The sequence below is a fragment of the Agelaius phoeniceus genome, chromosome 3, assembly GCF_051311805.1.
Source record: "Agelaius phoeniceus isolate bAgePho1 chromosome 3, bAgePho1.hap1, whole genome shotgun sequence".
In the NCBI taxonomy this organism is placed as follows: Eukaryota; Metazoa; Chordata; class Aves; order Passeriformes; family Icteridae; genus Agelaius; species Agelaius phoeniceus.
The window spans coordinates 24441286-24585464 of NC_135267.1; the positions used below are offsets into that span (position 1 = coordinate 24441286).

Genomic DNA, 144179 nt, shown 5'->3' on the forward strand with positions numbered 1-144179 from the left:
AGGGACAGTACTGTGCAAGACCCAGGTCCTGCCTATAAAGAACAGATGAAGACAGTGCTAACAGGTTTCAGAGCACTGGCAAAGATCCACCATACCATTAAAGGGTGGGTATTGCAGGGGGCTGGCTGCTTTGTTGGATTGGTGATATTGCAGACTTGTTTCCTAGCACTGGACTGAAAAATGAAGCCATGTGATTCCTTACAACACTTGGTTTCCATGAAGATGATTAAAAGCCATGAAGATGATGAAGAGCCTGGGTGTGTGAGCATGGACTAGGGGATCTGTGATCCCTTAGCTTAGAGAAGGCTCAGGGAGCTCTTACTGATGTGGATGAAGACCCATGGTGGGAGCAAAGCAGATGGAATGGGATTGTTCTCAGTGGTGTCCAGTGACAGGACAAGAAAAAATGGACATGAATTGGAATTATAAACACTTCCATTAAACATGAGATTTTTTTTTTCCACTGAGGGTGATCAGGGTTTCTCAGACAGATTGTGGAGTCTCCATCTTTGGAGCTACTGAGGACCCAACTCATGTCCTGAGCAAAACACTCTATGACATATAAGATGACTTAGCAGCCTAGATGATCTCCAGATGTCCTACCAACCCCCAGCGAGTCTGTCAGAGCAAGATACAGACATTATATTCCAAAAGGTCTCTTTGTTTGAAGAAGCAACAATTCATAGGTTTGGAAATTCAGATGATTGGTTTACCTCATCAGTGTGTATAAGCATCTACAGGGGGATGTCAAGAGGATGGAGCCAGGCTCTTCAACAGGCAGAAACTGATGCAGAGGAAGTTCCGCTTGAACATGAGGAGGAACTTTACTGTGCTGGTGACCATGCACCGGAACAGATTGCCCAGAGAAGTGGTGGAGTCTCCCTCACTGGAGATATTCAAGAACCATCTGGATGCAATCCTGTGCAACGTGCTCTGGGATGACCGAGCTTTAACAGAGAGACTGGACCGCGTGACTCAATTCCAACCGGATCCATCCTGTGCTATGGTTCCAGAGACCTGAATCAGATCCCTGAAGATTTAGGGCACTGCCCTTCACCTCCTGGCGGCTGAGACAGCACCTTAAACAACCCTCACTGCTCCCCCCCAGCTCCCGCTCACAGACTCCCCATGTGCAAGCGCGCTGGCCGCTCAGCCCCCAGGTGGGAACGGGGGAAGGGGACGCCATCCCGACTCCTCCAAAATCGATGTTTCCCCTCGGATTTGCGAGCTCCGGCCCGGCCAGCGACACGCAGGTGTCGCTCCCAGCCGCTGCTCCGCCTGGAGCTCGCCGCTCCCGCCCCTCGACGGCCGCGGCCGCCTCGGCTCCGCCGCCGGCCCCGCTCCGTGCCCGCACCTGCGGCCGCCCGGGGCCGCTCCCTCGCTCCCTCCCTCCCTCGTTCCCTCCCGCGCTGCCCATTGGAGCGGGAGCGTCACGCGGCCGATCCATGCCGCCCGCGCGGGCCGGGGCAGCGCGCCCGCTGCTGATTCATTGGCTCGGCCAGGAGCGAGCCCACGGCGGCATCCCGCCCGCTCCATCCCGCCCGCCCGCTCCAGCCTGCCTGCTCCATCCCGCCCACTCCAAACCGCCCGCTCCATCCCGCCCGCCTGCTCCAGCCTGCCTGCTCCATCCCGCCCTCTCCAAACCGCCCGCTCCATCCTGCCCGCTCCGTCCTGCCCGCCCGCTCCATCCTGCCTGCTCCATCCCGCCCGCTCCGTCCTCCCTGCTCCATCCCGCCCGCTCCGTCCTGCCTGCTCCATCCCGCCCGCTCCATCCTGCCGGCCCGCTCCAGCCTGACTGCTCCATCCCGCCCGGTCCGTCCTGCCCGCTCCATCCTGCCCACCCGCTCCATCCCTCCCGTTCCGTCCTGTCCGCTCCATCCATCCTCCCCTGCTCCATCCTGCGCGCTCCATCCCGCCCGCAGCTCTGGCTCGGCTGGGCTCGCCGGGGCCAGGGCGTTCCGGGAGGGCTGCGCCTTTCGGCCGGGACGAAGCGGCGCTCCGGGATCTGGCCGGGCGGACGTGCCCGACGGGGTAAGCGCGGTGAGGGGCCGGCGCTGCGGACGGGGGGTGAGCGAGCGGCCAGAGACAGGCGCGGCCCTGCCCCGCCGTGTGTCCCTGCCCCGCCGTGTGTCCCTGCCCCGCCGTGTGTGTCCCTGCCCCGCCGTGTGTCCCTGCCCCGCCGTGTCCCTGCCCCGCCGTGTGTCCCTGCCCGTCCCTTCCCGGGGGTGGGTGCTCCCGGCCGGGCTGGGCGGCGCAGGAAGCCCCGAGCGCCTGGAGTTCAGCCCGCGGGTAACAGGTGCCCGAGGCTGTTCCGAGCCGGCACCAGGCGGCTCCTGCAAGCCTTAAGGTCTGAAGCGCTCTGCCAATTTTTTCTTTCATTTTAAATAGTAATAATAATAAGATGCAGGAGGTGGTATTGTTCATTTGGGTGATGTGGAGAACATCAGCTGTAGAAAAGCTTGTGTCTCCTTTCTGAATTTCTAACGGAGTGATTCCTTCTGTATTGAAAAGCAGAACAGCTGAAAAGCCCACAGACTGCTGAGCATTTGAATGAATTAAACAGTTGAACCGAAAACGTTTGAAAAAATATGGCTGGGGAAAGAAACCTCCAAGATAAGTTTGTTGTGTGTTTATTGTGGGGTTTTTTGCCTTTTTTTTCCCCCTCCAGGTAACATCTCTCTTCCTTTGTGCTTTCAGACTGAAGGGATGAACATCTCTCCTCAATACAGCCTTAGATTATTTCTCCTGCTCTGTCTTGCCTTCTTCCCTTTCTCTGTGTGTTCTTCCCTAGTCTGTTGGTCCTCATACTTTCCCCCTGCCCCCTCCCTCCCATCCTTTTCCTTTAACAATCTAACAGTTGTCATCTCAGTGCTTTCTTCCTCTGGCCTCAGCCTCTGTTGACAGTGACTGGTGTGTAAGTTCAGGGCTCTCTCTTGACCTGTCTGCCATTCTTTCTTTGCTGGGAACAATCACCTCAGTGACAAGCTCTCAAAACTTCTCTCTGAGCAGTCCCTGTTCCCTGACATTTGCCTTTTCATCCTGCCATACAACCTTGTTTGGCTCATAAAGCTGGACAGTGACTGGAAGTGTAGACACACCACAAGTTTGGCACTTCTGTGACAGGCGTAGCTCATAGAGAGATGGGACAGCAGTGGCAATGCTGCCTCACACTGCCCCAGCAGGGCTGGTTGGGCTCTTGGAGGGAGCACTGAGGCACTTCTATTTCCAGGTGTGTTTCCCAGCCCACTGCTCTGTCTTGGAGTGTCTCCCTGTTTTGGTCTGTTCCTCTCATCAGAACTTTGCCAGAGGCTGTGCACACAGGGGCGCAGATTTACGTAACCGCTGTGGAAACAAACAGATATTTTGGTTTCTACTCAGAGATAATAAGGTAATAGTCCCCAGTTCTGGTTGTTGTTCTTGTCCATTTGTGGCTTTCTATTCAGGTTCTTAAGCAGAGAGTCAAGATAATTTTGTCCACAGGAGTAAATGCCTGGAAGAATGCCAGGGGAATGGCAGGTCTCCATTGACTAAGGACAGCCTGGCTCCATTCTTGTCAAAATAATGAGACATTCTGGGAGTCACAATCACAACCAAGTATATATAAAATCAATCAAGCATTGCAAGATTTTTTTTTAAGGAAAAAAACCCCAGAATATTAATAACTGGACAAAATAATTTACTACCTACTCTTTCCTTGGTCTCCCATGTACATTTTGTCATGGAAAAGGTTTTGAGTGAAACACAGATGATACACTTGCAGCTTGTTCAAGAGTTTAAATCAAATTTAAAGTCTTTGTAACAGCAGCACTTACTGGCAAAATTATACCACAAATCTTATTACAAAAAAAATGAAGGCTTTATTCTGTGTACTCACTGCAGTGGGTTGTGGTTGTATTGGTTCAGTGATATTTTCTTGGCATCTAGTTAATTATTTATAACACAGAGACATGGCAGGGATAAGAATGGGAAAATTCAGACGTGTGCCTGTGAGTTGTGTACTGCTGTCTAATTTACCTGAGGAGAAATTTGTATTTGAGGCACCACAATAAATTGTTTGCTTCTTCAGCAGTGCTGGAGAGAAGACTTAAAGACAGGGGGGAAAAATCCCCCAATTCTTGTTTGAAACAATCCCAGACCTGTTTGACTTTGGATGAACAGCTCCATTTCAGCGAGTGCTTAAAATTGTCACTGAACCAATTAAGAAAATATTTCTGCATTATGTTGTAGGATAACTACAAAAGTTAAGAAAATATTTGTCATGTAGGTGTGGACATTTTAAAGAAAATCTCTATAATTTTGTTTTATTACTTCTTGATGAAATATAATATATGATTCAAATTACAAAGTTCATGTGTTGTTTTGCATCTGAGAGATTATGGCTTCCAGGCCCTGTGTGGATGAAAGAACAAGCTGAAGATTTTTCCACCACAGCAGTGTCAAACCCCAGCTGTGACGTACCCGAGTGTGGGAGTAGCTCTGATAAATGGTCTATCATACCTGTGTTGTTTGGGCTTTTTTCATCCCTGCCACCTGGTTTATCTTGCTCTGGCTTCAGCAGAGGCTGGGAACAGAACTATATTTGCAGGAAAAACTTTGAGAAGTGAAGAAGTGCCATGGGAAGAGTATTGTGTCCTGTGCTTCAGACCAGATGAATGCTGTGTGAAGATTAGGGAATTATTTTGTAATGGGAGAGAGGAAACTGTCATTGGCTTCCACTCTGCTTGTCAGCCTCTGTGGTGACTTCTTCACAGATGCAAAGCCAAAACAGAGCTATGAAATGAGGCCTGATGGCCCTCACCCATTGTCTGGGCTGTGCAGCAGCATTGATCCCAAGCCTGGCACACTGCAGGCTGGTTGGGCTGCCTGTGCTGCAGCAGCAGCAGCCCTGGGGGCATCCCCAGGCATCCCTGGGTCTCTGACACCGAGGGAGCCCAGGTAGTTTTAGCTGTTAATGGCTGCTGAGTTTCCCAGGAATCACACAAGGGTAGTTCCTGCCTTCAGTCTGCCCCTGTCACTAATGGTTGGTGTAGGTGGGGTTGTTGAAGCACACCTGGGTGCCCCTGTTCTTGGGCTCGTTGGGTTTTCTGGCTACACAGAACACTGTGCTTCCAGTGTTTCTTCATGGCTTGCAGACTAGGCAATTTGAGTCAGCCTAGTTTGGTAACCCTCTGCATTGAAATAATTTTCTCAGTGAGTTTTTTTTTTTTTTTTGCTTTCAAATGGAATACCATCTTTTAGTTATTAAAAAATAGCAGTGTTTGTTCTGTCCCTTCTGTAGAGACTGTGAGACTTTTTGTTTTTGTTTTTGTTTTTTTAATAGATTCTTACATGGTACCAGAAATAGGAGGTATTTTAAAAGCAACTCTTACAGGTAGGTCATATTCTGATGGAGCCATTCCAATTGACCTGCAGTGTACTGATCAGTAAGAGCAGATGGAGAGAGCTTTCCTTTCTCTCTGCTCAGAATAAGGTATTGGATTGACAGACTTCAGACTAGAAAGGAATTCAGAACTAGAAGGAATTCAGGAATTCAACCCCATCTCAGCACAGAGCTTTCTGTGAGAATAAAGCTAATAAAAATAAACATTTATTAAAACTTGCTTTACAGTTTAATCTTACCTCATTAGTAGATATGCCAGGGCTCTTTCACTTCAGGGTTTTCAACAAATCAGCCTGAGAGGTTAAAAAATGGCAGTGAGAAAGGTTAAAATAGGCATTATTATAAATAGCTAAGGGAAAGGCAGCCTTTCTCTTGGGAAGTGTTGAATATATGTATATATACTATTGATGTCAGCATTTATAACATTATAGGACTGAAAAGGGGTCTGTACTTTAATGCTTACTGATGGGGCTTCTTCTGGTCTGGTTGGTCTTGAGGGAACTTGGGTTTGAGGCTGCCATACCTGCACATCTAAGAGGAGGTTGGCTTTTCGTGGGGAGAGGAAAATAGGCTCAGTACTGTTGGTGTAATCCTGCCCTAGATGCAGGAAATGAATGGAATTATGGCTATTCTTTAATATTTTTAGAAAATGCTGTCTCTTAAGACTGGCTGCAGTATCTAAAGCTTTTGGTACTGGAGTTAAGCTAAGCTTCAGTGTGTGTTTTGGGAACAAGTCCCAGCAGCTCCCTACTAGCAGTTCCATGTCCCTTTACTGTCAGTGCAGGCCTGAAAATTTTAAGAGAAAGAGAAATGCAGTTGTTCTGTGATACCATGTTAGGTATAATTCATCTGCCTTCTCAGACAAGGCTAATGAGTGGGCTTGTGTAGTATTTGCTTTATTCATTTTTAGAACCACACAGTTGTCAGTGAACTCATAGTATGGTATCATTTCATATTAGTTTCTGCCTTAACTTCCAGGTGGCACCTACTGAGTTGGACTTATTATTATAATTTGCTTATATTGTTACTGTCTATAGGAAAATAGTTGGCAAACCTCTTTAACCTTTATTAAATTTCACTTTGAAGTCATAATGTCATCACTTTTTAAGTAGGTACAAACAGCAACTATACAGTTAGCAAGCAAATTGTATATAATGGTGTGGAGTGCATAAGAGAAGTTTGTTGTTGGAGTTTACATTGCACAGTTATAGGATAATAAAATGCATTTTATATGATGTGATATATGGTGGTGTGAGGCAAAGATGTCTCTAACTGTAACCCCTCATCCTTAGTTCACAGTTTAAGCAGTGACTAAACCAGCTTTTTTCCTTTCCACTGTTATAAACTCCTTTTGTGCTGAATCCAATATTATTCTTGTTACTTTAGTGCAACAGTTCAGATATTGCTGTTTGTGAACATCAGTAACAAACATAACCATGGTTAACATTGTACTTTCTTTTTTCTCCAAGAAAAGACCTAGGTATCAGAGTTGGCATTCATGATTGATTTTTAATTGTAAAGTCAGTTTTCAGATATCTTTCTTCTTTTTTTTTCCCCCTAAATTTAACTCATTTTTATCGCTTGCTTTCTTCTCTTTTATTGCAGGTGGAATTGCGTATTCCCCTGAAAAGATCACAGATTTGAACTCAAACCCTGCCCACCTAGGCTATTGAGAATTAGCAAGAAGCAAGGACCCTTAGGTGAGTATTTCCTGCAGACTTTCCTGTCTGTGCTTGGGAGCAGCACAGCTTGTTCAAAGCCACGTGCTGGGGTTGTAGAAAGATGGGGTCTGGATTGCTTTTCAGCTGAGGCAGTGCAGCAGTGTAAATAAGTTTGTGGTTGGTTTTCTCCTTTGTTTTTTTTTTTTCTGTGACTTCACCTCCTAGTCTTTGGGATGGAGTAAAAAGGAATGTGGGGGTGGCTGACTCCCTTTTCCCTCATGCACAATACTGGTGCTGGTATGAGAACAAAGATATGGGAACAGCCTGAGTTGTTAATTTCTCATAGCCTACAACTTTTGGGTTAACTGTACTGCCTAGCTGATGCACCAGAGTGTAGTGCTAAGCTTTCTCAGCCTGGAACTTCCCACAGTTTGAAATGTTCCTTCATTTTCCCCCTGTCTGGGCCTTGGGATCTTCAGAGTTTGCAAGCGGGCAATGGTTTGTTCATTTGTTCTTTTGAAATCCACTGAGTTCTTAGAATCTGTGGCACTAAGCAGAGCAGAAGTATGTGGAAAATAGATGTAGTTTGTGACTGAAAATTCACCAAGCTCTGGGTGTCAACCATACTGGTAGTTTCTCTTGCTCCAGAAGCAAAGAGTACATTAACAATCCACATGGTTTTCTTTCTGTGCATGCAGGTCAGCTTCGGAGGGCGTTGCTGCTGGTTACAGGGACAGTTTCAGACATACACAAAACCAGATATGCCTTTGTGGTCTCAGTGGTGGAAGCCATGAAGTTGTGTTGCAAATGTGGTGTGTGTTCAGTTTTGCTTTCATTTTGAAAGGTGAATGGCTGAGAGCCTCATGCAATGTATCAGTGACGTTCAGACTGGAGAAAACAGTCCAGCTGCATGGAGTTTGATATCCTGCTGCTGCTGTTCAAGGGCATGGGATTTACGCAAACACAGACAGACAGACTTGCTTGCCCAGGTGCCACTGGCAGCTGTCAGGCCAGCTGAGACCTTACAGACTTTCATACACATGATAAACAAGTTCTCATGAAGGCATAATTCAACTCCAAGAGTTGCAGTTGGGTCTCCATGGGGAACATCCGGTTACTTTTATCTGCAGAGAGCAGCCCAATGCTTCAGAAGAAAGCCCTGAGCACCTGCCCTTTTTAGGGTGCAGACCTGCCTAAATTTCTGCTTGGCAGCACTGAACACAAGCCCTGCCTTGGGGTTTCTCAAATAATCAAAGTGAAGCTTTTTGTTCCTGACTTGCTCCTGAAAGAAAGAGCTGGAATGAGGAAAGCCTGGCTGCATCCATACACATCAAAATCAATAGAGGGGCTTTCATGTTTGCCTCAGAAGACTCCTGTACCTTCCAGAAAAACCCTCAGCCAAGTCAGTTAGAGGAGGTGACTGTGAAGCTCCAGAGCTGTGGGATGAATCATGGCTCTCTGTATCTGACAGAAGAGTGTTTGAGAGCATCTCCTGGAGGAATTCCTTCTTAGAAGCTCCTACCTCTTACCTGAATCCCTGCATGACCTGCTGCAGCCAGGCAGATGCACCTGACAGGCTGCTACTCTGCCAGCTCAGCCTGCCTTGCTCTTCCCAGGAGATACAAGGTCTAAATAGCAACCTCTTCCACTGTGCTGGTCCTTGTACCACCATGCCAGACTGGCTTTTTAAGTAGAATAAAAGCTTTTCACATGGTTGAGGCTGAGTTTTTGGAGGTATTCAGACAGACAAAGCTTACAAGTGGGCTGAAAGTTGGTTTGGAGCAGTGCTTATGCTTAGCTCTGCTGGTTGATTCAGAAGCATATTTATATGTCCTTCAAAGCACAGATTAGCCAGAGAGCTGGTGACTCAGGTTTTTGTTAGCACCTCTGCCTCTGACAGTGGCTTTTTTACAGTGAAAACAAGTCTCCACATGCATGCAGTCAGTGGTGAAAGGCTGGAGCTTCTAATCCTAACCTATTAGGACACAGATTCTTTGTGTCCTGGAAGTGGCTATCCTCCCCATAAATCATAAATGGACACTAGAGACTAGAGTGGGAGAGAGCTCTGCATGTGGCCCAGTGAATCCCATCTGCTTTGAGGTGGGAAGAAACACTTAAAGTGGAAGAAACAACATTATTCAGATTGTTCCCATACTCTATTCTGAAGTTTTCTACAAGTGGATTTCAGCTCTTTCTGCAATACTAAAAGGAGGGAGGAGACAATGGCCATTATTGATGCCATGTGAGGAATATTGAAATTAAATGCTTCATTGGAAAGTTATAAAAAAGAAAACCAGCCTTTAAACAGGACTAATCAATGTTTTCAAGAGACATGTCATCAACAAAACATTGAGGAGAAGGGGCTAAAAGATGGTGGGAACCCTGACAACAAAACACAGAGTCTTGTAATAAACAATTGACAGAGCTGAGATGGGAACAAACCAGGACAGGGATCCTAGGGTCTTCTCTGTGCCACTTCCTTCTCCTAGAGGCAGCAGTTGCTTTAGTTGATTAAAATAAGAAAGCTTCTGTCTAAAGCTTAATCAGGCATTCTCTCTTTAGTTTGAAGAAATGGGAAAGCCAAGGAGGAACTTTACTGGCAACACAGGCACTTTTAGTTAGACTTACCTCTTCCTCTCTGTCCATTTTGAAAGGGTTGGAAGTACAAGATGGAAAACATCCTCAGCCATGTACTGCACTGTCAATGATATCCATGGTTTTTCTCCTTCTCCTCTGTCCTTCAGGCTATTTATTAATGCTGGAGGCTTTCTAAATAGCTAAGGGGAGGGTGAGGATAATGTGGTGAAGCTTCTTATCCTGATCCAAGAATGGGGTTGGTCACTTGTCTCCCCAGCTCACCCATTCACCTTTCCTGCTGTCAGGTTGCTCATTCTGAAAACTCAATTGGTTTGGGTTGAAAAATAGATCCATTTATTGTTTTAAAAGATTTATAACTTGCCAGTCAAGTTTTTTGGCATGTGTTTAAAGTTCTGAACATTGTATTTAAGTGTGAAGTTTACTTTTTCAGGCATGCTACTTATTTAAAATTGCTTTGAGGCATTACTGCCAGCGTTTGGTCATGGTAAAACAGCTGCAGAAAGAACTATTTTACAAATTTGAAATGCTGTTCATAGTACCTGAGTGAAAGTGTTTCTTATTTTGTGCCTGATTTTTTGTTCTTTACAATGGCTCTCCTAGCTCATGAAGCATTAGTCAATCCTGCTGGGTTTTAATTGAATCCAGAATTACCCAAAGCTCAGCTTGCTCTCACAAAAAGTATTTTGAAATATGTTTTAATTTGGGTTTCTTGACTCCAGCTACTGCAGCACATGTTTTGTGCAGAGATGTGCTTTCTTTTGGTGCGCATAAAACTGTCTCATATTCTGAAAAAAATTACTCTGCAAAATGCAAGGCTCCAGTACAGAATGGTGGTAATGACAGAAATATCTATCAAGATAATTTCATGATGCTCAGTATTGCTTTGCAGCTTTTTGCTAATCTGGGAGGGAAATCACTCCTGTTTTCTTTTCCTTCTGTAGAGGCATATTGAGCCCCTTTATCAGCATAGAGAAATTTAGGTTGGAAGGGACCCCTGGTGGTCATCTGGTCCAACCTCCTACTCCAAGCATGTTTGACTAGATCAGGTAAGCTTTTCCTTTTATCTAATATGAATTTCTCGTCGCCCAATTTTTGTCCATTCCTTCTTGTCCTCTTACTGTGCACCTCTGAGAAGAGCCTGGCAGCAGCATCTCTGCACCCTCTAAGTGAAAACAGCACTGAGGTCTCCCTGCAGCTGTCTCTTCTCCAGGCTGAACAAACCCTTTGTGCTTCAGCTCCCTAAACATCTTGGTTGCCTTTCCCTGGGCCCCAGAGTCTGTGTGTGCAATTAGGGGAAGGAATGGGAGGGGATGGGATAGCCTTGTCTGAAGAGGCAGTGGCTGCTCTTGGGAGCAGGGGTGGGGAAGTGACCCAATAGATAAGAAAGAACAGAACCCCAAAAGCTGTGCTAGGTGTTGTAGTCTCCATTAACACATTTCATATCCACAGGTCTGTATTTGCTGAGGTGCAAGATGTCTGCCCTGAGGCTGATCTCTAACAGGACCTCCCAGCAAGCCTTGTCTAACTCTGATTACACCTGGGACTACGAGTACTATGAGTATGGACCAGTGTCATTTGAAGGCCTGAAGGCTCATAAGTGTAAGTTCAGTGGAGACACACTTCATGCAGCTCAGCTTCCTGTGTTCCTGTTCTTCACTTGTGACTGAATATTGTACAAAACCATTTCTCTCCTAATTCCTAGGATTCTCTGCAATTAGCAGTATCCCTCTATTTATTAGATCATCATTATTGTTTATTATTCTGTATCCTTTTGTTGACTTGTGCATGAGAGAACCATGGATTTATTGGCTGTGGTAGGAATTTGTCAATACTGAGGAATATCTCACTGCCAGGAAAAGTTAACAACAATAAATACAGATACACTGCTGCTTCTGGTGACTACTTGTTAAGATCAGTGTTGCTTTGTTTTGGTTCTATTTGTTTGTATTTGTTTCTGTAAATGGTAAAAAGGCAGTGGTGGGGAGCCTTACTGTATTACCTGTGTTTGGTTTCCTAAAAGAAAATAAATTTTTGGTTTTTAGAAGCTTGAAAATAAGAGAAGAATTTTTTCCTTATGAACAAACTTGCCATTGGTACTTTCTTCATAGGAGGAGTGTGCTAAATTCACTTCTGTTAATCCTGGAGTTGTTTTACAGTAGAAGCAAAAAATTGAGGATAGGTACCAGAAAGATGAGAACTGTGGATTGGAACTTGGAGAAGGTTGAACTAGGACAAGCTAGTACAGCTGGACCAACATTTTTCTAAAAAGTAGACAATGGATTTGATAATCTTCCATTTTAGAGGAGATGATTGTGAGGGACAAACAATAAAATAGGGGAGAAAAAAGTAACAGAAACTGACTCAATTACCTGATGGGTCTTGTAAGCACTTTGCAGAAGAGAAAAAATCCCCATCCTGTTTCTTTCTTTCTTAGGTAGATACACCCTGAAAGGATTTGATTCCCAGACTTCAAAGTTCTGGGGGGGAAGGGTTCCCATCCAGTGCTGGAGCACTGGTCCAGGATGGATTTCATACTTTGTCTCATTTGTCCCAATGAGCATTCAGATTGGGAAAAAGTAGAGCCTGCACTGGCAAACAGCAGCCCAGAAAGGCTGAGCTCCCTTCCCTCTACACAGTCACAGGGTCTTGGAGAGGCTCTGCAAGGGACACAAGAAACTTGTTGAAATTACTAACACTTCTGAAAGAACAAGAGAGTAGAATCTATTTTTTTTCCCTCAAAAAAGTCTGCTGATTACTGTCTGTATTTTTACAAGTGATAGGTAATTGAAAAATGTGGGCTAGCTTTCATTATGTTTTTAATTTATTTTCCATTCTTCCACTTAATCAGAGGTTAAACCTGATTGCAAAGATCAGCTGAAATGTTATGTACACATCTTCTTTTCAGCTCAGTGTCTCAAACAGCATGATGGGACAAAAAGGTATAAATGACATCTGCCTCTGGATTGCAGAAGGCACAGCTGCAAGTCAGGTCTTGAATTGCCACCAAAGTTATTGCCATGCTGAGCATGGCAGCTGAGCTTCCCTGTCTACTGTTCATAGAGCAGAAGGTCCTGAACAAGTCTTAGGGAATGGCACAGAAGTAACAACTGCTTTTCAGGTGGAGCTTGATGAAAGATATCATTAGTAGTACTTGAATCGGTGATCTAGGCAGTCCCTTCTAGTTAGGGTGGATTTTCTTTAGTTTTGTTTGTTTCTTTGTTTGGTTTAACCGATAGATTGGAGCTGGCTCATGTTGTTGCATGCATTCTCCAGAGGGCAGAGCTTAATCTACTAAAGGAATAGTCTGTGCTGTGTATGGGATGATACTTCTTGACATGGTGTGTTCTTGTTCCAGCTGCTGCCAGCTGAGCTGAGATTGTTGTGAAATGTGGAGGCAATGTGATCAGACATGAACTTCTCTGAAATCCTAAACTGGGGAGAAGGACAGGAGATTAAACAAGGCTTGTATGAGAGGGAGACCTTGAATACTTACAAAGAAAAGGTGTCAATGAATGCTTGTAACTTATGTTGGAAAGCTCAACAGGGAATGGACTCCAGTATATGTGATTTGATTTAAATATAAAGAAATTCAGAAGCCTGTTTTCTGAAAGCAGAGAAAAATGTATTCAAAGTGACCCATGAGAAAAAGGATTGGTAAAATAATCTTCTACACACACACACACACAAAAAAAAAATATGCCACAGTGATGTTTCAAATATATGACTGCAAAAGGAAAAAAAGGCAAAAAGTATGTTCTGTTGTTCTGTTGGAAAAGAAGTGAAGGCATGCAGTGGGATAGAATATAAGAAAATAAAGATAGTGTAGAAAGTAATCTTACCCCTAAGGAGTTGCAGCTGGACCAATTAGCAAAGATTAGGAACAGGCCTGACTTTAACAGGCCACAGCTGTAACCAATGAGAAGAAGAGCGCTGTAAAAGAGTGGGGTGGCTGGGTGAGAAGGGAATTGGAGTTAGCTGGCTGCTTTGTGAAGAATAGAGTCAGTGCCCTGAGGAGCTGCCCATGAGAAACACCAAGAAGATATGAAACTTTTGTGATAAGGAGACAACAGTATGGAACCCCTGTGATAAGATGAGAACAAAGGCAGGAACTAGAAATGAAAAAATCTGGAAAAGTAGGGACCAGATATCTTATACATTGAAGCTTTAGAAAGTAAATAGACAAAGATAGCTAGGAGATACTTGTGACTGGCAGAGATAAGAACAGAATCACATTTTGTGCCTTTGAAAATGAGGAGCCTCGGTATGTTAGTTATGCTAGTGAGAGGAAAAATAGGTAGCAATGATCAGAGGATTGGAACTGCTGCCAAGATGTTATGAATCTGTATTATGAAGAAAAGGAAAGTCAAAACTGCAACTTGATAATGTAAAAGTATCCTATGAATATCTGCTTGTAACTTTGGGCAGCATAAATGTCCTTTGTACCATATTTGTTGAACAAAAGTTGGGTTATGTCCTGTTAATCTTGAGTAAGTGTTTAGAATTTAGTAGGTTTGAATAATTTCCACTGAAGTGAGTGAGGCCTAAATCAAATATTGAAGAGAACTCAGGATACCTGCTTGAATTTTAAATGAATTCAAACAATGTAATTTATACAGCAGAGGGTTGGAGGTGTGTCAGGAGGCACAATAAAGCAAGGAAGGTGTAGCATTAGGCTCAGTAAACTTAAGAATTCTGTTGGGAGCAGGGGCACCAAACCAACCAAAAAAACAGTCTTGTAATTCAGCACACAATAGCAGGTGTGATTTTTGTGGGGAGCAGTAGTTCACTGGAGCCTTGATTTTCTTTTTCTTTTTTTCCTTTTAGTTAAGTTTTTCAGCTTGATTGATATAATCTATGTGCATACTTTTTTAATCATCGTGATTGCATTTTCCATTCTGGTTATTAATGCAGCTGCATACCATCCAAGCATGTCTGACTAACTGGAAGGTACTTGTAGCTATAAATGCTTAAATGGTATTTTTTTTTAAGGCAGTACTTATTTTTAGATTAAATCTTCAGGTACTACCAAGTCCAATATGATCAGCTATTTTGTATTAGGAAGGTAAGGTATATCTTTAACCAGTGAATACAGGCTGTGCTTACAGAATGATTCTGAAAGTAATTTAGTGCACATAATATATGGAATTACAGAAAAAAAGCTCATGGCAGAAAGGGGTATTAAAATCTCCTCCCCCTCCATCACAGAGATGTATACTCAAACCACATTCCAGTTATTTTACACAGGTATTGAGGGGGGAAGATATGGCATAGGAGAGGTGGAATAAATATTGCAGTGGGAGACTTGAAACTTAGCCTCCTTAGCTACCTAAGAAAGGGATTAAGGAGAGACTTCATTGTGATAAAGTATTTTCTCAGGGAGAAAATCTCAAGTTGCAGCAGGCATTTTGACTTTGCAGAAAAAAGAGAGAATGGTTTGGGTTGATTTCCAGTTTCCACATCTGCCTCTTAGCATGGAAGATATTTCACAGTGGGAGCATGATTAACAGCTGGGGCCAAGCACCAGGTAGGATAAGCTGACTCCTTGTTTTTTCAGTGTCTTTAATTAGTCCTGTAGGAAATTCAACAGTTTTGTGCTGTGCCTGCTGCACTGGGTGAGACATTACAGCCAGTGAGGATCTCTGAGGCTTGGTAGTGGTGGTGTCATGAGAGGTAAGGGTAGAAAGGATTCCTGACCAAGCCTTCCCTCCTGAATGCTTGTGTGTTACTGTTTTTGAATGTCTACAGTGGAAGTTTTGAATACTTGCATAAGTAAAGAATAACTAACTGAAATGACAGGTGAAAAAAAACCAGTGCTGATGGGTCCTGGGCCAGGTAATATTGAGTGTTGGTGCTCTGTAACTTTGGTCCGTGCTAATCAGTTGATTGTGTCAGGAAATATCTTTGTTCCACTTGAACCTCTCTAAATCAAATTCCTGGAAACTCTGAACAGCTTGGAGCAGCGGTGGACCTACCTTGAAGTTGTAAGAGGACATAGGTTTATTTTTGGTAGTGCTGGCAAATTGCCTATGGTCCATCTGCTATAAATGAGAAGAGTAGATGGAGTTTAAGCACCCAGGCAAAAGGCCATGCTCTTCCCAATGGCTGCTATATTTGGCTATTGCACTGGTTTTGCTATTGATTAACTGCTGGTTTGACTTTTTTGTCTAAATCTGTTGTGCTCCTTTGACATTGTGTTTCAGTTTTCTGTACTTAAGTTGGACACCCAAATTGAAATTTTTTCAAAAACATTTGGTATCTGTTGGTTATTGATATTTATTGAAGTAGCAAATAGTTTTATCTGTGGTTCTGTTTCTTGCAGAACCTCTGTTTTGCCACTAAAAGGTCTTCCTAAACATATTTTGTCAAAGAAATCTATCTAAATCCAGAAACTTAATGGTCTGGGGCAGAAATAACTTAAAATAGCAGGAGTTCAGCTCTACAGAGACAGAGGATTTTGAGGAAAATCAAATAATCCTCTCTTCCTAGTTCTAGCACTGAAGTTCCAAAGCAATGCTTGGAAATGGGCCTGGCATCACACAGGGAGCTCCTATTATTTTACTTACCAAGAGAATTGTCTTCCCTCTGTTATCTACTGTCTGAGTTGTCTAGATATCAGTAAAATTTAGTACTGAAATGAGATTTTCAATGGCAGCTTTCTGTTTAAAAATAAAGATAAATTTGATTATCCCTTTGTCACCCAGAAATAAGCTGCAAATTGTTTTGGGTTTGCACTCGTGCTGCCTGTAGAAGGCAGCTTTTTGCAAGTGCCGGTAAAATATTGATCATCTTGTTTCCTTTTTTTCTTTTTCTTTCACCAGATTCCATTGTGATTGGATTTTGGGTTGGTCTTGCAGTTTTTGTCATCTTCATGTTTTTTGTCCTGACCCTGCTGACGAAGACAGGAGCACCACATCAAGAGTGAGTCTGAAAATGGGGGTAACAAATCCTGCCTGCTTAGTGGCACACCTGGGCTCTTGCAGCCCCCAGACAAGCAGTGGCAGTGCTGACACTGTACCATCTTGTTATAGTCTGTTCTTATGAAACAGTGCAGCCTGTCTTCATTTCAGGAAATTTTAGTGTTTTCATTCTAAAAGGATGTTTTGGGTAGGCTGCCAAACAGGTGCCCTTAGTGGGATGGGTCTAAGTAGGCTCAAGTTTTCATGGAGTGATACTGTGAATATCAACAGAGTAGGTACAGATAAAATGCAGTGCTGATGTTGAATTTGGTTGGTTTCCAAATGTTTGTTTGTTCAAGTCCAAAGATAGATTTGGGCAGTGTTTGCAAAATCTTCCCTTAACCCCTGAGACCAAGTGTTTCTGCTGAGAAATTGCAATAGATGCTGAAGTAGAGACCAGCTCAACATTTCTTTAAACCCAGGGTCCCTTGAAAGTCCTCAGTTTTTTATTCTTTTTGGCTGATAAGTCTGTGCAGACCATGCCTTTCCTCAGTGGTTTATCTGCATTTGCAGAGGATGCAGGCTGTCAGTGTCCCTTCCTCTGAGAAAGTTTGAACCCACATCTCCTCGCAGGCTTGTGTGCCATGAAGTGGAAATAAAAAGCCTCTCTGGAGTGTGAGATTGCTTGCAGGCAGGTAGCAATGATGAGAAGATGATTGTAAAAGGCAATTGCTGGTGCTTATCATTTCCTAAAGCAGCCTGTCCCTGCCTCCTGGAGCCCCTTTGCTATTTAATCACATGTAAACTGGCTCTGGAACTCTGTGTAACAGCACATCCCCAGAGACTGGGCCATGTTAGAGATGGCTGATGTACATCCTGTGCCTCTGCTGTGCTCCTGAAGTTTTGCTCCTGTGAGAAGAAAATAGGAGCAAAACTTCAGGAGCTCCTATTTATATTTATATATATATATAAAAATAGGATATATAAATAATATATATAAAAATATATAATAATATATATTATTTATATTTATATATAAATATATATATTTATATATATAAATAATATATAAAATATATAATAATATATATTATATATAGATATAAACAATATATATTAATCCTATTTATAAATATATATATATATATTTATATCTTCTGGATTCAGAAGAATCCAGCTTACCAGAACTGATGTGCTGGTATTTTTCCTTCCTCTACAGATTGTTATGAAGTAGCCAGACATTGCTCCCAAACAGATTCAAAATCCCTGTAATTGTTGGTGTGCTGCCTCCTTTTCACAAAGATCTCATTTATTAGCTCAGCATGAGTCTGGATCCCATGTGGACAATTTGAGTGGGGAAAAAGTGATGAATTTAAAAATACATATATAGAGAGAATTTAATATGGATATTTGCCAAAAGTTTTTACACTTGTAAAAATTTACTTTCATGTAGCAGAGGCCTGCTTGATCTCTCCCACTTTTTTCTGCTTTTTTCATCAATTTTCTCAGAGCAGTGTCCTTGAGAGTTTGTGAAATGTCCACCTTTGGTCATCTTCTACATCCAGATAATGTAATCCAAATTCAGACTTGCCTTTCTTGAGACTTCCAGAAATCCCTTCTGTTCTACACCTAATTATAATTTTTCTTCAGTTGCTGGAGTGAGACCAATTATTCCTTTTTATATTTGTTATAGATCTCTTTGCAGCTTTGGGAGCTGTGTGCCTGAGTTGCCCACTTGTCATGCATGCTGAGCTGGCACCTTTAACAAATTTGAGCAGTTTTTTTGACATTTGGTAATGAAATTCTCATGGTACTGAACATGCATCCTCTGGGAATATGCTAAGGGCAGTGAATACAGTTGGGTTCTCTTATTTTTCATACATGTATATAAAAACTGGAGAACAGCTACCTGTAAAACCACTTGTTTTAGTTTGCCTGCATCTTCTATTTCCATGCCTGACTGGATTGTTCATGGCTTGGTGTTTCATTAGTGGTCTGCCTTGAGCCCTCCTAGAAAATAGAAAATAGATGTTAACAGGATTCCCAGGTCCCTGACTTCAGGAAGGCTATTTGGCTGCTCTTTAAAGTACCATTAATGTGAGAGATTAAGTGTATCTGGGCTCAGATGGATGGATCCAAAGTAGAATACTCTGAATTTTTTTTTTTTTCCTAGTAGTATGCTTTTCTTGGCTACATATAAAAGGCCATGACAGGATGTACTTTTCAAAATTACACAAGATGTTCAGAATTAGGTACATTCTCAAACCAGAATGGACAGGGTATGGATGGGGACTGGAAGAAATGTAATCAGTTAGGGAAATTATGTCTGTTGCATTTATCTTTTGTTTCCTTGCATGTATGAGTATGTGTGGAACATTACCTTATGCAACTGAAAAAAAAATTTTGGCAATATCTGAATTTCCAAAAAATGCTCTTATTCATCACTAGGAGAGGAAAGCATGCCATATTTTTTTCTGCATTTGAACACATCCTTAAGAGCACATTTGTGCAACAAATGCAAGAGATCATGCAACCTATTTGTACGAAATAATGGCTGGTGTAATCTCAAAGCAGTAAATGTTAGATAACATTTTTTTTAAGAAATCAGTTGATCTTGTTTAAGTAAACCTGGGGTATTTGAGGCTGCTTTTCTTGAGTGGGCTGAAAAGATACCTGCTGAGAAATTACTGCAGATTGTAATGAGCAAGACTATGCTAGTTTCTAGTCTAGTTTTAAAAAAATGTAATAAAATTCCACTCTGAAATTCAAAGATGGTGTTTGTGAATTTTGAAATCCAAAAATATCACTGTATATTACATCATGTGTTCCCTGCTCATGAGCCCAGGTTTAGGCTTCATCATAGATCCTTAATATTCTGGGGCATTGTAAAATTCATTTGCATCCTCCATTAAGATTAGGTTGTCATTGCCTGTCTTGTGTGCCCCTTTGCATGGTCAGCCTTTGCTCCTTCACACTTCACTGGATTACAAAGCACTTTCCACACCTATGAAATAATTCTACTCCTGCAGTGGATTAATTTTAAGCTTTCTTCTGCAGTCACTTCTTCCTGGGCTTACAGTGCTTGTCCTTCTTTCTGTGCTTGTTTTCCACTTCTACCACCTGTGCCACAACACAGGCAATTTGCCAAATTATATATGAAACTTAAACTCAGAGTGGTGCTTTTTACTGCATTCTAAATACATAAATGTCAGTTGTCAGTTCAGAATTATTCCAGCCTGTTTGCCCCTGCTGTGTATACAGTAGATTATTATTTGGTTACTGGTCAGTCTTATATCAATTGAACATTATTCTTCTACCTGGTTCACTTTGAAATGCTGAGTGAGCTGATACAGTTTTGACAAACTAGAGAACTGCTCTGATTTCTAGGCTAGTGGAAGTGATATTGTGAGGACAGAATCCCCCCATCATGTAATGGAAGTAAATTAGCTTTTGAGAAGCAGGGATCTTTAACTGTCCCTGAAAGACTAATGGTAGGTATCCTGTGAAAATTTCAGTGGGTGGATTTCTGAAGGTGTCATCTGAGGCACTTATCTCCTGCTGCAGGCTTGAGGAAGTGAAATTTCACTGAAAAACTCTTCAGTGCTGGGTGGACCTTTAGGTGTCCAATTATCTGACTCCAGCATCATTTGCTACATCTCCAGATGTAAACAGTATGACATATTAGTTCTTAAAAAAATTCATAATTCTGAGAACATGTTTCATTGCTCATTCTCTGAATACCTCTACTGACTTCAAAATGCAAATAACCTGCATTTTGTGATGATAGCATATAAATTCAGCCTGACAAAGAATGAATCTGTAGAACTGCTGTCTAGCTTGAGCTCTTCTCACCCCCAGCTGCAAATGGCACCTGCATAAGTCCATGCAGATTGGTGCTGGTCTGAGCTAAGATTTATAAAGAAAACTGCCTAAAAAACATGTTAAACTATCCTTCCTGGCTGCTGGGATTGTTAAGACTGCCAGTGTCTAAAGCAGTCTTTAGTTCCAGCTCTCCTAATTTGGAAATCTGAATGTCATTGATTGAAGTCAGTGGGAAAGATGGTTTGATGTCTGGACAAGCAAGCAATGCCCTCAGTGAGAGCAGAGTTGCCTGTGCCTCAGAAACATTTTGTCTATCAAGGACTTTTCTCAAACTGTTCTTATGAGCCATTTAAAACAATTGTTACTTCTTGAAATCAAGAGTGTCTATAAACTCATTCAGTGAGGTGATTCTTACAGTCTACTGATTACTAGAAGTGCCATTTAAGAGTGCTGGCATTAACTTATTCCCATGGAAAATTGTCATGACAAATGAAGACTTAAAATTGCTTCAGCTGAAAATAATAAATAGTGCTGGCTTTAAAAGTCTGTGGTAGATAAACTGTTTGGTTTCCTTTTCTCCTGATCATAATGGTTCCTGAAACCAAAATAATAAGAACCCAAATAATTGATAAGAACTCAAATAGTTCTACTTTTGTGTTTACTGCATTTTTCTTTTTCCTCTATAGCAATGCAGAACTTTCTGAAAAAAGATTTCACATGAACAGCTTTGTGGCAGAATTTGGAAGACCTTTGGAGTCTGAGAGGGTCTTTTCTCAGCAAATGGCTGAAGAATCCCAGTCTCTTTTCCATTTCTGCATTAATGAAGTGGACCATATGAACAAAGAAAAAGAGAGCCAGAAAGGTCCAAGTCTGGAGAGTAATACCCACTTCCAGGAGGTTCCCAAGAGCAGTGGAATGTTTGAGGAAGACCTACATTGTCTTACAAAATTTAACATTCCTAACTTTGTGAACACTGAGCAGAACTCTTCATTAGGTGAGGATGATCTCCTCATCTCAGAGCCACCAATCATTTTATAAAGCAAACTGGTTATGCAATCTTAACATTGGATCCTTGACTGAAAAGTCCTTTAAGGTAAACATCCCCATTATTGTCCAGTTTGAAGCCTTTCTTGGCCTCCTGCTCTTTTGACAGAAAGCATTTCAGACCTGTGCTTTTTATTGTATGTAAGACTGGCTGTACTGATAGAACTCAGTTTAGACAAGAAGTAAGACACTGAATGGTTTATTCTGATGCCTTCTGTGGTCTAAAACTTCTGCCCAGTATTATTTTTGCTTTTTGATTTTTTTTGTTTGTTTCTTGCACTGTTCTTCATTTTTAAACACCTACTTATGACCAGCTTCTGAAGGATAATAATTTACAAGGACTGTGAAGGCTGAGCCTGGCATTGGGAGGTCTGTGAAAATTCATTGGCCAAGCAAAGTGTAAATCTCAAAGAAGACAGGAATAAACAGCCCCTGGGGATGTTCTGTGGATTCTGCTGCTCCCAATAAGGATGCCTGAAGCTGAGCACCACAATAAATACCTGCTTGGGACTAATTTCAGTTTCTGATCCCTAACTGCTTTTTGGTGCAGGTTAAACCCAATTTACAAAGCTTCCAGAGGGAATACCTTGCAAGTGAAATTGTTTGGTTACAGTGTTTACAAAATGCTATCACCACCTGCTGCTGAGTAAAAACAAATTGGTGCCTGTAATTATACTTCAGAGTGACACCTCAGCAGCTGCCCACAAATTCTAAACACAAACTGTGATTTGACTCTTTTCTTTCTTTTTTTCTTCCTGCTAGTTGCTGATGTGAATTCCCAGTTCAGTAATTACAGGATTCAGTAGCTAAATCACAGGAAATAAGAAAAAACCTATTTTTCTTCTGCCAATAAAGTTACTACATGCAAATGGTGGTGGTATGTTAAGCTGGTGTCATGTGTTGCTAACAGGCTGAACCTTCCTATGCTTTTTGCCTTTATAAAAGGTCATTTCTTTATTTGTTGGCCACTGAAGTGCTAGCAGGCTTTGAGCTGAGAGGACCAACTCCAAAAGTACAGCTAAGCTGGGCTTGCTCCATCTTCTTTTTGTCGTCAGCTGGGCTAGTGTTGCAATCCCAGCTGTTCTCTAGTGAAAGATTTGGTAAGGATTTGAATATGTATAGTTTTCAATCTTTATTTTTTTAGAGATGGAATTAAGTTTTTTTTTTTGAGAGTACTTAAAATTGTATTTCAGCTTTCTTCAAATGACTGAATGGTTTTAGGGCAAGCATATAAGAGGCAGAGGTACCAGGTTCAAACCCTTTGCTGGATGTCAAGTATGCTCTGCAGGAAGTTCTTAACTGAAATGAAAGGAGTGGATTCTGGACATGCCTGTGACGGTGTTCATGGGGTTCTTGGATGAGGGAAGAGATGAGAATGGTGACTCCATGTTTCAGAAGGCTTGATTTATTATTTTATGATATATATTATATATTATAACTATACTAAAAGGAATAGAAGGAAAGGTTTCATCTCAGAAGGCTAGCTAAGCTAAGAATAGAACAGAATGGAATGAATGATAACAAAGGCAGCTGGCTCAGACAGAGACAGAGAGCCAGCTCTGCTGTGCCTGGTCACTAAATCCAAACATCCACACGAGACCAATCCCAGATGCACCTGTTGCATTCCACAGCAGCAGATAACCACTGGTTACATTTTGTTCCTGGAGCCTCTCAGCTTCTCAGGAAGAAAAAATCCTAAGAAAAGATTTTCATAAAAAGATGTCTGCGACACATGCCTAACTGAATTTTCTTGGAATTAACATGCTTTGTATCCAACACATCTGTGTTCCAGATTAGAGACCTGCTGATACATTCTTCAGCCACTAAAATGCTGATTAATTCATCCCTTCTTCACCTTACAAATAGGAAAGAGTGAATGGGTTGAGCATTTAAGGAATACAAATTGTGTAGGAAGAGAACAAGGAAAAGTTTTTTGTTTTAATGTCCTGTGCCCTTATTACACACCACTCACAGCACAATTTCCTGTTTTCAAATTTGATTTTTGCAGGACTTGCTAGTGTTTAAAGCAACAGGATTACACTTAAAACAAAGCAGAGACTCTTTAAGACTAGCAGGTTATTGCTGAAAATAGTTCCCTAAGACTGAAATGAACCCAGTTCTGAATGAGCACAGCTCCAGTAAAATGTCTCCAGTGCAGAAAAGGCCTTGTTTCACAGGAAGTACATAACTGCAACTATGAAGGCTGTAGGTGTGGACTTTCCTTTTCCTAAATTTGGGAAATCTGTCTCTGATGTAGAATATGGCACTACTTCCTGCTGAGGCACCTCAGTAACTATCAGCTATCTGATGGTTAAACTTTGAAGCTCAATATTGCTCTTGCTAACATGTTGTGGGACTTGTACTAAATGGGGTTTTTATAGCTGATTTCTGGATGGTTGAGCTATTCTTTTTATTTTATTTTTTCCTTTGCTGTGCTTGAAAACAGCAATGCTGCTTGAAGGAAGGGCAAATCTATGTGGAATCCATGTCCTTTGCAACAGAGAAATGAAAGGTATTTTTAAGCCATTTAAAACTACATTTCATAGATCATTTAGGTTGGAAACAAACCTTTAAGATCATAAAGTCCAACCCTTAACTCAGCACTGCCAAGTCCCCATCTCAATCATCTCACCCTGAGCCACAAGGCTTTTAAAAGCCTCTAGGGATGGTGACTCCACTGCAGCCCCGGGCTGTCTGTTCCACTGCTCCACACCCCCTTGGGGGGAAAAAATTCTCTGAAGTTTCCAAATAATGCAGATGGGGTTTTAGAAAAAGAAAATGCTGTTATTCCCTGTAGGCTAGCCTATGCTTTTCTTCTGCTACCTTAAATCTCAGTGGCTTTTCTTTGGGTACAAAACTACTATTTGGGGAGTAAAAGGAAGCATTCTGTGTATGGATATTGGCAAAAATGCCTAGATGAAAGGTACTAGATAAAATGACCCAGAGATGATGCCAACTTAACTTACAACACATTTGAACTGCATAATTAATATACTTTTGCAGCATGTATTAATCCTGTAGAGCTATTTAAGTGTTTGGTTCCTGCTTCTGTTCTTTCCTGATGACAGATCTACTTTTTTTTCATCTTATCTGCCTTCTATATTTAAAGTCCTTCATGCTGCTTTTCTCAGAAAAATAACCTGTCAGTTCCCACTGTAGAGCTCCCACACCACTCCCGAGACACTGTGGCAGCAATAGTCTGATTCAGATTTTTGCTCTGCCTGAAAGCAGAGCCAAAGGCAAATGCAAAAATGTTCTGCAGTCTTCAAAAGCAGCTATTTTAAGGCTGTCCTTCCTTTTTTTTCCCTTTTAAATAAAAACAGATATATTTTGCCTCAGGGGAAAGGGCAATATATAACCTGTTAAAAAAATTCATCTCTTCTCAGAAAATCAACTCATTGATGCACTAGAAACAGAATAGAAAGTGTTCTAATCAGAGTAATCTTCAAAATGAGTACTTGGAATATAATGGTGTTTGAAAATGGAATTTTTGTGAGTTTTCTTAGTGCTTGGCCTCAAGCCCCTTCTCAAAACTCAGTACAAATGCATCACCTGCAGCAGATTTAACTGCAGAGACATAGCTCCTCTAAGCCAGCTATATATGTTTGTTTGCCTAAACATGTCTTGTATTCTGGAAGGACTTACCATGTCAAGTTATTTATCCCAGTTTTCAAAGGTAAGTACTTGCAAAATGATCTTCTATATAAACAAGCTTTAGTTGTGTATTAAAAAAAAGAAAAAAGGCAAAACCCCAAAACCTGTAATGTAAAATCAGTAAATGCCTGCTCATAGAGAAGAGAAAGAGAATGGTACAACTGGGATTGTCTCCACTACAAGCCAGAGCCATTCAGTCTCTGAGACTACCAGGTGAAGTAAACAGGGTACATTTGTAATAAAAATAAGTATTTATGCACCTGAGCCCTAACCTTGAGTACTGTAACATTGACATTTTAGGCCAATTTTTAGCCTTGGATATTGACAGGTAGCAAGGACAGCAGAGAAGAACCTTCTACCACACATTCTCCAATGAGAGCAAGAGAGGCCTGTGCTTTCTTATTTTTGGATGAGAGATATGTGCTTAGCTATATGAAGAGCTACTTTCAATTCAGACTTATCACTGGATTTCTGTTCAAGAGTCAGGACAGCACTTGATACATGAGCCCCTCATTCCCTGCAGCAGTGGCTTTGCACAGCTAGTGCTGGTACATTTGTCCTTTTTCCTTGTACTTTCCAGAACAGGTTAAATATGGGATAGAGGGGCAGACTTGAAAATGTATTATGTGCTATCACATAAAGTCTTCATTCACAATAACCTATTTAATTTGTTACATGGACAATTCTGACATGTATTTCAGAGAACTTGAAATGGAACACACTGCTGCTGTCTCTGCCCCAAGTGCCATGGTGAAATCTGATCCTTTTCTGCACATCACATTTTCCTCTCTTGAAGCAGTCTAGGTCACTGAGTCACCTAGCCAGCTGTTCACATGATTTCTTAAAAACTTCAGACAGGACAATTCAAATTATTATACTCTAGCTGCTTTGCTGTAGACAGATGAAGTGCAGCTAAGCATTAGGCAATGTTTTAAAGATACTACATTTAATTCTTTAAATCCATCCATTATGCCTGCTGGAAATGCATGATGAAACAGGATGGCACAAGAAGAGGCAAAATATACATGAGGAGTCTATAATTATGTAACTCCTTGAAAGATCACACTGAAATCCTCAGAGAGTCAGTAACAACTTTAGAAAAGAAGTTAAAACTTGCACCTTAGTTCTCTAAAAGGACACCCTAACTGCAGCCACTGAAGCCCAGAGAGTCTGTTTCTGTGCAGAGGGACCACTTCATGGTGAATGCTTAAAAAAATGAAGACCATGCTTCAGTGAGTGTACAGCTGCATAATTACTTGTAGGAAAATGGTATTAACCATCTGATAGCTTACAGTAATGGTAAATAACACTATCCCTGCTCAAGTAAAACACAGTCAGAGAGAGAATTTAATTCCAGCCACGTAAGAAAACAGCAATTGCTGAGAACTGACTGTAAGAATTGTAAAAAGTGTTTGAATGAACTGCATGAACATTAGGGCAACCTGCTGTAGCAGACTTAAGCACCATACACATGAGAGAGCTTCCCTAACTAGAAATGCTTCCTCTAGGATTCCTGTCCTAGGAACCCCCATCCAGGACCTGGCCTCTCTGAGAACACAAGGCTTGCAGCAGTTGAAAAAAACATCTCTCACTTCAGGTCACACACTTTAATACAGTGCTACACATACAGCAAATTATACAGGAAATAAATTAGTTGAAATGATTCAATTTTTATCCTTTTCATTTGCAAAACAGACCCAAATCAAGAAAATGCATTATATTTACACATAGCTGATATTTTATATACAAAACATTTTTATATTTACACATTTTATGAATGTAGACTAATACTTTGTTAGATGGGGACAAAATAAAAATACTGACAATATCTGAACATGAAACAATCAAGATTACCACATTAACTGGTAACTGACCATCCTTTTAAAATATCTATATATATATGTGTATACAGACTCATTTTATGTTTGTGTATGTCCCAAAAAGAAAAAACCTTGCACTTAAGCACTGTCTATGTCTATATGGTACAATTTGTTATACTCTTTTGTTTTTTATACATGCTATGCCACATGCTTGTATGAGAGAAAATGCAGGTTTACCTCTGGTCGCTGAAGAATGCAATATATAAACAGACAAGCACAGACCTGAACTATTTCACAACTGACTTAAATGCTAGGTTGAACCAATACTGCAGGTCCTCAGGGACCTAAGGAGTACAGTCTAGCTTTCATCTTCTCTTTGCCCTAAATAAGTAGAGTTGATTGAGATACAACCTCAATATACGTGCTTGGGAATTCTTAAGGACTTGCAGCCACTGAAACTTCAAACTAATAATGTACTGATTTATTGGGAAAGCATGCCTTCCAACCACCAAATAGTTATCACCATCTATTTTAAATTTCCTTTATTTGTATTTGCTGCTTGGTTTTAGCAGCAGGTTTTTCACATATGTTAAGTGCAATAGCCATGCTCATCATCCCCCCCAGGCTCCTCTCTGGAGCAGTGCAGTTCCTATGGCTTCACAGGTTCCTTGGGCTACATTTCCTGGAGTGATGATTCTTCTTTCCCTCCACTGGGTCCATCTCTTTCTTAAAAGAAGAGAGCAAAAGTGTAGCACCCTAAGCTACACATTTGTGCTGCAGCAGGATTTGCTCTATGTACCAGCTCTACAGCACAGGTGTGTAACTGGCAGGGCCTGAGGAGAGGGAGAAAGCAACAGCCTCCAACATTCAGGCTATTACCTGCCATGATGCCTGTCAGTTCAGCAGAAAGTTACCTCCACGTTTGGTGTTTTGGTCTGGTTTTCGGTTGGGTGTTTTTGGTTTTTTTTTTTTTTCCTTTTCTGTTTTTTTTTCTTTCTTTTTCCCCCGGCCCCTTTCCTAGCTTGCTAAATATTTTAACTTGAAATTTCCCCACCTACACATCCCTGAAATCTGAGCTTTAGCCCACTGTCTTCACATCTGACTGGTCTCTCAGCCTGTCAAGATCACCTACAGAGGTACTTACTATGTCAGAAATGAACAGCCCACTGTAAAAACCTTATCAGTACAGCCTTCCCTTTTAAAAGGGACACCAATAACTACACTCACACTGTATTTTATAGGTTTTTTCTGTATCTGCCCTGTAAGAATTCAGCCAGACCCACTCTGCCATCAATCTTACCAGCACAGCTGGAATAATCTGAAAAGGAAAAAAAGAACAGCTTGAATGTGAGCACCATCAGGAATGCCTGCTCTGTTCCAGTCCTCCAATCATTCACTAAAGTGGAAAGAGGTCTCAAGGGGAGGAATATTATATGAATTAGAGGGAGAGAAGCAAATGTTGGAAAAATACACTTTTCTTGACCTATGAAAATGAATATATCAATGAAATGTAAAAAATGAAATACATCAATGCTATACAACAATGCTATATAACTGAACAGCCTACTACTAAAATTTTCACAAAGGAATCACTATAAGACAAGTTAGAAATCAAAAATATTCAGGCATGTTCTACAGTCTGTGAAAAAGGAAATTTTTCAATGGTAGTTGAGTTAATGGAATAACCTCAATATTCCTATTATTAAAAAATTATGTAAATTTATTACTAATAAAATAGAAGACATACAGTATGACTAGAGTATTGCTCAATGCAAATCTGCCTCTGGACATGAGAGATTCCAGAGAAAATCAGAATACAATGCAATTTACATGTCGCAATAATGATTTTCAATAGCATTTCTATACATAACTTTGAATATTAAAATTCTGCTGCTCTATTTAGCTACTACCTAATCATGTCTTCTAACAGCTGCCTGTCACTCTGAATCCACTGGAATCAGGTGCAGGAATAACAACCCCTTGTTTCTGCAGTTCACGTAAAACATCGAGTATTGAATCCAACTCCATTCGAAATTTCTCCAGCTCCCGATTCTTCTCCTGGGCCAGCCTTCGCCACCTCTCAACCTCCTGGGTTTGCCTTACTTCAGAAATGTGCTGTCTTAGTTGGCTTGCCTGCAAATTAGAAGAAAGCACTGTGATTTCCTATGCCAATACTCAGCCAGTGCTGCCACTTTGTAAAAATCTGCCACATCATTTTATCTGATGCTCAAAGCTGAATGCTCGCATAAAGTGGAAGCAATTTGTTCTGAATATTACAAAAATCATTCTGATAGCAATGAATTCCTTTAAATATTTGCATTAATGACAGAAGGGTAGAATTGATTATTGATTAATGAGCCCCAGGAGAATTTAATTTACCCTCTCCAAAACAGCAATTAAATTTGAATATTTAAGGCAAAGCTGAGCATATAACGTGAAACCCTCTATAAATTAAAATTAACTTTTTAAATTTCCACTTAAATGTGGTATTTAAAATAATGCTCTGCAAAACAAAGTAAATCTGAATGACATGTTGTAGCCTACTACTCTACTTTTAAAAACCACAAGTTCTATGAATTATCAGAAAATGTCCTGTAGTCACAAAGATCTGATTCTGCTGCAGGCAAAGGTCTGAATAACTTTAACATGAATCCCTGGCATAATCCTATTAAGTTACACAACATAAGAAGTGTCATAAGATATCAAAAGCTCCACACCACAATTAATTGTAATAGATCCTTTAAAGAGAGCCTACCACTTAAAGGCCATAATTATCATATTTGCAGTTTGATACTAAGCATAACCTGTTAAGTTCATGCTCAGCAATTTCCTTTTCAACACTATTCATTTTGATATAATTCATTTGGGCAACTGTTCAATGCCCCAGTACTGATGGTTAAAGGAGAAAAACTGGGACAAATCAAAACCCAAAGCTTAATATATAACAAGGCAGAAACACTACAAAAAGATTAAATTTAGTACTAATTATGTATACTACTACTTCTTTGAAAAAAGCCCAAAACATGACAAAACATCTTAGTAAATACTATTGGTATTCAGTGGAGCTAGATCACAGAATAGGCAGCAGCAAACACTTCACAGAAATGGTAAAGACATCCTCACATCATATAAAAGCAAATTAATAGCAAAAAATGAACTGTATTACAGTCACCTTTAGCAGGACAGAATGTGAACAAACATAACAAAAAAAAAAACAGTGGCAACAGGACTTATTTTTAATCCAATGACTTGTTTTATGCATGGGTCTTTTTTGAAAGAAAATAAGTATCTGATATAGCAATGTACAAGAAGAAATCCTTCTACAGCAAAAAAAAATCTGTATATTAAAAGCATATTCCTTGAGATATGGTTTTAAAATTTAGAATAAAGTAAGATATTACTATACTTTCAGTGTAGCTTTCCTGAATAGGGCTGCAAGGACTAGATAATCACAGTTCCTTTGAGGAATATATCATAGGTTAGACTCTGCACTCCAAACTCTTGTCAGTTTTCAGTAGCTTGCTTTCATTGTGAAACTGAAGCATGAAATAATGATATTGACTCCAAAGGTCTGTCTGGAGTCCAACCCTCTGGGACACCAAGACCTTCTCAGACCAGGCTGCAAGGCAGTTACCCAAGTAATCTTAATTAGTACAGCAGGGTTGAGCTGACCAGGCCAGCACCTACACTCACTTGCATTAGCAGGCAAAGACAAAACCATGGCTGCATAAAAACTACTTTCCTCCTGCAGTGTGAGCTACATAAGCCTGAATAAATACCATAAAATTACAGTTAAACCAATAAATTGCTCTTGAGAAGTAAATGCAGCTATGAACTGGTGTACCTTTTGAATTTCATGCTCTCTTTCTGCATGTCTGCTTTCTATATGCTTGATTTTCTTTTCCAGGCACAAGAAATGTTTCATTTCAGGACTCTGGCTTTCCCTAGCCTCTCTCAGCTCTTCCAACAATTTTGTCACCTACAGTCAAAAAGAGAATTGATGAAAATTGTTATAATTGTGTTAGGCAGTGTATATACCAGATTCCTTAAAAACATATTTGCATTGTTTAATTGTTACATTCAAAAGCTGTAGAAAGGAAGACATAAAAGAGAAATCTCCTTTGTTCAAAAGCTTTAACAGGGACTCAGGGACTAAGGATTTTTCATTTCTAAGAAGCAGCTTTAGGACATGAAAGTCTAGTCCTCTTTGATAAATCTGGTGCTGTTAATAATGTTATGAAGGGATTGTGTTCTGTCACATTTTTTACTTCATACAACAAAAGTTAACAGAGAATATTATGATTAGATGTTCTTACACTTTCCCTTCTCACACCCAAGATAAAGACCAAATATAAAAGATGCCAATGTATTTCTAAGGACTAAATTAATTAGACATGCTGCTAAGAGAGATGATTACAAGCCTGCTTAATGCTTAATGTAAGCTTAATAATTGCCAAGTAAAATAACTTGACAATGACTTAAAACTGATTTCCTAATCCTCCAGAAATTCAGGGAAGTTTTCTTATAAAGCCCTACTAGTTTATTCTCATTCTTTGCCTGTTCTAAGTAACTTGATATTCCTTCATCCAAAGTATTTTTGGTCACTCTTAATGTGTATAAGTAAACTAAAGTGACAAATTTGACATCTTTATGATAGTCCTTAGCTTCCCTTAGCCAATATATTTGAGAGCTGCTACCCCTCTTCAAGCACTCAGTCATCCTTGCCTCTCTGCTGTGAATTCAGGTAGCTGGAAGCTTTGTGTCCTCATAAGATGTTATCACTCTTACTGAGAAGTGACTCTGAGGCAGCTTACTATTACTTACACATTTCAAGGTGGCTTTCTAAAATAACAAGGCCTGTGTCAGGATGTTTTTTCTTGTCCATTACTCCAGCAGTTTTGAACTGTTCAGCCACATTTTTCAGAGGAGCAGAAGTCTTAGTTTCAAATGATCTGAGCAAATGAATGTCTGCTGCTTGGCTGCTAAAGGGAAGGGCTGATGTGTGGTCTCAAGTATATAATTAAACACAATTAAAAATCATAGTGGAAAGATCTCATGAAGGGAAAAAAGCCCCAGGAGAAAAGAGGCTCTGTGTATTTTGTCAGCGACAGAACCACGTCAAATACAATGCAGTGCTATGTGCAAGCTGTTAAGGAAAGGAAGCACTCAGTTAATGGAAAACATCCATGAACAGCATTTCTGAGATTAGTATTCAAATAAAAATCTTCCAAGAAGCCTCAGGAAAAACTGCCTTTTTGGATGTACCACCATTTTAGACACAGGACTCCATCCTATTACCACTGAGGTGCTTTCCCCTGTCACTACTATTTCCATTTGCAGGTCTGGTTGTCTTCTTTTCTCAGCAAAACTTACTGAACCTTTTAATGCTAAAGATGTATTTTAAAAGCAGCACAGAAGTTGTGCTAGAGGGTAAAAGCAAGGCGTAGATATTTTTCTCTGTACAGTCTTGCAATGATTTCTGTAACAAAGACACTCCTTTACATTTTCTTAAATACCAGCACCTTGAAGTTGGACTCTACCATGTGGGTGAGACTGGATGATCTCTTAAACCATCACTGTCAATAACCTGTAAAGCAGTCATAGAGGAAACAACAACATTTGTCTCATTGTACTCTTGCTCTGTTTTTCCAGGAAGAAATATTACATATACTGACACCACTGGAATGAAACAAGATTTGTAAGGAAAGCCAACACCTATATGAACCCAAAGTCTCAGCCTCTATTCTGCAAACAGAATAATTAAACACAACTTGTTTAATAGGACATCTTTTTTCTCCCCCTACAAACCCACAGTTTTATAGAAATACTTCACAACAGAGGTGGAATTTTGCATGTGTAAGATAAATACCCAGATAAGTCTGAGTTTAGTAAAATTAAGATTAATCACTTTTATTAATCCTTGCAAGTTAGAGTATTATCAAAATTAAATTAAAATTAATGATCTTCATACATCAGGGAGATGGTGAATGAAGCACAGGCACAATGCTGAGACAGACTACATCCTCCTGAACAGGAAATGGCAACAAAGACTGGCAACAAGAACAACAAATGCATAGCTAGTGATTCTAAAAGCTTGAGCTAAAAGGTGGACACCAATTTGATCTAACATTAACCCAAATGCAAGGATAAGAACAAGTGTAAATTTTAGATTATTTGCTATTGATTGAAGTAGAAGATTAGGAAAAAAACAGCCTATATACTTCTCTCAAAACCCATTGAATTTCATAACTTTTATAGCTAGCTCTCCTTTCTTAAGACACATTAAATTTCAGAGATAGCAGAGGAGAAAGCCAAGAATGTAACTGCCTAAGTCAGTTTTATGGCAATGGAGGATGAAAAAAGAAAAGCTTTTGAAAACAGTAATAAAAAATCCTCTTAATTAAGAGGAATAAAGAAAAAGTCCTGTGGTCTATTTACCACTACCCACCATAAATCTCAGAGGATATGAAAATCTGGGTTAACCTACTGATCAAACTTCATACAGATGTCAGACATTTCAAACAAAATAATAATAAAAATATTAACATCAAAAAAGGTCAAAGTTCTGCATTCTGTTCTGTGTTGTTCTCCTGGTCACACTAGAAAAACCTTGCATTCTCAGGGATAATTGATGTAGAAGCAACTGACAAAGATTTTGTTTCTAAGACTTATTTTACTACATATTATTTCAGGCTTGACATGAATTATGATGAAAACCCTTATTAGACTAAGGTATCCCCATTGAAATTTAAATATACCTCTTTTTGTAGAAGTTGTTCTCTTATCTGTGAAACTAGAAGAGCTTCTTGACGTCTCTCTTGTTCACCAAGTTGTTCTTGAAGATGTTTTATTAATATCTAAAAAAGGTTTAAAAATCTTTTGTCATTAGCATACACACCCATGACAACATGTGAAAACCAATGCAGGAGAAGTACAGAAAAAAATAAGCAGCACTGAGAAAGTTGGGGCTGTTCAGTCTGGAGAAGAGAAGGTTGTGTGGAAACCTCATAGCAACCTTCCAGTATCTGAAGGGGCCTACAGGGAATCCAGAGAGACTCATGATCAGGAACTGTGGTGATAGCACAAGGAATAATGGGTACACATTAAAATGGAGGAAGTTTAGGTTAAATATTAGGAAGAAATTCTTAACTGTGAGGGTAATGAAACACTGGAACAGGCTGCCCAGGAAGGCTGTGGATGCCACAAACCTGGCACTGTTCAAAGCCAGGCTGAATAAGGCCTTGAGCAACCTGTTCTAGTAGGAGTGTCCCTGCCCAGGGCAAGGGGGCTTGTGAGTATGATCACAAGTATGATCAATGATCTCTGAGGTCCATTCCAACCCCTTCACATCCTATGTTTCTGTGATTGTAGCACTGCAGGTGTAAGTGCTGTGTGCATTAACAACACTGCCTCCAACATGTGTGTGTGCATGGGCTGTTAAATAGCACATAGGTACATATGTAGTATATGAAAACAAGCCTCAATCTTCAAGTTACTTTCATAATTTTTAAATGTTAAATAATCTGAATGAAACAGCTCTTTCTACCCTTTATACCATGTGTAAAATAGCCCAGAGAAGTGGTGGAATCACCCTCCTTAGACATACTCAAAAGCCACCTGGATATGGTCCTGGATGATCTTCCTGAGCAGAGCAGTTGGACAGGATGACCTTCAGAGGTCCCTTCCAACCGCAGCCATTCTGGGATTTTATGAATACTGTGGCACAGGATGATTTTTGAAACAATAGGTCCTACTTTAAAGAAAGTACGTTTATAGTAATACAGAAAGAAATAACTTTAAGATATATCTATATGTAGTATAGATAAGTAATGTATCTACTAAGTAATGTATCTACTGTATCTTACCTCCTGTGCTGAAATTCTGTTCTTTAGTTCAGCTACTTTAGAAGTAGAATGTTCCTTTGCATGCTGGCAAACAATCTTCTCAACTTCCCTCTGGTGGGAGGCTTTCAGAGATGCAATGTATTCCTCTGTGTCTTCCTGCATCCTGAACAGAGCAAGAGAAAAGTGAGATGTAGTAAAGCAGATACAGACAGTTCTTCAAAAATGCAGCAGCTTCTCACTTGAACACACAAAATAACCAAAATGTTAAAGGCAGCATATCTTGTATATTTCATAACAAAACCTTGCAAGACAGGATCACCATTACTTCTATTGCTCTGAAAGGAGAAAAGGGTGGGAAACCTACTGTGGTGGATATGTGCATCATCTAATTAGAGGCAGTTAGGATACAAAAAATTCAGTCAATCGTCTTTGTTGGTTCATCCTATTAAAACAGTGACAAGAGAACACATGCTTTTTAATCATAATGCAGCTATCTTCTTTTAGATATCTATTTTAGAAAATAATGTGTTGTAATCTAAATTGCATGTCAATTTCTTCTTTGATTGTGAGGGGATGTAAGGGAGACTAGGTAAGTATAAGGTTTCTACAGTTAGCTAATTCCACTGGAAGCACACTCCAGGTTTGAAGGAAAGAACATGGACCAAGTATTAAAGCACAAAGCATCTAAAATACGATGATTTACACTGAGACATTTTACTTAAAAGCATAAGAAATTTAACATTAATAAAAGCATTAACATAGGTTTGCCTGTAGAAAGAACTGTGACAGCGCACTGCTTTAAAAAAAACCCCAAAGTAACAAAAAAACCCCCAAAGCTAGAAACAGCACAAATGAAGGTATAAGCAACCTTCACACATGGCTGACATGTTAATATGCTACTTCAATCCTATGTTTGCCAACAATTTGAGAAGGTTTTTAAAGGAATATGTTGAGCATTTACCTTCGCATGTTGCTTTCAGAATAAGCCAGTGCTGCCTGAGACTTCACCCGCTGCTGGCTCATTTCCAGGGACAGTTTCTCCAGCTCCTCTTTCAGCTGGGCATTTTCTTGCACAACTTCCGAGAGATGAGAATCAGAGAAGGTATGTGGTTGGTGTGTTTTGTCATCATTGAAAATGCTTAGACAGGCTTCAGTGTTGTTGGAATTCCTTCTATCTGTTGCTAAGATATTCTTTTTCAAGACCTCTGTAGAGTTCCCATTAGTGTTTGCTTTATTTCTCAAATTATTATCAGACAACATCACCATCCTTTCTTTTTGAAGTTTCTCTACAGTTTTTGTGAGGTCTTGTATTTCTCTATTTTTGGTGACCAGTTCTTCATTTAATTTTAACAACCTGTCTTTTGTGCTACCTTGTTTCATTTTAGAGTCCACGGACTCTAAGTCTTTATTATCATTTTTACTTCTGAGTTTTAATTGGGAATTTTGACTTTTAAGATTTTCGATTTCTGTTTGGAGGTTTCCAACAGTGATCTGATGGGTCTTCTTTAGATTCTGAAGCTCCCGCTCAAGTTCTGCAGAAGTGGCTTTATCACCATTCAGTTTTGGTGTTTCATTCATAAATTCATAGGCAAGTAGTTGCTCAAGCTCTGCAAGTCTTTGTTCATACTGTATCTAGGAGGGGAGTAGAAAGTAGGGACAAAAAAGCAGTTTCTTAAGTGTACTGTTATTATTAGCCCTTCCTATTATTCTTTAAAGTTACTGCCCTTCTGAAGAAAGACTTCAGAAGACAAAATACAAATCAGGATTACTAACAAACTACTCAATCAATTCAGAAATTAGCAAGTGAAATAATTAAGTTTGCTGTAAAACAGAATTACTTGGAAAATTTACTATAAAAAATCTAATGGATGCACTAATTATGGGATAGACAATTATATTGACAAGAAAATATTTCATTTTTATGTAATTGAGTTCTCTTCAGATGCTACCAATGTTAATTTTGTCATTATGTACTTATGACATACTGGCAAACATTCATGTCACATGTTCAAAGTTGTATTTCACATTTTTCAAAACATCCTAATTTTTAACAGAACAGATCTTTCTTTTTATGCATTTCTAAGTATGAAGAAAGAAGTATGAATTCAGAGAGAGATACAATCTTTCCTCCTAATGAGTTGAGGAAAACCTAACCTTCTTAATAGCTTGGATGGCCTTTGAGGAAAGTATGATGAGTGACTTGTGGAGAAAAGGTGGAACAACTGACCAATTCTTTCTTTTCTTGCTCATTAAGCACCTGTGCAGTTCACCTTCTCCTTTAAGTAAAATTCCAGACTTCCATGTTTCCTAACATGGAAGTCTTTAGGCTCACTATCATGTAATTTTTTGACAGTATGTTTAGTAGTTCCCAATGTTCCCTGCAGAAATTCTCAGTCAGCAGACCTCTGAAATCACAGACTTTGGTACAACAAGGAATTAGAGAAGCAGCTCTACTCTGACCCACAGGGTGAAAACTACTTACCTTAATTGTAAGAATTAAATTATTATGCCTTGAGAACATGTCCTCTTCATTTTAATACTACCCTAACAATTTCAATGCTATTTTTATTTATCTTAGGTGCTGAAGGTACTGAAATTCTGGTTCTGAATTCTTTGAATAATTTTTTCCCCTTGAATGCGGTCTTTGCCTTCAGTTTTAACCACTACCCTGTGTTACACTTAGTTGCCTTGTGACTGTTACTTGCAAGGTGGACTACTCAACTTTTACCTTTATTTTTTGAAACTGTTGTTCCATGGCACGAAGGCTTTTCTTAGCTTCATCATCTTTACCTTCAAGTTCAGTTTCTAATTTCTTTATTCTTCTCTCCAAAAATTCAACTGTGTTTGTTTTAGCTGAAAGATCATTCGTTTTCTCAGCAGCAGCAGCAGCAAAAATCAATGCAGGCAAAGAATTTGGATACCTTCTTTTTAGAATTCCTTCCATTTCTCTGATCTACTCATAAGAAAATTAAGTAAAATGTTAAAAATAATAAAGTTCTAATGAAAAGGGAACAAAAGTAAGTGACAGAGTGTTAACAAATTTAATTCCGTTAAGGCGGAAGAATGAAAACCATAGATGCATATATTGAGAATTATTTTATATTCCTCCCATTTATGGTTTTGTTTACAGAAAAGCAAGACTCATTGTCTCTTACTGACTAACTTACACATGATCTTAAATAAAATATTGCTCTGGTCTTCAGATTACCTTATATCAATAGTCTAAAGAAAGTCAAAAAAAGGGATTTGAGAATGGCTTTTAATGCTGTGAATATGCTTTTTTTTCCTGGATTTGCATTCACATTCTACTTTTCCAACTGTTAAGAATATTTCATAGCAATATTGGAATTATTCTCCCAATAATAGATTATATGTCTTTTATTTTGTCGTATGCAATCATGTAAAACTAACACTTTGCATGCAGCATTAATAACAAGTCCCTCCCTTATCTGTAGATAAGATATTCATATCAGAATTCTGCAAAGGCTCTTGCCCATGAGTCCCACATCCCTAACCAATGCAACTGCTACCTCCTAAAATTCAGGAACGCTCACTTCCACTTGAGTTTTTTTTAGTAGAAACATGGATTTTAAGGTCTTCACTCCCCCAGTTTTCATGAATCTTGTATGAATCCAACAGAATTTAAACCCCTACTCTTGAGTCAACTTGGCTGAAATTCATCATACTGTTAAGGAATTACTGAATGTGGACAGGAGTCTTAGCAAGCTTTGGCTTTGCCCTCTTGCCCCTTTTAAAGAAACTCTGAACAGTTATTTTAAAAGACTTTAAAAGGGATACCAGCTTGTTGAATATAGTAGCTAGAAGACTTACTTATTCTAAGTAAATAATTGCTCTTGTGCTTATGAGTGTCTAATAACACAAGTTACTTTATCACAGAACTTTATGCTGTGCTTTATCCTTATCAAGGCACTGGGGTTTTAAGAGACTTTATCTGAAACAAAGTTTAAATGAGAGAGAGTTCTTTTATTGCATACTTGTCGCTCAAGATCCTGAATTCTTTTAGCATCTGCTGCTCTGTCTCGCAAACGTTTCTTCTGTTGCACACACTGATCTCCTGCGTCAGCTCTGAGCTTCTCAACCTGTCCAATTTATGAGAAAACAAATTGAAATATGTATTCAGAGACATTGTCCTGTAGTACAAAAGCATTTCAAACACACATAGTACAATGGAAGTATGCTGCCATTGAAAAACTCATAATGGTAATTTCTGTACTAACTGATTCTTCAGACTCTAAACCTCCATGACAGCTTCCTTCTCCAAAGCAACTGAAACTAGATATGGAAATCTAAAAGAGAATTTCAGCTCTGGGACACTCTTGTCTTTATACCAGGAATACTGCTCCTTTCTTTCATACTACCAGTATACAGGCTTGATTAGTAAGCTGTCATATAAAGTGCATTCCATGATTTCAGGATGAGTTTAGGAAATGGTTCGTGATTTGCAATGCTACACTATGTCATGAGATATAGAAGCAGCCAAAAGGAAATGTTAAGTTGTGCCTAAATAAAAGCTGAGTCCCAGCTGAGAATCAGGGCCTGGCTAACTCATGTTCCTGCATTCCTGTGATGCCTGGTCATGAGGACTTAAAGCTAAAATCTAAAATTGAATTTCCTAGCTTTATTAGCCACTATGATCTCTGTACAAGGATATTATACCCTGGATATTTAAAAATATTCCTATCTTGAATTCTCTCCCAGATTGGTAATATTACCAAGTCATGCTAAGTCATGCTTTTATGCCAGCATTTTATAGTTTGACTGATTTGATTATTTCTATGAAGTCACAGCGTTAGGTACCAGGATTTTTAGACACCAGTCCAGCCCAGAGAAAATGCCAATAAAAATATTTTCTTTCACAGGAATGGCATCTTGAACAAAGGTTGATAGATATGGTGGTGTGTGTCCCTGGCTGCTCCTTCAGAAGCATTTCCTTTCATCTGTGATCTCTCTAATAAAAGATCATAAAAGATTCCAAGATCAGTTATATTTTAGCACTAGTAAATTTTTTTTTTTAATGAATCCTAAGTCTAACGTACTGACAAGTGGACAATGCAAATCTCACCAGTATTCAAGATTCTTGTATTAGTTTTGTTTAGATTTCAAGTGTTTTGGGTTCCCCCCCCCCCCGCCACAGTAACCAGGGAGCTTTTCCTAAGAAATAATTTAGAACTGGTACTTAAGAGAAACAAAATGTGTTGCCTAAGTTACTATGGAGCATAAAGGAGGAAAAGAGAATGAGAAGAAGGGTGTTCCTGGTTGTTAACATAACAATATACTTCTTTCCCTTAGGTCAAGAAATTTAAAGGTTTTAGGGAAGCATGTTACTATTGTTCCCAGAAGCATCGGCAAGATGTCCAATAGAACCAATCTAATATACCAAAAAAAAGGAATTATTATGAAGGAAATAAGTACATTACAGTCATCACTGGAAAAAAACAAACCAATTTTCAGTTCCAACCTCTTACATAAAGCTAGATATTATCACCTCTAGTCTTAGTTTCTCAATTTCTTCTCTTGCATCTCTAAGACGGGCTGCATCTTTATCCAGAAGATCTTGATTTTCTGCATACCACTGAAGTCTTTTTTTTAAATGAGTAATTTCCTGTTTGTACGATTCTTCCATGATTTTAAATTCATAAGACTTCTCACCTACAAGAATAAAACATTCTTAGAATTGTTTTATTAGTAATTATGTATTGAAGAAGTAATTAGTCAACACTGTCTTCCTCAGCAGATTTCATACATTTACCATTTTGACAACACTGTTACTGAAGTAGTTTTAAAACCAGATCCTAATTGGGATTTTAAAAGCAACAGTATTTGTAAAAAGCCTTTTATTTTTCTCATACACAGCAGTACTCAATGGATTACAGTTCACTATAGAAAGTATTTAAGACTGAATTTCAGAGAGATCTGTTATTGATCATGCTCTAATAAACAGACCTTCATCATCAAGATGAATGACAACATAGAATATATGCCTTGATGTTTACTGATCATACTCCTGCCATTTAGGGATCAAGCATTTTCAGAAGAGACATGGAGGTAAGTATTATTGCACTTAGCATTTGTGATGCCTGACACTGGAAATGGGAGAGTCCAATTTTGAGCCTTCTCTCATTAATTCAAACTGGAAAAATCTCTGATAAGAATGCTGAAAGAAGTCCCAAGGTGTAAGTTATAGGTAAAAAATGGGGAAGAACTAAATAGGGGACTAAGATGTAACATAGTAAATCTTTTCTTATGAACAGAGTTGTCACATAATTGAAATATTTTTTTTCCACATCCAGTGAAAGATTGGCAAGAAATCAAACTTAACAGGTCACAACAAAGAGTTTGGTTGGATACAGGAAGATACTTTCTAACAGAGTACCAAAAGTATTGCAGCATGTCCTTCACTGTATGCTTTTGTTAGAAGTTTAGACAGTATTTGTAAATGGTCTAGATGCATTTCACTAAGTAATACTTTAATAAGAAACAGGTTTTTGTTACATATTTATTTACTGAAATGCACAGCAAGCAAAATTATTCAACAAAATGAAGGTGCTTTACTTGATGCAGATGCAATCTGGACTTTGGCTAAATCTCTCTCTTTCTTGGCTTGTACCAAGTCTACCTCAAGAGCTTGCTTATCTTGTTTTAGACGTCTTATCTCTTCTTGCAATTTAGCTTCTTCTTTCTAGATTTTAGAAAAAACAGTAAACCATGAAAAGCTAAAAACATAATATCAAACAAAACCCCTGAGCATGCTTTTTCATCACACAAAGATTAAATCACAACAGTTACATCCAACCACAGCAACAATAAGGTATCTTAATTTTGGTATTATTGTCAGGCCCTGCAATAGAAGGCCATGGGAAAACATAAACTTAAAAAAAAAACAAACCCAAATTTAAATTTAAAAAAACCCAAACTCCAGATTTTTTTAAGCCTTACTTAACTGTCATAGAAGTAGAAAATCTCTGCCTTTTGAAAGGGTCAGTAAAGAAAATGGCTTGACTTACTTCTGAGACTGAAGACTGTAGGATAAGTGGTCAAATGTATTGTCCAACAGTTCATCCTACTACATTCTACTTCTTGCCATTTTCTGCAGACAGTCTCTCTTTTTGCTACACACAAACTTGGTCCTGAAGTTTGCCAGCAAACTTCAAGACCAAGTAGGACAAAAGGTCTTTGTGCCAGAGCCACCTCTAGAGATGGAGCCCCTTGGTCCTAGGTATGCACAGGTACAGCAAAAATCAGCCGGGGGGGCTGAGATTTTGGGAGCAGCCAGTAAACAGACCAAGTGTCTAGGCATGTACATGTAGGTAAGTTACTGCTAGTGAGCTCCTATCCTGAACTGCTGAGCAGGCCACATCAGGCCTGTGTGCATTGGGCCATACATGCTCCCTGTGTTTCCAGTGGTATTAGTTGTATTTCTGTGCTACATGCAAAGGCACTACACTCTGTTATCTTACAGGCTTGGTATATCCCTACCTGTGCTACTCGAAGCTCTGAAATCAATTCTGTGAAACTCTGATTTCTGCCAGGTTCAGAATCCTGCATGACTCGTGATTGGTTGTTAATCTTCTCTATCTTTTCTCTAAACAACAACAGAAAAGCACTCATGCAATGTGATTCAGCATACTATCAGTGGCCACTGAAAAACAAACACAACCCCGTGCCCCCCAAACTGTAGCACACAGTCAATCTGGGCAGGTTCAAAACAAAAAGAGAAACAAACATACACAATATTTATACACAAACAAAATTCACTGTAAGGCCAAGTCTTCTCACCTCACATGAACTAGTTTATTTGGACTACACAAGGGAAGGAAATAAAAATCTACCCTGCATCAGTGGAACTCATTTACAGGTCTCTCCATAGCAAAGATCTGTAGATTAGGAGTACACACAATTGCTAGGCTGTTTTTCCTCATTACTAGCACAGGATGCAAATCTCACAGGACCTACAATGCAGGGAATAGAATTGTTTCTCCACTAGCAGAACCTCTTGTGCCCCCGATTTACTGTGTATCTTACAACAGCATCAAAACATCTTAACAACATCAGCAGAGCCAAAATATCAGAACAAGTGCAGCATAATGTATTATGTATTTTGATATGAATAAGAACATTGAAATATTTCCCAAGTGGAAGTCTCCAGTCTTCCCACAGGTTTGCAACACCATCAAGAAAACAAAGAATTAAGTGCCCATAATCAACACAAATCAATTCTCAAAAGAAGAAACAGGATCACAAACCTGAGAAACACTAGAAAACATGCACCTGATAGACTCTGCAATGGTTCTTCATTAAAAAAAAACAAAACCAGCAGAAAATTCTAGAGATTTTAGGTCAGATATGCAAATAAGCCTACCTTAACTGTATTAATTCAGACTTTAAGCACTGATTCTCCTTAAACATCCGTTCCTCATTTTTTTTGTTTTGGATTTGTAGCTCTTTCATTTGTTTGTATAACCTCTCATTTTCCTAAGTTGAGACAGACAAAGTTTAGAGATTACTGTTTTCTTCAGTTATAGAAGAATTTTCTATGAATCACATAGTTTACCTGCTGAAACAGTGGAAGAAAACACTGAATATTTAATTACTGAGCTTCTAAAATGGTTATCTACTTTCACTATTTACAATCTCATCCAAGTGTCTGCTCACTCTGCATGAAGGAGCTAAGACAGATCCTCTATAAACTACCCCAACTATATTCTGAAAACGTGTTCAGGGGTGAGTGTTGATAGATCAGAGCTCAGCCTGCCCATGCTCTAGTTCTGGGGACACAAATCACCATTGTCTGGGATGCTCACAGCCATACTGGAAAGACATTGTGTTTATATCAAGGAATCATGCTGAGCATCAGCTGGAAGCTGGTTGAGCTACCCACTGGATTTTACAGCTGCAAGTATTCAAAAGGATTATTAAGCTTGAATTATCTATTTCTCCACTTGACTAAGTAATACAAATCAGGCATGCTATTAAGGTTACCTTGAAATCTGCTGCTCAGATCTTGAGAAAAACATTTTAAAAACCAAAATTTTTCAGATTTCAAATACTGATTAAAAGCACTAATTTTCAGCTACATTTGGGAAAAAGTTTGTGGTTCTTCATTGACCATAAAGTTCTCAACTGAAAAGTTACTGATTTTTACAATTTAGAACATTCACATGGAAAAACTTAGTCCAAACTAGACGTATGAAACACTATTTAAATCTGCAATATGTTTGCCTTTCACACACAAATTCCATCCCTTTTTTAGAAAACAAGATACCTGTTTTCAATAGAAAAGTAGTAATCATTAAACAATTTTGTTTCTGAAACTGGATAGAACACAGTTCAACATGATGTGTGGTGTTACCTGTTGATAACCTTGAATAATGACCTCTTGATCTTCAATCTCTTTTTGTATTTGGGCCAGTTTTTCCTCAGTTATAGGAATTGTTGCTGCATGGGTCCACCTCTTTTCTTGGGTAATCTCTTCCATACTTCTTAGCTTTCAGAAGAAGACACACAAACAATAAGAAAGTTTTGTTAGCAACATGGACTTTTCTACAAGACTGTGGTCTCTTCATTATGGTATCAGAGCAGACCAACAAGTGGCTCTAATTGGAGAAGCATTATGAAAGAGAGAAAAGGTATAAAATGTTTGGGAAAAGCTAGAAGCTTCTGTTCTAATGTCTCTAGACAAGAGGGTATGTTATGATGCAGGGAGTTATTCTCAACAAGGGTATAGTGGAATAAATCTGGGAATATTTCATACAAGTGGTATCTGTGGGAGTCAATCAAATCTTTGCAAAAACTTGAAGCAAGACTTTCAAAATAGCAAAGTAAGGGAACTCAGGATAATGTGGTTTATCTCCAGGAAAAAAAACCTCATGTCTTACAGGCAATAAATATAACAGCAGGTATGCATTACAGGGTGTCTGTGTAAATTTGGATTTTCTCCTCATCAACACCTCATCTAAAGTAACATTGATTCAATTTTCAGAAGCAATGTTTCTTCTCTTCTATAGGCACAGGATACAAGATGATAAAGTACCTTACTCTGAAGAACATAGTTTTCCTGACCCAGATGGGAGAGCTCCTTTTCATGCTGTGTTTTCAGTTCCACTACCTTGGCCTCCATCTCCTTCTCTTTTTGTGAAAGCTTGCTGGCCAGCTGCTGAATCAAATCCCGAGCTCTGTTCAGGTCCTCCTCTGCTGTTTGTAGTCGTTTTAACAAATACAGCTCTCTATCACAGCTTTTGGAAGGGGAAAATGATAAGTCCTAGGGCAGACAATTCAGGGAAACATTACACTGAGTTGATTGTTTACCAGAACTCTGCTTATCAGCTTTATTTAACTGGTTTGTCTAGCTCTCAGCAACAACACAAAGCACTTGAAAAAACAACCCAAAATACAATCCCCCCCAACACTTTAATAGCAAAACATCCTATATTCATTTTAATGAGTGACCTCATTTGCAAAATATATATGAGGAAAAGAAGACAAAAAAATCCAAAAAGAAACTAATACATCTCATATGACAGCCACTATATTGCTACCATAATTATAATTATGCATCATCTTACTTTTAGAAAAGCAGCAATGCTTTAGGTATTCAATGAATAGCTTTTTTATGCAGTTGATAAGGGAGAAGGAAAAATCATTATGGTACCGTAAATTCAGTCAACTTGGAGAAGCCAGAAGGTACTATTAAATATTTAATGCAATGCAAATAGGAAAAATCCCTGAACAGTAGTACTGTTTAAACATTCATAGGAGAATATTATAAGTAGAAGTTATATTTAACCTTCTTTTACAATGAAATAGTAATTTTTATAATTTAATAAGCGACTTTACTTATATAGACCCACCAAAGCAACAGCACTATCCAAGCAACTGAAAAGCAGTAAAATTATATTTGCATATTTTAAAAGTAAAAGGTAGTATTTGACGAAAGGGAAGTCTTCATTCACTACTTCAGTATTTGCCAACCTTGTGATAATTGTTAAAAGCCTTGAAAAAATAGGCTTGCAAATCAAGTTGTACATGCTATAATTAGGAGCAACACTGGTTATTACTCACATGATGATATTGCCTGTTATAATCCTCAGCCTGGTGTCCAAGATTACTAACAACTGATTGGCCAGACAAAACTCTGTTAATACTTCCCTCCAAAGTTGGTTCATTTGCTGCAGATCTTATTATCCTAGTAGCAAATAAGGCTTCTTCATTTAGGCAGAAAGTAAAATAGAACAAATTATATTCAGAATTTTATGTCCTTTAAAAAAAAATATGTATTCATGTGATCCAACCCCTGTAGGTATATAAATTATTCTACAACCTGAATTTTGACTGAAATATAGAAAGTTGAGGACAATGATATACTATGGAAAAGTTGGAGGGTTTTTATTTTTTTTTAAAGTAAGGAACTGATGACAAGATAAACAAAACCCAAGAGAACAACTGAAACAAGCAGCTGGATAATAAATCCTTCACAAAACAAAGTTAACCTCACTCCTCCACTTTAGAAGCAGCCAGTTATCTAAGTATACATAAACACAAAATATTTCAAGCTATGGGAAAGATAAGACACAGCAATTTTCAAAATAGACTTTGGATTGCAGACAGTACAGAAAGAAATGCAACATTTATTTGTTGCATCAAATAACAACTTGACTGGAGTAAGAAATCAGGAAAGATCCCTCTAGAGTCACTAACATACATGGAACTGTTCACATCTCAGCCTTCTGATAGTAACTACAACTGCCATTTCAACTGCTCCTGCTTAGGAATGTTACACCTGAATAAAAACCCCACCAGACAATGATTCTTCTCCAAATCTCATGCCTTTTTAGTGTCACACACCCCTCAGAAAGGTGCTCCCTTAGCACTGATGACTTGGCAATTTCTTGATTCAATGCTATTCTCCTCCTAGCTATAAAAGAGGCCCCTGCAGAATGCAGCCAGGTGAGATTAATTTTCTGAAATCACATAAAATTGAACTATCATGAACAGTTATAGCCAGAGAGGGAAGAGCAAGTGTGAATGAAGCCTGTAGTCTTATTTTCCCAATACTTGTCATTCACTTTACCACCTTCACCAGGCTGTAAAACCTCTTCCTCAGGGAGAGACACATCAATGTACTGAGGAACTGAGGTCCTCCAGTTCAACAGCTGCCACTGAAGCACCTCCCTAAGACAGGTGAATAATCCTAAACTGCTTTTCCTGACACTACCTGCAGGGCTTTTAAAAGCACTGCATGCTAGAAGTGCATTAAGCCTGGGTACCTGTAGTGTTACTTGCTCATGCCTCAGGGATAGCAAACATTGTCTGAATTAAGCTGAATAAGCTTAAGATGAATTATCTTATGAAACTCTTAGGGCTTCACCCCAAAATAAAAAGTTTCCTTGCAACCCAGTTTTCACAGGATTACATTGGTATTCTCCTTTCCATAGTGTTTCCAAGAGACATGAACAGAAAATAGGACTTCCTTTCTAGTACTTCTTTTGTACTCTAGGAAAGCAAAGATCAAAAGAAGCTGAGAACAGGAATTCAGCTTCAAACATACAAGTTAGTGAGTCAGCAAATCTTTGCATTTACTGTAATGAAAAATGTCAATTTGTAGATATTAATTTTTGAACACCAGCTTTTTTTACTCTTTTGGTCTTGCTGGTGAACAATAGATAAGTCTCAAACATAGTGGTGGTAAATGTGAGTGGATATGAAGCAAGACTAAAAAGATTCATATAAAAGTCTCTCTCACAGCTATTTCATGCTAATACAGAAAAAAATCAGTACTTAACTGCATTTGAGTTTAGATTTCTCTACAACATTTGGGTTTTTTTTAATGTGAAGCATAAAAAGCAAATCTCTCTGGCTCTTAAACTCAGAATTAAAACTCTCAAAACTTACAATTACCTTTAGATTTTGCTCTATCTGCAGGACTTCTGGCTTTCATACAAGTCTTTTTGAAAGTTTCTTTTGGTGTTTTCTTTTCACTGACTGGAAAAGACTGCTTTGAAAGTAAACTGGGCTTCCCATAGCCAGAACTTCTAACCATTCCATGAGGACCATGTGAAGGTTTCTTTTTATGTACAGGTGCTGGACTTCTAATATTCTTTGGTTTGGTTGACATTGGTTCTGATCTTTCATTCTTCAAGGAACAAGACCGAAGAGCCTGTGACAGAACGCATTGGTTTAAAGCAAGTTTTAGGCTCTGCTGTAGGGGTAGCATTCACCAGTGAAAACATAGAACCAGTTGCCAAAATTACAAAATAAGACTCAGGGTGATGGCAAGCATTGTTTTTAAACAAATTAGTAGTAAGTAATTTTGCAGAATTGTACTACTTCAGAACTACACAAAGGCAAGTACTTTGTACTGGCTCTATTTAATTGATCTGGGAAAATGTATTTTTATTTTAATTGTACTGTACATTACAGGGTCTTTTGCTTACCAAATAAGGTAGGACATGACTAAAGGCTAATAAACACAATGGATATAGAAACCCAGCCATGAATAAAGGAACAGTGGTAGGCAGAGGAACTCTGCTAAACTTGATCATCAAAAACAAAGCACACAACTCCCAAGACCAAGAGACGAAAAAGTTTAGCCTGTTTGCCCTAAAGAGCAATCCACCAGGATAAATCAGCCAAACCTCTGTCCCTACAATGCCTTGCACACACAAAAGATGACTGCCTAAAAGAATGTGAAGCTAATATAGGGGAGGCAAGGAGAAAATAATTTGGGGATGCAAGGAGAAGATTTGGGATTACATAAATCTTGTACTGGGATGTTTGAGATGATTGTAGGAATATGGAAAATTTACAGGATCTCTAGGGAAAGAACAAAATAGAAGAAACAAGTCTGGGAAATAGAGGAAAAAAACAGATTAAAAAAGCTGGTGACTTGACCAGGTTGCTGGTCAGCACACTTGTCTGACTCAGCTGCACATTGACCATTGCAGCCCCTCCTATGTTCTTACTGAACTGCATTTCTAATTCTTCTCTCTTTACAAATGCTCCCTGTTCTGAGCCTGTTGTGCATTTACACGTGTCCCTCCAACACTCACAGGCTCAGAGACATCCCTGTCTTGAGCTGGAGATATGGCATTGCAGCAGCCTTCCACATGTTGGGCTGGGACAAGAAGAATCCCACTGGACCCAATGTACATTGGATTTGGTGACCTCTAACAGTAGCAATGGCAGCATGAGAATTTCAAGAAAAACAAACACATCAATTTCTCAGATCTCTCAATTTCTTAACATCAGAGCATAATCAAGTGACCAGCAGTCTAAAAATACATACCTTTTAAAATTGCTTCCATATAACAAAAATCTGGTTGGTAATACTTACTTTTTTAGTTTTGCTTCCTTGTGAAAGCAGAGAGTTTTGTCCTATTTTTTCTCTTAGTAGATCAGGCTGCACTTCACTGGTCTGAATTTCTTTCTCAGTCATCCTCTGAAAGGTATCATCATTCATGCTTGTCTGTAGAAAGATGCTTTCTTCTCTGTTAAACTTTTCAACTAAGTTTTTCTCCCAAGATGTATTATTCTGGGGGTCTTCAAAGGGTGAGTGGCTAATGAGGTCATTGTCTGTGCTGCCTACCAGTTTCACAGGACTACAAGAAAAAAGAAGTCATACATAATAAGACTTTTGCCTTTTGCTTTTCTATCACTCTGGAAAAAGCAGGATATTTTTTCTTTACGTATCAGCTAGAAAAACTGCCTGAATTTCAAAGAGCTACTAAGTCTCTTTTAAGACCTATCTTGCAGACTTAGTCATACACTTAGCCTGTGTAAAAAGAGCTGCTTTGCAGCAGCAGCTGTTTTTGTAGAGGCAGCAAAATTGGCTACAAGATAAACACCTGTAAGCCTGCAATTAACACTAATTAAAAAATGAGCAGTATTTCTGCTGAGTGCAGCTACGTAAGATCCCTGAATTTGTCTGCTAAGCATAAGCTGTATTTCTGACAGTTGCAAGGCCTGTGCTGTCTGCTCTAGACAGAACAGTTGCAGTAAATAAGGGGGAGGTATGGAGCATAGGTTAGTAAGACTCACAACAGTGAGTCTTCATCTTTGAATTTAAGATTTGGGAGTTTGGAGAGCTAGGACAGGTTGTGAGCTGAAATCCTTGTATGGGGAAGGGGAAAGAGCAGAAGACTGGGAAGGTAGAGATCCTAGCTGTGAGAGTGATGAACACTCCTCCAAATGATTTGACAAACATTGCTGCTTATTACCTGAAGTAAGTATGGGAATCCCTAGTCTAAACCTATTAACACTGTATAATTCATTTAACAGTTCACAGCAAATGCCATAACGCCAGTGCAGGATGTAACAAAATTTCAGTATTTAATTAGAGAAAGATACAGATAAGTTATTTAGTGAGCTGTTTTTCACAAATTGTTAGCAGCTTTAGATTGCTACAAGTATTTAAAATGCATCTTGTAATAAATACCGTTCAGGGTCCACATCAAAATTTCTGGTATTATACATGTGTCCTGTAATTGTTTTCATCAATTCTTCCACAGTAGGTAAATCTAAAAAATGAGAAATAAATATAAAACAAATTAAAAAAACCACCTAGAAAAAATATTTGTTACAAGGACAACATTAAAAAATGTTTCATAAATGGACTATTATAGATATTACTAGTTCACTCATTTTACAAGCTTGTACAATACATGCCTTCCTTTGAGCTATTTACCTGAATCAACAGTTGACATGTTTTTTGCATAGATGTCATTATTTTGTGCAATGCTTTGTCCTAAGCCTTCTGAGACTGGCACTGCGGAATTGTGCAGTTTTTGCTCGCCAGTGTCCCCCAGAGACTGATCAATGTGATGATACGCCTGGTATAGCGCTTCCATGTCACTCGTGGCTTGTCCATAGGAAGTACCTGAGAAAAAAGCAGCCTTGTAAGAGACACTACTGGATTTTCTGTTTTGGGAAACACCCCACTGGAGCCTGTGTTTCAGTTACTAGCTTGGTCTATTATGTGGGGAAAAACAGTGATATCATGTGCATTAAAAAATAATTTAAAATCTCATTTTTCCTATAAAAAGAAACAGTTGCCAAGTTATTTAGTGCTTACTAAATTATCTCATCTACAGTTTGCATTCCTCTCCCTCATTCTCCCCATCTCAATATTTTAACACTACCAAAATTAACATTTTAAATGACTATTTGAACAGGTGCCATCACAGCCATAATCTGGATACTAGTGGCCTGTACTGTTGTGTGAAGTTTGATAAGAGAATGTATTTAATAATTCAGTTCAATGCAGAAGAATTTTAGATATGAGACATAACCAGAAGAGATGGTATTTAAACATAAAATTGCAGCATCAAAAACTACTTTGCAACAACCAAGTGTTTGGCAGAAACATCATTATTTCCTGAAGTATTTCCTCCTGCTTTCAAGATTTGTTGGCAAAAGCCAAGGGCTCCATGTTTCCCAGTAATCTAAGAACAAGTGAAGACATTGGAGTCATCTATTTTAACAAAGGAAGATTTAAGGTTTTGAGTTTTGTTGTGTGGTGGGTTTTCTTTGGTTTTTTTCTTTTTCTAAAGCACCCCTTACCTGCTTCATTCATTTCAACTGCACTGACTTCTTCAGGCTGATCATGTTCACCTGGAGCTACATCCGATGCTTCAATGGCCTTCTGAAGCTCTACAGCAGAATCTTGTGAATCAAGCAATACAACTAAGAAGATAAATGTTAAAGGAAACAAAAATTCTCTTATTTACACTTCATCACACTGGAATTAGAAGTATATCAGAGCATGATGTCTTAAGTATACAAAAAATACTATGTAATTATTTTATTGCCATTAGTGGAAAACCAATGAACTCTGATTACAAGTCTGAGTTCTGAGTAGGTGTAATAAATATAAAAATACATTGATGATCACCTTGAAGTGTTAATATGTAGATTATTTTTAACTATTTAAATTCAATGTATTTTCAGTAGAACACAATAAAATGAGGTGAAAAATATCAAAATAGTAAAAATCAAGTAAGCAAGTTTCAAAATTTCCATTTAATCTTCTTCCACTGAACAAAGTTTATATTTTACCTTTAGCCAGCATGCCAGTGTTTGCTTCTTCCTAACAAAAACAAACAAACAATTACTTTTTGAATATCAGGAAAAAAAAATTGGACAAACTTTAGAAGTTGGTCCAGTACCTAAAAACAGTTTTTAGAACTTAGAACTAACCAGTTATTCATTCTCCAAGAATAGGCACCTCTCTCAAAAATCCTCCTTAGGATGCCATAAAGTTCTCAATGTGCTGTACTCTATAAACCTTTTCACAAGTGAATAGACATTAAATGCTCCTCTGCATATTCTTGGTTCTCTTTTATTGTAATTTGAAAAATGGAAGTTAAGTAGCAGTAAGGACATTATTTACAGCTCCATTCTAACTTTTCAAACATTTACTAGAAATACCACTCTAATAAATTTATTTAAAAAGAACAAAAAAACCAAATAAGTTTACCTAGTGAAAATGAATACATGATGCTCTACAGACTTCTTTTGAAAAAAACCCAAATCTGAATGTGTGCTCCAGGGATGCAGCCATGTGCTCCAACCACATGTGCTACACATGAGAAGACCTGAGCAAGCCAGTGGACAGCAGTGCCCTCACAGCTCATACAGTGAAGATTTTTGGGTCCTCTGTCCAAAGGGCTTCTCTGCACAGAATTAATTCCAGTAGTTTGTGTCACTTGCACCTCAGAAGCTCTGAGAGAATAATCACTACCCATCCTGAGGCTGAGTTTCCACCTGAGGTCATCATTTGTGCACTTCCATCCTCATTTCTTAACTCAAAGGGGAGTAAGCAGGAAGCCCTGTGAAGAACTTAACCCCTTCTATGATCTAGCACAGGGAAGTGCATATCCTTAATAAAAGATATAGTCTGAGAACCACTATATTCTTTCAGACAGGATGTATCATATAAAGGTTTACTATATTTAGTTACATATTGCAGAGCTTTTAAAATTCCTGCAAGTAACAGAAACATTCAGCAAGCTATACCTGCTCTTGAGGACTTAAATCAACTTCTGACATGATGTTTTGATTCACCTGATCTCCCTCAGTTTTAAGGGCAGGTTTAGTATCTGTTTCTTCTTCAAAATCTTCACTGTAGCTAGCTAAAAGAGTAAAAATAAATGTCAAACAGAATGAATACTCAAGGAAGATAAAGCACTAAGAGACAGCTATTTTCTCTTCCCCAGTGCCTCGTGTAAGAACAGCTACTGCTAATGTTACTCCTTTTACAAAGGCAACAGAAAGTTTCCAAAACTGAGTGTGGTACTAAAACTACAGTGAAAGTCACACATAATATCTCTAAATTCAAAGGAAGCTTGCCTTGTGATCAGATATGCTTTGTCTCCTCAAGGTGTACTTGAACTGACCCCTTTTATTCAATTACTCTCTCTCACTTAGGGGTGCAATGATGCAATTCCAACCCTGTAGATAAAGTACTCTGTACATTCACTTAGACAGTTTTGAGGCTCAGAATCTGTAATTTGGCTTCTTATGACCTGCTCTGGTGGGCCAAAAGCCACTCTCAAGAGTAAGCACTATTTAAACCCAAGTGTGTCAGAGAATGATCTTTACAAGCAAGCCAAAGGCTTTTCCTTCAGTTACCTAGATCCTTTCACAAGTTTCAGTTCTCTTTTGCTGTATCTCTCCCACTCAGCTCCTGTGGTTAACAGGCTCCAGTGTCTGCATTATCTGTAACACTTAAACCTAGAACCCTTGCAAAACCCTGGATCATAATGTGTTCTTTATGTGTTTATGGTTTACAAATACATCCTCCTTATGCTTGGGAAATTCAATCCTGACAACAGGACCTCTCAAAATTTCAGCTGAATATATAGATTTTAAAATACAATCCATTAAATTACATGAATACACACTATCATATGACAGCAATGAAGCATAAAATAAAGAGACATGACAAATGAAAGACAAATAAGCAAGAAATGTAGCATGAAAATTTTGAGGGGAAATCAGATAAGAGTAATACTGCAGATTACAGAGATTAAACTCAGGTATGAGAGGTTAAACTCAGGCACAAAAATGCAGATGACAGTTAAGACACTGGAGTAAATCAAATTTTGACATCAGAGGTTTTTTTTCCATTCATGAATGATGCAGGATTTTTATTACTTTTTTCCCCCTTTTTTTTGTCTTTTGGTTTACGAGAGATTAAAAATCCACTTAAGAAAAGAAAAAGCACAGAAGCAAAAGTAAACCCCTTAACACCTCTGTATGAATAACAGCTGCACAGTCATAATGCAACAGCAGCCTAAAAGGCTGATGTAAGAACTACAGGTAAAATAAAAGATTATATTACCAGATTTCTCTTCATGTGCAGGTTCTTCTTCTTTTTCAGCATTTTCATTTCTGAGAAATAAAATGAAAATTCTACTCTCTTTTTGGACAGCAAATAAATATACTTTTTTTTCTTGGAACTCTACACTCTGATACTTCTTACAATTAGTAATAAAAGAAAAAATTGTAATTTGTCCAACAAATCAAATCAAAGGTAAGAAAAGTTGTAAAAGTGTCAGCAATTATTAAAATAAAGTATTTCCCAGCTAAAATTCTCAATCTAATTCTTAAAACCACTCCCTTTCTGCATTCTCTTCAACATCTACATTAACTTCTCAAAAAATATTTTTATCATCAAGGTTTGCTTCCTGTTCTGACCCTGTCATTCTGGATTAACAAAATAATTTTAAAAACCACCCACCTCTCCTTTCTTTCCCCTTTTCCCATAAAACAGAAGTTTTGCCCTTATCTAAAGCTCTCCAGAATTCTGCTCCTCCAACTGTTTTCACATCAGAAGCCGCCTCTGAACTCAGCATTTTCACCAAGAGCAGCCCAAACTTCCCCTTCATCCATTCCTCTCACAGATGTCGGAACTTCTTTTCACATAACTGATTATAAATGGGTTGCCCTAGTCTATGAAGATTAAGGATCTTTCCTCTAGATTCATTTGTAATATCATGTCTAAAGTGACACAGAATGCTTCCTGATCTATTTCCTTGTTATTATCGTTGTTACCTCTTCATTTAGTTACTCCTTACAATTATGAATGTTGTTACTACTGAGTGACTGTGGAGCTACATCCAGTCATCACTAACTCACGCTCTCACTTTTATTTATTAAGCTCATTTCTTTCCTTGTCTTCAAGAAAAAAAGCCAGACCACAATAAACAAACAAAAAACTGTCTGAAATTATATACAGGATATCATCCAACAAGATCTCAGTGGTGATACCCAATCCACATGTGCCCACTACTACAGTCCACAACCTTTCTTCCCTCTAAATTACCGTACAAATGGTGCTAGTATGACAGAATCATTGGAATCCAGCTCTTTATTTAATCTTGAATAATCAAGAGTAGAAGAAGCTTCTCGTTCAAGCTTGGCAAAGAAGATCTCTTTTTCTTCTTGTTCTTCCAAGGTATCCAATCCAACTCCTACGATGCTTTGATTAGGCCCAGAAGCTAAAACTGAATCTAAATTTCAGAGAAGAAAATAAAATGTGTCTGTGCTCTATGTTCACACAGAATAGCCAAAATAGTTAACAACAACTACAGCCAGACTTATAAAGTATTAATGGTATCAAATCATTACAAACTAGTACTAGGAGACTTCAGTTCACGACACAGCTGACAGAACTGAAGAATCCCATCTTGAAATGAATTAAGGTAAACTGCTTTTAATAGTAATTTATTTAGATCTAGTTAACTTGATGAAATGTTGGGGTCTCAGTTCTCACCATTTGTTTCCAGGCTGTCTCTACTCAAAGATACAGCATCTCCATTACTTTTCTCAAGCTGCATCTTTTCCACATCCATGTTTTCATGACCTTCTCCCACAGGCTGTGAAGTGTTTTGCACCTTGAGAAAGTTTCCATTGGTTTCAAGCATTCCTAGGAACAAAGTTGCAATATTCTTGACTACCATCTAAAAGTTATTGTATGACACATCATTTTTCTAGTCTCCTTCCAGAACTACCAGTTTTAATCTCGCATCGCAACTGCAAAGATGTGCAGTCTCACGAGTCGCATTCACCTAATTTCCACTGATTCTATATGTAAATCTTGTTTAATTAATTAAGCTATTATAAACATTATCTTCCTATCTTTCATATTTGCACACATACCTAAAGTTCAGCATGAGTCAAATGCACCTGAATTACTATCACATTACTCATGAAAGACAATTTCACACACAGACCCTATACAGAAATTGACATTTCTTTCTTAAAACCCAGTCCATTTTATTGGATTTACTACCTCAGATCACCACAGATTTTTTAAACTTGCTAAGCCATTGGCTTGGCAGCTACATTTCATTTGTTGCTTAAAGTCTATAAGGAAAAAAATAGTAATCAAAGTCTCTTAAAAGTCACTGATGAACACCCAGTTATGCCATTCTACACATTTATGCAACTACAATTTGTAGCTGCTCTCTCCTAATTGCAATTTCACTGTTGTGAGGGTTCAATATCACCCTAACAACTTTTTCCTGGCTCTCAGGCAGAACACTGCCATATCTACTTCCTTATGGAAGACTAAAAGCCAGATATCGCAGGACACTCCTAGTTCAAATACTCCCTTCTGCCTGCCTGCAAAACACACAGGTTTATACTCAGATTCTGAATAAGTTCTCATTGGAGGTGGGATAGGAGAAAAGCTGCTTATGCATTTTATCAAATGACACATGAAGTTATTGAACAGTTCTCACAGAAGGGAACATAAACTAAGTCTGTTTTTTCCAACATGAATCGTCAGTTGGTAACACAGAATTTTTTGTCCTGCCTGGCCACATGATGTTGAGATGTAGCTGTGTCCTTGTACTGAGCACACCAGAAGGATGAAGACACTGACAACAGCTCATTTCCTGCTGCAGGAGACTGGAGGAGATCCATACATCAATTACACTAAATCAGTCTTCCATGTGCTGACCAAGTGCTTCAGCTCTGGGATCTCCCTCTGTTCTCTACACAAGCCCATACAAGTCCCATTTAAAAATGCCATACTTGCCTATATCATGACAATGGACAATCCTTTCCCTTTGGTACTGAAAATGTACTTAGGGTGAGGGAAGGTGGGAAAGTAGGAGCCTCAATACCTTTTCCCTCCCTACTGGGCAGCCCTCAGCATGTCCATTCTGATTGTAAGAGCCTCCTTTTTAAAGAAACAGAATAGGTTTACTTTCTGGATTTTAATGATAAAGTCCCCTTGCATGTCTTTTTGGGAGGCTAAGTGCAGAATATTCCACACCTTGGAAATCCCCATCCCTGTATCTAACCTCAGCTCTCTCTTCAATATAGAGCTCTGACTGACTTGCCCTGCATGCAACAAATAAATGTCAGAGACATTGTCTAAAAGGCAAGCTCCACATGTATAGAAAGTTAATGCCGAAATAAATACATATTGCTACATTGAAAAGCAGAAAATGGAAAGCTCAAAGTGCTGAAAAGAAGTAAAAATCTACAAATAGCCCATTTCTCAGGTAGCCAAATGCAGTAATTTAAAGTAATTTACTCAGATCCACTCTATTCTAGTTATCAAGACAGCAAATAGGAGTCTGTTTGCAGCTGGGTCACAAGTTTTTTGCAGAGCTTTAGATTAGCCATACCCTCACCAGACCTCCAACACCCTATTTTTGAATGAGACTATATTAGCAGAATCAAATGGTAACTGCAACTGACCTCCTATCTAGAGATTTGCAAGAAAGAAGAAGGGATTATACAACAGTAAAAAAACCCAATTAGAATGTTTAATAGAACAAAAGTTTAAAGAAAACATTTTCCTGTGTTTTTTAAATTTAAATCATCTGATATAGAGCGAAATTTCTCAGCAGATGTACAATGATCTTGGAGGCTTCACAGGGTTTATGTAAGCTATCTAATAATTTTTAAATATTTTGCTAGTTAGGGTTTGAGTCAAATCAGAAGTTTTTTTAAAAAGCACCTTCCTTAATAATCTGAAAACCAAATACTGTTTCTGCAGCTATTAAACTTTGCAACTTAGCCACTCTCAACACCCACACACACCACTCATGGCTAGTGAAGGCAAGAATATTTGTTTTCTCTCACCCTACACAATCTGGACTCTGAGAAACTTATCAAACCTGGAGAAAATACCAACTCATATGGATTTAACAGTCTCTTCATTGTGTTTTTGTGTTTGAACAGTCCCATGGATTTCAGTGAGGTTAGCAAGAGCCATTTGTTTTTGTGGGGTGGGTATTTGTTACTTCTCTTAAAAGCTCCTTAAGTAGTTATCTTGAATGCCAAAGATTTCACCACCTGTATGTTTCTAAGCAACATTTTGTAAGGCTAATGATATATGGTATTCTTTTTTTCAAGTACAGCCACTTGAAATGAATTAAAATAAGAACCTGAGTTTCACTTTGAGTATTTATAACGACCATACTCGCAGAGAAACATTTAAAAACAAATACAAAGGACTCAAACTGATAATAACAAATATCTATCTCAAAAAAGTAACTTCTTTTTTTCCTAATCTGACCAAGACTGTCAGAATTGAGTCATTTTACCTTTTTAATACCATAAAAATACAGTAAATTTGTTACCCTCAGAATTGCATGGACTGTCAGAAGCGGGGGCTCCTTCTTCTTTGTTTAAGTACGAATATTTCTTGTCCTTATGAAATTTTTCCAACATTTTGGATTTAGACAAAGCCTTGCTGCGAGATGCACTGGAAGATTTAGAGGGAACTACTTCTAAGTGTCCATAAGCATTATAAATTTTAATGCATAGTGGACAGGGAATAAAGAGAAGAACAAGATGTGAGACTTCAAAGTGACACTTCTGAAAAAGTAATACAGTTCAGTTTCTTGTACACTGAATTACTTCTAATTTTCTACCTGTAAGTAAAAACTAAAGTAAATACTTGTAACTTCTGGAAATAGAACTACTCTTCTCTATCCTTTTTTTCTTATTTTTAAAAAGATTCTTGATACAGGTACACTTTGTATTCAATTACACTCTTCTAGGAGCTCAATAAATGACCTGAAAACAAAGAAAACTAGTAAAATTACTTCATGAGTAAAAGGTTTTTACTACAAGGTTTGAAAGGAAGCATGTAGGCTGGTACAAAGAAAAGTGGGAAAACATAGGTACATCAGTATAAATTATTACTGTCTTTATCACTGTCAGATATAAGAACTGCATTTGTTTGCTCTAACCCTTGTGGGGACTTGCTCAGCAGCAAAGCAAATTCCATTCATGTTAGCAGAATTAAGTTTTAGATAACAGCACCTATGCTGAAAACTGCTCTCATGATCAAAGAATCACAGAATGATTTGAGTTGGAAAGGACCTTAAAGACCATCCAGCTCCAATGCCCCTGCCATGGGCAGGGACACCTTTCACTAGACCAGATTGCTCAGAGACCCATCCAATCTGGCCTTGAACACTTCCAGGGATGGGGCATCCACAGCTTCTCTGAGCAACCCATTCACCGTCACAGCAAAGAACTTCCTCCTAATACCTAATCTAAAGCTACTCTCTTTTAGAGTGGTATCATTCCCCCTTGGCCTGTACTACATGCTCCTGTCAAAAGTCTCTCTCCATCTTTCTTGCAGGCTCCCTTCATGCACTGCAAGGACACAGTTAAGTCACCCTGAAGTCTCTTTCCTGGGCTTAACAAAGCCAATTCTCTCAGCCTTTTCTCATAGAAGAGGTCCTCCACCCCTCTGACCACCTTAGTGGCCTCCTCTGGACTCTTACAGCTACACTACAGCCTTCATATACCTTAGGCTAGCCAGATGGTCTGTGTTGGATTTTGCCATGTTAAAATTGTCACAGTGGAAGAGGCTTCAGAATTGAGTAATTCTGATAAAACTCTTATTTATGGGTCTTTTGAGTTCACCTCTTTTGAAAGAGAGAGTAGGCTAGGACATCGAGACAAATACTTCTGCTATTTAGAACAGGAGTATGGGGATATGTGACCAGACCTTAACACAGCTCAAACACCCAAGATAACTAAAGGAAGCTGGTGCAGCAAGAAGAGAAATTGAATAAATCCATTCTGATACAATGCATAGGTCCTTTATTCCCTCAACTAATGAGGAAGTTCACTAGCAAGGCAATACTCCTCTAAATCTATATTCTCCCACACTTACTGGGAAACTAGAAGTGTTTTCAGCACACCATCTATTACAAATAATGCAAACACCTGATACCTTTTAAAACAGTAATTTGAAATAAGTACAGAGGTCCTCCTATTCCATTAGTATTAGCCCATCCTATTAGTATATTTCAAATACTAATCCTGATTTGAGAAATAAATTAATTTTTAGTATTTATCTCCCAGACCTAGATGCTTTACACCTATTCTATGCAAATGAGGCTTATGAAAACATATACATACATTTTCTAGACTGCACATACATTCTAGAAAACTAACACAGGAGATGTTCTATAGTCTACAAACTACATCACCAACATGATCCAAAGACCAAGTGCCAAATATTACATTTTCATGGCTCTCCAAAACATTACTGATCTGCTTGAATTTAACACCAATGCCATGCTTAAATCAGGACAGGTTAATTGCTGTTGTCTTTTATACAGAAGTATTTAATGGATCAATGCTTATAATTCCTACTTATTTGCTGGAGTTTCTTTTCAGATAACAAAATGACCCACATAAAATGCTGAATCTAAAGTTACACTGACTAAAATAATCCTGCAGTGCAGATTAAACAATTTAAGTTTTTCATTTATACTAACTGCTGTCTCCATTCCAGGGGCAGCATGCACAAAGCAGCACATTTATAAGCAAAGGGAAAAGAACTACATCAACAGAAAATAAGTAAAATGCTTATCTGACTGCTATCTTTGGAATTAAACAAGTAGAACAATGAATATTAATATTTCTCGAGTATGAAATGCAGGAAGTATAACAGACATTCTATTTACTATTTACTAAAGATGTAGTAAATAGGAAGTACATTAGTACTTAGTACATTTTGTTCAGATTTTTGAAGTTATTTCCCCCTTTCCCCAGGTGACATGAAATACTGTCTGTCCTACTATATCACTATATGTAGGGATATATAATGCTACAACAACTGAGCAAAAATTCACACAATTATTAATTTCTTTTGAAAATGATAAAAGAAGTATGTGGCAGCTTGGTCAAATGGACAGTTTGCTAAGGGTTTTCTACAGAAAACACACTAATAATACAAGGTTGATACTGAATAAGTATATCAAAACATATTTAATCAAATACCAGACTGGGAATGGGGACTCTTTTGTTCAGTATTTTCCACTGCTTCAGCATGGCTTTCTGCCAGTTTCTTCTCTTTTCTCACTTTAACAAATTTTATTTGAAAATCTTGAAAAGACAAACAGCAGGACCAGACATGCAAGCAAGACAGGACAGGAATTCTTAGTATCCAATTTCTTTTTATCATTTAAATGACAAAAGCAAGTAGAAAGGACATCACCTAAGTCTCCAACCTGTCCAATATGGAAGACAGTGTCTTGAATCATAATTTGCACATTCCAGTTTAAAGCTGAAGAGCAAACAGTTTAAACTAGAATAACTCATGGAGTTATTTTAAAATGTACTTTATACTTCTCAGTGAAACAGGCTATTAGTTTAACTCTCTACCTATTTCCTGGGACTTCTGCAACAAGATGCCTTGGGAAAAAAAAAAAAGAACAGACAACAAGTAAATGTAGAGCACATATTTAATCTTCTTGTCTTTGTCTTTCAAGAAAGTGTGACATAGATAATGAAGTAACTCAAAACCTCAAACTGCAAGCAACATATCAGCTTGGTGTATTACACAAGCTAATTATCCAGACTTTCTTCAGATAATGTTATCTCTAAACAGTCACACCCAAAGACATCAACTTATACATATGGAGCACACATTTGTAATGAATGCACTGCCACACTGTGGGTTAAGGTAGATTTAAGCATTTATATAAGTTTGATTCATGATGATAACTTTAAAAACACTAATTTTGTTTTTAAAGTTGTTTTGTGATAAAACAACTTTAAAAACACTTCTATTAGCTGATAGTCTATTGACTATGTCCTATCTGCAACGAATATGAAGGTTCCAGCCTAGAAGGACACACAAGGGTCTCCACAAAATTTTGAAGCATGCTGACATTACACTTTCCTGAAATTAAATTTAGTTTATTTTCATGTTTGTTAGCATCACAGCAGTGTTACTATTTTCTCCCATAAGAAAATATTTTGCTGTTTAGGAGATGTTTACATATAACCTTACAAAGAACTACAAGTCTAAATCATCTTCTCAGTCATCCAGTGCAGTAACTTATATTGCAATGTTGCTGTGCCATCATCCACTGTTATTAGTTTGAGCAACACACCACACAACAAACACATGCTGAGAATATTAGACATGGCAAAATAGTATTTGACAAAGTACTTGGAAGCACACAAGAAAAACAGAGAGATACACAGAGGAAAACATGAGCAGTTCTGGAAGCCTATCCACACTGAATTCCTTACAGTCACCCAACCTGTCATTTTAAAACACCACAAATGCATCTACATGAAGTAAAATCATAGCCACATAAAACTGCAGAGGAAAACTCAATTTATCCCAAAGGTGGTCAAGGTGGTCTCTGCAAATGGCTCTCTTTTGACTCTAGGTTAATTGCCCTACAACTAGACCCTACCTTGCAGAAGGGGATTCATCATAGCACACATTTTGCAACTGATACCATTTACAAGTGTCCAGTGTGACAAATATATCCCTTTCCTCATGGAATGCCACAACCAGGAGATCCAACTTCATTCCATGGAGTTACCACCTTCTTGCTAAGACAGAAAGTGGAAGGCCCTCTAGCAGGAATTAAAGGCCCCTCTGCTTGGCAGTATTAAAGTAGTAGGTGGGATATGGCTTATTGCATATGCTCCATGAGTGTGCTATTCTATGCAGAGTGGCGACAGAGCAGTAAATGAAATAAAACTAATAATGTGCCTGGCAAAAACGGTGCTCAGGGAAGAATTCTGTGCACGGATCCGGCACAGTTGGCGTTCACTCCTATATTCTCAGCTTTGTTATGTCCAACTGCCAAGATGTTGGATCTTGGAGTCAAATTGCATTACACACAGATTACTTTGAACTCCCTCCAAAAAAACCCCCAAAAACCATCAACAGTATGAATATGAACAGGCTAGCTTCTTTTGCATGTAAATTGATTCCATACTGGCAAAACTGGGGAGGCTCACCTTCTGAATGTTTTCCTGTTAAATGAGAAGCTTTTCTTAAGAGACACCTTGAAAAGTTTACCAGGTATTTCACACATCAGTAAAGTGTAGATAAAGTTTGTTCCAGTTCTAATAGCTTTATCTCTAGTTAACCTGCACAACTGATAAGATATTCTTAATTTTAAAAACAGTGGTAGAAATTGATTGGATAGAACATCTCAATATAATCACATTTTTTCTGGTGACTCTGTTTTTAATTTTACTTAATCCACACAAGCACTGTTCTCTAAAACTTGTAATCAGCCTGCCCTTTAGGAACCTATTTCAGTGTGTTTTCTACCATAAGTATCAAAGTTGGGTTGCCTCAAGCATCTCAGAAAAACCATGGAAACGTGCTGAGCTTCTAAGTCATTTTCTCTCAGAATTTTCTTTGAGAGTATGTAGAAAAATTAAGTCATGGTAACCTCTTCATTCTCACATTGCCCAGCAAGAACACTCCATTTTTACATTATTTGAAAAGCTGAAAGGAAATCATCATATATCATAACCACCTGATAAGCATTTTCTCATATCCATCTGAGTTTTACATCAACATCTTAAAAGGCCAAGACAGATAAGAAGTCCAGGTACCACCTATTAGGATTAAGCCTAAATGGCACAACTGCTGACTAGGATTTGACTCCTCACTAAGATGACACTGACAGATAGTCTTAAAATCTGAGACTACCAGTAGTATTTTAACTCTGTCAGATGAAAAAAATTATTTTTGTAACTTTCTGTTAGGGTCCACTTGCAATTAATACGAATCATGAAAATTAAGAAACCGCCAATTACTACAACAAGAAGAGGGCAAACATCCTGTGGAAACTCACTACTATAGGTTTTACTACCCAACAAGAAGACAATGTCGAAAATGAAAAAACATAAGAGGTGGAAAGCTTGCAAACAATTATATATTTTCTTCCAGAACTATGTGACTGTGTCGATACTGAACCAGCAATCATGTCATCACAGCCCATTTCGCCTTGAGCCACAGTTCTTGGCAAGGGAAATGTTGAGAATACTGAAGACATACATCTTGGATTCAGCTGGTGTTGAAAAGTTTTTCTTTCTTTGTGCTTTTCCAACCTACTACAAATGTTGCAGTTAGCATACGTTTATACAAACTGGTCTTTTTCCACTACAGTTTTGAAAACAGAAAACTATAAAAAGTCAGTATAAAGAACAGGCTGGCTACAAAACACATATACAAATATTTCTGCGTGTTTGTAAATGATATTTTCTAATTATTTTACTATTGATAATGTGCTTATTTTTTACAAGTTTGATTAATTCAAAAGCTACAGAAAAAAACCCATCAGACAGCTTGCATACAGCTTGAATATGAATCATTAAAAAAATACAATTCTATTTGAATTTTATGCTTTACAAACTTGCACTGTAACATTCTAAAACACTTGAGTGGCATCAGCTTAATCTCAAACCAGGCCTAACATGCAGTATGAGAAAGAACTAGCCTGACCCCCTCTGGCCAAAACATTGCAAAACTTTAAATTTACCACCATCATCCGAGTCTTCCTCAGATAACCACCAGGGCACTGAATCCTTTTTCTTCTTTTCTTTCTTCCTGGGCTGTCCCAGTTTCTCAAGAATGCTGGACTTTTTCTTTGGATTTCCAAGTGAATCATCTGAAAAAGACTGAATAAATTGCATACAAGATTAAAGAGAGCTTTTACATGTTTACATTGTTTCAGTCACTCAATTCTGGACTTCTGAGTCCAGATGCCTCTCATTACTCCCCACTGTTTGCCATTTTTGTATATGCATGACAAAACTGATTAAGGAACAATAACTATATTCATATGGAATAAAACTGTATATTTTAATAATCCCACTGCCAGAATTTGGATATATTAAAAGTGGAATTCTTCAGAGAATGTAAGTTAAAATGAACAGCATAATCAGCTCTTTTTCAATTAGTTAAGACATATAAGAACCAAAACTTGGACTACATCCCTGAAGATAATGAAGTAGAGCAGAAACAATTTTACCTTGTCCTTGCTTTGTATGTGAACATTATTATTTTTTAAAATATTAATATTAAAATTAATATTAAATTATTTTTCTAAAAATAAATGTGCACTAGCAACATTCTGGCTGCCAGCAAATCAGATTTCAGAAATTAATTTTGTACTTTGTATTCATGGAATATAATAGAAATGTCAGAGCCATTCCTACCCAAATGTATTAAACTTTCATATGTGTTAGTCATCCATGCTGATTTTGACTGATGGCTTGAATCAATGGAAAAAAAATCTGAGTATGGACACCATATGAATTTAAGTTACTGATAAGTAACAGGAAAGAGAAGACAACTAACCTCTGCTCCTTTCTTTTAATAAAGCTCTTTATGGCCTACAGCAGGCTCAGAGTCACAATTAGCTATCCACACACTGAACAAGGAAATATTCATTAAACTACTGCACTGCACCCTTATGTTCTACATATTCTTTGTGCAGCAAACTGGGGTTAGGGGGAATGGAATAATTTTAATCTAAATTTTTAGCTACAACTGTTAAAGCCAATTGTCCTAAAGTGTCTTAGAGAATATGGTGCACAGACTTAGTAAAAGCCATAAACGGTAAGAAACAAAGAATTCACATATGAAATGCATCACATGGGAAAATTTCAAAAGCTTCGCCTTTGTAATAGTCACAAATAAGAAAATCTGATAGTATAAACCCAATATTAGAGGCAACAGGATTGTGGATACTTAACACAGAAAACACAAGGGTATGTTTTATTAAAACAAGCCTCTGCAATCTACTGCCTCCTATTACATTAAAAACACTGCCATAAAAGCCTACTTTTACTATATGACTAAAATTTCAACTTCTTCATTCAAAAATCAAATGCCAATTATATAAAACTATAATTTAAGGAAAAATAATTGTAATAAAATATTCGTATTAGTATCTCTGATGAAGAACATCTTTAGAGCTTTCAGTTTCACTAGAGAAAACTAAATGTCTGTCATCCATCTTAGAAAGAAAGAAGTGCTCTGAGCCTTGCACTTTAAAAAAACCACAATTTTAATAAATTATAAAACTGCTAGACAGCAGGATGTATTGCAATTTCTCTAAGTTGGCTCTGTGACATTGAACAAAACAGCTTTAGATTTCTAATAAATATCCCATTAATAACAATTTCCTGACACTAGTCACAACACAAGTACTAGTGCCATTGTCCCCAAAGGTCAGACTGCCTCCTGCTAGCTGGAAGCACTGACAGGTGCTTGATTCAAGCAAGCTCTGTTATCACTTGCTCTTTCTTTTACAACTAACAGTATCCTCTGCTCTGCAAGCAGAACTTCAGTGAATGCTCACTCTCCTTAGTAGATTGTAACTAAAGAACCTGCAACTCCCACAGGCTGTGCTCAAATTCTGGAAACTTTCCATGTCCAGCCATCTTGTCAACTGCAGACAGTAAAGGTGCAGCAGCTGGGAGAGAAATGCTGACACAAAAATACTGCTGCATTTTTCCCAGCATATCAGTTGTCCCAACAGCAAAACTTCCAAATTTTTTTCCTTCCTTTGAAAAAAAGGAAAATCAACCAAGCGTCAATTAATTTTTTGGACTCATAATGACTTCTCAGCACCAGTAATGGCACCAACTTCTTCCTTCCCCTCCTCCATAGGAGAGCCTCTCAGCCTTTCAGCAACACAGACACACAGAAAGTGTCAGTTGTTTAATCTCAGCATTGATAAAAGCCTAAAGAAGCAGTTTTAAGAACTAGAACAACTACATAGCACATCATCAGCTTACCACCTCCTTTGCATGTGAAGGAACTTAAACAAGGTAGGTAATACAGAATTTGATCTGTATTACCTGATCCAAACCACTCAAACTTTCATGACTAGTTGCCCTAATTAATAGATAAACCCAGTATTTTTTAATTAAATAAGTCTACTCCAAAATATGCTTTTATTACACAATAATATGTTAATCTATTTGATCTTTTAATAAAAAGTTAAAATGCTTCTCTAACATGGCTTAATGTGCAGTGCTTCTCTTCCAGATACCATTCTACAGATATTCTAATAAGGATGGTATAGTCTTTCCTTTTGAAAGTCTTCCTTCTCAAGTATCCATGAATATCAAGTAGAACAAAGGTCAACTGAAAATACTAGAAGCAGACAACAGCTTTTTCACATTGCTTTTAGTCATCAAAAAAGGGCAATTAATTCATTTAATAGAAGCACTGTGTATTAGAAAGACTTCCTCACATAGCACATACCAAGAGAATGTCACAGCAAGCACTGAAAACCTGGAGCTAAACCAGTATGACAGATGATGCTCAAGGGAAATCCATTTGACAATAGGAGGAAGCACACCAAAACAAGATACTGATGGTGAGGAGTGGATGTACGACAGGAACACAGACAGTGGAGGAGGAAGGATTATGGGAAGAATTATGGATGACAACAGGGTGTCTTGGCAAGGGGCTGGGAATAAGCATGACCAGGCAGAGGGAATAATTAAAGGATTTATCCTACATGCAGTCATTGTTATTACACACTTGTGTTTCCTTCTGTATAATAATAGTCTAGAAAACCCACTGATAGCTTTTAAAGTTCAGTGTATATGCCAAAAGACTTAGTTTAATCCTCATATTAGACCTGCATCATCCAGCTGTATATACAGTCTTTCTTTTAACTTCCTATGTTTTAATCACAAACATACATACACAGCCTCACCCCAAACAGATTCATTAAGAGTTATTTAAAAGGGAAAAATCCTGCTCCATTTCCTCTTTGAAAGATTTGCTTCAACAATATTAAGTCTGCTCCAATCTACTGAGAAACAGATTTTATTATTCCCCACCTGCTGCGACACTCTCAACACAAACATCACCTACAGACAGATTTCAAGAAATGGACCACATCAGTTTCTCATCTTTCTAGTATTAAAAGGCCAAACACTTTTTATAAAAAACAAAAGCAAGGAGAAGGACATAGCAGAAGATGCCTGTGTAAAAATAACAGAGAGTAGAGAACATTGTTATCTGGGTCTGTATCTAGCTAGCAAAAATCACAGTGCATATTTTTAAAAACTGGATTAGCAGTTTGAAAACAGTTTTGGATTGAAATTATAAAAAACATTAAGACATGAATTGTTAAAGTTACATTCTCTGGGACATTCCAAATGCCACTTAGAATAATTCAATAGTCACATGAATTTTTTAATGAGCATCCTCAATGTGGGCAGTAGCTGAGGGGGAAGAAGAGTGTGTTAAATGAGGAATGGAATACTAGAAGCAATCACATGCAGAGTTTTCACAGATGTGCATAACAAATAAAAGAATAAAACTCCTTTCTCTTCCCCAGAGCAGCTCCCTCTGTAACAACCGTAAGTAAAAAATTTTGAAAGAAATGCAAAGACTAGTTTTCTAATTTTACTAACATTAATAATTTCAGTGAGTTCGAGAGTGCTAAGTTAGTTACATCATTAAATTAAATTACTTTTCACAAGTCATTAAATTGTAACACAGCCTCTACTTAAAAAAAAAATCATGCATACATTACATATAACAGAGACTCCACAAATATTCTCTGCCATCACTAGTTATGCTTATATACAGAGTTAATATCTAATAAAGGCCTTATGTAGCTGTATTTATGTTTTAGGGTTACCACACTGTGTTCTGACAGACCAGAGGGCAAGTTCTGAAATTAAAGGTCTATTTGCATTGAAAAAAACATACCTAGTCAGGGCATCTCAATCATGTCTGATTATTCTTAGCTTAAGTCACAACCCACAGACTTGCATGATTTTGCCACTACTCAAAACCATGAAGCACCATGAGGAATTAAAGGAATCGAATTCAAATTTTCTAATCACTACAACATGCTTCATTTTATACAAGAATTTTTAAATATAATTCAGTGAAAGTAAGCACTGCACAGAAAAATACAGAAATTTTAAAAATGTAGCTTGTGTTTGTATACAGGCAGATTTTTTTTAACCTCATTTTCAATTACACATCAATTTGAAGCTTCTGGTACTAAGTAGCACCAACAATAAAACTGAAACAAATATCAAGAACCAAGGGCTCTTTCTGAAGATACAACCAGGCAATGACAAAAATATTTATTTAATTACAAAACTCTTCTCTTGATTTCAATACAGCAAAATAGTATGAATTTGGCTTAGCAATTAAGACCCATAGATAAGACAGCTATGTTAATTATGTCATAAAAGGAGAGCTGAATCTTACATTTCATATTCTTCCATACTCAATTTTCCCCATTTTTTAATAGAGAATAGAGATGTGACCTTGCTCTCAAACATACCTCTTTCAGAAACTCTTCAAACTGCTCATCTAATTCTTCCTTTGAAAATCGATGAGCCATAATTTGCAGCTGGATTTTACCTTCCAAACAACTGAGTCTAAAAACTAAAATTTAAATTGAAGTTAATTAAATGCATTCTGAAATTGATGTAACCTAATAATTTGCTTGAATAGAGCTATTAGCAAAAAAACCCCAATCCAAAACTTGAGAGATGACAAACATCATTCTCCCATCCCTGATAAAACTATTTACTGAATGAGACAATCAGCACAAATGTATCTAGATCACCCAAATTCCTTACAAGCAAAATACTCATTTCCAAAACACCAGCTTCAGCATCTAAACTTTGAGGGATAAAGAAAATATGATTCACTTCAGCATCTTTACATTTTTCTTCAAAAATCAGCTCTCTTAGCAACCAAGCATTTTGTTAATAATCAAAAGAGAATCTATTGCAGTAATATTTTTATTTTAAGGGTTTTTAATTCCTTTCTATGTTTCTTCTCCAACACTGGGAACATCTGGCACTGTTAGTTTTGTTTCATCATCTCTGCTGTGCTTTGGATTTAGTAAACAATAAATACATGTAAATCTTTTTAAGGTTAGGGAATGGCATTTGGTTTGATCTGCCCTGACAGAGAAAGCCAATGACACTTGCCCCCCCTCTCCTTCGCCTAAGTCTGCATTAACTTTTCAGGTATAAAATATGCCCAGCAACCAAAAGGCTGTAAAGCTTTTGTGTATCACACTGCTCAACACATATGGCTGCCTTCAAAACTGCATATGTATGGCAGCATTAAACTGCACTAGCATCTTCCAGCCCGAGAAGTGTGATGTAAACATAAAAGGGCTAAACATTTGCAAAAGTGCTTTTACCATTAAATAAAACTTCTCCCAGTATGGAGCCCACTCAGTACACAGGACTGTTACCTACCTAGTAAATTGATTTTGACAGGCGAGTTGTGACAACTGTTTCCTGCTTTCACTCCTTATCCATCCATAGACCACCCGACACTTTGGCTTTGGCAGTTAAAAAAAAGAAGTTTTATAGCAGACTGGCCAGGCGTTGAATTCAGCACGATACCCTTATGTAAGCATTTGGACAATATCTGAAAACATGGTAAGGAGATTAGGAACGTTACCTCTCAGGGCACACATAATCCAGTATCCTTTTATACTTTCACATCAAAGCACACTCGATGTTAAACGCAGGATGCTTTAGCAATTTACTAACTGCGCCAGCTACTTTAGCAAGTGGGGAATATTTAATTCTAGCCTTGCCAGAAAAACCAAGTGATTCTCCTGACATTATCTTTACTTCCCATTAAAATGACGGCTTTCTTCTGCCTACCTTCTAATTACATCTTTTATAAAAACTAACAATATGTAACTTCAAGGACAACAAACATATTTACAATTTCGGTAACAGAAGATCATAGGCAAACATTAACCTTAGCAAATATACTTTTCAGCCATATCTTCAGAGCTGGCGGCTCACAAATGACTTCGTGCACAAAACAAAGGCGGCACTTGTTGGGATACATGCTACAACACAGCCCAAAAAGCGGAAGTTTTGAGGAGGTATGGCTAAACCACGGGGATGGAGGAAAGCTTAAACAGCCTAACACATTTCGCGTAACCTTTTAATCATCCCAGCCGTGACCCCATCCTCTTCCTCCTCTGGCTTTCCCTGGAGCACACGCGCGGCTGGCGCAGGGCAGCGCGGGGCTCGGGGGCGCAGGGCAGGGCTCGGCTCCAAGGCCCGACGGGCGCCCCGGGGAGCAGCGGGAGAGGGAATTGGCCGCGGCTCGGAGCCGTGCGCTGCCCGGGCACCGGGCCCGTACCTGCACCGCGCCGGGCCCCGCTCAGCCACGGCGGCCCCGCTCGCCGGCGGCGCGGTTGCCCGGGAAACCCTCCCGGCCACCGTCCCGCCCGCAGCAGGGACCGCGTCACGTGATTCCGCCAAATCCATCCGCTTCCCTCTGCTCCGCCCGCCCCGCCGCGGGACGCACGGCACCGGGGCGGCCACACGGGACGGGAGGGGGCGGGCCGGGGTGCCATGGCCGCCGCGGGACACGCGAGGGGACAGAGACGGGGACGGGGACGAGCACGAGCCCGGGCGCCATTGATGGGCGGCACTGGCGGAAGGGGACGGCGTGGGGAGCGGCGCCCCCTGGCGGGCGGGGGGGGTCTCTGAGCGGTCAGGGCGGACGGGGTTGGGGAGGTGAGGTTTCCATGTCCGAGCGTTCAGGAGCCAGCCTGGGGTTGGGGGGTTTCCATGTCCGAGCGCTCAGGAACCAGCCTGAGGCTGGGGGGTTTCCATGTCCGAGCGTTCAGGAACCAGCCTGGGGTTGGGGGGTTTCCATGTCCGAGCGTTCAGGAACCAGCCTGGGGCTGGGAGGTTTCCATGTCCGAGCGCTCGGGAACCAGTCTGAGGTTGGGGGGTTTCCATGTCCGAGCGCTCGGGAACCAGCCTGGGGTTGGGGGGTTTCCATGTCCGAGCGCTCAGGAACCAGCCTGGGGTTGGGGCATTTCTATTCCGAGTGCTCAGGAACCAGCCTGGGGTTGGGGGGTTTCCATGGACGAGTTCAGGAACCAGCCTGGCCTCGCATCTCACCACCTCAGCGGGCACTGAACGCCCTTAGCAGCTCCAAGACCCCGCAGTCACACGGTCGGAGCAGGTTTCCTTCTGCCTCCACCCCAAGCACTTCTCCAGAAGTCGGGCAACTGATCTTCAGGAAAAGCAACAAGAAAAGGGTTAAAAGTGTGTTTAATTCCCTAATGCAAGGGTCAAACTCAAAGCATCCTTTCTCGCTTTTTCACAGAAATCCCTTTCTAAAGTTTTTCTAATGTTTTCAGCCTTAGATGTCGGCCGTTGTGCTTTTAATGCATTTTAGCACATCTCTGGAAATGTTTAAAACACGCAGGGAAATTAATGACCCCTGTTTCCCTGACCACTGCCTCTCAAATAACCACAGAACAATTGCAGTCTGTGCTTGCATGTGCTCTCCAGCAAGGGTCTGTCAGTTGTGTTTGTTGTGAGAGTCACGTTGCTTCAGGAATTTTTATGCCAGCATTTAGTAAATGGCAAAATAAAACAAGTTCACTTAAGAATACAAATGGACATTGTTCACACACGCGCGCGCACACACACACACGTTTTGATTCTCTGTTCAGCAGACTTGGAACGAAAAGATTTTGAAAGGAAGTTTTCTTCAACGAGTGTTGGATACTCATTGTAAGTGAGAAACCAGTTAAAGTCCTATTACTGCCTCTCATTTCCTGTTAGCTTGAGAGATAAAGACAGTGCTTCCAATATGGCCTTTATGTATCCCAGATTTTTTAATGCTAGCATAAATTATAGTTTAAATTCAAAGAAGCAAAGAAATATGGGCTCTGTATTTTCCACACAAGTCTACAGGAATTAGTTTGCTAAAGGTGCTGCTGCACTTCTTTCAATCAGGCCTATTGTCTGCAGATGGAGTATTATGTTTCTATTTGCAAAGTATTTTTTTCATCTTTATGTGCAACTTCTGCTGCTGTCTGTGTGAAATGTGGGAGCTGATCAAGGACAGAATGCCCACATAAACTAATATACTAGAACAATTTGTTACACACGACAGCCCACTGATGGTGAAAACATCAATTTCCAACATTTACTCTTTTCTCTTGTTGCGTGAAAAAGCATGGAGTGAGGCATGAGAATTTAAAAAGAAATATGGAAATTAATTAAAAGAATGTCAGTCATGCTTCATGCCTTGATCCTGCTCAGATTTAAGCCAATGCAAATTTTACTATTAACTTCAAAGTGATAGCTGTGACATCATTCATTGATCATGAGAGTTACTTCATATATGATCAAATAATCACATCAAGGGCTCAGTCCTTCAAGCTGCTAAAAACTGTTGCACATTGAAGCTTTTCTGTTTGCTGAAATATGTTCAAAGAGCCTTGTACAAAGTATAGAAAAATGTGCAGAGGGATCAATGCTGTTGGAAACCTCAGTGCCCATATGGGAAAGAAAAAAATCTAAACCACTCTTGATGACTGTGGTGGAGAGGAGGCATTGCCTGGTGTTGAAATGTCATCCAGTGCATTCAAATAACATGCACAATAGCCACTTAAAAGATTTTCATTTCCTTCTAATGCCATCCAGTTGGAGCAATTTTCTCAAGAGCTCTTAATAGCAGAACTTAAAAAATGGGAGACCGGGGCTAGCCATGAATTTCAGCCAGGAACATGGCAATTTGGGCAGCAGTGCTAATAAGGCAGAAGGATGGGTGCAAATGCTAAAATAGATCCTGCTGGACAGAGCCCCAAATTATAAGGTAAATTTCAGGCTCTGCTAACATGGGTGGGAAGCCTTTGTTGGCTTCTATGAAACCAGATTTTCCTGCTGTAGTCATTGGCTTTTCATTTAAATATGTGGCATATGCATATATAGTGCATATGGTTTTTTTGCTAAACAACAAAAATATGAGGTGTCATGGTTTATTATAGTAATTTCCAAAGATTAATGGCAAAATTAAAAGGAATAAAATATCCACACTTTTATTCTGTTGTCTAATTTCAATTTTGCATCATCCATAAAAGTCAATAGGGGAAAAGATACCAAATAAAAATCAAATAAAAACCAAAAACCTCTGCCACATTCACTTTAGCTGAAGCATTGCATCAGATAGTATTTCAGTTCTGAGCCTGCAAATATGTGAAATATGAGATTATGATAATAAATATTTCACCATATTCTTGGTTATGTTTTTTTAAGGGTTAACAGTTTCCTACTGAATCAAAAGAAAGCAAACAGTGGTGGACTAAGAAGTTAAAATTGCATTTTCTGCGTATGCTCACCAGGATGAGACTTCCTTAAGTGACGATGCAATAAAAGCCCTTTCCAGTATGCATATCTGAAAAAAGAAAAGCCTTCCATAACTAGAAATTGCACAGAGAACATAAAGAATCGTGTGGAACCATATTCCATGTGAGAGAAAATGGTAGTCAAATTAGGATTATTTATAAAATAGTTCACATAACTAGAGTTGTAGTTTAAAAGAGCATTTTTAATACTTTCACTTTTGGCTCGCTGCAGGTCTCATTTTCTTCCATCACTGATAGCAAGTCCTCAGATCCCAAGGGTTGGATTTTTGGTTGATTCACAGTAGCCTGAACTCAGCATCTCACTGTATGTTTTTTTCCATCATGAATTTTCTCCTCGGGCTGAGAACTAAATTCTGTGTCATGTTTCAAATTATTCCAGAGACTCAGACTGGTCACAAATCTTACTTCTTCTTGCATCCTTTGAAGGGAGCCGCAAAGTTGGGAGTTTGGAAGCTGGGCTGTTGCTGGCCATTTCCCGTTTTCTGGAAGTTAGCAGACATGCACTGTTTCTCATACTTTTTGAAAATGGATCCTCCCTCTGGCTTATTTATGTAAATGTTTAATTGCCTTAATGTTGTGCCCTGTACTGCCAAGTTTTCAGTTTTTGTGGAAGAGTGCAAAGTTGCTGTAATTACTGGCTACAGGAATAAATCCTTCACCATCATAGAGGAAACTCTCCTATCGCCAGCAACTGTAAGCAATTAAAAATTCTTTCAAGAGGGTGATTGTTTGCAGTCAGTAATTAAAGGTGCTTATCACTCTTTTAGATTAAAGTGCATTTTCCAATGTTTAACACTGCTTTTTCTTTCTTTTCCTGATTCTCTATAAACTTGTTGGAAAACATTGCTCCCCTTTGTAATCCAGCTAGTGGAGCAAGATCCCTTCTGTTGCTTTTGTGAAGTCCTGGGAAAATTATTGTGCAAAGACTGTCGCACTTTTGATTTACTCTAATGATGCTGCCCTGTGCCTACTGTAGGTCCCTCTTTGCCAGTGAAAATTCTCAGTTCTTGGCATCAGGCAACATGTTTACAATTCCTACTCTGTGGGACTGGAGAAATAACTTGGGTCGCTTCCACCTGAGATCATTTGAAGTGTAAACCCTCATCTGCTTTGAATATTCTCCTTTGCATATAGAAAGTTTTGTAGTAAGTTTTTCTCTTTGTGTGAAAACGCACTGCATGTGTTCTATTCAGAAAAAGTCAAGGTAAATATTTTTATAAAAATTTCTTGGTGGCTTTGGAAAGATCAAACTCAGAAAATTCTTCAGAGAAAAATTAAGTATTCTGATTTATTAAAATTTTTCAGATCTGTAACATCCTTCGTTGATCCTGACAACATATCTGCTTAGCACTGGCGGGAACGTTAGCTTTGCATTTCAGATTTTCACTTGGTTATTTTTAGTTCTTCTGAAGCCTGGGAAATAAGAAATATAACTGCTTTGAACAGTCTGAAAGAGCCAACTCTAGCAGGGCCTCTGAATCTGATTAGATAAAACAACAAAGAGGTTCTGTTAGGGCAGAGGCAGGAAGAACTAAGGTGGGTGGCAATATCTGTCATAACTCAGGGGAAATGTAGCCTCAAAGCACTCAAAAGTGGGTGAAAAAATAACATAAGCAATAGACAACTTTCCCACATCTTAGGTCGCTCTCCAAATGCAGTTTGAAGAACTTTCTCCGCGCTCCACTTTTTTTTTTTTTGGTATTTTTAAAGTACAATAAACAGCACATGCATGTGTGTTTATATTAAAAAGCTGATTTAGGGGAACATCGTTTCTCTTCACATAAGTATCTGAAGAAGTACAGTGTGGCAAGTGCAATTAGATTTGTTGGTATGGAAACTGTGTAAGATTTTAAGGGATAGATTTGAAATTTTCAGTGTTTTCCTCAGAAAGTTAGGTAGCTTAGGGATGGACACAGAGGATTTTTCCACTAAAATACAGCTAGTCATAACACCACATTTTATCATATTGTGCAGAAAAAGAATCAAAATGTTGTGTTTAGTGCAAATGGGAGGTGTTCAGTTTTTTGGGGGGCTTGATTTAAAAATGATCTGTTATTGGAGTGGGGGAAACCTGAAACACCCACTCAGCCAAGGATTGTGCTTCCCTTCATGCAGTGTAGGATGCTTAATTTGGGTTGGAAGAGATTGAAAGAGTGATTTGTGCACTTCCTCAGAAAAATCAGTCAAAATGTTTGCAAAATTGCTGTGCATCCACAATGTTCAGCTTAGTTTATGTCAAAGGCTGGGAGTGTTACCTGTGTGAAGCCCACTGCTAAGTGTGCCCCAAACTAGTCCTGCAGCTGAGGAATGTTGTGCTTGTTCCTCATATTGGAGGCATATGAGAAAAGTCCCTGCAACTGCTCTTTCCCTGCGTGTAACTGTGGCATTCCTGCGGTAACTGCAGATCTGTCTCCCATGGGACAGACGTGGTGTGGAACAGGAGATGCATCCAGGTGTGATAACCACTGCTAATCCAACACTACATTTGGACAGGAGAGCTGGAGTGTGAAATTTATCCCTATTACCTTTCTCCTCAAGTTTCTTCTCATTGTAATTTCATCAGAAAATAATCTGCTCCACAGTTTTTAATTTTCCTTGCTATCGCTCTGTGAGGTTCAGTCTTACATTCCTGCACAGGGAATTGAGCATCAGATCTTAAAAGCTTGAGAGGGAAAAATCAGATTCTTGCCAGGAATTGTTGCCTATACAAGTTATGCTCCACCAGCTGATCTCTGGACTGTCCAGGTGAATGTATGGGGAGACTTTTCCCCATGATTAATGGAAAAAAAGATAGATACATGGACATGGATACCCCTTATTTGTCTTTGGCCAGTGAAGTAATAACCCCCTCACAACCAGGTTCACATGTAATAACAAGAACCCTGGGATGTGTTAACCAGTATTGATGGGGAGAACAGGGTGACTATTACAAGTCTGTTCTCTGTGAGAAGCAAGTTTACATGTTTTGTCAACTTAATGTAGCTGTCCCACTCGTCATCTTCTCACTCATGGAGACAGAGGGCCCAGTCCCATGCTGTTTGTGCAGATGCTGTTGGTACAGAGATGGAGGAGGAGGAAGTCAGGGAAATCTGAGGTCTCCTTCTCTGCAGCACATCCCCAGCTCTGCTTGGAGACATTTCTGGTAGGTGCAGGTCCCTCACCTTGAACGCATTTCTAGCATAATGCCTTTGTTGCCTTGTGCTGGTATAAGGAGTTTTCATTCTGCACCAGGTGAAACAACTTTTCTGAAGTCAGCATGTGACTTCTGCTTTTTGGTTTAATTTTTCCTTACCTGGAAAAAAAGATAATCTAAACTGATGTTCTGTGTATGTGAAACAAGAGCCAGCCAGATAGGGACTATGGAATAGAAAACCTCACTACTCTGGAATTCAAACCTGGACAGACAGATTTATTTATTTATTTTTTCTCTATAAACAGTGCTTTAGGGATATGACCTGTCATTACTTAGAGATTTCCAGCAGTGGAAACCTTGGTGTCTGTCTACCACCCACCTAGTACCGAAAATGCCAAGAGATCAGCTTGTCATGGGACTAAAATAGTCCTTAACACTTAGCCTCAAAGGACCATGACACCTGTTCTCCTGTGTCTTCTCTTTCTCTTCATATCTACCCCACTAATCACCTATTAGCTCCTAAGGTACCAGAAATAAACACCAGCAGTCCCTAGGTTCAGACAGTGTATATTAAGACCTGTGAAAACAGCCTTTTGCAATCATTTGTCTGGAAAATAATACCTAGCTTAAGGATTTAAAACCTACTGAGGTTTCTTTGTTATTTCAGGCTTCTGGGAATGGTCATTTTCTTAATGTGATAAGAAACTGGGAAATGTTTTCAAAGAAAAGACACTTAGATGTGTGGCCTGCCTGGATTAGTAAGGCTGGAAGCTGCTGTTCCATGAATCCCTTAATTTGACAAACCTTCCCTGGCAAGCTGCTATATTTATTTAATTGAATATTAGGCTATGATTTTTATATGTATACTAAAGGTATTTAGGTGTCATAATTGTCTCGTAATGTAATAATATTTGAAGTTATTTAATTTAAAGTTGGATAAGCTTGGACTTTTTGTTCATTTCCTCCACTCTGAGGGATAAAATAGCATGGTGTGAAAGCCTTTTAAGATTCAACAATATTGTTCAAGCATAGCATCTGCAACTAATAACTATGTAACTTTGAATGAAAAAAAAGTCTAATTATCATGGAAAAGAGAAGATGGTTGACTCATCTTCTGCAGTTTGGATTACATGTGTGGGATTGTGTTTTGGATGGAGCACTCCAGAATAGCAACACTCCATCAAAAACACAGTCATGCACCTGTACTCCAAATGGCTGAATAAGGCAAAACACATGTCATCTGAACACTGTGAATCAAATTAAAAAAAAAAAACCTAAAAAAAAGAAAAGAAAAGAAAAGAAAAGAAAGGAAAGCTGGAAGAGAAATAAAGACAAGTACCATAACATTGGTGTGTCTGAAGAGTTGTTTCTTTAAAGCTCCCTGAGTGATTTATTTATCACTAAACCTCTGTTCGCAAGCCATGTTTGATTTTGCTCGATGCTGATATAGACACTGAAACTGGATATTATGGAAAGGGCTGCCAGCAACTGTTTGATCCTGATAAATTACAATAACAGGCACAATTTACAATGAGAAGCTATTGCTGCTTCTGGCTCTAATGTGTGATGAGGTTTAAAATGTGGTGGGCCAAAATTCCCTTACCTGGTGGCCCCCTCAGACCATTTACAGAAGAGCATTTAAGAGAGCCACTGAGCAGAAGAAAATTACATTCACAGCAAGGGCCAGGCCCAATTTTATATCAAAGGTGAGCATGTGTGTGTATATGTGTATCTGCCTGCATTTGGAGTGAAAGATGTGGGGAAAAGAAGTAGAACTGTGTATAATCCACATGTTTGGAAACTTGTGTGTTAACTGAGCAGCCCATTCCCTGGATCCTTCTACATGTGTGCACACCCCCCAACACCCCCCACACCACCAGCCCTCACCACCCCCCTTTATGCCTGCAATGCATATGTGTTGTGAATATTGAACTATATGCTCTGGGAAGTTAATTGATGACTGGCTGCTTATTTGATCTTCACAGTGTCAAGTTTAAAATGTAATGGATGATAAAACCCACCCAATAGCTGGGTTTGGAAAGAGGTGCAAATTCAGAAAAATGAATTCAAATTCACTTGCCTCTCATTTCAGAAATGAATTCAATTGCAGGTGAATTCAAATTCACCTGCCTCTCATTTCAGAAACTTATACAAGCTACAGTCCAGACCCAGGAGAGAAAATAAAGATTTCTTGATGTATTTCATTGCATAGAAACTTTTGATAATCTCATCAGGTGCTATTTTTCCTCTTTAGGGGACTTTGAGTCTAATCAGATTAACATACACATTTTTAATGATGTGCCAAAAGTTAATTGTCATGGGGGCTAATGAAGAATGGAGTGAAAGGGATGCTGGAGGAAAATGAGGAACAAGAAAAAGATATCGACTACACATACGTGAAACTATTTAATCTCTCATCAGCTCACATTGCTGGTGCCTTCTGTAGTGAAGTACAAGGGTAGAAGAGACAATTTCATACACTTTTGTTAGTGAAATGTTGAATGAGGCTTCAGAAAGTCTCTAGGAGCAGTGGTGATGTTCAGTGTCTCTGACAGATTGTTTACTTGACTTCTGAAGGACTGTAAAGCACCTCACCTAACACTGGGTTCCTGTCTCTGGGAAGTGTTCACCTAACCAAGACTGTATCATATCTCGCTTGCTTGACCTCATCATCTGTTAGTTGCCTCATCCAGCTGCTGTTAGATTCACATGGGATGTGTCCAGAGATGATCAGGAGAGGTTTTTCTGTATTTGCAGCATGTTTCTCCCTTACTCCAATGTATATAAACACTTGCATGTGAACAGCAGAAGCTGTCCCCAGTTCCATATTCACAAACCTACTTTGTCTGTGTCCTCTGCCTTTGACAAGTAAACTTTCCCATTGTTTTATTTTTCCTCTCTGGTTTTCCATTAAAAAAACCCCTATATATATATTCCACTAACCATTCCTCTTTTCCTTGGAAGAAATGTATGTATGCCTACCACCCCTTCTCCCTGCCACTGCTTCCCCAGACTTTATATAGGATCAGTATTTCCAGTGTCATCTGCTGGAGAGAGGCAGGCAGAGTTGCTGCATGTCTTTAAAGAGCGAGTGTGTGTCCATGAGCACACACATGTGCACACACATGCTCTCATGTATAGGGCATTTCATCCCCTGTCTCGAGGAGTGTGGGGTTCCCTGGATCACAGAGAATGAAGCAGAAGGGGTGAACATGGGCTTGTGTCTCTATAACGTGGACCCAGTTTAGCAAAGGCATAGTATGAAATATAGATCTGGAATGCAAAGGGGGCAGGTGTTGAGGACAAAAGGCACACACATTCCCCTGATTCTAAATATAGACAAATGTTTAATGTCAGTATCTATGGACTCTGTGTGAAGGTGCAAACTACCTCAGAAAAGAAGCTGAGAATAATTTCTAAAGAGGTGCCCATTTCCATGCTGCTGGAAATTTTCTGCCAAGAATTAGGTTGGATAATTCCAGGCCAGGGTCCAAGTTTACATGCCTACCAGGGGAGCATACATTAGAAAGTGAAATTAGATATGACAAGCTGATCACAGGAGAAAAAAATGCTTAAGTCAAAATATTTTGTAAGAGATCAGCCTGAAATTAGATTAATGGTTGCAAAAAGTGGCCTGAATATTCAAAATGAGGGCAGTCTATGGGAAATGCCTTAAATAAGTATTTTCGTTTCTGAGCAGGCAGTTCAAACTGCCAAAAATGAGCAGAATTTAAGGGATATGTTTTCTCCATAGATCCCACAGCGAAAGAAGAAGCATGACTGTCATTTCCCTATATTTCTGGGCAGTGTGAGTTTTGTATCTACAGCTTGGTGGGCTCCCAGCATAGATAGGTCTGATCTTATGTCCATTGGAAGTACTGTGGTACTGGGACAGGTAACTTGTGTGACCATAACTTGCCCCCTAGGAAGGCAGCTGTAAAGATGATGCTTTCCCTAGTAACTGGTTCTGATCAGTACTAATGATTGCTTCTTTTGATAAAAACCCTAATTTAGCACTGAAGTGTGTTTGACTTGAGCCTTCCAACTTGTGAGACCCCCTCTGTTAGATTGAAGAGCTCAGAAGTGCAGTCTATTTCTTTTCTGTGGCAACACTAATATATTGAAGCCAAACCACTTCTTCTTGACCAGCTGTGACTTAAAGTCAGCAAACTTGCTGTGGGGAGCTTCTGCTTTCATTTTAAACCAGCTTACATGATAATAGAGCAGCAGGATGTGCGAGTCACTGGAGTTTACCTTTCCACCTGATTGTGCAGGCTCGGAGCAGGGAATGCAAGCGATGAGAAAGTTAACGACGAGCGACAAGGGAGCCGGCCACCCGCAGCCCCCGCGTCTGGCAGCTCTGCTCAGCTGAGCCCGTGGTGGCACAGGGGCTGTCCTGGGTTTCAAGAGAGAGAGATTTCCACGTGTCCCTCCTGCCTTCTGTAGGCAGCAAACTACCTTGCATAGTTCTGATTTCATCATGAGCCGTGTTTACTGAGCTGTCAGAGATAGGCCTGTCTCTGGAGGCAAACGTTAGGACTGGGAACAGAAATGCCAGCAGTGAGCACATATGGCAATGTTTGTACTCTTAAGTTTGAAAGAACTAGACGAGTTAACAAATACAGATGTTTAAAATCAGTAAGAGTGTTTAATGAAAACAAACAAAATACTGTAGTCTATAAAGCTAAACCTGTTTTTCTTTGGCTCCTTTTGACAAGCTGGGATTAGTGTTTTTCTGAACCTATACCCTCTTTGACACATGGGACGTTTTTGAGAGATGTTAGTCCCAGCAGATGCTGGGTGGCACTTGGGTGGATGCCTCTGATTTTTAGTTAGTTAATAAATCAGCTTTTACAACCATGTGTATCCTATGATTTAACACATGTGTAACAATAATACTGGATTAGGAAGAACAAACTGTTTCTGCAAAGAATATTTTATTTCTTAGTAATATTGCATACAATAAGAGCTTTTCTGTAACATAAACAAAGGATTCATGCTATTTTTTCATTTAGCCAGTGCCCTTTATCCCCATGGGTCAAATTGTGCTCAGAATTGCATTAGTACAAATGCAGAGTACCTCCACTGAGCTCAGTAAAACTCTTTCCATTCACTTGAAGGGATGCTGCCTCAAACCTCATGCAGCCTGCTTTCCACAGGCATCAGCAGCCACTTCCTGCCTAGTAAACTGCTTAAGTGATGTTCCCTCAATTAAAACACTCATGTAATGCTTTGCAAAATAAGAAGGTTAAATAGCGTCACTTTGCTTTCCTACAAAAATCTTTTTCCTGCTCTTGTTTTTGGAAGGAAAATTTTCTTTTTAATCTTTAAGCTCCCACTGCAGATATGTGCTAAGCTACTAGCACACATGACATCATCCTTGGCTTCAGCCTTTGAAAGTGAAATGGTATTTAAAAATATGAAATTCTGGTAGCAATGTCAGACCCAAAGTTGAAGTTTAAAACAAAACTGACAACAAAATCAACTGCCAGGAAACAGACTATTTTTTAAATTAGACATCTATCATGTCAACTTTGAGTTAATCTCTGGAGCCAGCTCAAGAATGGATGAGGTAATATTTGCACATGTTGTGGATAAGATAGAATGAAAATGGATTTTCTCTCTCTCTCTTTTTTTTTTTTTTTTGGCTAATGTGCTACAAAGGTTATGAAGCCTGATGGTTGGAATCGCGAGCTGTGATTGAGGGGTAATGTGTGAAGCAGCAGATTAGAATGGCTTTAATATGTTACACGATGATCTCTGAAAGATCCCAGGCTGTATACAAAGTGTGGTGAATAGGGGCACTTGCAGGAGGTAGGAAGATAGGTGATAAGTGGAGGGTTGACATAATTCTGGAGAAAGCTCTCAAAGCCAACACATTTAGTGGATAAGTTTAAGGACTTGGTCTCACTGCTTTAGTTCTGAGTGCCAGGGGTTGAGGCTTAAAAGGGAATCAGAACTTGCTGACAGAGCCAGCTAAAAGATGGCTGGATATAAGTTATAGCGCATGAAAGAAAATGAAACATTGAATCATAACCTGTTACAAGAGCAACCTCTTTTGCTATTACAGAAACTATCTGAAAATTTGTTTTTGTCTGTGTTAATAGTGCTTAAAACACATGCGAATTACAGCTGGGAAAGGAATTTCACTAATTCCTGTTTTCTGTGCTGTTTGTGAAAGCTTTGCTTAGCCTTTGTCCATGCTGTTCTCTAAAGCATATTTCTGGCAAAGGCCTACATTCCTTGCTCAGTGTTTGTACCCAACTGCCTGTGAAAGGTTGTCATGTGCAGAAACTCTCAAAGGCCCGGCTTAGGAAGTATGGGGCTCAGGTGGCTTGTTCTATCTTGTTCTGTTTTAGTGGTCTCAGTGGTCTTTCCTATAATCTTGGCAGTTCTGGAGACCAGTTAAGTTAAATCAGTTCTTTCCAAGACCCTGCCCAGAGGTCCATGCTGCAGCCTTGTCCATAATGAATAGCTATAAATTGCTAGTCCTTTGATCTGTTTCTCCACACCACTGGAGTGGCTTTGCACCTCCTAGAAGTGTTCAGGAGCAGAGGCAGGAGAGTTCTACAGAGCAGGACCCCACCCTCCACAGGCAGACATATGAGTTTTTTTGGACCTTTTGTGCCAGTTTCCCTTGGGGTTGTCAATGGAAGAGGACTGAAGGACATACAACAAGCAGGAAGAAAAAGATGTGTTCCTATGGGAATGTGAGGGCTAGGAAAATAACTGAGATGTTGAATCAGAGCAGGAAAGGTCTATTCCACAGACATCTCCATCCCTTTTGAGAGATATGCAGACAAGAGATTGATTTCAATCACTAATGTCAGGTTTACAAGTGTAAGAGCCGAATTTTGTCTCAGGCATTTTTGCTGTGGGCAACTGTGAGTTTGTTACCATCTTCTGGAAACCCCACAGTCAGGGGTGCTGCAGTCTTCATTCACAAGTGACCATTACATAATCAACTCCATTCATATCTGCTCTCCAGCTGAAAAATAGGTCTGAAAACTGATTAGCTGTGTTTAGGCCAAGGACACTGTTCTGCCTAAAAATGCCAGGGGATGTTCAGGTGAGAACCAGCAAAATGTGAAAGAACTGAGACATGACTCAATCAAGGAGCGCAGCTTCCTCCAAAGAAGAGCACCTAACTTCTTGTAGAGCAGGACACAGAGCAGGACACAACACAGAGTATTTTCACAGCCAGCTGCTATTCTGCAAATGGATAAAGAAGTAAAATCACTAAAAAAAAAAAAAAACAACAAAAAACCCAAAAACAAACAAACAAAACTCCCGTGTTTTTGAAAAGTTTGTGGTTTTTCAATAGAATACAAAATGAGCACACAATGTTCACTACTTTCAAAAGAGAGTCAGTGGAGAAAATCTGAACTAACCATGACTAGGATTGGGAAGGAATGGAAGTAAAAAGTTTGGAAAAACTTGCAGTTCTGTTTTTTTATTTCCCTAAGAGTCTTGGGTTTTTTCCTGTGTTCATTTTGATTTGTGGAAAGCTGTTTACATGACATTTATGCCGTATACCTCTCTGTGAAGAAAGTTATACAACATATGTGTTAGTCTATGCAGGTGTTTATAACTGTAAATGTTACTTTTGTAGTTTGCCAAATGGAAAATGCACCCAACGGCATCCTCTTGAACCTGTAAATAAACTGTTTTCCAGAGCAGCCATCAAGCACATCATGAAAGGAAATGGCAGAGCAATTCCACTGACAATAGCATGAGAATTATTATGAACCAGATGTGAAACAATACAAATATTAGTGAAAAGAATAGTTTCTGTCTACCCGAGCATGACAAAGCTTCAGGAAACGCAGGGATACGGATTGGATGTGCAATGAAAATAAGTGTGTGATTCTCTGACTGGAACTGCAGGCTGAAATTCTTCTGGACAAGCTCACAAATGATGTGTGGTTGGTATAAACACTAACCAAAAGTCACTCATCCCTTTGACTGGGGCCAAACTTTTCTTGCTCCCCATGGGTGAGGAGCTGTGGCATTCCACCTGGGCATCAAACCCACAACTCCTTTCTGCCCTGCAGCCACAATTCCATTATGAGTCCCTGTAATGCCTGATTCCTAAGGGACTTAGCAGGTTTACACCACAGATGTAGAGGATTTGATGCAGTGCTTCAGCCTGTGGTGTCTGGCTCTGCTTGTGATGCTCCTCTGTTTGTGTGTGCCTCCCCAAGGCAGCTGGGTGCTGCTCTGGAAGGGGAGGCAGGGACATGAAGAGCATTGGGTTGTGCACCCTATCTGCCAGACCACTGGGGATGTCTCAGACACAGAAGGGCATTTGAAGGGCAATGAAACCTATTTTTGGGCAGCTGAATAATGCCCTAGGTGTTTCATGCAGCAGTAAGCTCCAGCAAGCTTGGATGTGGATATGAATGGCAATGCTGCACTAAGGGCTATGGCTGAAGGTTGAATATACAGCAACACTGGCATTTCAGAATCAGAAAATAAGGTTTCACTCTGGAATTTACCAGGGTACCGGTGCTAACATGTAAATTAGGTGTAATAATCACATTTTGTCTTTTTAACTAAGGTTAGAGCTCTTTCTTATCAGCAAATGAAGTGTTTACCAACTGACCAGGTTTCTGTTGAGACTGGGCAAGGGCAAACTGATGTGATTAAAATATTACACTTTTTTTTTTCTCCGCCAGTGTTTCAGGTGAAAACTTCAGTGGCCCATCTGGCCTCAGTTGGTGGTTTTCTAAGTTGCCAGCTTTACTTCAGCATAGTGTGATAATATTATTTCAAAGTAGCCACATCATCAAGTATCTTTCAAGATGTGAAATATTTATAAAAATATATATTCCTGTTTCAGTTTATACAGTCCCTGCCATCCTTTACCTACCAAACTTGTGTCATGTGAGCTTTTATTCCATTATTAAAAGGGAGATGTGAAGTCATGTGGCCATCCTATCACAAGCTTTTGCCAGCTGTAAACCTCATCACAGATCCTGTAAAGTACATTTCCACAGATCAAGTTACTGCCAGGGAAGACTTTAACAATCTTCTACCCTACTTTCAACCCTCAACAATTAGTATTAGCAAATGGCCCAGGCCACTGCCTGAATCACATATGATTTCTATTCAAGAAAGACAAACTTTTATTCAAACCAGACCCATAAGCTAAACACATGAGTTTCTCTGCTTAAAATAATGAATCTGAAGTAGTTTCTATCATTCATTTTAAAAATCACTCTCACATTTGAAATCAAGTTGGCTGTTTTCCCTTGTCTGTATTAGCCATCTGGTAAGGGTGACTTTTCTAATACTGGCGTCTAGAGCTAGCATTCATTCTTTAAAAAAAAAAAACAAAACAAAAAAACCAACCATCTTCCCCTTCCCACTTTAGTTTTTTTCATTTTTGGAGCTTATCCTCATAATATGGGCAAAACTCATGCTATCTTTGGAAAGAGAAAACAACCCCTCCACACATGGCATAACTTCCTCTATAAGATTCTTAATACATTTTACAGTCAAAATGTAGTTTTGTATGTGATGATTTAAGAAGGCACACACATGCTTTCAGGTCATTAAAGTGCATTGTAAAAATAATAGAGACACAAAGGGCTTATTCTCAAGAAACGATGCACACCCTCTTCTCCATGGAATATTGAAGATCTGTTTCATTTTTCAGTATAAGGCAAGTTCAAGATGCTATTTCCTTACCGCATACCTCAGTGGTGCATGACCCCTGAAATAAAAGAAGTGAGGGGATTTACATGCAAAAGAAAAATCTTGGCACTTCTTAACATTTTGCTGCTCTTCCTAAATAAAAGACCTTCAGAACAAATCCTCTTACTGCTGTTGCAAGGGAGTTGTTTTGTCAGAGAGCCTCATTTTCTGTGGATGCTCCCTGAGTGAGCCAGTGAGTTTGTTAGATGCTGTTTTGTAACAAGCTCTAGTGAAACAATGTGTATTTAAAACTGCCCTTTGCCCCTACCTGATGACTGGCTATTCACAATACATGTGGATGAGAGATGCTATGTGTGGTTCTGATGCACTGACTAACAGAATTGTAATTAAAATCTGAAAGCCAGATCAACCAGAATATATTTCCAATTAAGTATACCTCAAGGTCTCTTAACAGGTACTTTTTGGCAGAAGTAAGCTGTCTGTATGCTTCCCACTTCCTTTAAAAATATAAAAACACTTGGCATACTGAAGCAGGGATCAATAAATTGCCTCTCCATGCAGTGCAACATGCACAGTATTTCTTATAGCGGTTGGTCTTGGCTTACTGGCTGTCCTTGCAGTGGTTCAAGTCTCTCCTCTGTGAAGGTATTGGCTCTCCCTGGATGAGTGAGTGGGAAAGAATTCAGCATTTGCCACAAATCTTCCTGTATCCCTGCCCTGTTAACAACAGACTGCCTAGACAAATTCTACTGTACAATCATAGAATGTTGGGGTTGGAAGAGACCCTAAGGTATATCTAGTTCCACCCCACCTACAATGGGCAAGGACACCTTCCACTAGACCAGGTTACTCAAAGCTCCTCTGAGTGTGGCCTCTAACACTTCCAGGGCTGAGGCATCCACAGCTTCTCCAGGCAACCTTTCCCAGTGCCTCAGTGTAAAGAATTTCCTCTTAATACCTAATCTAAACCTACTCCCTTTCACTTTGAAGACATTCCCCCATCATATGATAATCTGAGAAGGCCAAGAGTAATGAAATTAGGTAACAGCAGTCCCTGCAGGTATTCCTGATGGTGCAGCAGCCCTTAGTTCAGGTGCTGTGCATGTGTAGGAGTCTGTGACAGTGTGGGAGCATCAGCACAGCAGCTTTCACGTGTCACCAGCCACTTGCCGAGGCTGCCCAGCGACACCCCCCACTCTGCATCAACCAGCTGCATCCCCAGCCTAAGGACAGCAGGAAAGGGCACTATGGGGCTCACAAGCACCAGTGTGGAGGAAGGAACAGCCCAGCTAGGGTCCTGAAGCCTGACAGTCCCTCTGTCCTGAAGCCTTGGCCTCCATCCTGCTGTGAAGGGTGTCCAGCAGCTGTTCATGGTTTCTGCTGGTGCAAAAAAGGGCTCCTGTAGCACAGCCTGGAGATAAGTGGCCAAAGGTTTCAGGCAGGAGGAGGTCAGTTTGGTTTCTAACTAAATGAGAACATGCCTCTACCTTTCTAATCTGAATACTAAAGGATTGCTGGTAATAATATTTTGATCAAGGTTTGTAAGAGAGTGAAATATCTTTTATTACACTAGTCTGAAAAAGCAGGCAAGATTTCAACAGACAAAGTCTTCCTCAGGTCAGTAAGGGTATGCCTAGAGAACCATTCATGTTTAGTGTTTGTAATCACTTTTGTGGTAAAAAAATGTCCTAGGATGAAAGAAAAATTGAAAGAAAATTGAAATTGCACAGAGAGAGCTTATCTGTAATATTTATACCACTTAAATGAATTTTGGGAATCTGAAATTAATCATCCGTTTTAAATCTTGTAAGGATTCCTGGTGAGGTATATTGCCATTAGCTCTCCAATTAGCAAGCACTTAGGAAGTGTTTTGAATATTCAAAAAAATATTTTTCAAAGTGAAATAGTAAATAGACTTACTGTTCATAGAGATAGATGTGGCAAGAGCAGGAAGGACAAGCACTTGCCACCATCTCTCTTGAGCTACACAATGGTTCCTTATTGAGCAGCCATTGCTGCACCACAATGTTTATTTTGGAGGACCTAGTCCACACATCCCTGCAGGAAGAAGCTCTTTGACTGTTCTCACCATCATTGTTGCCATTTGCAGCTCCAGAGCTGTCACAGTTGTGAAGGGCATTGAAGACCCAGCCAGTGCACACTCCTAGGGAGACTCTTCTCAGCCAGTGACTGCTGGCCCAGAGCATCAGTCCCAGCTCCAGAGAGTTATCTGACATGGCCCACATCCTCTCCTGTGCTCCCCTCACCCCTGGGCTGAGCTGGGAGTGCAGTGTCACACTCAATGGCCCATTTTAGGTTGTGTCTGTCTAGACCATTTCCTTGTGCCTTTGGCTCAAGGGGAGCCTTTTCAGTGTGATTGCTGGGGTGTGCACACGGGAAATGGGGTGGGCTGTCTGCAGGTGATGCTCGCGAGTTGGAGCTGCATTGCATGGCCTTTCTGTGGGTAACACGTCAGTGTACTCCCACTTGAGTCCTTTTCACTTGATCTTTGCCGGGACATTAAGCTTTGCTCTTTGCTGCAAGGGTTTCGCCAGTGTCTGTGAGCCCGGAGAAGCTGGGATGCAGTGTCCCTGCAGCCGGGGCTGTCCCCCAGCAGGTGCCCAGGGTGGCCCGCAGTGGCCTCAGGGCTGCGGCCTCTCGTGGGAGTCAGCAGAGGGTGCTCCTGCAGCAGGGCAGCGCTGCCATGCAGGCCCGCGCTTCACAACGAGCCCGATAGGAAGGATTGGTTTGGGAGTTATTAACCACAGCCCTCGGACACGCCAGCAGACTCACATCTGTGGACATTTTATATAAAAGACAAGTAACGGGAGAAGGTGAGATCTTCAAAGTGTCTTGTAACCCAAGAAGGTCTGTACTGTATAAGCACAGGAGGCAGCAAGGGATTACAATAAGTTGTGTTTGTTTGGGCTACAGGGAGAGCCCCTGCTCTTTGGCCACTCTTTGATTCCTGGGGCCAGCACGGAGCCTTTGTCAGCAGCAAGTTTCCTGATGGTGATGCTGAAGGGAAGCCCTGGAGGGGATATTTCAGCTGTTCCTTTTTGGGTAGGCAGGCCATGGCCAGCTGCTGAGTATTTGCTGGCTGCCACAGGATGTGTGGGAACATACAGGGATGTGTGGGGATGTACAGGGATGTTTGGGGGGTGGAAGGAGAGGTAGCATAGCTAAGGGTTAAGAGCAAGAAAGGGCTGCTGCCAGGAGGAGGATAAAAGTAGAGGGAAAAAGCAAAAAATAAAGGGAAGAAATACTCCAGTGGCCCCAAATACCCATGGACTTTATTGTATTTTTTATTTCACACTGTGGTTACTTTTCTGGGCATCTTAAAAATGACATGTGTTCCTTGTGTGTATGTGAAAAGAGGAGGTTGTAGGGATGCTTTGAAATGGGTTTCTCAGGGCCAGCTGTATGGAGACAGTTTTATAACTTGGAGGTACCCTCAGCTTGATGATCTGGATGATTTGCTGTAGACAGCTGGATTCTGGGTACTTTGTCATCTCATTAAAGCCAGTTAATGCACTGTGGAGGTCACAAATGCTTCTTTCTGGCTGATGTTTTCCTACTCAGTTATTTGCTGGTGTCCAAGAAGTTGGGAGTTGGGGAAAACAAGACTTTTTTGTTTCTTAAATAATTTTTGCTGTTAAAATTCTCACTCGGCATGTTCCTCTTGTCATGTTGAAAAAACCTAGTACAATTAGCAAGCATTTGGGTGTAGGCAATAATACAAAATAAATAAAAGCATTTTTGTACTATCTCACACTGTTAGCTCCTGAGGGAAACTCTCATAACAATGAGAATGGAAACGGACATAAATTAGGCTGTAACTACAGCTGACTAAATAATAGCTGGGGTTTTTTGTCAAGTAAGTTGTTCAATTAATATTATTGTGGTCTTCAGTGGAGAGAAATTACTTGACCAATATTGCATTGTTTTTTTCTGCAAATAAAGCAACATTGATAAATATGTGCTCTTTTCTTGGAGTCACTGTCTGACTTTGCCTTTATATTCTTTTCTTTTAATCACTTCCTTAAAATGGAGTTTTCTAAATGGCTTATATGTGTTCATTTTGAATTGGCATTTTTAAACCAGAGGAAAAAATCACCCAAACTGCTTTCCAGACCCTTGTAATGAGCATGGCTTCTCCCAGTCCATTTTCATTTCCCCTTCTCTTGACCCATCTCTTCTATCTATAGCGGTGTATCTGCACTTATTTTCTGTTTCTCCATATAGGTAGACCCAGCTGGTCTTCCTGGGGCCCCCCGATCACAGAGGGATGCAGAGTGTGTGTGAGGAGATGCATCTGCCCCTGCAGACAGGGCCTGTAGTTGGAAAGCTATTTCAGTAGTGACCTTTTCTTTTGCTCCACAGTAAAGCCACTGGCTGGCTCTCAGTGCTCACGGAACAGAAGCCTCCACATGCACTGAGATTGAGGTAAGTCAGCACTTGTGTGCAGCAACAGACATTGAAAAGTAGCTGCAAGTCAGGGAATATGTGATCGTTGGGAATGAGCAGGATTGTCTGGTGGATATGAGGAAGCTCAAGTCTGCTGTATCCATTGTTGCTGACAGCAAGTGCAGACTTTTAGAAAGAAAACCAAGGTGTAGTATCAGCTATCCCTTAAACCAGAGACATTTCACCTCCTGTTTATCTCAAATTCCTTGGATTATCTTCACCAGTGGCACTGTTAACTTGCCCTGCCTTCAAACAACTCTAAATCAAAGCATTTGTCCAAACTAATTCCTTTGGATATTTCATTGTACAGTTGAAACAGACTATGTGAAGTGGCTTTTTGTTCCCTGGATTCTCAGGATTAGCCAGGAGCATGTATCTTGTGAAGAGTTATGAGAAAAAGGCATTTTAAACCAATGTAAACATGGAACACCTTTAATTCAACTCGTTTCAGTTTTACCCCACTTTCATAGTGCATCCAAGCAGACATTTGCAAGGATTGTAACTACAACATTACTAAGTGGAAATGCAGATTTTGCAGGCAGAAAAGTTTTCTGCAATAGAATATCAGTGCTGGGTTAAAACACAGATTATGTGGTTAAAAGCATGTTTTCCTCCAAGTTACAGAATTGACCTGACCCTGGAGTACCCCCCCAACACCAGTGGAATTCAATGGCAAAATTCCCACAAACTCAGAATGGACCAGTACTGGGAAGGATGGGATCCTTGAAACCAAAATCTCTCAATCACTGCAGTATTCCCATTGAATTTGAGGACTTCACACACATCAAGGTTTATTTAATGGACTGCTATATGTGCTCAACAAATTGTAGGATCGACCTGCCTGCCAAATGAGTAATGCAGGGTTGCAGCTGCTTGGCTTGGCCAGATTCAGAGCAAGGCTGGTATGAAGTGGCAATTCTGCCCCAGGGAGTCTTCAGGCTCTGACCCACCTGTGGAAACAGAGTAATACTGAGTGGCTGAAGGGGGTCCTGCCCCAGGCCATGTGTGGAGGGGGCTGCAGTCTAATGGGAAGGTGCCACCACTTTCCCATGGGCATCACCTACCCTGCTAGTGGCATTGAGGTGGGCTGAAATTCCTGCTAATTTCAGACTGACAATTGTGACTGTCTTGTCTTTCAGTTTAGCTCTTCCAGAACAGATAATTTGTTTGGACTTCAGTGGCAGGGATGGAGTGACAGGGTGGGAGTGAAGTTACTCCAAATGTAAACCATTCAGATAGTTTTGGTGGATAGCATAGTTAAAATCCTAAAACACTAGAAATATTTATTGATCTGTGGACTTCTTAACCTTTTTTTGTAAAAAACAAATAGAAGGATATTTTGAAATGAAACGTCCTATTTTAATTAGGAAACAGAAATATTTTTATACAATATCACTGTGGACGATTGGCATTTTTAAAGATTTCCTAATATATAAGTGATTTATTTAAAGCAAAATGTGTTCATAAACTATGTGTTCATAAACCTCATGTATTTATAAACCTTATGCTGTCAAGTCTGAATTTATTAAAAAAATGCAACAGCAGAAATGAATGCGATACAAATGCCTTTTATTTGTTGTTCTAAAGTAAAAACAATGCCAAAGAACATTTTGATGTTCCTCATATGACAAGTTCCTTGATCCAGCTGAAAGTTTAACTACTTCTAGCACTGGGCACATCCGTAAACAATGATATTATAGAGTTAAATTGCATGGAAGCACAGTTAGGTCTTTGTCTACTGCTTTGTTAGTGATGACCTGAAATCTAGCTCAAATCTTAGATGGATTTTGCTTGATACTTGCAGTGAATATTCTGTGTCTAGTCTGCAACCTGACAATGATATTACTTTACATTAAAGAAATAAGCAGTCAAATTACAGCTTATTCTTGGGATATTTATAAATAGAAAAAAACCAGCCAAAACCTAAAATCTGTAACTATACTGTTAGCTATGGCTATACCCAGGGCTTTTCATTTGCCTGTTTCTCTGCAGGGCTGGGAGAGTCAGGAAAGCCTGGAAAGCATAGAAACCTCCATCAGAGTTTCATGAAAAATGCCTTGAGTTTTAAGGATTTGGGGTTGAATTAGTATCTGTGGATCAATGACAAAATATTATTTTGGAATCACAACCATTTTTTTTTCTGCAAAATTTTGTTTTATGCTTACTTAATATAAAAGAGAGTGACTGAAATGTTTTTGAATTTAATTCCATTCGGCTGTTGGCAAATTTTGTCTCCTGACAGTTGCAATTCTGAATGTTTGCATGCTCTGCATGAAATTGGCTATTTTACAAAAGAATTATACAAATCCTAGAATCCTTGGCTTGCAAATGGGCTGGAATGAATTATGACCTAGCTGTCATGTATAGAATTAACTAAAACCCAGAGTAAAGCAAAAGGCCTTCAGCAAGCGCTTTTCTGCTACTAGGCTTTTTCTGAGATCATGTTGAATTAACTGTTTCTTGAACTTCCAAGAAATGTAGTGACTGGGTTGTTACAAAAGTCTTGGCTCTATGAAACTGAGATCCTTTTGTTTTAGGAAAACAATAGGAAGGCTTTTTATTTATTTTTTTTTTTAATATGGACAGATTCTCCTGGGCTAAGCAGTGTGATGTCTGTGCAGTTACATCATGGTCAGCAAAGCCTAACAAAGTGAATGAATTGGTTCTATTCCAAGTGTATTTGTTCCTGGGTGCTTACACAGAGTTACCATACATAGGAAAACTGAGGGGTCAACAGGGAGCCTGTGTGACACAAATGAAAATTTGAATTCTTGAGTCAAATCATAGGAAAAAATCCTGTATTTGGGAACAGATAAGAAACCTAACAGGATGTTTAATAACTGGAGCAACATTAGATACACTGTATAGATGAAATCTGTATTCTGGGGAATAGTTCTTACCACAACAAGACATTATGTCTTTATTCCTTAGAGACAGAGAGAAAGAACTGGGGATTATGTATCATTTAAATGTGCCACACACATTGTCTCTGAACACTCTGGTAAAGAGAAAAGTGCTTTCTAAGGCCAAGGCTTCTTTGCTTAGTTGGATAGCTTTCAAGGAAAAAGAAAAAAAAGAATGAAAAATTAATAAAGGAGGGGACTTTTTACATGTTTCACATTACCTTTGTTTGTTAAGCTGGAGTATGATGTGTGGAAAAATTTTAAATCTTTAAGGCATCTTTTAATATTTTAGTTACCTGAAATATTAACTGATTTATTAGGTTCTATGATATTGGATCCAGGTCAGTACAGGAAATACTCAGCTGCAGTGAGTCTCTACAAAAAAATAGGTCAGACTATCCATATATCTTCTTATATTATTGGGAAATTCCTTCCCAGATAGCACTGTAAGTAGAAATGTGAGGTTTTTTTGCATTTCACCATATCCCCAGTGGTTGCACTGTGACTTCCTGCACATGCTGTTCCAATGCCCCACTGTCCTAGTCCATAAAAGAGCTCACTTCATATTCCCCAGAATATCATGAAATATGGAGACAGTGATATTTTCCATTTTAGGAGAAGAGAGTATTGTGACATTCCAGGAAAAAAACCTTCTTGGTTACACATTTGTGGAGTCTTAGCATCTCAAAGGCAAAACAGCTTCTAAAGGGAGGGATAGACAGTATAATATTTTTATGGAAAAATAAAAAATATTTTTGAAAACACTGTGTATTTATTTTACTAACAGAATGCAAATCAAATTCTACTACAACTTCACAGATCTGTGTGAATTGTTGTACAAAACCAAACTGTACTATTTGCTCCAGAACTTTCTTCCATTTCATGTTCTATATGCACACACAAAAAATCAAGAGAATGAGTGAAAAATCTGCAATGTCATAGATAAAAATCTGCAAAGTTCTAGTCAAGAATTGCTATTTCAGGTACTGGGCTTTGGGATTCTTATTTATCTTAGCCCTACTCACTACATCTGACAAAAATATCCCCAGATGCTCCTCTTGTTGCACCTAGAGGAAGCTGCAGCTTTCTGCTGCTGTATTGCAGCCAAAAGGAAAGAGCAACAGTTGGATCCAGAGTGCTAGAGCTGAAAAGTCCCACTGAAAGTCAAGTGCTTTTAGCTCAAGCTATTTGCATCAGGTTGTTCTGTAATTTGCTGTTATCCAGGACACTTCCTGCCAATCTTGGTCATGCTGTAGAATGAAACATTGAAAAAAACCCCACACCTTTAGGAGTGGAAACATACAGGCCTGGGGTCAGTAAGCCCCATTTGCCTCCAAAACCAATTTTTTAGTGTTTTTGTTTTGCCTTGGATGCCCAAAGGCCTACAGCCCACCACAGGAAACCCTAAGCATAGGGATTTATGTGAAATTAGGCTGCCCAAAACCTGGTCCAAGCAGCTGTAGGGAACTATTCCATCTTAAGGATGTGCAGGAAAACTGTTTCCCCCCTGAATTATGAATCGGGTTCAAGGTGCTGATTCTTGCCTTCTAAAAACAGGCAAGACCTGAGCTCAGGTTTTCCAGAGGACCTTTCATTAGGATGGGGAGGAAAGATCATGAATGGCTGTTGGTCTTCACCTTGAAGACTTGCTGAGGCAGGGACCTTTCATGCCCGTGGAAAAACCCACTACAATAACAGAGGATCCTCTGCACCTGACTGAAGATGAGGCCATGTGTCATCCCAACATATCCAAGCTCTCTGTTGTACCCAAAAGCAAAGCAAGGGAAGGGCTCAACAACCAAATAAAGCACTGTCACATCCACAACTCTTGTTCAGACAATGAGCCAAGTGTGACAGGCACTGAACTAAGGAAAGAGACTTCCATACTTGCATGCTCTTGTGATGACCAAAGTTATGTAGAATATAACAGGTAAAGTGATGTTTTCTGGCCTCCAAGTCCAGACCTTTGGCATATTTGAGGAGTTACTTTGCTTACATCCTCACTGTGGCCCAGGAAATGTTTGAGTTCTGTTATATTTGCAGAGTGGGAGGACCTGATCTGTTCACATGTTACTGTCTGAATCACTCATTTATACAGTTTTAGTCACCATATCACAGGAAGAGGATATAATTTGTCAATTTCTAAAAGCAGAACAGTAGGTCTTAAGAAGATCTGGTGATAAGCAAAAGTTACACAAGCTATCTTTTTTTTGTTTTGTTTTGTTTTGTTTTTACCTCAAAGGCAAAGAAAATCTTTGAAATGGTCTTGTCTATTAACTCAAAATAATGAAACAAAAATATATATCTAAACTGTTGAACAGGTCCCCTAAATTAAATCTAAGTGTAGTTCCTTAAAAGAATTTGGTGTTTTAGGGCTCAGATTCTAGATGTCATACATATAAAAATGTTAGGATTGGTACTTATGCAGTGTGATGCATGGGTCAAATGCTTACAAACCAAAATCACAAAATCCAATAGGCTGAATTGGAGTCATATAAACTAAGAAATGATGAAGCTATATCTTACAGACTCATCCTAGTGTGGAACTTCAGTTATTGACTCTGGACTCATTAAGACTTGTACCCTTGAATGTCCTTTTGAAGTTAGGTACTCTGTAACCCTTTTTATGCAGCATCTCCAGTTTAGTTATGCAGAGCTTTGGGGAAGCATTTCTGTTTATTTGCCTCATTGTGTTTAATGTCTTCTAGGTGAGAAGTGATTCTATCCTGTGATAAATTGATGAGGTTTCGTGCATGTAGTAGGGATGACTGCATGGGTAATGGGCTCTATTTATCCCATAATTTGCTAGATTAACTCAGTATCAGAAACCACCTTGTAAACTGCTCAGTTCTTCGTCTTTTCTCCTTTCCTATTTAAGGGTGTGGTCTTTCAGTGGAAAAAGGCCTACAGTGTCCTTTATCTCGGTGCTCTGTTAGATGTTTTTTCTCTAAAAGCTCAGATTAGAGGGCATCAAAGGGCTTTCCTGGATCCTTTCAGATGAACTTTTATTATTATACCTCAACCAATAGAACTGTGGTTACCTAATTCAGACAGCACAGAGTGGTTCTGCCTTGAACTGTTGGAGTCATATTGTTGGCTAAGGAAAAATGCAAGCCAGACTAGTTTGCTCACTTCTATTGCAGGCCATGGAAAGTTTGCCCATTTGGGAAATGCAGTTAGCCAGTGGATGAGTTGTCATTACTCAGCGCTGCTCCGTATGGAAAGGCTGGAACCTCTCCAGCAGCAGGACAGATCTTCTGCACAGTGTCCAAATCTCACACCTGCAAAGCAACAGCAGCTTTGCTCACCTTTCCTCTGGTGGAGACCTCGATTCCAGGCTGGCTCCAAGCTTGCTGGATGAGCCTGCCAGAGGCCTCTGGGATGTGAAAGACTACCCCTCTGTCAATGCTAGCATGACTGTTTGCAACACATCCAAGCTAAGTGAGAACCCATGGCTGTTAGTAAGGAACCTGTCCCTGTGGATTAGCTCTCCAGCATGAGACAGCTTTCTTTTCCAACCCATATATTGCCTTTAAAAATGTTGCCTCTGGATCAATCTATGAGAACATAGAAAGGTTTTTTCTATCTCTAAATGGACATGCAATGAATTCTTATAAAAGAAAAGTCTCTGTTTTATCTCTTTCACATTGCCAGTCTTCCTGCTGTTTTAATCCTTGTGGAACAGAGCAGCTGTCAGACTGTGCATGTGTTCCACTGCAGTTGCATCCACAGTGACAACTAAAAATAATACAGGAGGAAGATAATTAACATATTGCTACTTTTCTCTTTGTACTGTGCTGCTTACACATGTATTTACTAACATGCTGCTCTATCATGGTTCCCATTAGTGTTGTAAAGTTTTCCTACATATGGGCTTTAAGCTTTTCTAAGCACAAATTTGACTTTTATTAGAGAAACTTGATATAAGACAGTAATTTCAAAACTGACTTATTGCACACTTATTGGCTCAATTTGTGAAGTTTTATAAGATGCCATTATTTAATTCCCAGAGCATGCTTACAGCTGCTGCTGCTCTTCTTGGAACACCTTTTTGCTTTGGCAAAATTGTGTGCTGCAACCCCCTCCAGTTGGTAAACACACAAACAGACCATTGAGCGCTGGAACAAAGTATTCTGTATGCTTCTGCTCCTAATGCCTGCCTGGAGGGTTGAGGCAATGCTTTGGAAAACCAGCGTTTTCTGTGCATGACCACAGGCAATGGGTTATCTCTGGAGCCAAGGGTGCCTGTGGTGTGTTTGGGATGGTGAGTGCAGCTGGCAGCATGAGCAGTGCAGACATACTTAAGCCAGTTTTGAACAAGGTGGCTGAGGTATTGAGAGGAGGCCAGAGGCTGGGGCTGCAAAACCCAACTGAGAAGCTGGCTAAGCCCACGGGCAGTGACCCACCTTGCTCTTGGCACCGCCACAGCCACTTGTACACATCCTGTCACCTCCAGGTTCTCAGCAGCACTGCTTGGTTTGGCTGCTGCACAGAGCATGGGGAGGAGAAACAGGGGAGTGCTGCAGAAAGGCTCAGCTCTGGCCAGCTGTCTCAGCAAGAGGCATTGCTCCACATGTGTCCACTTCAGGGGCAACAGCAGCTGAGCAGGGCAGATGTCAGAGCAGTGGGTGTTTTCTGCCCCCCAAGAGGCTCCCTGCAGCCCTTACTGTGCCTGTGCTGGTCCACAGCCACAGGCTGTGCAGGCTGGGATTAAAGGTAATTCAAGGGTGTCTGTGTTTCCACTGAGGCTCCCAGGCAGACAGAGGTGAAGAGCTGATGATATTTGGCAAGCATGGGTGCAGTGCAAGGCATTGTGCTAAGGTGTCAACCAGGACTAAGCAGATCATCACTAGTTTTTCCACCCTATGTCCAAGCTTTCCCTTAGTATAGAGCTTAAAACTTTGCCGATGTTTGTTCTGTGTACCATCTCTAAGACTGGACTGCTCATAAGAGGTCAGTTTAACCTCCCTGAGTGTTTGGTGAAGAGACCCAAACTGGGCTGTGAAGAGCCTTAAATTTCTTTTAATTGCTGTCATCTTGCAACTTTCACAACATATTATATACTTACAGACTGTCATCATAGGTTTCTTCTGGAATTGCTTCTTTTGAAGAGCTGAGCAAGTGTGGCACAGCATTACAGTGTTATGGCTGTGGGAGCTGATAATGAAAGCAGAAACACTAGTGCTCCATAGAATCCTTCTGCCAGTTTGTTGATGTTGTCTTTAATCTTGCTCACCTATCTCTGAGGAACCTACAGTGATTGGTAGCTCATTCTTACTGTAGCTGATTTTGTTTTCCATATGTCTCAACATTCCTACATCTGGTGCAAGAAACCATAGCAGAGCAAGGAAAACAATTACGTTGCAAAAACCAAATGTGAAATATTCTCATGTGCACTGTGTATGTGTGTATTTTAAAATGTGGCCATTTAGAGAGGTGTAAGAAGGCAGAAACCAGTCAGATTCATTTCAGCAGATCTATGGAACAGTGCCTTCATTGGGAGGCTGGTCCAAGGCCTTCCCCCACTCTCTAACCACTGAGAGCTCCAGATTTTTCCAGAGGGAGGTGGAGGGAAGGAGTCTGGTGCCTGAAGTCAGGAGCTCTGAATGTAGCTACACCTTCTGGAGCACCTCTAGGACCATCCTCAGCACAGATTTTTTTTACTTAATAAAACTTCTGTCCAAAATACACCTTTGAAACTGACCTGTTAAGATGCAATTTCAGAACAGAGGTACTGATATGACTTTAATTTTGGTTATATTAATGCTAGTGATTCAACTTTATTGAAACATTCAAACTTATTTCATTCAATATACTCATTTATAGAGTGCATGGTTAGGGTAACCCAAATCTCTTGCTGCCCTAAGGGAAGCATACCTTATTTTCTGAAGCTCAGAGTAATTTCCTCCGTAGACTTGCCATCCTTCCACCAGCTAATTAGTAAATTATGCTGGAGATTAAAAGCACTATTCAAGATATCAGGTCATAATTTGGAAATCCTGTGATGGGAGCATAAGTTTTCACTGCTTATTAATTTGTTTGCTTTGTACCGATTCAGCCTATAGCTTTAATGTTTGAATTCAATACTTGGCAAGATGTCCTATGAGTTGCTAAATTCTCAGGAGGACATGAACATGGTCTTGGCACTGCAAAAAGCTGAAGATCACTCAGACACAGTGTCTTGTATCTAGCAGTGGTTGGCAGCAGGCATGAAGAGACAGAATACTAACTCAAGGCATGTAGAGCTTCACTCATCTTCCCAGCCTTTAGTTATCAGTGCCTTAGTGATACCTGACACTGTCATCCACTGTGATCAGTAGCTTGAGATAGACCTACTTCCCATGAATCTGTTTGTTTCTTTTTGGACTCTGTAGCTTAACCACATGCAGTGTTAAAAACTACTCTACAGGGATTTTAACCACATGAAAATTTCACAGGTGGCACAGGGCAAAGAATTGGTTCAAAGACAGTGTGGCTACATCCAAGCAGTAAATAATAATTTCATATTTCCCTTTGCCATGCCACTTACAATGCTGTCTGTTGCTCTGTAATATCCCTTTTCTGCTGTAGTTTATTCCAAACTGAAGACACACAAGCTCTGCATTCTCTTGAATGGCAGATGTTGTGTGAGTGATGCAGCTGACATGCCTGAGGCATAGGATGCCATTCAGAGGGACCTGCACAAGCTTGAGAAGTGGGCTCATGTGAACCTCTTGAGGTTCCCAAGGCCGAGCTCAAGGTGCTGTATCTGTGTCAGGGCAACTCCTGGTATCAACACAGGCTGGAGGATGAAGGGATTGAGACCAGCCCTGCCAAGAAGTACGTGGGGGTGCTGATGGATGGAAAAAAAAAAAAAGGACATAAACTGGTGCTTGCAGCCCAGAAAGCCAACTGTACCCTGGGCTGCATGACAAGGAGAGAGGTCAGCAGGCCAAGGGAAGAGATTGTGGAGTGCTGCATCTGGCTCTGGGGTCCTCAACCCAGTAAAGTCATAGATCTACTGGGGAAGGTCCAGAGGAAGGCCAGGATGATGAACAGAGGGCCAGAGCACCCTTCAAATGAGGGAAAGCTGGGAAAGCTGGGGTTGTTTGACCTGGAGAAGAGAAGGTTCTGTTATTGTGGCATTTTAATACTTAAAGAGCATTTATAAAAGAGCTGTGAAAATAGAATTTTGGTAGTGTCTTTAGTGATAGGACAAGAAGTAAGTCTTCAAACAAAAGGGGGTAAGTTTAGATAATATATAAGGAAGACATTTTTTACCATGAAGGTGATAAAACACTGGATGCCCTATCCCTAGAAACATTCAAGATCAGATTGGACAGGGCTTGGAGCAACCTGGTCTAGTTGAAGATGTCCCTCCTGTTGCAGGAGGGTTGTGCTAGGTCACCTTTAAACGTCTCTTACAATCCAAACTATTCTGATGATTCTATGTGGTTGTCTGGGTTGTCTGTCTTGGCATTTTCTCTAATTTTATTACATAGATTCCTAACATTTGAGGACCTGGTCCAAAGATGTGTACTTACATATACACTTAAAATTAATATCCAGGACAAATAACTCAGATTTTTACTTGACTTTTTTCCATTGACATATTTTCTCTAGGCCTGCCCAATGGTTGACTTAACACTCTAGGATATGTGCAAAGCAGATAATATGTGTACATTTAGGACTACAGGCAATAAAACCCAAAGGCTATTTTAAGACAATGGAAACTAAAGTGCCCTGGTATCCCTTCAGCTTGCCTGATTACCTGATGCTTTGCCTGATTGCCTGATTTTTTTGGGGGGTTAACCCAGTAGTTAACATTTACCAAGTGTGTAAATGTTTTCACAATGTAGGACTGCATATTCACATTATGTGCTTTATAATGAATGCCAGCGCTGTTTTCAAGGACAAGCATCGTGACTTTTCCAAACCTCTTTGCAGTCTCTTCTGGTTGAACACCAAGAGCTTCCCCTGTCATTGCCTTCTTTCTATTCCTACCGTCATCGTGCTGTGAAGAGCAAGCATATTATGAAAGGGGTGCTCATTTCCCAAGCAAAATCAAACCCTCTCCAGGTCTCATGCTGCAGTCCTCTCTGTACTTACCCTGTTAGACCACTGTCAAGGCTGCTCTTGTTTTTCCCTCCCAACAACGGTATATTTTGGCAGTCAGATCCCCACAGTGCAAATCCACCATCCTCAGGCCTACCCCCAGCATGCTGGTCATGCAGTGATTGTTTTCTGCAGCCATTGCGTTTCCACTTCAAAGCTTTGGGAAAACTCAGGAAAGGATAAACCCGGTGTGTGGAGTGCATGGACCACAATTTTGCCTGAGAAAGGCTGGTTGGTCCTGGAGGTTTTTGGGACCTTCAACTACTGCCCTTCTGTTTGCTTAATAAGGCCTGTGGGCATAGAGCTGATTTAGTGGAAACTAACAGTCAGAGTTTAAATATGCTCCGATGACAGCTGACTTTACTTGTTAGAGGTGTTGCACAAGGCTGTTGCTAATGATTAAAGCAGATGGACAGGAGGAAGAAAGCAGAAAGCTCGAATGTGTGAGAGGTGAAAGGGCAGGAGAATTAGCCCAGAGATTTCCTGTGGTCTGTGGGTGTTTTGTGTTAAGCGCTAAATCAAAGAATTGTTTTTAATGAATGAAAGTGCTATACTTCAGCAACTTAATTACAGCTAGCCTTCCTCTCCCGCCACAGTGGGAGTGGGTATTATTTTAGATATACTCATGGTGGAGTGTAAAATCGCCTTGCTTTACCTTTCTGCTGTTCTGCAAACCCTTTATTTGTGGGGACCTTGCAAAAGGCGAGGCTGTGGAGCATCGCTCCCCTGAGCAGCAGGACATGGCTCAGGGCATCGAGGAGGTCAGGGGGAGAGCCTGGCGGGGCTGCTGCTGGCCAGCAGCTGCCTGCAGAGCACATGCAGTTATTGCATCTTTTGTACTGAAAGCTTGCAGGGTTTCTCTTCACACTGGCCTTCGCACGGCTGTGCCGCCACGCAGTGTCGTGGGTTTGGTGGCACTGAGCAGCTGCTATGAGCGCACAGCCCCAGCAGTGTGCCTTGCCAGCGTCCCCAGCAGCCTTGCAGGAACGCAGGAAGGTTTGGGCAGCCAGCTTGTACACAAGCATCCAACAGGGACGTGCTCTGATAATGGAATTAGAGGGAGAAACAAGGCCAGGCTGAAGCTCTGAGGTACATTTTTCTCACCATCTCTTTCCTAAGCATAATGCATTGCATTTCTACATAGTCTCATTAGCTATATAAAAACCCTATTGATTTTAAACCCATACATAATCACTGGATTTTTTGAATGACACCCAAAAGGCCCTGATTCTACATCGATGAAAATGAACTCATAACTACATCATATTCTGCTTTGCTTGGCCATGGTGATACCAAAATATTCTTCTTTAGCCTCTAGTGATGAAAATATTAAATATATTTTAGTTTTCTCTTAAGACAAATTGAAGTACAGTTATACTTCAATATTTACTCCACCATAATCAACTGCATTATAAATTAAATTAAATTAAATTAAATTATATTAAATTGAGTTCTGTCAAGGAAAACACCTGCAATTCAAAGCAAAATTATATTTGGTTTGGTGAATTTTATGATTCAAACCCAAAATGAAATTATTTTGTGCAAACAAATGAGGAGAAAATGTAGTGCTACCTACCCAAGTTCTTAATATTTTGCTGTTTCATATCTGGTTTTGTGAGTAGTTGTCTATGTATCTGCATTAGCTTCAAGATATGAATATATTTAAATTTCAAATTACTTATATTGCTAGGAGAAAATTAAATTTATGCAAAAATTTTAAAGAAATGAAAATAAAACTGCCTGCAACTTGCATTCTACAAAACCTCTGTCTGGAAAACAACATTCCACTTGATGATTACAAATAATAACAATGATGACGATGAAAAAAGGAAGTGCTATAAATTTTGCAATGCATGTGAATTCCAGAATGGCAGAATTAAACTCCTTTTAAAATCTTACTGTTGCTATTTTATTGTTGCTTTCACGTGCCTATTCCCTGTAATTTAACATTTGGAATGGTAATTTGGTTTAACCTCTTCAATAAAAGCATAAGAGTTTCCCTCTGTCTTTTTGGTTGATAGACTGCTTATTTTAGGCAAAAGCACTTCTCCATTCTGGAAGAATCTGTTTCCTGTGAAGAAATCAACCTTGACAAAATTGTAGGACTTCTAACATTCTGGTGAAAATAGGTAAATAATGATCAGGGAAAACCTTGTATTAAAAATCAGCATGATTTTCCATTTTCATATGTGCAGGCAGACGAAAGGCACAGATAAAATATTTTATAGAGTTTGGCTCAAGATGAAAAAAGAATCAAACTAAAACAACTTTTGTTCCTGTGAAGAAAAACAAAAAGACCAAAAAAAAAAAAAAAATCCAACAACTTTTTTTCCAGTAATGTCTCTCCAGCTTTGATTTAAGCTTTAGTTTCATTCAAATTAAACCACTTAACTTTGTCTGGTTTGAGAATCATAATCATACAAAACAATGTTTTGCCAAACAAAATAATTCAGCCCAAGTTCAGCCTAAATTTGTCTCACATTTTTCCAAATTCAATAAATATTTAGCAGGTTGGACCATGGTTTGAGGTTTCTAATGGATTCCCAGACTGTGTTTAGCCTCCTTTGATAGTTTGATGCAGAAAGAAAACACAGTTCTATCAAAATCTAGAAGGAGCTGACCAAGAGAGGCAGATGGAGATCTGCATAGAAATGTTTGTCTGGTCCTCCAGAATTGTTTAACCATTAAAATCTCTGTCTAACAGAGCACTGTAGCAATAATTGGCCATGCACAAGGTAGTAGGCATTGTAGATATTTCAATGGCAAAAAAATATCTACTAAAAATATCAAAATCCCCTGTCTGCCTGCTGAATGAACTACTCTTTTCCAAGACATGCAAAGTTTAAGTCCTTTGGTTTCAGGCAGTATTTTCAGTATTTTTTTTTGTCTGGGTGGTGTTTGGTACGATGATAAAAAAATATGTAGGATACTTTAAATTTCTATTTATCTTCAGGATCTTCTTGATATGACTGCATTTCTGTGTGTGGATATATATTTAATGAGCCTGGATACAATATTCCCTATCAATGGAAAGGTTTGTTGTTTGATGGATAATCTTAATTTGTAGAGGAAGTAGGGAACCATGGTGATCATGTGACTTAGAGATTGAAAAATCCTGATTTATAGCAGTGCTCTGAAGTTTGCAGCAGTGTCTTTCATTTTATAACTTCATCCTGCTATCCATTCAGAATTGTTTCATTTTGACTTCCAAATAGAAAAGTCTCTGGTAAGTAACATCAACTTCCCTTGAGTATAAGAGTTGTGAAAGTTTCCTCATGGCAATTTTGAATTAGAGAGTGTTAAAATTAACAAAAACATGAAAAAAAAATTAGTATTGTCATTAAAGTAAGAAACAATCTGAGACAAATTATGCTCATAGCTTGAATTATATTATTAGCCTTTTAAGAATTAAATAATGCAATTTTTTTTCCATCATGTTAAGGTAGTATTATTGCTACATTTGAAGGAAAAAAAAATAAAGAAATGTTACTTTAAAATGTGTTACAATACACTTTTGCTTTAACCAAACAACAGTTAAATGAAGAGACACAATTGCAACAGGGAAAATACTACAGTTAATATAAGTAGAAGTAGAGAGCTGATTTAAACTACTTTCCCTCACAAAACACACAACTGAAATAAAATTGCTCATGAAAATTAGTCCAAGCTACTGATTGTGCTTGTTTTTGGACACTTTGGTTCCCACTTTTGTGCAGCTGTGAGGGACTTCTGCTGTACATACTGTGATGCAGCATAAGCAAATAGCAGAACGGATATAAAGCTATCCTTCAGTCACATTGCACATAGAAACATATGATGGCAATTATGAAGGACAATGAGCTTGGACAAGGCAATATGAACAGGTACTTGAAATATCCAGGCTGGCTCCAACCCTCCTGGTTTTGTTTAAACCCATGCATTGCCTGTGCTGAGGATGCCAGTGGGACCCCAAGATGGGGGAGAACTGATTTTGGGACTGCTGGGCATAGTCTGATTTATGTTCAGGCTCCACCTGTGTTCAGAGCTGTGCTTGTGTTACTGGTTTATCTCTGGAGATAACAGCAGGTGACAACAAAATGTATCTAGAGCCAAAATGAATTTTTTCAGGTTGCTGTATAAATCTACTATTTGAGCCAGGAAAACAAACAAAAAAACCCCACTGTCTTTGCAGCTGTCTTTTGCAGCTGTCTTTGGAAGGAAGAGCTATGTACAAAGCAAATAAACTTTTTTCCTCAAATGCTCCTAAAAGTCTGTGGCATTATTTTCCTCAAATTATCAGTTTTCTCACTTGATCACAGTTGCCCAAGTCTTCATTCATCTCAGTTGTATCTTAAGTTGGAAGATAAATTGCATAGGCAAAGGCAGAAGAAAACTTTTGAAGCCAAGAGGGGAACCAAGAAAAATCATATTCAGACATTAAGAGAGAGTCCTGGCAATTTAAATTTGCAAGCAAGGAAGCTGTCAAAACAGGAAGCAAGGAAAAGGTGCATTTGAGCAAAGTGGTCTAGTGGAAGGTGTCCCTTCCAATTATGTGGTTGGGACAAGATGATTTTAAGGTTCCTTCTAACCAACTATTCTATGATTATAGAATATTACATTGCATATTTTGTTTGACTTCTGAAATGGCATGTGGAGGAGGTATGGATAAGATTAAAGGAGATTGGAAGGTGGCAGGACCAAAGAGGGGAAAAAAACCCAAGTCAAGAATATGATTTTTAACTTTGTTTTGTATCCTTTGCTCTGGAAAGTAGGAGGAGTGTGAAACAGTGAAAGAGCTGGTTTGGAGGGACTGATGCTAGCCAGAGGTTGCCTTTTGTGGCCCTGAACAGGCATGGTGAAGGAAAACAACCCCCCCAGACAAGGACAAGGGGTGGCAGAGCATAACAAGTGCAGAAATCCCAAGGTGGAAATGAAGGCTGAATATATCTGTTGAGACATGTGTGTTCTGTAGGGAAAGGTAAATTATGGAGGCAAGAAAGGAAGTGAACAAAAAAGGGAGTAAAACATGTTGAAGACTAGAATGTAATTTAGAAAAAAGGGCTCTTGCAGAAAGTGTACAGCGTTTTCTACATGTAGCCTAAGAGAATTAAGTGTGGATGTGTGGGAGCCAGTCCAAGACTGTAAGTTAGAAAAGGGTAAGAAAACATAGCTGCAGGAGTGCTGAACTGAGATCAAGAGCAAGCGTCCTTACAGGTCACTGGAAAATCAGTGTTGGCCAGTCATTACCTCATTGTAACCACTGATACCTTCTACCCAAAGTGTAGAGAAAAAACATACAAATCTCAGATATCCTTGTGTGTGAATTCTAGATCTGTGATAAATGCTGATGATACCAAGTGAGTTCTTTAGGTCTGCCTGGCTTCAGTAGAGAAATAGAGCTTTAGTCTCAAATCTGGCTTGCAACCATTTGCTCTGCTGTTTTATAGCATGGCTGTGGGCCTAGGTCCTAGCTGCAAACAACCCAGGACTTGTCTTACATAACTGAAGACAGGAGAATGTCCTTAGGCCCACAGCAGAATGTCCTTAGGCCACAACTGTCTGAGAAGAGACAGTTCACTCCAGTGTTCTTGTAGGGTGTGCTGGAAGACGCTGGTTGTGGACCTGACTACCATCTTCTTCCATCTTGACAAATTTACAAAAACATATCACAAGCTTGGGACAAAATGAAAATGAAGCAGAGGCCTGGACTCCAAATGTTTTTTGTTTCATGGGACGTAGTGAAAAAAATGGTAGAAGCAATTGACCGGTCATTTTTTAACAACTGAATTTTACCATGTTTCACATTAATTTTCGTAAATACTCAATAATGTGACACACAGAGTTGATTTGTGTAACAGTTTGCCATATCTGAGGCTATTCTGTTATCCTGATCACTTTATGACTTGCATATCTGATAGACACAAACGGGGCATGCTGAATGTGAATCTGCTTTGTTCCTCCAACTGTTTCAGTTACTCCTCTCTCTTAACTCAGTTTATTAACCCTGTATTTCTTCCTTACTAGACTGTCTGGTAGAAGATTATCTAAAGGAAACTTACTGTGCTCTGGCTTCTGCCCTTGTAATCAGCATGAGCTTCTCACGTGCAGTGTCTCCTTTCCATGCTGTGCAAACTATACCTCATTCTCCAAGGAATCAGAAAGCCTAATGCGTGATGCAACACTCGTGGAAGAAAATGTAGAGATCTCTTTCCTAAGCAAATCACCTCTTGCTTCCTTTTCCCAATATTTCCTGCAAGCATGGAGCTTCCAGTTCATGACTCCCTGAGATATAAAGCCTTAAGTGTTTATTATTCTTATCATCAACCCCTACTTTTAATATTTAAAGAACAGTAGTGGTTCAAACCACTGTTTTCTCAGCAACAGTACAAACGATTGATATGTTGAAAGAAAGTGCCTCCGTCACAGACAAATGAAAATCTTGGTAGATGAGATGAGGAAATGTTCTGATTAAATAAACAAGAAGGCAAGGAAAGCAGAGAATAAACATATCCTTTCTCTGAAATTTTGTGACAAAACTTTGTTAGTAGGAGAAGGCAGCATGGAAGGCTTTTGAGAGCTAGGTGTCAAGGCTGCAGAGATATGGCCAGTGTCCCACCCCTGCTGGAGACAAGCCCTTGCACACTCAGGTCACTGTTAGCTGAGAGGGTAGCAGGGACTTCATTCCTCAGCATCATTCTGTGTGCAAAGCTGAGAAGGCTGATTGCTATTATGGACTGAAATACACAAGGTATTAACATGAGCTCTTGCTCAGCTATTTTGTCAAAAGCTCAAAAAACAAGAAGGCAAGTAGCTGTTTCTCACATATATGCATATACTTCTTCAGGTTAGCTGAAAAGCTCTCCCACTGAGTCCTTAAGGATTTGGGATCCTGTGGGTAGCTTACACCAGGTAGCCAACAACATCCACCCCAGAGCTAAGGTTGCCCCCCAGCATGCTGTGGCTGACATACAGCAGGGTTGCTGCATGGTCTGAAGATGGGAACCACAGTATTGTGGAGGGGGTGTCTGTGAGAGGCACCAGGTCCTGCACCCCGCCTTCATTAATGTCAGCTCATGGCGAGTCTGGAGAGAGAGGCTGCTCAGTGGCCTCATGCCTCTCTAGTGAGCAGCAGCTATTCCTATGGGAACACATAATTTCCATGAAAGAAAAACCTCATCTCCCATAAAAATTTGCCTGCTTCAGGCCTAAGCAGTCTATGTCAACTCAGTCAAGTCTTTCATTATGTAGGCTTCATATTTTCTCTGAAGGCTTCACATCAACCACCTTGCGAATGAAATAAAGCAGTCAGGAAACTTGGATTGCAATTTCAATGTACATGGCATGTCCATTTGAGGAGCAAGGAGTCTACAGCTTAGGCCTTAAATCACATACACAGAATAGGATCCTTCTGCCGTCACACCAACCCCAGCAAATGCTCTTGGCTTGATTTCCAAAGTTGCTGAACATCTGTTGTTCTTGCTGATTTCAGCGCACTGTGCAAAAGCTCAGCAAGAGCTCAGCAAGTCTGAATGTCAGACTGGCTGCGTGACATCCTGAAGTGTCCTGTGGTACAAGGAGGTCCACAGTGGGTTTGATGCTGGCATGAGACCAGTTGTTTCATATGTGGGAAGAAAGAAGCACTCATGCTCTGTGGCCAAACAGGCAATTGATGGAGGAAATGCAGCAGTGGCACAAAAAAATGTGGTGCAAGCTGAGGCAATCATCACTCCAGCAAGCACAATGAACACCTTCTGGCTACATACATGGCTACATGTGTTATGCATTAGAGTTACACATGTTAACTATACCCATATATTTTTTCCTTCTGTAGAGATAGCCAAGCCCTGGTATTGAAGGCCAGTTGACTGACAGACATAACATGATCCACTGGATTCACAAGTCTATGGGCACAGGAGGCCCAAGATGACTGCAGAGCTGCTGACCAATAGATTGACCTTGGGTGAGTTTCTTTCTCTGCTACTGCTATTGGTCAATCCCTTCCCTGCAGTTGTAAGCTCCTGTCAGGAAACACCAGAAGGAGCTGGGGGAATAGAGGTAGTTTTTTCCAATGAGTGCTACTGCCTGCTGACAATTAACTTCACCTTAGGAGGGTCAGCAGGGTTGAGCGGGATGGCTTAGGAGGAGGAAGAGGTGTTGATATGGAGTTAGTCAGGAAGAAAGACAAAGGCCAAGCATAGACTTAGAGATAGCAAAGGTATGAGAAGCTGTGGGAGGACATTATCCAACTTCTTGAGTCAAGGCAGGATCTTCTGTACTGAAACTGTATTTGACAGATGAATTTCTTCTTACAAATGCTGCCAGTACTCAAAATTGCACAACCTCCCTCAGAAACACCTTCCAAAGTTTAAAGATCCTTATGGATTTTCCTAATGTCTCAATGCCTCATTCTTCTCTGATCAAATTTAAGTATGTTACTGCTTGTTGCATCTAAACAGAGGTGAAAAAAGCAAGAATGGGTTTTTTCTCTTTTGGCAGCTGTCCTTCAAAGCCTATTACTATTTCTCATCTCAGATTTCTTTTTTTTTTTGCTAAGCATTATGAAATTTCTTCTCTCCCCTTGTTTTTCAATCTCAGCTTATTCTTATTGCCTTTCTCTGAGTCCCTCCCTTCACATCATTTTGAAGGGCTGCATCCAAGACCAGATTCAATACTTCAGCAGAAGTCCTCCAATCATGCCATAGAGTGTCTCACAAATGTCACTCCTATTTATACCCCCAGGATTCCTGTTTTCCACAGTTTCCAGCACCAACAGCTCACACTTGATGTCTAAGGTATGGGATACATACCTTAGACCTCTTTCTGTGGGGCCTGCTGTGTAACAAGCTGTGCCTCCTGAGGAATTCAGGCTGCCAATTGCTGAGGAATAAAGCACTCAGAACAAACTAGAAAGCCAGGGCTTTGACACATGATTCATTTTGAAATGAGCAAGAACTGGGGAACTCAGCACAAATAAAACTGTTCTCCCAAGTCCATGGAGAGCTGCCTGGCCCCAAAACCAGTTAAATTTAACCTCTGCTAGCCAGGCCCTTGTAGCAAAGAAAGCTGCTGGAACAATAGTAGCAGTTGCGGCAGCAAGGAAAACAGAAGCAGCGAGGTTTGTAGGATCTGGATGCTGGCCATACATCTGGGCAGGCCCATTGCACACAACCTGTGATGCAAGCCTTGCACGATGCAAACAGACATGTGCATTTAAGTCCAGCCTACATGTAAGCTTTTAGCAATTGGATCCCCTGGAGTGGCCCTCTTCAGCATTAAGAGACCATTCATTTCCGTGTTGGAACATGATGGAGAAGGGCACAGCAAGGGTACAAGGGGAGAGTCACAGGGTCTTCTCATCAGAAGGGAAGACTCTTTGGCCTTCTGGTAGACACTGATGCTTTTTTCCTTCACTCTTTGTAGTCTCTTATTTGGGCATTAGATTCAAATTCTAAAATAAATCCATATAGTGAAACACAAATCTCTCTGAATAAATAGTTTGAAGGGATATTTTGCTTTTTAACAGAGTGCTATCAATAATCAAATTAATGGCGGCATTTCAATTGTTCTGTTTGGAAAAAAGTTTGCAGAAAGTACTGCATTGCTGTACATAAAGTTCACATAAGTTTAAGGCTTATTCTTTAAGTTTAGATAAGACACAATCTCTTGATATGACTTAAAGAATATTGTGGTTAAAGAATACTCTGTGTGTGTGTGGAGCGGGGGGGAGAGAGAGTGAGAGAGAGAGAAAAACATAGTGGCTTTTATTTTCTTACTTTTAATAGGGCTATTTTGCGAGGCTGAAAAAAAATTGTTAAACTTGCCTTAATTGATTGTTTAAAGTACCATGGTGGATTTGTCTTTTAAACATAGCCCGTGGTTAAAGTTCCCATTGCATTGTATTTGAAGTAGGTCCTTTGTGCTTTAAAATGAAAACTGTAAAACTTTTGGTGTTTAAGGCTTTCTGACTCCAAGTTAATTGTTTTCCTTTAATATGAGCAGAATTAAAGATATTAAAAATCGACTGCTGGAGCACATAATTGTGGCCTCCCATCTATTCTTCTTGTGGAAATGAAAGGAATATTGAAAGAGTTTCTATTTTACAATACCAGAGGTGGCCATGCATTTACAACTCTATATATTCTTTTAGTTGAATTCTTCTAAACCTCACGCCTGGCTAGCAGTTTTCTCCCAGACGATTTTCATTTTCAAAACATTCACATCCAATAAACTACACGAAACATAGTGTGAGAGAAAAAAGGGGACAGGAAATGGCTCTGTTGCATGGTTATTACATCCTATTGCCTGTGGGTTGCTTTGTTATGAGTTTTAACTATGTAAATATGACGTATATGACATCAGAATTTAATCTAAAGCTACTAGGTGGGAGATAGAGTGTGACTTTATTGTTAAGGCTAAAATCAACTGGGTGTTGACAGGTCTCAAAAGTCACTGAGTATAAGCTTGAAAAGGAAAAGCTCAGACTGATAAGCTGTTCCTTGATTGACAACTTCAGGCTTGACTGCAAGTATTGAAAACAGTTGAGCAAATGGAGGGAAAAAAGTTTTATTTCATAAGAAACTACACTGGGAAATACAGGAGGATTTATAGGCTGACGTAGCACAAAAACCTAAGAAAAACAGGTGTGAGGTTTATAAAATCTGGAAACTGGGAAAGCACATTGTCCATGAATGATTTCCCCATTATAGTTTAATTAACCTTGTAAAAGCCCCTATGCAAATATAATGCCAGAATGGAGGGAAAAAAATAAAACACTGGTGTCCACTAGCTTCGACTTTCAACAAATCATATGTCAACAGCTTATGGCAAGGAGGTGGGTTGAAAAAATGAGAAGAAAATAAGAGAAAAAGATTTCAGTGGGAAATAAATTCACCAGGGAAAACAACACACTGATTTTTCATCTTTCCAGTGAAGTCAGACCAATTTTTGACACTGTAAAATCCATTATGGAGACAATAAAATAAATACAGTTTAAAGTAGCAATCATGGGTTGATTGAAATGTTATGATAGCTACACGTACTATATCTTATCAAATATTATCCATGAGGAAGCATTCAATTCATTTTGTGCCAATTATACTCTGTGCATCATAAACTTTTATTGCTTGTTATGGAATGCCACTCAGCCAACTTTTTCTTCAAATATTGCATCATCAGATTCAGATGGAAAACATCTTTTAATGTGGCAAAGTGTTAAAGAAATCTAATACTCTGGGGCTGAATGAAAATGTTAAGGTTCATCTCCTGGATAAGAAAAACAATTTATGAATGCAATATTCATTTCCTGAGGTGGGCATAAGCAAAAACTTCATCTGAAACTTAAAACCAACATGTTTGCCTTCACTAGTTTCCTTAGTTTAACTCATTGATGTCATGTATTATGGTCCACTGCTAAGACCACATCTGGGAAGGACTTGCTTTTTTCAGCTCTCCAGATCACTTTTACAGGGAACTCCTTGTATAATTGCTTGTGCTGAGATTTGAACCTCAAGGGCCAGCAGATCAGATTTCACTTTTAATATATTACTGGAGAATATCAAAATAATCTGCTTGTTTAATCTTGATCATGCCAGCCGATTAACACTTTGACACCCTGAATCACAGATGTTAAATACTACAGGGTAAGGTTTCAGTGAAGTGTACACACTATAATGAGGCTTTGTGAAGTTACAGATCTGGGGTTAATGTATTTACTTAAGCATTTGCAGTACACAAACTAGGGCTGTAGCTATCAAAAGATAAGTTGGGCAACATTTGTTAAAAACACCCATTGTACATGGGGGTGGGTGTCAAGATTGGCAGCAGCTTGCTGGATGGGATGGGAGTATGCCTGCTGGGGGAGGTGACAAAGTGTTTCTGATTTCTCTTTTAGGGCCTTCATAAGTGAAGCAGGAAGGGTTCAGTAATAACAATTCAATTTAAAAGGACACATGGATCAATGGCTTGTAAGGGAATCTCAGTTTCTGATGCATCTCCTATGTAGAAACACTGACGGTAGTAAACAGCACGAGTCCCCAGATCTGCAGGGAACACTTAGAAGCAGCTGAGACAGGGTACATCCCATAATGTCCTCAGTCACAGCTGGTACAGCTAAAGACCAGATTGAATTGGGTTTTCTGATGTATTGAATCAGCTTGCACAATTTGTAGTGTTTGTTTCTTCATCCCATCAAAAGGCCCATTGATATCAATGAAAATTCACAAACATAACTTGACACAGCCCTAAAATAATACTTTTCTGAAGAAGATTTTGATTATTTTCTTTCTAAATTCTCATGGTTTTCACTTGGTAAGTTTACTGACACCAATTGCATGGTTCAGTAAATCATCTGAGGATTATTATAGGTGTAAAACACATAACAGTGTATCAAAGAAATGAGACAGTGGGGTTGACTCTGCAATCCATATTGATCTAAATACCTATTCCAAACTTTATCCATCTGGATCATACTTGTTTAAGAAGAAACCAGAGGTGGGAGGAACTATATAATGGTCAGTTTATCTAATGTGTATGAAGGAAAAGGGAAAGACCTGTACTTGGCTTCTTCAAAAAACTTTTTCAGGACTCTCTACCTGCCTGCAGTTGAAGACAAAGCTGAAGTACCCTGCTGTAGGAAACCTCTCTCCAAAGAGTGGACAACACGTACCTGCAGGGGTTAAGTCTGACAGCCTGTCCACTAGCCTTCCCTCCCTGTGTGCAAGTCCTGTATTGCCATATCCGTTTCCCCCATTTTCAGGTGTCTGGATGAGTGGACAGTGAGTAGGGCAGGAGCTATTGTCTTTCATACAGTGAGTGGGGGACCAGCTGGGTGTTACTGCATCTGCTGCTCCCACAGAGGGAGTGGACTTACAACAAACAGAGTTCTCCAGCCGTCCCTGATGCCTCACTGAGTAGGTAAAGCTCCTCACTTAGTTGAAAAGCCCAGTGTATGTACCACTAAAAAGTTGGGGAGAAAAAACACTGAAAGAAGGCTGATTGTCTGCAGGTGTTCTGTTCCACTGGGAAGGAAGCAACCAGGATCCTAGGAGAGCTGGTGACCACCAGCTGCTGTAGCCTCTGATAGGCCCCTTCCTCCTGTCCCTGGACATCCCACCAAAACACTGCTGCTGCCATTCATGCAGAGCACAGTCAGCTGAGGAAAAAATTCAAGAGTCAGAGTGGCCACTTCTATTTCTTTTTCCACTGTTTTGTTTAGCTGCCTGCAATAAAAAACCAGCAGCCTACTTCCAGAAGTGCATATTTCCATTCTGTGAAATACGAGCTGCTCCTGAGTCCTTGATCTCTCTTTCCCAACTAAGAATTCTTAGTTATTCCCAGTTTACCCAGAGAATTGGTTGGCACCTCTAATCTGTGCATGATACCAGGCCCTGCTGCTGTAATGACCGACTCAGCACTGCATCCAAGGGCTTTCTAAATAAAAAACTAGGACTCCAGATATCCTTCATTAAACTTCTATACATGACTCACTACTCTCCTAGGGCTGCATTTTCTCTTCTTGATGACAATTAAGAGCGAGGTTTGCAGAACTCACCAGTGGATTGTTTCTGTTGTTTTTGAAACAATGGTATCAGATTTAAGCCAAATCTGACCATTAAAAAAAATTTCTAAAAACGGATAAGCAAAAAACTACAGTTTCTTGAATGTGCTGTTGAACATAAGAGTTTCTGTAGGTTCTTCTCTGGTAACATACTGAGAAAGCTACTGTATTTACTTCACACAGAGAAATAAAAATACTCTCTGTATCTTCTTCCTGCTTCAGTGGCAGGCACAGACAGATTCCATGTACTAAAGAATAAGTAGTTTTGGGGTTTTTTTTCCTTTCAGTTTTTTTTTTTAAATCAACTCTTTCTGGTCACAAATACAGCAAAACACCAAAGCCTTAGTCACAAAAGAGAAAGGATACAATCATTTGGCTAGGTCTGTTTACCACACAAGGGCCATGATAAAGGAAAGTTACTTAGGGAGAAGGAAAAAAAGTTCCCCTATGCATCTCTCAAACTCTTATTATGCTCTCAAACTTCTACATTCACTTTTTGAATGTATTTCCCCCCTCTTTATTAGACCACAGAGCCAGAACTCCCACCTCACACCTCTGGACTCCGGACTTGGCAGTGTCATAAAAACAGATCCATCAGCCGCCACCAGATCTGGTCCAACAAACCAGTGACAAAAGAAATATGTATATAACCAAAATTGGTTCCTTGGGCAACAAAAAAATAGCAAATAGGGGTGCAATGTACAGCACATTTTTTTTAAAACTCTTTCTGGAGTAAGAGTATTTTTTCCCATTCAGTTATACTACAAATATGACACACTATATGGGAACATTTATCAATGAATTTCATAATCCTTCTGACAGAATTTACCACTAAGTTGCTGCTGTTGTTACAGCTGCAGGAAGACTAGAGGCCTTGATCCAAAACTCAGTACTAAAAAAAAATGTGGGAACTCAATACTGGGAATTATGTGGGAACCTCAGCCATGCAGAAAGGGGGAGAAGAAGGATGTCTGTTTACCTCTGTTTGTGCCTTTCCAGAAGAGTTGGAGGGACACTCCAATTAGAACAACAGGTCAGAGAGCCTGGCATTTCTAACTGATGTGAGTTTGATCTGGGAATAAATACCTTGGCAAACCATTTACATCTGTAGCAAATTAATATTTCTAAAGCAAATATTCCTGGCTGCTCAGGTGGTGGATCCAACCTGTAATCAGCTGAGCAGACACACATACTGTAGTTTCTCAGCAAAGGCTGGATATTGATCCCAGCTACTTGGGCCTTCAAGCACCAGGGAAAGAAATGAGTGGTACAGATGCTCAGGCAGCAGAGGTGGTTATAGAGGAAATGTGATCATATTCACTGAGTTACAGCTCAACAGTTATGTTGTGACCACTGTATTTTTAATGTGACCATCCATCTTCATTTTTCATCATGCATTGGTAATGTTCCCTCTCAATCTTATCTCACTCTTGCCAGTAAAAGCAACTCTGCCTAATCCTTCTGCCAGGGGTTGTAAAGTAGTAACAAGGGCCAGGTCCAAGCAGCTGGGGTAGTCCAAAGTGGGTGTGACAGTTCCATCAGCTTTATTCCTGCTCTCTTTTAGTTCCAGGATCTCTGCATAACCTGTAGCTTCCTCTGGGGCTCAACTGTGGAGCAAACCAAACCATCTTCTGCAAAAATCAGCTACAACATAGAGGACAGAATGGTTCATGCTGAGGTCCCCTACCCCTGGAGGGGCAGTGGGGATGTGAGCCAGTTTCTACCAGCAGAGATCTGGCAGGGATTCCCAGAACTGCTTGGACATATTCTCTAAAAACCACCCAACATATCTGAGAAGACAGAGTAACTTAGCCTGGCATCTGTGCAAAATCTGGTCTCTCCACTAATCTGGTGTGAAATGAAAGGATTTTGCTAATGGTGGAGAGGACCAGGAACAGTGTATGTGTATAGTTAAGATAACAGTCTCTGACAGTAAATATAAGGGAACTCTGCTCCCTCTCTTCTGACACTGTGAGTTAATAAGAAAAAGTATTTCATTCTTGTCCCTTCTCCTTCCCCTAAGCCCTCCTCATGGTTGGCTGCCAGCAGGTAGCAGCATCCCAAACTATGTCACTATTAGGAAATTTAAAGGGACCATCCTCAAGCATTGAGGGCAGGAAAAGAGAGCTCAAGCTCTTCTTGTACTCTCCAGAAGAAAGAGGGTGGAAACCTTGCATTTCCTTATTTTTACAATATGTAAAACAGACAATTCTTTTCTCCTTGAGTCCTGTATAACAGAAATTTTGGGTACAACATCATAGTCCAATGAATCTGGCCAGCATATGGAGGCAGGTCCTTAGCCTTGCAACCTCAGGATTTACACTTCTAAGTAACTTGTTGAAAGATGCTATGGTGGCCTCACCAAAAAAAAAAGACTTTTTTTGGCAATATTTATTTTACTCCTGTGCCATTTGGAGATGTCAAGACTGTGCACACATATCTTGAATTTTAGCTTTTTGTTACATACTACAATGTAAGAAGTGAGATCAATGCACATTAGTTTGGTTTCTGTGGCGAATGCTGAAATGCATAAACAAACTGTGAGCATGTCAGCTGTGTTTGCTTAAGGATGTTAAACATAACTCTAGTTTCTAAGGACAGACATATTCTTGTCCATCTTTTCTTCTGTCTTCTTGTAGCTGCTTGGCTATTCTGGAGTGTCTTAAACTACGTGAAGAAAAAGAAAATAGTGACACAGGAAACATAGGAGGACTGAGGAGATCTTGCTTTTTCCAAGCTGTGTACTTTTTTCAACATGAGATACCTCATAATTCATTAAAAGTTATCCTCAAAAACATGAATTGAAAAACCAGTTGCTTATTCTCTAAGTTTCTATCTATGGCAAAATGCAGCTGTAAATAGATTCATTTGTTTACTTGCTGACTAAACTTTGGTCAAATTCTGCTTGGAGTTACACAATGTAAAGTTGGAAGGATTCCATGAATTTTCAGTGAGAGCAACTTTTCTCACTCCCAAAAGATCATTAGGTTCCTTCAACACTTATTCTTTGTTTTGCCAAGATAAAGATTCAGATGTTTTGATTTTTCCGTTCCATTTCTAAAATGCAGTTTTTCTATGTTCTGGCAACATATGGCATGAATATGTTCTTTTTTATTTAATACAGGAAAATTATTCAAAAGTTCAGACTTGCTTTTAATGCTTTTTATTCCCTTGTAAACGCTTTAATTTTTTTGATTGCCTTCTGAGCAATGTCAAAAGCCAGGACCGAGGGGAAAAAAAGACATTCCACTGAAGCATCTTCCTATTGAAATATTGGCATGGCTAGTAAAGCAAAAATTTAGGAAAGGACCATTTTCAATGTTCACTTTGTTGGACAACAGGCCTGCCTTGGTAGATGTTTCAACAATGAAATTATTGTACATATATTTGCTTTAATGCCTCTGTTGTTATCATGTTTTTTTAACAGCAGAGTTGGTTATTGCCAGATGTCCTGCTCAACAATGCTTCAGCACACATGGGAATGCTTGCGATGGCCAATCAAGTGAGCTGGCAAAATAGAAACAGATGGCCATGGATGTGTGCTCTAACACATCTTTAATGAAACTGGGCCCTTGTGTATATGATTACATTGCACTAATCACCATTTGCCTATCCTAGGTCCTGCACCTCTAGTTGTAGACCATCTAGTGCCCTAGCTCTGCATTACAAGTTGTTCATTCTCCTATTCTAGTTTCAAGTGCATGGGATACTAGGAAAGGATGGTCCAGTGCAAGAAAAACTGCTTGAAAGAAGATGTAAATCAACCGCCTAGCTTAAGAAGTACACAAACTGACTAGAAACATGCTAGTTATTTATTTTCTGTCTTTTACCTCTTGGTGGCTTTTACCAAGTAACACTGGAGCCATGTTTTGTTGAGCTGCAGTACAGATCTGGTGGTGGTCCAGCATTACAGAGAGAGCCAAACATCACTGGATGCTCTGTGGGAGCAGAGCATGTGTGCCAGACCAAACCCTAGCTGTACAGCTTCCCTTGATTTTCCTGGGACTCTTTAGCTAAACAGTAACAGGCTTCAGGTGCAATTAGATGGGCTCAGGAACTCGTGCAAGAAAAATTGATCAGTTGGTACCTCCTGCAAGGTTATTGTATCTTCTTTCAGTTCTTCCAAATCAAATCCAAATTAATTCCTAAACTCAGGAGACTCTGGGGTGAGAAATATGCTTTGTCTCATCTACAGGAAGGCTATGTATGCTGAAATATAAAATAATTTTATTAAATATAATGTTTAGAACAATCACCAAACTCCAATTATATATCCAAAACCATTTGATTAAGACAAATGATGGGTCTGGAAAGGGATAATAACTAAGAAGCTTTTGCATATGCATCCAAAATAGGGATTCAAGTGTTCTGTCTTTCCTTGCAGCCACAAGAGCTAGAAACTAGAGAGCTGGCTGAGGTTTGGATTATGAAGGTCTCCACAGACACCTGTAGGAGGCTTACAGTACCATGGCAAATGCTGGATAAACACGAGCTAGGAAAAAACTGTTCTGATTTTTCCTCTGTTGCTCCTCCACAGGGGCTGTTGATTTTGCCTTTGTCAAGGCAACAAAGCATTTGAGTGTTGCATCCAAAACATTAAAAATGTCATGAATTTTCAAAAGATTGTTAAAATGTGGGTGGGAGGGGGGACAGGGACGTTCCTCCTCCATTTGATGGAGAACTACACAAAGCTAGGGGATTGTGGTGGGGAAGCTGAGCAGGCAGCTCTTGGGGAGCACCATGCAGCATGTCCAGGTACACCTGCTGTGACCACTGAGAGCTTGGTTCCCTCCCACCCTGGTTCCATCATATCAAGGCACAGTTCTTAATGCTCTCACATTGCACTTAAGGTAACCCTAATGTTCACACCTCAGCATCTTCATCCCTCAAGGTACCCATTGAGAGACACCAGCCATTCCCTATTCATGTTTAAATTAGCCATTTAGATTTTTCTCTCCTTTTAAAAGCTTTATCGAAATTTTTTCCCAAACTCACTGGGCAGTTTTATGCAAGGGTCCCCTATGTAATTTTAAACTCTTCAGATTTTTTTTTTTTTGCATATCTTACCAATGAGTACGAGAATCTTTAAGCCCCACAATAACATTTATTTTCAGTTTATGTCTGGCATAAGCTTGTTTTCAGCCAGACATAAATGAATGGTATTCTTTTAAAGCACGTTCTCAAACCCTCTTTGCACTTTTCAAGTAAAAATGGCTCATGTATTTTTGGAAGACTGCAAACAATAAAATGTCAGATTTCAGTTACTGCTCTTAATATATTTAACCATTCAGCATACTGTAATTGGCTCAAACAAAAGCTATTTCAAACAAAACCCAAAAGATGAGGAAATAAATCTAAAATGTCAATCTTTCAAGATTTGGATAAGTTTTAATAACATTACAGAAATTCCAAAGGTCTCAATTTGGAAATAACAATAATACCAAGTATAGGCAAAATTTTCAGGGGAGAACTGGTACAGTTATATGTTCTCTTAGCTTCCATTTTGGAGTAAGTCTTTCAAATTTCATGTACATATACATAAAATATATATGAAATATATATTATATAATTATAATATTATATGTATATATAATATATACGTATTTCAAATATATTCTTATGTGTAACCTTCCTTAAGGAAGAAGTGGAGTCACTAATTCCGCATATACAACTGTATTTATATCCTGTTTTTTTTTACACTTAAGAACACGACAGTATCTGCGCAGCCAGAAAATAACAGCCTTCCAGCAACACCTCTTACGCAGTCAGAAAATGACTTGGTGTTTATAATTGTCTGTGTCTACTGCTCCAAAATTTGAACTTCACATTGTATGTGGACTGCTGGGCCCTTGATATTCTTGACCACCCACACTTGCCATGCTCCTCACAGACACAGAGATGTCCCTGTCAGGACTGTGGACAGGATGCCATTTATGCTTCACTATTTGACCCAGTACAGCACAGGATACAGCATAACCTGTGGTCTTAGTGTACTATCTGTACTAAAAACCAGCAAGTGTTTTTGGTGTTGCTATTCTAAGATGGAAAGAACTGATGCTTTCCATGTCTATACTATTAACCAAACCAAGCACAAGCATTGGCCACCTCTAAGGGCTCAGATTTTGGAGGAGTTTGGCCAAAGCAAAGGATGAGTTCCAAATTGCTTTTTTGGGAAAGCCATTGTAAACTGGAGGTCCTAGGGCCATGCAGCTTTAGCAAAGCTTCTCAGATGCAAGCTGCTGAGTAGCATCATGCATTTATCCTGTTTGTATTGTTATAAATTGCAACTTTTGTTATACATTATTTGTGCTTCCAAAACACTTAGAAGCTCTTGTGATGAATCAGAGCCCTGACATCCGTGGCAGAGTAAAGTCTGTGCCAATAGCTAATGGGTACAAAAGAAAACTCATTTGGAAGAGTTAAATTATTTTCTTTAGAACTCTGTTATTGTTACCTTCCTTGTAACACCACTACCTCATAACAACACCTTAGATGCCTGGGATAGTGTTATGATGAGAGCAAGCTCAAGTATATTTATAACAAGAATAGGTCAATGGTCCAGAGGGTAGTTTCCTATTATGGGAGGTATAAAATAACTAAAATCAATAAATCTCCAGATCATAAATGTAGCTACAGTCTGGGCAAGGTTGAGAAAATTATTAGCAGAGCCTCATGATGTCTGGATATTGTAGCTTGTAAATTTATACATACATATGTGTGTGGTTATGTACACGCTTGCTATTCATCCCCCACAGAATTCATTGAAATGCTAAGAGGAATGTGCATTTGGTGCTCCTTTCAGTGCTGGTAAAAGAAAAAAAAGAAAGGGGAAAGAGAAAAAAAAGAGAAAAGACAAAAGGGGGAAAAAAGAAAAAGAAAATAAGAAAAACTTTAAAAAATAGGAGAAAAGAAAAAGCAAGAAGAAATAGAAAAGAAAAAAGTTTAAAAAATAAAAAGGAAAAACTAAAAGGGAGGAGGGAAAGAGGCAAGTGAAAAGAAAAACAGTAACTTCTATAAGGGCTTTTATCTTTCAACTCATGGTGAATTTTTTCATATAACTGACTCTAGAGGCATGACAAAATGGCTTCATGTATTAACCAAGATCTGTATGCTTTGAGGTACATGAACTGTTGCATCTTGTTTAAAATAAATATTAAGTCTCATCAACCATTCCCATAACTTTCACCTTTATTTTGAACTATCATCTCATTTTACAATTCCCTAAATTTTATTCAAACGAAATTGCTTCATCTCTTCAAACTTCAGTTATCTATAGGTGTGTTGTTTAAGGCTGATGTATTCATGTAGGCCCCCTTTGTTATCTGCCAGGAGAGGAGGTAGCTCCAGGGAGTGCTTGGTCTCAAGTGTCTAAGTGTCTAAGATTGTTTTTTCCCTAAACCCATCTCTTTCTTCCTGTATTGGTTATCCAAGGAAGCTTAGCTATTAGTCTCCTTTGATGTTAGGCTAGGTAAGTCTTACCAACTGAACCTAAATTCCTTCCTGTTTTGATGTAATCATAATTAATGGGACCTCCAGTAAATATGTAAAATGTAGCTGAAATGCCATGTTCATGCTTTAGTGAACCTACATTAATCTGTAGGTGATTTTTGTCATAGAATTGTAGAACTGTTTATGTTGGAAAAGACTTCTAAGATCTTCAAGTTCAACCACTAACCCAGCACTGCCAAATCTACCACCAAAACATGTCCCTGACTGGCACACCCACACATCTTTTACATATAGTGACTCCACCACCATCCTGGGCAGTTTGTTCTAGTACTTGGCAATGCTTTTGGTGTAGAAATTTTGCCTGGTATCCAACCTAAATATGCTCAACACAACTTGAGGCCATTTTGCTCTATTGCTTGTTAGTTGGGAGAAGAGACTGACACCCACTGTCCATCTGCTATTCAGCAATATGGTGTAAGAGTATAACAGGAAAAAGCTCAATATTCTCAGTTGACAGAGCAGTTAAAAAATATGAGGTGTGGGAACTGTGTTTTCCACAGGCTGTTTGATGTATTTTCTAGAGATGAGCTCAATCTAAGTCTTGACTGAATTCAAATACTCACTAATTTGAGAAAAGTATGAGTCTTGTATTCAGATGTGAGCTTTGCCCCCCAGGCAGCTCCAAGACTGAACTGATTATGCTGTCAAAAGACATGACTGGTTTGGAAAGCTTTAAAAAAATAAAGGAAAAACTATGGAGAAAGTCATGGTGCTCTGATGTAGCTGGCGATTCCAAGGCCATAGTCACCCATGTTTTTGATTGTTTTTGTGTTTGCTAACGCCATTATTGTGTTCCTTTCTGGTTTAGATTAAAAAAGTTCTGTGAGAGCAGAAATAACAAAGCCTGGTGTCTTATAATTTCTGCCTAATGCACCCATATACTCCTTCTGCACTTTTAGCCCACACTCTTGCTTTTCTGTTCCTCTTGCTGGTGTTCATCCCTACATTTTCAGCAGTCCCCTATAATAAAGAGGTGTTCCCCCATAACTCTGCTAAATCTTTCCTACACACCCATGACCCTACCCTGGCAGTGCTTGTGCTTCTTCCCTCTGGAAGCAGAGTCTCTGCCTTGCCCAGAGATTTGGGAGAAGCCAAGCAGTCATATATCTTCTTTTATCCATTTGCCAGTGCAAACTGCCCCATATATACAAAAGTCACCAGGAGAGTGATGAACAGGCAGATGGAGAAGCCTCACCAGCAGAAATATCTGCAGCTATTTATTGGTTATGGTTGATATTTTCTATACCACCATAGTGTAGTAAAAAAATCACTGAGAGAAGAAGATATGGGCAGATGTATTTCATAAGCCTGAAATATGCTCTCCTCTTTGCAGGGTATTATTCATTACAAAAAAATCATTTAAAAGATCAATGATTTTTAAAAAGGCTTTAGGTATTTGTCCTAACAAACTGTTAGCAGTTATAAATAAGGAATGTGTTAAAACTCTTGCCAATTATCCCAACCAATGGAAAGCTGTGTATGAACCTGGAGAGGCAAGAATTTTTCTAGCTGAGGCATTTTTAAAGGAACTTAGTTTAACAAGGGTGTAGAAGAAAGCATGGAAAAGGAGCCAGAAAACTTATGAGTAAATGAAATACCTCAATGTTCAGAGCCTAAGCTGGTGTTTTTAGGAGCTGTCAGAAGATTTATTAAGTCTTTTAACTTTACTACATGCAACAGAGAAATTTTAAAATTATAGACCAAATCAGAGGCCATAAGGGGACTTGGGAGAACCAGCAGGCTGCAGAAACTGCATGGCGCTGATCAGTCAGGTCTCAGACAGTCAAGGATTACCTTGGGATGGCTGTTGCACTTCTCCAAATGGCAGCAATAAATTCATAGAAATGATTGCATTGTAGAAACCTGGGTCATGTCCATCCCTAACTGTTGGGGCTACAGTGGTGTCAGCAAAGACAATGGGCCAGGTCCCGGGGATTGGGGAATAGGAAATCATAGCAGTCTAAGACCTTATTAAGTTATTTCAGTGGCCAAATGCTTCCATCAAGTCTGGAGCTGTCCTGCTGGAGAAAACTTCTCATGTGAGTGGGGTATAAACCATGCTTGGCACTCCCGTCCCAGGAAGAACATTACCAGAGTGCCACATGCAAAAGAAATAGAAGGTGTTTTCCACTTTGAAAAAGCATTAGAAGGGTTTGAAAGGTCACCAAAATCACCAGGAAAACCAAAGAAAGAAAATGACAGGAGATTAAGAAACAAGGAGGACAGGAAAAAAAAAACCAAATCAAAACAGTGGAATGATAAAGCAATGTAGCAGGAAAAAAAAAAAAAAGAAAAAAAAAAAAAAAAAGAAAGGAGGTACTCCAGAAAGTACAAATGGGAAATGTATTTAAGACCATTTAATGTTGATTCAAAAACCTCAGTGAGCAAGCAGCGATAGTCTCTGTAACAGATGAGCAAAAATTAAAAAAATATTACCGAGGGACTTACTGGACATTCAAAAGAAAATTAATGAATTCTGGATGAAAACTGCTGAATAAGGGGCATGAATCCATAGCCCAAGGGAAAAAAAATACTGTTTCTTGGTTTTGCCAGGAAAATCAAACAACTATCCTGAAGAGTGCAAGACATTTCCCAGAGATCCACATTTAAACAGCAGTTGCAGATGAGGTGAACCTGCACCCCCCCTGCCAAAAAAGTACCAACTAAACAAAAATCCCAGTTCAGACAGAAGTACTCTTTGGAACAGAAAATTAAAACCATCAAAATTAAACATATTTGTCCTTTCATAGAGATTGAAAACTCAGTGGAGATCAAGAAAGCTATGCAGATGGCCAACTAGTGAGCATGGAACTGGCCAAGAAAAGGTTACATTAATATTTTGAATGAGTTTATAATAAATGCTAAAAGTTGATAAGTCTCTTTAGTTTTTTACATAAGTCAGTAGACAAAACAGGGAATATATTACATGAAATAACAGGGCATCATATAAGCAAAAGATGTTTGTGCAGGTAATAGCATTCTTGCATTGAAATATTGTTTGGCTGTGGTTGCTTTTGTATAATTTCTTCAGTGAGACCTTGCAGTGGTGTTTGGCTGCCTGGTAGGGGGTGTGTGCCCCAGCACTGTGAGGGCCTGTGGGTGAGAGGTAGTGCAGCTCTTTGGGCACACAGAGACACTGGCATCATGCTTTGAGGGAGATATGGATGCTGCCATCCTGTGGGACACATGATGACACTCTGGGGCAATTCCTGCTGTGTGTTCCTCAAAGGTGGGTGGCATCCAAATGCATTAGAGAGGCTGAAACCACCTCCCAGCACTCTCAGCTGGTTGCACAAATACTTCTCCAGATGAGCAGGAGAGCCAGTGTTGTGGGTGGTCTTCAGCTGCTCTCCAAAACCATGGCAGTAGATCCCGTGGGAGGTCACTCTGGGCACAGACATTAAAATTCTTTTCTTGCAGGCCAGGTTCTACTTCCAGTGCAGCAGAACAGCCCATGAGGCTGCTAGACTGGCAGTTCTTGGGGGAAGCCAGTCATTATCCCCTTATTAAGTTTTCCCCTAATCTATTAAACTTAATCCTTTTATTAGTAAGTAATATTAAATACCCAAGGAAGCAGCTGGCGTTCACTCTGTTCTGTGGTTTGTAGTAATTTTGCATGGATCAGAAGTAGGAACTTAACTGAGTTCATCCCCTTCACTACCCTTTATAAGCATGTCTTGGGCAGAAAGAGGCTCAAAAAAGAGACTTTGATGGTCTTGGAGAGAATCTACATTTCGTTGAGATTGACCAGATGGTCTTACTTCCAGATGGCTGAAACCATCTCCAGGCTTCTCCCTTTCAGCCCCCTCCTTCTTTTCATGTGCACTGCTTTTTATGCCACCCACTTTCACAGCAACGTTTGAAGGCAAACCTGAAAGTACTTTTTGTGGACTAATGTGATAAACAGACACCATGAAATTGTGTTCATTTCATAGTTAGATCAACACCTGGGATGGGACTGTAGAACTTCCTGAATGTGCTGTGGAGTACTTCCCATAGGCATAAAATGAAATACTGCAGAGTATAGTCCATCCTGGCATTTCAGGAGGTAATGTCACTTTCTCAGGAAACTCCTCTGGGAAAAGTTGTGTAGGGTTACATAGGAAAAGCTTGTACAATCATGAGACCACAGAGAGGTGTAACAGAGTCAAAAGAACACTTTGCTTTTGAGCCTATGGAGCAAGAGTTGCTCCAATACAGTTTCCCAGGAAACTTTGCATGTCTGACTCAGCTCAAGCTACAGAAAGTACTTGATGAAATTTCTGAGAAGGTGGTGGAGACCACTTATACTTTTTTCAAGAGACAAGAGACCACTTATACTTTTTTTCATCTGACACAAGTGGATTAGTAGAGGAATCAGAGATTTTTCACTGCCTATCTGTTCCTCCTACAAGTGTTTGTGCATTAACCCTCTTGTGAAAAATGCTCTTGAAATGGCCTGATAATACTCCTATTGATGCATTACTTTGTTTTGGACTCTCAGCTGTTCATTGCTATTGTGTCAAATATTCTTATTGTTTTACATTTGCATGCATTTGATGGGATTTTGAGCGCTGTCCACACATTTCTTGCTAGAAAGTCTAGTTTGATTCAAAGATGATTACATTACATTCAACAAAATCTGAGAAATTTCAATATCGGTTGTACTGCTATGTGTTGTTCCTTGGTTTTTTAAACAGAGGTATGGTTCCAGTATTTTCTTTACAGGATATGTATGACATGAAAACATCCCTTGCTGATGAGATACTGTGGGAAATAAGCTGACCTTGTGCATCAGAAAGTGAATCCAGCTAAAAAATTTAAAGCAATATAATCTGTTTTCCATGTAGTCATTAGTGCTCTTTAATTAATCTAAATAAAATGCAGGCTTTTAGTTAATATAAGAAAAGTTTCTCCCATATTCCTTTGTAAAATCTAGACTTACATAACCAGATTAGAAAATGTTCAACAAACGACAGTCAAAATGCGGCAAAAACCAAAATCAGGCATTATTTATCAGAATCATTGATGACATCTGTGGCATGCTATTGATGAATTATTATAAGTTATTGTTTCACTGTTTTTCTTATTTTTTTTTCTGAGGCCCAGAGGCTTCAGTTCTGACTGAGCATTATTGTTCTGAAGTGTACATAAGTATATGTATGCACATACATCATATGCACAAAGACAAATACATAAGGGCATGAAGTCTAGCCTTTAGAGAAGATCAAAAATTGTTAAAGCTTTCAACTCTCCCATGTGTTTTTTTATGGGTGTGTTTTTATGAAAACCAAGGAAGAGAAGAGTCTTTGAGGGAGGGGAAGGACAGGAGAAAGAGAAAGAAATCAGTAACCATCACTTACAGATCACAGAGCCTGGAGAAGTAAGCATGAAAAATTACTGGATTGACTCTTGAGGTACTTAAAACCAACAAATACTGAACCTTTTAGAGCAACTTAACTACCCAGATCATTATTTAGTAAAAAATATAGCCAAAGCATGCATAATCAAAGAGTTCTCTAAATTGCATGGAGACAGCTTTATGGTATTTGGCTTATACATCAGAGCACTGGCCTGTCGCCTATAGATGCATTTGAGACATTTGGCAAAATAAATAACAAATAATAAATGCTCAAACATTTGATGTAGGGTTTTATAAAACCTTGCCTCAAAATTAGTTCAGAATTGCCTGGGATAGGAGAGACAGCTTTCAAAATATTCATGAAAGAATTCCAAAATATTTACAGTGCTTTGCTTTAAAACAACATCATCTGGAAGGGGAGAAACCTGGAAAGTGTTAATGCTACACAGGACTGGATGCAGTTGTGGTGTGGGTAAGGAGGTTGCCAGGAACATGGCTTGTCCCAGGACCCCTGACGTGGGGGCTGTGCTAGATACAGCTAAAGGAGAAGCCAGAAAGGAGGCATGAAGCCTGCCTTAGCTCCTCAGACAGACAGACAGATGCAGGCTGAAAATACTTGAGAATGAACTAATTAAAATGGCACTTCCAGCGTACCTGGGCAGGAAAGTAGGCTCATGTGAAAATCGGTCTCATATTTTATTTACAAAAAGATCTTATATTCTCCCTGGAACTCTACCCTGATCTGTTGTGTGCATTTCAAGGTCTCCCATCAAACACATGTGCTGCATATTGGAAGACATCAGAGAAGAGCAGCAAAAGAGATTGGAGTAATACTGAGACACACTGATAGATCACCTGTGCTTACAACTCAATTACAGGACTGGGCAAGGCGGTTTGGAAGATGTGACAAAATGATAACAGAACTGGGTGGACACTGCAGGCCTGCAGGATGAACAAGGGGCCAAAACTTGACTGGGAAGCCTTGAGGTGGAAAATAAGGGCTGTTTTCCATACTGTGAAGTCTACAGATGTAGTCTTTGAGAAAAATGATGGAGCTCCTGCTTGCGGAGTACTTGAATGAGAAATGACATTGAGCAAAATAATTTCTTGGAGACACTCTGTACTACTGAGGTGTCCCAACAGATCTCTCATGTTTATGTCTCATATTTCTGTGTGCTAAAACCAGCAATCATGATTAATGGGCACTTACTTGAAAGGAAAAACAAAACACTTGTCTCATGCTTCAGAGGTTTATGGAAATGACATTCTAGGTACTTTATAGTTTCAACATTTTGTTAATGCTGATGTGCATCTGGAAAGGGCCAAAAAAGGTGCTGGTGTAAATTCTGAGGTCAGTACGTTCATCCTATACTGGCAAGGGCATGCATGTATGTGCACCCAGAGAGATAGAGGGAGGCAGATATTCTAGCTCATGTTAATTTTGCTGCATGCCTCATGCTCACACATGCAGATCATAGCAGACTGGTGCATAAATCCTCCTCCAGCTTATTTAGAAATGCTTCCACTCAGCAAATATAAAAAGAAAATTTAAATGGCAATTGTTTACTATTTTTTCCAGCCTCAGTCTTTTTTTGAAGGGGTGAGGGGTGTGAAGAAGCTTTGACCAAAAATATAAAATGGGACAAGACAGAGAAAACAGTGAAGATGTCACACATCCAAGGCTTAGCTGATCTGTGAGCACATACTTTCCCCACTGGACAGAAGGCTTCAAGGGCAAGGACAGTGCAAATACAAAGGGTGTTCACTTTGCCAGTCTTTAACAGTGACTTCCACTGATGTGGAGAGAATGGAAGTGCAGCAGGAGCAGAAAAGAAGCAGAAAATATCTCCCTCCATGGTCTTGGCTGGATTTTGATGCTACCAGCCCCAGATCACTTCCTGGGGAAGATTCTCCCCAAAAATCATCTACAAAACACTGCAATGTCAGGATTATGTTGCCTTCAGGCTGGAGCAGTGCTCCTCTTCCCGTGTCTGTGCTGAAGGCTGAGCTCTAGAAGAGGGTCAGAGACCTTCCACTGCCCCTTGAATGCAAGGAACCCTCCAGCCATCCCAGTCCTCCACTTCATCTCGGGGAAATACAGGATTTTGGCTGTGCTCAGAGCTGTCCCACGGGGTTCAGTGTTTAGCACCTTTTGCCTGTTTTTGCCATGTGAGTGAAGAATGCAGGAGTGGTTTCTGCTGGGAGCCCTGGCACGGAGAGGCCAGGCTCACAGTCTGCTCTGCGCCAAAAATCACGGGGTTGTGCGTTACATGCAGGTTATTAAAGATTCTGCTTACTTTACAATGGTCTGTTAACAGCTCTAATGTCTTTAACATGTGCAGTCCATTGACTTTTAAGTAACATTTTATTGAAGTAACTGCCGTGGTTATTAGGCAGTAAGATTTACGCTTCATTTTCAGTCCTGGATCTGGAAATCTGGAAAGAAAAGAAAAGGGGAAAAAAGAAAAAAAAAGATGAGGAAAATCAGAGGGGTGACATCTAGCAAGAGAGAGGGAAGGTGCTGTTTGGGACAGCACTCACTGTGCACCCATGAGATATCATCCACAAATTTTCCAGGAAATGATTCCCCCAAACCCGTGGATGCTGAGTGAACTGTTCACAGAAGAAATACACAGAGCCTCTTCCTTGGTGGAAATTCGGTATGAGTTTCTTTCTTTCCTCCTTTTGGTATGAAATAATATTTGCAGATGTGAACTGTGAGAGAGGTTTTGTGGCACATTTGCATCGCAATGCGGTTTGCATTAAGGAACTGGCACTTGATTTTTGTCCGTTGAAGAATTAGTGTAAATCTTTAGCCTTCATAATCCACTGGTAAATGAGGAATTTCAATGCAATGCTTGCTGTGTGCTTCTACTGGCTGGGTTTTTCAAGTCTCACATCTTGCATAAATCTTCTTTTAATGTGAAATGAAATGTTTAAAATAACTCATTAAGCAGCAATGCTCAGAGATTTTTATTTTTCTTTGTATCTGAAATTTTATGAGGTGTGTTTTTTCATTCCCTAAACTGTTTCTTTCGGTCTTGTCATTTTTCTGAGCCACCACTTAGAGCTGGCTGGTGCACCCAAGAGCTGCATCCACTCTTGCACGATGTTGTAAAACCAGAGATAAGACATTTTTGTACATTTATGGTAAAACAGAGATTACAGCCTAGTGGCTGGTCTTGGCCTGCATTAGTTCCTTTGTTTTCAGAGATGTAATCTCTTCTATTTCATCCCATCACCCATGTCTGAACTGATGGAAGATGATTGTCTGTCATACTCCAGGCTTAAGTTACTAGCCTTTCAGCTGCACAGAGGCCTTGAGAAATGCACTAATATATTCACAACAGGAGGAAACTGCCAACAGAAACAGATCCTGAACTGGTTCCCAAACAGGATGACAAAAAAAGTCCACTCAGACCACACACAATCCCTCTGCTTTGCATGTGGGTCCCGTTGCACACATTTGCTTTGCCTTTTTTTGTATAAACAGCAGACAACTGAACTCTTTATGTTGGTACACAAGAACGTCTCAGCACCTCAGAATCTGCCCTTCATGAAAAATCCCTGTTTTTCATGAAGATGATCTGTGTCCTTTGGAAAACATCACCCTGGCCTCCTTTCAACAAAGTGCCCAAATTCCAGAGCAGGGCATGGCACCTGCACACACATTATGCTTCCTACAGCTCTGAGGAAATCTTTGATCTCAAGTTATTCTTATTTATATTACTGTGGCTAAGGCAAAGCAAAACCAAAAGAAAAACTCCATTTTGAACCTGTAGAAAAGGCCAAATCTTTCTCTTTAAAGCAATGGTTAATCAAGCTGTTTATAAAAATATTACTTTGATGATACCGTGGATTTAAGCTAGGCACACAGTTCTCTGGAAAGAGAGGTTTTCAGCATGGGTCCTTTTTTTCAGCAGGAGAAATAAAAATCCTGGGGGAAAAAAATCAGATCTCTGAAAAGGGATGGATGAATCTAAAGCACAGAGGCACACATTTTAAAAGTCTAGAGCCTGAAGTACCTGCAGAACTTTTTTCTGGTTTAGACTAATTGTGAAAATGCTCTGCCTTGTGCCATGAAGAAAAACATTTATTATGGGCTCAAAATGCTTGGCTGTTTTGAATTCCCAGGCTATTATAAAGCTTCTATAGGGGACTTTTCCAGCACTGGATAATAGCCTGGCCCAACACCTTTAATAAAATCAAGGTGACAGACCATGAAAACATTTGCTTCAGCACTATAAGCAAATCTGATACTGTTGCTGAAAGATGCCTCGAGGCATCTGTACAAATCTTCGGCAGAAGTGGTGGCGGTGCTGGTGTGTGGGGGGCTCCAGAGCAGCCAGCCCAGAGCTCCTCACAGACAATGCCTGCACCTTTGAAATGTTAAACTGCCTTCAAATGCCAAAAGCTGGGCTCCAATCCTATACAAAGATTAGGGGTCAAAATTTGTCATTGAAATGCGAAATTTATTTTACCATTAAAATTAGAGTGTTTTTTAGTGCTTGATCACATGAGAGATGTGGTTTCATAAATTAACACTGGTAGAACATGAAGGAGTCCAAGAAACAAGCATGAAATAGTTTCACACAGCAGTTCACAGCTCACACTTCATCAAATCCAACACTGCAAGTGTAAGATATGCAACTTCACATCTAAGGCAAGACAAAAAGAAAAAAAAAAGACCAAAGCAGCTCACTTTTGTTACTTTCAAATGCTGTTTACCATATAAACAAGTAGAGCTGGTTTTGTAAATCCCTGGACAGGACGCTGACAATAATAAACCCTAAGCTGAATTCAGAGTTCTTTTGGGACAGAGGAGTTCTGTTTAGTTAAGCCCACATTTTTGTGTTGAAATCTACAGCAGATTTATTTTAAACAGCTTCTTAATTTTTCTGCATACCTTTTTATTTTTTTTTTCTTTTTTTAATTTTTTTTTTTTTTATTTTTAATACATACACCCAGCTTCAAAGCTCAGATATCTTATGTGATTATACAAAAGCATTTTTGGAAAGATTTCTTCCCAATTATTTTCTTATTGTGTCATTTCACTGAACGTCTGTCATCAAATAATATCACAGCTGTATCGTGTAATAGAGGCAAGACTGACTGGACAGAAAGTACACTGAAGAATATGAAATACAACACTTAAAAAATCCTTGTAAAATCTACTTTAATTTTAAGCAAACCAGCAACCAGACTTCCACTGATTTAATAATAGAAGCTGGACACAATTTTTTCTATTTTCCACCCCAAAGTCCTGCAGAAGTCTGATACTCATGAGGGATAATTTAAAAGAAGAGTTTTCTCAAGGAAAGTAGAGGATGGGAGGACGGTGGACTGTTGGAAAGGTACTAGAATTGTAGTTTTGTTTAATCAAGCCAACATTTTATGCTTGCTTTTTTTTTTTTTTTTTGAGTGAGACAAACAATTTAAGCCCAAGTAGATTTTAGAAGAAAAACAGCAAAACAATAAATCTGGTGTGTCAAGTGCTATATGTATAACATGTACTACTTAGAGATGGATATAGAAAGTGCTAATGCAGAATGTTGTTTTTAATCTTTTTGCTTTAAGATTGTTGTTAAAGAAAGAGTGGAAATCAAAAATATTTTAAAGAGGCCACTATGAACTTAAAATTCAGCCACGTGTAGTAAAGTCCCACAAGACCTATAAACTCCTTAACTCCCTCTTAATCAGTTTTTTTGGAAGTTTTAAGAACTGCTTAAGTTTTGGGCTGCTCCTCTGGGCAGAGATAATGTGTCCCAGACAGAAGGTAAATTGTAGTAGGTAGACTTCCTCATCAGGAATGAAGTTCATCATGTGACATAGCAATATTTCACATCTATTTCCAGTTTCTGGAAATCCCCTTTCCTTATTCTTTGGGCACTAAAACCAAGATAATGAATTTGTGAGGGGTTAGTGGTGTTATGGTAAGGAACCATGAGGGTCACAGATCCCCTTTGGGGTTTGGTTTGAACAGCCCTAGACCATGTTTATGTGGAAAAGCTCCTCAGGTGCACAGAGCCTGCATCAGTGCCTGGTGTCCTGAGGCAGGGTGAGGTGGGATGGGACTTTCAGCATTTTGGGCACTGCAGACCCCCTGAGACCTGCTGCCTTCTCTGCTGACACCTCCCTGCTCTCTGGAGAGTGTGGCTGCAGCATTAGCTACTTTGCCACTGGGCTTGCCTGGTGGTGCTGTGAAAGCATAGCTGGGGAAGGGGTTAGAGCATATTTCCTGTGCCTAAAGCATGCAAAGCATTTATAGCTGCTGGAGATGGGCACTGCTGTGCAGGGCTCAGAGACTCAGGTACTTTGGGACAGAGAAGCCAGGTAGCCCTGTCCTTCCCTGGTGCTGGCCATGGGTGTGCCTAGATGTTTTCTCTCCCACTTCCAAAGCAGAAAGTACCTTATGGCCCTTAGCATTTGAGAAGCCTCAGATTTTTGTCTCTGTGTTTTTAATTTAAAACATCATTTGAATGTTCTGTTCAAACACTGTGTGTTAGAAGTGGATGTGGCACTTTCTACCTTTGGAGCTCTGGTTACTTCTGCTCTCTCTCAGTTTTCTGAAAACAAGAAGATAAAAAGAAATGCTTCATTTTAATATAAGTGAAAACCAGTTCAAGAATTTGGGCAGTTGTGCCTCTTCATTTATGTTTAAGAGGAGGTGTTTTATTTTTTCCTTCAACTGCTTTATGGAGTCAGCAGGCACAGAGCATCTTGATATGAACACTGTGAGATCTAGAGACAAGGAGTCATAGCGATTGTCTTTATTTGAATTTCTTATTAAAATTTTATTCCCGGATTGAAATGAGACAAGAAAGTTCCTGAGTCTGGTTTTATGTCTTCATTCACTTGTTTATTATTTTGCTGAGCTTTGAAAAGACAATATGGAAGCTGAGGTACGGAGGGGTACTATCTCTGTCTTTATCTATTTATTTTAAAATTCCACTAGCTCCTTCTTAACACTGGGATTTTTAATGGCAAACAGTTCCAGCCAGCCCCTAGTGCAGATTATGGGAAAAGAACAAAATAAAAAGAAAGACAGCTTTTTAATGTTTAGAAACACCTCAAGTCAAACATGCACTTTCCAGTGTTTTTCCTGTGGAGGTTGCCCTGTGACGAGCTCATTGCTGCGAGCAGCTGAAAAACGCTGAGATGAGAGAGCCTGGGTGTGCTCCCAGCAACAGCTCCCTGCACGTCAGGTCAGAGCTTGGCTTTTATAACTCCCCAAATACATATTTATTCACATGTTGTTTCTGCTAAAACTCCAAATGAGGCTTCGAGGTCTATAAGAAGAATATGTGTTGGGAATCCTATTTAAATCACTGTTTATAGGTACAGACTGGAGAGGGAGCTTGGAAAAATCTGTATCTGTGTCAGTCACGGCATTATTTTGCGGTGTAGTTGACAAAGAAAACAGAACAAAAGGGAATGGAAATATTTTTTCAGTCAAAGATGTTTCCATCAGAAGTTTAGATGCTTTGGAAACTAATATTAACAAAAAAAATTGCTCATAAACAATTGTATTGCAATAATGAAAGCTCTAATATAAAGTATTTTAAATGGTGGACATATTGCATGATTTACTCTCTTTTCCTCAAAAATATAGCATGTCTCATTCATTCATCAAGGACATTTTTAACTCCACTGTTATACTTGTATAAATGATCCGAGGAACAGCTTTTTAAACTAATGAAAATCAGGTGTGACTTTAAGTTAAATACTTTTTCCCCTGGAATTATTTGAATTTCCATTGCAGTAAGTTATAAATAATTTTTTTAAAGGCAATTAAATAAAACTGTTCATGCAACAATATTTTAAAAACCCCAAAATTTCTCCCCTTCTGGTGTTGGTCTGTGACTTGCTTGAAACCATGGCAGGAGGTTTTTTTAAGATTTTATGTAAAATGTAGTTTTTAATTTCTATTACTAGCTACTAAAAGGACAATGAAATTCATGAATCTTTTTAAATGTGTTGCATATTTTAGTCCAGGCATCAGGGCACAGTCACAGTTTGAACTTTAGCCACTCTATGTCCCTAAAAATTCTCCCAGCAGTTGCAACCAAGGGGAAAAAATTCTTCCCTTTATATCTAAAAAAATTAAATTGCTTTTATTGTTTAAAAATGACACTGATAGAGGCCCAGCAGTATGGTTTTTCTCATAAAAATATGTCCATAGAAAATCTTCACTGAAAAACTGAAACGTTAGCGTCTTGAAGCAATCTCCTTTTTGCTTACTCAGTGTCAACATTTACAAAGGAAATATTGCAATAATGTGGAAGATTACCCTTTATTTTCTAGCATCTGTATATAGGCTAAGAAGTAGCACCTGGGACTTAGACAGCAGATGAAAGACATAACACTGGGGCAGGGCAACCAAATGAATCTCAAAAATCATTTTATGAAGTAGTTTCTGCCTTAGTACTTTTTATTCTAACACGATCTCACCAAGCAAAAAATGAAAGAAACATTGATATAAGGAGGTTCTGGAAGAAATGAATTTATAGCTAATAAAGCCAATTCATTTTCTGGTTTTTTTTTCCCTCCAGTTAGATTTGAAAATAAGTTCGTTTCAGTAAAAGCTGTGGGAACATTGCAATGCCAGGGAAATTGCAGATAAACCGGTCACGTCCCCTCATTCCCCGCTCTCACCATGTGGTGGCAGCCTAAGGCATGCGTTCACCAGGCACTTTCATCTTTGTGACTGCAGCCGCAAATAAAACATCCAAATATTGCTCCACTGGTGCTTTCCCGCTGCAGGCAGCAAAGGACTTGCTTTTCAAAATGCTGAGCCGTATGCCCCATCTCTGTCAATACTGATGATTCTTTTTGAAAGCATGGTAAGACAAAAAGTGAGAGGTGAGATCAACATAATAGCAGAAGCCGAAAGCTCAAGAGAATGTGCTGAAATAGTTTTGGAAGATAAGTGACACAGCACCTTCATTTTCTGCTATGGTTTTTTTGAACATTGACTGAAATCTTTGGGCGTGTTCACGAGCTGTTCCCTCTCTCCTTCCCCACCACACCCTGCCTTTTTCATTTTTCTACTTGCATGTGGTTTGGTTTTTATCCCCCTGGCCCCAGATATGCCAGGCCAGTCCCAAACTACAAGCAAGCTCGCAGCCTTTGGAGTGGAGCTTTGTGCACTGTGTTCTGTCCCTGTGCTGCATGAGACTTTTGTGACTGCTCCCTTTGTCTTTGTCTTAGGTTCCCAGTGAAAATAATTCCTGGAATTCAAAAACAACAACAACAGACAATCTTTCTTCAATTTCTAAACATCATGAAAGAATGTGTTCCATCTCGCTTTAGATCTCAAACATGTAGAGAGAGTAAGTATTTTTAACTGAATTTGCTCATGGAATGCTCATTTTGGGATGTCTGTGCATGTCACTTCTGCAATATTGCTGTCTCTTTTTCCTTTTTCAGTTTTCATCAGGCAAAGTCACTGTTTCTGTTCATCTTTCCATCTGTGCAGCTTTTCTGTAATGGTCCATGTCTTGTGCCCATGCTCTTCTCCTATAAAACTTCCCACTTCATCTAGCCTTGTTGGATCCTTAGACTGCTAGGACTTATGTTATATGCTCCTTAACTAAATTACGTACATGTTTAATTATTAGGATTCCATTTCTGTGTTCTCATGATAAATCCTATTAAATAAGTAATTCCTTGAGGTCTTACCAGTGTTCCCTGAGGTAAATTTAAGAAGGCAATTACTACTATCAGTGTACTATGTCAATGGCCTGCTTAATTTGACCTCCTCCTTTAAACTCATTAAGAATAAAATTAAATAATCATAATTTGCTCGGACCTATGCTGAACGTTTCTTCTCCTTGCCCTCATTCAGCATGAGCTGATTTAAACCATCTTCTGATATATTTTTGCTCATGGTGCATCACTCAGTTTCCATTCCACGTGACAGTAATCACATCCAAACGAAGAAAGAATTAAATAAATGTGATGTGTCGTGACACACTGTATCAGATGCTTTCCTAAATTAAAGGAAACCACCCACAGCTTTGGAATTCCTGCTAGGCACATCACCCCCTTTTCCCTTTGAAGCCAGGAAGCTGGACGTGGATCTGTGGCGGAACTATCACGACTGACTCCCAGCTCATCCTTGGTGCCAGGGTGGCCATTGCGCGCCTTGTGCTGCACCTTCATTTGTTACCTTCATTGTTACTTATTTGTTGCTACCATTACCCAATGATGGGCGTGTGCATGCCCAGAGCCACGGTGGGCCCAAATCACAGGGAGCTGGTATCGTGTCTGCATGGCGTTAATGCTGCTTTTGGCTCACAACGCCTCCTGGGTGTGCCAGAGCCAGGAGCAGATACCACCACAGGTTTGTGTGCCTCAGGGAGGGGAAAGGGTCACAGAGGGGACCATCCCTGGGGTGGTCACAGCAGGGGAACTGGCTGTTCCTGGCAGGAAGGGACTGAGGAGGTGGAAGGAGCTCCAGTTCCCACCTGGGTGAGTGCGAGGCGCCCGCCAAGGGAGCTCGTGCTGTGCCATGGCTCGCATGCATGTGGCTCAGCCGGCTCTGTTCTTCCAGTAATTCAATCAGGACAGTCACGTCCTAGCCATGTGGAGTCAGTTACCGAGTCACAGTGAATTACTGAGGAAAGGATTTCATAATTAAAAAGGACAATAAAGCAAAGAGCTTTCCACAACAGTGGAGTCCAGAATTGCAATGATGACATATGAGGAGAAAGAAAACAATTGCATTTGGGCTTGGTTTAAGGTTGGGCAGCACCTCGTCAGAAGACAACCTGGTCCTGTTCTTCTCCTAGCAGCTTACACAGTCTCAAAATTAAAGGAGTGACAAAAAAAGAAGGTGGGAAGGAAGATGTCCCCTCTGACCTTGATGGTTAGACAGGGAAAGACAGTCCTCTGGGGGCATCAGATGGGAAGTAGGCCCATGACTTGGTATCAGCTGTAGCATTCAGACAGAAGGAGAGACACATTTAGGAGTAAACACATCCATGAGAAGGCACAAGGAAAAACAGTACTAGCAGTGACCATTATGAACCAGCAAATTTGCTGTTGGTCCCAGTGCCCGGACCCACAGCACCCCATGGAAGAGTTGTATTTCAGGTGCTGTCCATCTTTCTGCACTGCATCTTGCTGAGCTTTGTGCCAGCTGACTGTCCATCTTCTTGCACTGCATCTTGCAGCCAGCAATGCTGGATGGTGAGGCAAGCTGACACAGATCAGCTCTGGCAGTGTCTGTCAGCCACACTTGTCAAAAACCTTTGTGCCAGCTGACTTCAAGGCACCAAACTGAATGACTTTCCTTGCAGGGTCAACAACAATAGCAAAAACATATGAGCAGGGTTGAACTCAAGTTGTCTTGCACTGTTCTGCTTTCTCCCTCACTCTCCAGATGGATGATCAAAATTCCCTGAAGGGGATTATCATAGGCCCTCACTAGTTCCTCCCTAATCTGTCCTACCTGGGCACATGTGGCTGCATGCAAAGTGAGACCTGTTTGTATTGGGCCATATCTTTTGTCTTTGAAAACAAACACAAACAGAACAAACACAAAGCCCCTAAAACCCAACTCAAAAACAAAAGTAGATTAGATGATGCTAGCTGCTTGCTTTCCATGTGACACCCCTTGCTTTATATCTTTGTGTGTCATATATAGGGTCATCTGCAATCCAGGACAGAATGGCTGGGACATTTCAACTCTGGCGGAGTTATATGCATATGCAGTAGAGAACAGGGTATTATACAGATCAGGATGCTTACATTTTATCCCAACCTTTCTTAATGATGAGAAAGTCAAAGTCTCTAAGTTCTGTCCTCTAAAATACTTTGCAAAGTAATTTTTGGAAAGCAATTCGAGCTTCTTAAAATGAAAACCTAACCTTTACTGGATAATTATTGTTGTGATGCTCCTAGGTAGTGATGAGGCACACATATTTACACTTTATACTGTAATAAAAATGCTGATTTTATGTGGGAACCTCTGTTTTCTCCTTTGTTTCCCGGACTAAATTAAAACCCTCATCTGAAATACAAATCTGGAATTAATCCTCACTTTTGAGATGAAAAGGAGGTGAGTTGTCTCCTTATCTGATTATTAATCAACTGGCCAAAAGAGCTCATCTCTGGACTTGCCTTTGGAGTATTCCTTGCAGGTGACAGTCCTTTCCACACTGTGAGAGACTGTCCTACTGAGCGGAAGGGCTTATCTGTCTACAAAGACCATCATGGAAAGAGATGAACACAGTAAAGTGCCAGCAATGAGGGCTAAATTGCTAATTGTACCCCTTGCAGACACAGAAATAGGAAGAAGACCAACCCAAGCACTGCAATGCTTTAGATGGAGAAAGATCCCAAATTTCAGAAGCTGGTAAGTCACACTGGAGACTCCGAAGTATTTACAGACCTGCTATGTTCAGATGAATATTGTGCTCTTCTTCGAAATTTGCTCATCACCAAAGGACCACTAACATCATGTGAGGGAATAGTTAACCTAATTACTTATTACCTTCTGCATGTCATAACAGTATTGCTTTGTTGATAGTCTCTCACTTATAGTTCTTAACCATTCTCAGTAATTTCCATGTAAAAGTGAAAAGAATTTTTCCTACATCTTTGCTTATGTCCACAGTTGTTTGGTATAGAGCCATGTAGTGAAACTTGTTTACATCTTTCAGGAAAAAACAAAAACAAGCCCACATTGTGTAGACAGGCTCTCCCCCATGCAAACATATCTATTATCCAGGTGGCTTTCCTAAGAAAAAGACATTACCAATAAAAAGATAAATAGATTCTATTTCTGGTCTGAATGCTGAAAATCTTACACAATTAAATCTCTCCCTAAATTCATAGTTTAGCTCAATGGTGGCTATCATTAAAGCTTGGGAAGACCTACTGAAATTAAAGCCCGAGGCATTTGAAAAAATATTGGTTTACTGACAGTTAATTAAATAGAGCAAGAATTCCTGCAGAATTTCCCAAGGATATCCTAGTGATGGTAATGGAAGTGGACCTGGTTTGTCTAGTGTAGATCTGCACCCAGTGCACTTCCTTTAATAGTGTCACAGGTAAGTGAAGCCAAAGTGAAACACAATTAAAGGTTTACTTGAAACCATCAACCAGGCATGACATGCACAAAATAGAGCTCTGCTTCATGTCTCAGTGAACATCATCAAACACCAGCTGAGGCTCACATTTACAATAAAACCTGAAACCACGTGAATACTGCAGATCTCTAATTGATAAGTCCTATTGTTGCTACCTAGTGTTGCTGAAATGAATGCTACTATGCTGTACTAACCCATTAGGACAATATTTAGAGTGTTAATTGAATTAAAAGATATACTATCTATTGCTCTGTTCACCTGAGCTAAGAATTTACATTGATTCTTTTAACACCAAGGTGCTGTTATTACACCTTAACAATTGGCAGTGATTACCTGGTTTTCCAGATGCTTTGTGAAACAATACAGTACCTTTAAATATAGTTTTTAGTACCTGGTAATTATAACATCTAAGTGAGAAAAAATGTATTAGGACATACATTTTTCTCCTTGATCTCATGGACAAGTGTTGTCTGAAGACTCTGAGGCATTTAACAATGCGTCCTCTCCTGGATCAAAGAAAACTCACATCTGCCTCTCAGCTTGGCATGGTCATTTAAAACATCCCCTCTCTCCCCCAGTTCCAGAAAACAACCCTGAGACAAAACCCATACATAAAAGCCATTAGAATTTGTTCAAATTAATTTTTGCTGGCATTTAAAGCAAATTCCATGAAACTGACCACAAATATTTAAAATGTCTCCCCTGGGTAATGGTAGCACAATGGGAGTGGAAAGGGAACAGTGCACACCTGGATACACAAACTCCCCAAATCAAAGGGTTAAAAACAAGGGATCATTTGTTCTTAATGTATACTAAACCCACATTCACCAAACAGCTGTCGTGCGACTTGAAACAAAAGCTTGCACGTGTCAAGCTTTAATATAAAATATGAATGAGAGGGAGCACAAAACATCTCTGATCCTCACATACCTAAACCTCTTCTTTTTCCTTGCACTGGTAACAGCAGGCAGTCAGTTTGCCTCCTTTTGCCTGACAGGTTTGCCTTCATCTCTCAGACAAGTGTGGCTGACAGACACTGCCAGAGCTGATCTGTGTCAGCTTGCCTCACTGTCCAGCATTGCTGGCTGCACACAGAAGGGTATTAGTGCCTGCCTTGTGACCACTGTAGTTAAACACCTTAAAGCCTATAAGTAAACTTGCCTGTAAATCAAAAAGGCAGAGAGTTTTCTCATTTCATCAAGGGTAGTTTTACTGTCTGCTGTCACCACAGCTGTCAGCAGGATGCTTAACTGCTCTAATTGTCTAAGGGCTCATTCTCTCACCCTAACTAATTGTTTAGATCTGCTAATCTGCATCCATCATCTGTGAAGGGGCTAAGGCTGTTCTCATCTTCCAGTTTATAGGAATTGGCTATAGCGAGTCTGTAACAGGATCTGCAGGGTTTCCCTACTACCCTGTTGCTTGCAGTCAGGTCAGTGATGTCCTGTGAGCTGGTGAGGATGAGGAGCATAAAATCTGTAGGAGTCAGTAAATCACAGCAGCCGTCCAAAGGATGACATAACAAGAAATAACAACACAGTGAACTGCTATGGCCCTGTAATGTTGAACCCAGCTAGGGATAGATAGAGACACTATGTCAAAACTTTAAATACTGAGCCCTTAGATAGATCTCACTGTATTTGCAATGGTGTGTGCTTTGTTTGTGTTAGGTATGAAAAATTAATGATGTGAGCATACATTGCTTCTGTATATCAAAACCTTTTTTTAAATGATTCATTGCATTGCAAAGGACTTTCATCTCAACTTATTTATACAACTTTCATACAGTTTATAGCACTTCATTCAGTCAAATATTTATCAAAATCCATTTATTTAAAGACCCTTTTCTGCACATACTGTTTACGTATGTAATGTCATCATTTTTTGTGTCTTTTTTTTGCCTTTTTTGTTTCAGTACCCCTGGAATTAAGGCTTGGGAGTCCTTAGGATTTTCTGTTCATTCACTAAAAATTTCCCTTGAGTGAGCCAAATACTTGTTGGAATTTATATTGAACTGAAATAATTTGAACTCTGTAAGCAGAATTCTGTCTTAAGTGAGGACCATCCCCCAGTCAGCAAATCCCAGGTTGCATCTATTACCAGTCACAAGTTACCAGCTGCTGATGCTGCACTATTCTACCTAAAGTCTTGGCCAAATTACATAAAATTATCTTTATGACTGTAAGTTAGTGTCAAGATTTATTTACATCTTACTTCATATATTTCAGTCCCCCTAAATT

At 39.5% G+C, this 144179-nt stretch overlaps 2 protein-coding genes across 7 annotated transcripts; one reads left to right on the top strand and one right to left on the bottom strand.

The window, feature by feature from the left end:
- Positions 1–1893: 1893 nt before the first annotated feature.
- On the top strand, positions 1894–22270 carry MRAP2 (melanocortin 2 receptor accessory protein 2). The gene is made up of 7 exons (XM_077174895.1): positions 1894–2031; positions 6986–7080; positions 7740–8667; positions 10581–10685; positions 11089–11238; positions 16458–16557; positions 21044–22270. Exons 5-7 carry the CDS (start codon positions 11112–11114, stop codon positions 21393–21395), a joined length of 579 nt encoding a protein of 192 aa, XP_077031010.1. The 5' UTR covers positions 1894–2031; positions 6986–7080; positions 7740–8667; positions 10581–10685; positions 11089–11111; the 3' UTR covers positions 21396–22270.
- A 4377-nt stretch (positions 22271–26647) lies between these two features.
- Positions 26648–71297, bottom strand: CEP162 (centrosomal protein 162). 6 transcript variants are annotated; one of them, XM_077174890.1, is made up of 28 exons: positions 71168–71297; positions 70258–70432; positions 69324–69427; positions 64530–64668; positions 55511–55663; positions 55061–55247; positions 54077–54126; positions 52750–52865; positions 51790–51820; positions 51295–51417; positions 50420–50611; positions 50171–50252; positions 49070–49334; positions 47635–47893; positions 45799–45941; positions 44771–44998; positions 44090–44224; positions 43100–43212; positions 42217–42322; positions 41293–41419; positions 40226–40389; positions 38715–38819; positions 37448–37672; positions 35681–36351; positions 34741–34882; positions 33634–33732; positions 30720–30854; positions 26648–29008 (listed from the first exon to the last, which is right to left on the bottom strand). In XM_077174890.1, exons 3-28 carry the CDS (start codon positions 69381–69383, stop codon positions 28799–28801), a joined length of 4260 nt encoding a protein of 1419 aa, XP_077031005.1. In that variant the 5' UTR covers positions 69384–69427; positions 70258–70432; positions 71168–71297; the 3' UTR covers positions 26648–28798. The 6 variants fall into 6 exon arrangements, with proteins under 6 accessions (XP_077031005.1, XP_077031007.1, XP_077031004.1 ...); XM_077174892.1 differs by having other exon boundaries at positions 64533–64668; positions 70964–71252; XM_077174889.1 differs by having other exon boundaries at positions 70964–71251.
- Between the last annotated feature and the right edge of the window lie 72882 nt (positions 71298–144179).

Coding starts and splice junctions, on each gene's coding strand:
- MRAP2 (XM_077174895.1), top strand. CDS start 11,112: ATGTCTGCCCTGAGGCTGATCTCTAACAGGACCTCCCAGCAAGCCTTG. Junction 11,239..16,457: donor AGGCCTGAAGGCTCATAAGT/GTAAGTTCAGTG, acceptor TTCTTTCACCAG/ATTCCATTGTGATTGGATTT. Junction 16,558..21,043: donor ACAGGAGCACCACATCAAGA/GTGAGTCTGAAA, acceptor TTTCCTCTATAG/CAATGCAGAACTTTCTGAAA.
- CEP162 (XM_077174890.1), bottom strand. CDS start 69,383: ATGGCTCATCGATTTTCAAAGGAAGAATTAGATGAGCAGTTTGAAGAG. Junction 42,323..43,099: donor TCTGAATTAATACAGTTAAG/GTAGGCTTATTT, acceptor GTTGTTGTTTAG/AGAAAAGATAGAGAAGATTA. Junction 34,883..35,680: donor TCTGAAAGCAACATGCGAAG/GTAAATGCTCAA, acceptor TGCTCTGTTCAG/GATGCAGGAAGACACAGAGG.